The sequence below is a fragment of the Phyllobates terribilis genome, unplaced genomic scaffold (genome assembly GCF_046119375.1).
Source record: "Phyllobates terribilis strain yellow unplaced genomic scaffold, ASM4611937v1 Scaffold_2__4_contigs__length_985480577, whole genome shotgun sequence".
Classification (NCBI taxonomy): Eukaryota; Metazoa; Chordata; class Amphibia; order Anura; family Dendrobatidae; genus Phyllobates; species Phyllobates terribilis.
In genome coordinates this window covers 409,094,617-409,238,795 of record NW_027362762.1, presented here as the reverse complement: position 1 = coordinate 409,238,795, position 144,179 = coordinate 409,094,617, and positions in this window count along the sequence as shown.

The following is a 144,179-nucleotide window of genomic DNA, read 5'->3' as shown; positions in this document are numbered from 1 at the left end:
CACAACACCAGCCTCAGCGGTCTGCCTCACAGCGGTGGTACTCCCTGACCGCAATCCACGGGTGGCGCAGTCGGACAATTAACCTCAAAACCTAAGAAAGACTGCCACTGGTTTGAACAGCCGGCACCGGGTATCCCACACACGTGTACACACGGCCCAGGTGGCGCGTCACATGCAGTACAGCATATTACAAACATAAGTCCCATTATTGGGGAGTGGGTGTCCCATAGTATTTGCTTATGCTTCCCAAGCAAAAGCTGCCAAAAATTAGGACGGAGCAACTTGCAATGCCCCTTACAAGAGCCATGCAGTACAGCATATTACAAACATAAGTCCCATTATTGGGGAGTGGGTGTCCCATAGTATTTGCTTATGCTTTCCCAGCAAAAGCTGCCAAAAATTAGGACGGAGCAACTTGCAATGCCCCTTACAAGTGCCATGCAGTACAGCATATTACAAACATAAGTCCCATTATTGGGGAGTGGGTGTCCCATAGTATTTGCTTATGCTTTCCCAGCAAAAGCTGCCAAAAATTAGGACGGAGCAACTTGCAATGCCCCTTACAAGAGCCATGCAGTACAGCATATTACAAACACAAGTCCCATTATTGGGGAGTGGGTGTCCCATAGTATTTGCTTATGCCTTTCAAGCAAAAGCTGCCAAAAATAAGGACGGAGGAACTTGCAATGCTGGCACCCTGGTGGTATAGTGATGGTGGAGGCTGAGGATAAGGAGAAGAAGATTAAACAGCCGAAAAGAGGAAGCGTATACCCATGTGTGGGTGTGAAGCGGTGCATGTGAATACACCTCCCGAAATAACACAGTGGATTTGACTTTATGTTACTCTGCTGTCATTTGGTGGTGATGAGAAGTCTGGCCCAATCCAGCCCTTGTTCATTTTGATAAGGGTCAGCTTGTCAGCATTATCAGTTGACAGGCGAGTGCGCTTATCAGTTATAATTCCCCCAGCGGCACTAAAAACATGCTCCGATAACACGCTAGCGGCAGGGCAGGCCAGGACCTCCAAGGCGTACAGAGCGAGTTCATTCCAAGTGTCCAGCTTGGATACCCAATAATTAAAAGGCACAGAGGAATCACGGAGGACGCTGGTATGATTGGCAAGGTACTCCCTCACCATCTTTTGAAACTTTCCACTCCTTGTGAGAGTACCCCGCGCCTCAGGGCCTGTAAGCTGGGCGGGTGTCAGAAAACTGTCCCAGAACGTTGACAGTGTTCCCCTGCCTCTGCTGGATTGGAGTTGCATCTCTCTCGCCTGTACGCCTAGGTTGGGCAACGAACTGTGACCTCTGCCGCTAGCGTGTTCAGATGGGAATTTTTTTAAGAGTTCTGCAGCAAGGGCCTTCTGGTATTGCCCCATTTTTGTAGAGCTCTCCACCTCAGGAATAAGAGAGTGAAAGTTCTTCTTGTAGCGGGGGTCTACAAGTGTCACCAACCAGTAATGACTGTCACCCAACATTTTGACAACGCGAGGGTCACGGTTAAGGCAGCGTAACATAAAGTCAGCCATGCGTGCCAGACTGGTAACGGGCAAGATTTCCGTGTCCTCACCAAGATGATGACTGACCATGCTCTCCTCCTCCTCCTCTTCCTCCTCCCCCCTGTCCTCAGGCCACCCACGCTGAACCGACGGTATGACACTTGTACAGGTACTACCGTCTACAACGCATGATAGCAGCTCCTGTTCTTCCTCCTCCTCCTCCTCCTCCTCCTCTCCCTCATTGTCCCCCAATGCACGTTGGGATGAGATGAGGCTGGGCTGTGTGTAATCGCCTGCTACGGCTTCTTGATCCATCTCATCATACTCTGGCTGCAATGCCTCCTCTTTAACTCTCTGCAGAGAGCGTTGCAAAAGACAGACAAGTGGGATGCTGACACTAATGATGGCGTCATCGCCACTCACCATCTTGGTGGCCTCCTCAAAGTTTGTCAGGATGGTACATATGTCAGACATCCAGGTCCACTCCTGAGGTCTTATGTGTGGAGTCTGACCTGAATATCGACGACCTTGTTGCAGCTGGTACTCCACAACTGCTCTCTTCTGCTCACAAATCCTTTGCAACATGTGGAGGGTAGAGTTCCAACGTGTGGGGACATCACACACCAGTCGGTGTGCCGGAAGTTGCAAACGCTGCTGTAACACATCAAGGGCGCGGAAGCTGTAGCCGACTTGCGAAAATGAGCTGACAGGCGGCGTACTTTCACGAGCAGATCTGGCAACTCGGGGTACGATTTAAGAAACTGCTGAACCACGAGGTTAAGCACATGAGCCAGGCATGGTACGTGTGTGATCTCACCTCGCCTCAGAGCCGCCACCAGGTTACGGCCATTGTCACACACGACCATGCCGGGATGTAGGTTCAGCGGTCTCAGCCACAGATCTGCCTGCTCTTTCACAGCTGTCCACAACTCACAAGCAGTGTGAGGTTTATCACCTAAGCTTATGAGTTTCAGCACAGCCTGTTGCCGCTTGGCGGAGGCAGTACTGCAATGCTTCCAGCTTGTAACTGATGTGGTGATATCTCAGATGGAGGCTGAACATGAGGAGGAGGAGGAGGAGGAGGATGCACAGGAGATGTACACTTTGGGGCAACTCTGACTGACATAGGGCCCGCAATCCTCGGTGTGGGGAGGATGTGTTCCGTCCCAAGGTCCGACTGGGTCCCGGCTTCCACTATGTTTACCCAGTGTGCCGTCAGAGAGATGTACCGTCCCTGGCCACAAGCACTTGTCCACGTGTCCGTTGTCAGGTGGACTCTCACAGTAACTGCGTTGTTGAGGGCACGGCAGATGCTTTGGGACACGTGCTTGTGTAGTGCGGGGATGGCACACCGGGCAAAATAGTGTCGGCTGGGGACCGAGTACCGAGGGACGGCCACCGCCATAAGATTGCGGAAGGATTCCGTCTCCACCAGCCTAAAAGGCAGCATTTCCAATGCAAGCAGTCGTGAAATGTGCGAATTTAGGACTATGGCCTGTGGGGCGTTAGTGTTAGAACCTTGTTCTTAGGTTTTTTCCTTTGCTGGTCACATGACCTTGTTGGCCTATTTAATCCTGCTCCGCCCTTCTGGCTTTGCTGGACTTCATTGTTTAACTACTTTCTAGCTAGCCTGTGCTCTGTATCTAACTCTGTTAGTTTGCTTGGTCTACGGACCTCTATGTTCTATATATTTTGTTTGTTTGTCTGTCTGCTACTATTTCAGTTAGAAGGTGTCCCATTTTCCTCCCAGTCCTTAGTACTTGTAGGGATTCCTTCCCCACATCTATAGGTCTCCGTACTGACTAGCTTAGGACTTTAGCAGGTCTGATCGCAGGATCAGGTCCCCTGTTACATCGTAGGGATTAAGCTGAGTTCTATCGTAGGGACAGATCTCCTCTCTTTCCATAGCTCTGGTAGCAGAGCACAACAGTAAGTCCAGCCCAGCAAATGCTCTAAGGAAAGATTTTTTCTGTTCCATCATGGTGTCGGTTCTGGATTTGGCTAAACACCTGCAGGGACTCTCTTTGGAGGTGACTGAGCTCCGTCAACACGTGAGTAACTGTCCTGGAGCACATTTCTTGGAGCCTAAGGTACGTTTACCGGATTTATTTTTTGGTGAACACCGAGAATTTTTTTCATTTAAAAATGCTTGCTTATTGTATTTTCGTTTGAGACCCAAGTCCTCTGGGGATGATTCCCAGCGCATAGGGTTTATAATGTCACTTTTGCGCAAAGAGCCTCAGGAGTGGGCCTTTTCTTTGCAACCTAGTGATACATGCTTCAGTTCAGTGGATAGTTTTTTTTCTGCTTTGGGACTATTATATGATGATCCTGACCGTGTCTCATCAGCTGAGACTGAGTTAAGACGTTTGAGACAGGGATCAGGTAATGTGGAAAAATATTGTACTCATTTCCGTCGATGGTCTACTCAAAAAGGGTGGAACGATTCTGCTCTGAAAAGTCTATTTCTTGCTGGGCTCAGTGAAAGGGTTAAAGACCTGCTAATTGCTTATCCTACACCTGAAGATTTGCAACAGGCTATGCAATTAGCTATACGGGTGGATAGGAGACTGCGTGCAAGGGTTAATGAGAGCAAATCCTCTGCTATGTCAGTTTCTGGTTATTAGAATGTGTGTACTAACAGTGGTGAATCGATGGAGATTGGAGCGATGGCACCTCGCTCTCAAGAAAAAGATCGCAGATTTTCTGAAGGCTTGTGTTTCTATTGCGGAAAATCTGGTCATTTAATTAAAGACTGTGAGCTTCGTATCAAGAAAGAAAAAAAAAATGGTCAGTCATGCCCGTATTGCCTGTTTAAATTCCAAGGGTGTATTTTTAGCTGCTTCCACGATTGCTCAGGAAAAATTAATGGAATTTCGGGTGTTTGTTGATTGTGGGTCTACTCTGAATGTTATTGATGGGGGATTCTTGGAAAGACTCAATTTAAAACCCGAACCTTTATCATCCCCCATTGCTGTGGTTTCTGTGGATGGTTCCCCTTTGAAGAATATTACTCTCAAGGTCTGTGAATTTCCTCTCACTATTAATGGTGTTCACCATGAGAAATTGGATTTGGTAGTGTTGAATAACTTGCCTTCTCCAGTAATATTTGGATTGCCCTGGTTAAAATTTCACAATCCTGTACTGGATTGGTCTACCAGTGAAATTAAATCCTGGAGCCATAAATGTTATGACAAGTGTTGTAATGGGCGTATTGCAGCTTTGGATAGGGGAGAATTGCCTGTTCCTATTCAGGATTTTTGGAGAGTTTTTTCTGAGAAGGAATCGCAGGTTTTGCCTCCCCATAGAGACTATGATTGTTCTATTGAATTTGTCCCTGGAGCGACTCTTCCTAATAGTCGTTTATTTAACCTTACTATTCCTGAGAGAAAGGCTTTGGAGGAATACATACAGACAAGTTTGGCCGCCGGTCACATTAGGCCCTCTAAGTCTCCTGTGGCGGTTGGATTTTTTTTTGTAAAAAAAAAAGGATGGCGGTTTACGTCCTTGTCTGGATTTTCGTGAGATTAACAAAATTACTGTACCCAATCCTTACCCACTGCCATTGATTCCTGATCTGTTTAACCAGTTAATGGGGGCCAAGTGGTTCTCTAAAATCGACCTTAAGGGGGCATACAATCTGTTGCGCATGAAGGAGGGTGACGAATGGAAGACTGCTTTTAACACTCCTGTGGGTCATTTTGAGAATCTGGTTATGCCTTTTGGTCTTACTAATGCTCCTGCATTTTTTCAGAATCTTATTAATGACATCCTTAGACCTTTGATCGGCAAAAATGTGGTTGTGTATTTGGATGACATTTTGATTTATTCGCCGGATCTGGAGTCTCATTGGCGGAGCGTACGTGAGGTATTACAGTTATTAATGGACAATTCGCTTTTTGCTAAGCTGGAGAAATGTGAGTTCGCTGTACAGAGAATTAGTTTTTTGGGCTACATTATCTCCAGCGAAGGTTTTGAGATGGACCCGGTTAAAGTTCAAGCTGTACAGGAATGGCCTAGGCCTATTGGTTTGAAATCGATACAGAGGTTTTTGGGTTTCGCCAATTATTACAGAAAATTCATAAAAAATTTTTCTAGTATTGTCAAACCTCTGACCGATCTCACCAGGAAAGGTGCTGATGCGGTTCAGTGGTCTTCTGAGGCCATTGAAGCTTTTGTGTATCTCAAGGAGAGGTTCACCTCTGCTCCCATCCTTATGCAGCCTGATGTGACTAGGCCGTTTTTGGTTGAGGTTGATGCTTCCTCTGTGGGGGTTGGTGCAGTATTGTCTCAGGATAACGGGGATGGATTACATCCCTGTGCCTTTTTTTCAAAAAAAATTTCGGAGACTGAACTGAATTACGATATTGGTAATCGGGAATTATTGGCTATTAAACTCGCATTTGAACACTGGCGCCACTTCTTGGAAGGTGCGGAATTTCCCATTCAGGTTCTTACGGATCATAAAAATCTGATATATCTTGATGCTGCCAAGCGCCTGAATGCCCGTCAGGCTAGGTGGGCACTGTTTTTCTCGCGGTTTAATTTCTCCGTTACTTACATCCCTGGTACTAAGAATGTTAAGGCGGATGCCTTGTCTCGCAGTTTTTCTCCCATAGTCGGTGCTGAGAAAGAGGAGAACATTTTACAAGAAGGTGTTGTGATAGCTGCTTTGGACTCCGTTTTGGAAGATGAGATTCTTAAAGCACAGGAGAATGCCCCATCTAACACTCCTCATGGGAGGTTGTTTGTGCCTGGGACCTTTAGGAGAGATTTGTTTGTTGAGTGTCACGAATCTCGGTTGGCAGGTCATCCCGGAATCTCTGAGACCAAGAGACTGGTGGGTCGCAGTTTTTGGTGGCCTGGATGGCAGAAGGAAGTCATTAAGTGGGTGCGCCAATGTACTATATGTGCTAAATCTAAGTCCTCACATACTCCTGCTGCGGGGTTGCTTTGTCCTTTGGAGGTTCCCAGTGCTCCTTGGACACATTTGGCTATGGACTTTATAACGGAACTTCCCCCCTCTGAGGGTTTTACTGTCATCTGGGTGGTCGTGGACCGTTTTAGCAAGATGTGTCACTTGGTTCCCTTCGTCAAACTGCCCTGCGCTAAAACTCTCGCTAAGGCCTTTGTCAAGGAAATTGTCAGACTTCATGGCGTTCCTACTGACATTGTTTCTGATAGAGGTCCTCAGTTCGTGGCTCGTTTTTGGCGTGCCTTTTGTGACAGGTTGGGAGTTCATTTGTCGTTCTCGTCAGGATATCATCCTGAATCTAATGGCCAGACAGAAAGGAAAAAACAGGATGTTGAGCAGTTCTTGCGTTGTTTTGTGGCAGACAATCAAGAGGGGTGGTCTGAGTTTCTGCCACTTGCTGAATTTGCTCTGAACAATCATACATCTTCTTCTGCTGGTTGTTCGCCTTTTTTTTGTTGTTCTGGGAGACATCCGTCGTTTGGGTCGTTCTCCAAGTTGGGATCTGCCGTGCCTGAGGAGGAGAATTTTTCCGGTGATTTGGAGAGAGTTTGGACGGATGTGCGTGGTAATCTTCAGGAGGCCAACAGAAAATCTAAAGACTACTTTGATAGGAAACGACAGGAGGTTTTGTTCGCTGTTGGTGACATGGTTTGGTTGTCCTCTAGGAATCTGCGGTTGAGGATTCCTTCTAAGAAATTGGGTCCCAAGTTTGTAGGGCCATTTAAGGTGCTTCAGGTTGTCAACCAATCTGCAGTTAGGTTGGAGGTTCCTACCTCCTGGAGAATTAATCCGGTATTTCATGTCTCTCTGTTGAAAAAAGCTGTTGTATTGGATTGTGATGCCTCTGCCTCTGTTCCTCCGGTGGTGGAGGACGGGGAATATGAAATTTCTCGCATCCTTAACTCTAGACAGTATAGAGGTAGTTTGCAGTATCTTGTGGCCTGGAAAGGTTTCGGACCCGAGGATAACTCTTGGGTGAGGTCGGATGATGTTTCCGCGTCCAGACTTATCAGAGTGTTTCACAGGAGATTTCCTGATAAGCCTGGTCCTAGGGGATCCGGAGGATCCTCTTAGAAGGGGGGGTACTGTTAGAACCTTGTTCTTAGGTTTTTTCCTTTGCTGGTCACATGACCTTGTTGGCCTATTTAATCCTGCTCCGCCCTTCTGGCTTTGCTGGACTTCATTGTTTAACTACTTTCTAGCTAGCCTGTGCTCTGTATCTAACTCTGTTAGCTTGCTTGGTCTACGGACCTCTATGTTCTATATATTTTGTTTGTTCGTCTGTCTGCTACTATTTCTGTTAGGAGGTGTCCCATTTTCCTCCCAGTCCTTAGTACTTGTAGGGATTCCTTCCCCACATCTATAGGTCTCCGTACTGACTAGCTTAGGACTTTAGCAGGTCTGATCGCAGGATCAGGTCCCCTGTTACATCGTAGGGATTAAGCTGAGTTCTATCGTAGGGACAGATCTCCTCTCTTTCCTTAGCTCTGGTAGCAGAACACAACAGTTAGCTGCGAATTTCCGCTTTCGTTCAAAGGTCTGGGATATGGACAATTGAACGCTGCGGTGGGACGTGGACGTTGATGCTGTTTCTTGAGAAACTGCCATAACAAGTGAAGACTGAGAGGAGGGGGCATCTTTTCATGCAATAATGGACAGGGGATTGCCTTGCACACACAAAAAGGGGTTCTATTGCACGCACAACAGTGGAAGAAGCAGTGGTGACACCCGCTGACACTGGTCGTGGACCCTGGGTTTCGCCCCACAAAGTCGGGTGCTTTGCTGCCATGTGCCTGATCATGCTGGTGGTGGTCAGGCTGGTAGTTTTGTCACCCCTGCTGATGCTGGCATGGCAGGTGGAACATATGGCCTTTTTGGGGTTATCAGCAGAGTCTTTAAAAAAATTCCTGACTCTGGAGGACCTACCGCTTGTACTGGCAACGTCCCTCGTGTTGGTGTTACGGGGAACGGTTGCCTGCCTTCTGTCTGCGGCCACCACACTGCTTCTTCCTGCCTGTTGGGGTACTCTGTCTCCCTCCCCCTGTGTGCTGCTGGCCTCACTCTGCATGTCCTCCTTCCACGTTGGGTCAGTTACTAGATCATCCACTACCTCCTCCTCTTCCACTTGCGCACCACGATCCTCCTCCTCACTTCCTGGCAATTGTGTCTCGTCATCGTCCACCTCTTGTGACAGATTGACAACGTTGACTTCCTGTGGCCGTGGCTGTTCAAATATTTGGGCATCGCAACATGGGATCTCCTCTTCCACCACTTCAAGCGTATCAGGCGAGGGGCACAAATATGGAAATGGACCAGTGAACAGCTCTTCAGAGTGTCCAAGTGTGGGATCACTTGCTGTCTGACGACATTCGGCATGGTGGGAGGAAGGAGCATCAGGGTGAGGAGGAGTATGCAGTTGAGACTCACGGCTACTAAGAGTTGACCGTGTGGAAGACAAACCGGAGGTGGTGGTGCCCAGGTAACTGGAAGTATTATCTGCTATCCAATTAATAACCTGTTCACACTGATCAGTTCTCAATACTGGTGTTGTTCTGTGCTTCCCTAGGAATTCGGTCAAGAAGTGGGAGCGAGAAGATGTGGCTGTTGGTTGTGGCACATTTTCATCTTGGCCATGGCCCCGTCCGCTGCACGAACCATCACCAGAACGTCGACTTCCACGTCCCTTGCCACGTGCCTTGCCCATTGTAAATGAAGTAAAATAGCTTACACTTGCACTATCAATGGAGAAAGGGTAATAAAGAGTAGATTAGAACCGTGGAAGAGGAAAACCACAGTTATTGTTTACTGGGGTATACCACACTTTTTAAATAGAGATATTTGCGGCTGAACAGTGAGCGACACACTCAAACTGCTTTTTTTTTTAGATACCAAAGGCCCAAAACTGGATAGTACAGCGATTTGACCCGTGGAACTGCGAAACCACACTGGGATGTCGGGCCTACACAAGACTATTTTCAACAGATATATTTTTGTGTCACAACAGTCAGGAGACACTACTGTTTTTCTTTACGGAAAAAAATACCAAAAGCTGAATAATAGAGATTTTTTACCGTGGGATGGCAAAACCACAGTTATTGTTTACTGGGGTATACCACACTTTTTTAAATAGAGATATTTGCGGCTGAACAGTGAGCGACACACTCAAACTGCTTTTTTTTTAGATACCAAAGGCCCAAAACTGGATAGTACAGCGATTTGACCCGTGGAACTGCAAAACCACACTGGGATGTCGGGCCTACACAAGACTATTTTCAACAGATATATTTTTGTGTCACAACAGTCAGGAGACACTACTGTTTTTCTTTACAGAAAAAGCTACAAAAAGCTGAATAATAGAGATTTTTTACCGTGGGATGGCAAAACCACAGTTATTGTTTACTGGGGTATACCACACTTTTTTAAATAGAGATATTTGTGGCTGAACAGTGAGCGACACACTTAAACTGCTTTTTTTTAGATACCAAAGGCCCAAAACTGGATAGTACAGCGATTTGACCCGTGGAACTGCGAAACCACACTGGGATGTCGGGCCTACACAAGACTATTTTCAACAGATATATTTTTGTGTCACAACAGTCAGGAGACACTACTGTTTTTCTTTACGGAAAAAACTACCAAAAGCTGAATAATAGAGATTTTTTACCGTGGGATGGCAAAACCACAGTTATTGTTTACTGGGGTATACCACACTTTTTTAAATAGACATATTTGTGGCTGAACAGTGAGCGACACACTCAAACTGCTTTTTTTTTAGATACCAAAGGCCCAAAACTGGATAGTACAGCGATTTTGACCCGTGGAACTGCGAAACCACACTGGGATGTCGGGCCTACACAAGACTATTTTCAACAGATATATTTTTGTGTCACAACAGTCAGGAGACACTACTGTTTTTCTTTATGGAAAAAACTACCAAAAGCTGAATAATAGAGATTTTTTACCGTGGGATGGCAAAACCACAGTTATTGTTTATTGGGGTATACCACACTTTTTTAAATAGAGATATTTGCGGCTGAACAGTGAGCGACACACTCAAACTGCTTTTTTTTTAGATACCAAAGGCCCAAAACTGGATAGTACAGCGATTTGACCCGTGGAACTGCAAAACCACACTGGGATGTCGGGCCTACACAAGACTATTTTCAACAGATATATTTTTGTGTCACAACAGTCAGGAGACACTACTGTTTTTCTTTACAGAAAAAGCTACAAAAAGCTGAATAATAGAGATTTTTTACCGTGGGATGGCAAAACCACAGTTATTGTTTACTGGGGTATACCACACTTTTTTAAATAGAGATATTTGCGGCTGAACAGTGAGCGACACACTTAAACTGCTTTTTTTTAGATACCAAAGGCCCAAAACTGGATAGTACAGCGATTTGACCCGTGGAACTGCGAAACCACACTGGGATGTCGGGCCTACACAAGACTATTTTCAACAGATATATTTTTGTGTCACAACAGTCAGGAGACACTACTGTTTTTCTTTACGGAAAAAACTACCAAAAGCTGAATAATAGAGATTTTTTACCGTGGGATGGCAAAACCACAGTTATTGTTTACTGGGGTATACCACACTTTTTTAAATAGACATATTTGTGGCTGAACAGTGAGCGACACACTCAAACTGCTTTTTTTTTAGATACCAAAGGCCCAAAACTGGATAGTACAGCGATTTTGACCCGTGGAACTGCGAAACCACACTGGGATGTCGGGCCTACACAAGACTATTTTCAACAGATATATTTTTGTGTCACAACAGTCAGGAGACACTACTGTTTTTCTTTATGGAAAAAACTACCAAAAGCTGAATAATAGAGATTTTTTACCGTGGGATGGCAAAACCACAGTTATTGTTTATTGGGGTATACCACACTTTTTTAAATAGAGATATTTGCGGCTGAACAGTGAGCGACACACTCAAACTGCTTTTTTTTTAGATACCAAAGGCCCAAAACTGGATAGTACAGCGATTTGACCCGTGGAACTCCGAAACCACACTGGGATGTCGGGCCTACACAAGACTATTTTCAACAGATATATTTTTGTGTCACAACAGTCAGGAGACACTACTGTTTTTCTTTACGGAAAAAACTACCAAAAGCTGAATAATAGAGATTTTTTTACCGTGGGATGGCAAAACCACAGTTATTGTTTACTGGGGTATACCACACTTTTTTAAATAGAGATATTTGCGGCTGAACAGTGAGCGACACACTTAAACTGCTTTTTTTTAGATACCAAAGGCCCAAAACTGGATAGTACAGCGATTTGACCCGTGGAACTGCGAAACCACACTGGGATGTCGGGCCTACACAAGACTATTTTCAACAGATATATATTTGTGTCACAACAGTCAGGAGACACTACTGTTTTTCTTTACGGAAAAAACTACCAAAAGCTGAATAATAGAGATTTTTTTACCGTGGGATGGCAAAACCACAGTTATTGTTTACTGGGGTATACCACACTTTTTTAAATAGAGATATTTGCGGCTGAACAGTGAGCGACACACTCAAACTGCTTTTTTTTTAGATACCAAATGGCCCAAAATGGATAATACAGAGGTTTGAACCGTGGAAGTGCAAAACAACACCTCTGTTTCTCTAGCCTACACCAGACTATTTTCAACAGTTATATTTGTGTCTGAAAAATCAGAGATACGCTTTTTTTTGGGGGGGGGGGGGGGGACACCAAAAGGTTAATAAGACGGGTATTTGTACATTGTGAAGGAGGAAAAAAAAAGGAGGATTTAGATGAAAAAAAAAGGATTTTTCCTGGCCCCCTACACCTGGTGCTAAGTCCAGCAATTTCAGCAACAGGAGCACACAGGACTGTAATGCAGCGTTTGCTGGTATAACCACTGTGTCTCCTATACAGCCTGCCTGCCTGGTATTTGGGATGGATATTAGTCCTGAAAAGGACTGTTTGTTTGTTCTGGCAGCCTTTACAGACCCTACACTAACTATTTTGCAGTTTATATCTCTCCCTAAATCAGCAGCGCTGTCCCTACACTGTCTAATCCGGAGCGACTGTGTCCAAGATGGCGGCGCCCCGTTTTAAATACTCGAGGTGACGCTGTGTGCGGCCAGCCAATCACTGTAATGCCCACAACCAACATGGCTGCAGCATTACAGTGACTGGCTGGCAATCCCTGCATGTTCATTGGCTCTGTAAAGAGCGCCAAACATGCAGGGCGGAGACCTGAGCTCCCGCCCGAGTAACCCGGAAATGCTCGGTGCTCGCCAAACATCCCGAGTAGCGTGATGCTCGGGCGAGTACCGAGCAGTGTCGAGCATGTTCGCTCAACACTAGTGATGTGTATAGCACACAATATAGAAGAATATGGGCTGCAATATGGCCCCATATATTGTATGATGTTAAAGTACAAAGAGAAAACATCATAGAATTTTCTAATGCTGTTGCAGGTGAAAAGTTCTGAAGTGTTCTTTGACTATTAACATCACTGCTGTAATAGATGCCCAAAAATGAATTTTGTCTTTAACCCCTTAAGGACCAAGCCACTTTGTAGGTTAATGACCTGGCCTTAATTTTTAAATCTGACCACTGTCACTTTATGAGATAATAACTCTAGAACGCTTCAACGGTTCCCCCTGATTCTGAGACTGTTTTTTCATGACATATTGTACTTCATGATTGTGGAAAAATTTATTCAATATAACTTGCGTTTATTTGTGAAAAAAAAAACGAAATTTGGCGAAAATTTTGAAAATTTTGCAATTTTTAAACTTAGAATTGTTATGCCCTTAAATCAGAGAGATATGTCACACAAAATTATTAATAAATAACATTTCCCACATGTCTACTTTACATCAGCACAATTTTTGAAGCAAATTTTTTTATAAGTTATAAGGGTTTAAAGTTGACCAGCGATTTCTCATTTTTCCAACAAAATTTACAAAACCATTTTTTTAGGGACCACATCACATTTGAAGTGACTTTAAGGGGCCTTTAAGACAGAAAATACCCAAAAGTGACACCATTCTAAAAACTGCACCCCTCAAGGAGCTCAAAACAACATTGAAGAAGTTTATTAACCTTTTAGGTGCTTCACAGGAACTGGAGCAATGATGAAGAAAAAAAATTATCATTTAACTTCTTTTCACAAAAAATTTAATTTTGACCCATTTTTTTTATTTTCACAAAGGTAACAGATAAAAATGTATTGTGCAATTTCTCCTGAGCATGCCGATACCCAATATGTGGCAGAAAGCCACTGTTTGGGCACATGGCAGGGCTTGGAAGGGATGGAGAGTCATTTGACTTTTTTAATTCAAAATTTGATGAAATAATTAGCGGACTCCTTGTCGCATTTGGAGAGCCCCTGACAAGTGACTTTATTTTGGAAACTAGACCCCTCAATAAACTTATCTAGATGTATAGTGAGCACTTTCAACTCCCAGATGCTTCACAGAAGTTTACAATGTAGAGCCGTGAAAATAAGAAAATCAAATTTTTTCCACAAGAATTTTCTTTTAGCCCCAATTTTTTTATTTTCACAAGGGTAACAGGAGAAAAAGGACCCCAAAAGTTGTTGTGCAATTTCTTCTCAAAGATACCCCATATGTGGGTGAAAACCACTGTTTGAGCGCACAGCAGGGCTTGGAATGGAAGGAGTACCATTTGACTATTTGAACTCAAAATTGGCTGGGATTGAGAGCGGACGCCATGTCGCATTTGGAGAGCCCCTGATGTGCCTAAACAGTGGAAACCTCCCAAAAGTGGTGCCCATTTTGGAGTCTAAACCCCTCAAGGAACTTATCTAGATGTGTGGTGAGCACTTTGAACCCCTAGGTGCTTCACAGAAGTTTACAACATAGAGCCACCGAATATGTGTACTTTTTTTATTTCATTTTTTACATAAAATGTGTATTTATTAGTGTAATATTTTTATTATTATTATTTTGTATTTTTTTTACATATTTCTACATTTTTTTAACCATTTTTTAAACTTTTTTTACTTAGTCCCTTTATGGAACTTTCACTTTTTTCCCTTTGATCACAGGTATAATGTATTGCAATTCACTAGATTGCAGTGCATTATACCTATAGTGAAAGCTCCTGAGACCATACTGTGAGCCTGCATGGGGCATTATAAGAGGGGGGGAGTGACATCCTGCATGGGGCATTATAAGGGAGGGTGACATCTTGCATGCGGCATTATGTGGGGGGAACAGCCTGCATGGGGCATTATAAGGGGGGCGACATCCTGCATGGGGCATTATAAGGGGGGGTGACATCCTTCATGGGGCATTATAAGGGGGGTGACATCCTGCATGGGGCATTATATGGGGGTGACATCTTGCAGGTGGCATTATACAGGGGTAGAGGTGACATCCTGCATGGGGCATTATAAGGGTGGGTGACATCCTGCATGGGTAATTATATGGGGGGAGAGGTGACATCCTGCATGGGGCATTATAAGAGGGGGTTACATCCTGCATGGGGCATTATAAGGGGGGTGACATCCTGCATGGGGCATTATATGGAGGGAGAGGTGACATCCTGCATGGGGCACTATATTGGGGGGTGACATCCTGCATGGGGCATTATGTGGGGGGAACAGCCTGCATGGGGCATTATAAGAGGGGGAGAGTGATATCCTGCATGGGGCATTATAAGGGTGGGTGACATCCTGCATGGGGCATTATGTGGGGGGAACAGCCTGCATGGGGCATTATAAGGGGGGGGAGTGACATTCTGCATGGGGCATTATAAGGAGGGAGTGACATTCTGCTTGGGGCATTATAAGGGGTGGTGACATCAGGGCCGGCATCAGCACCCGGCGCACCCGGGCAAGTGCCGGGGCCCTGAGCAGGCAGGGGGCCCACTCATTGTGGGGCACCCCGTCACGCTATGGGACCCATGAGCGGTGTGGTGCCAGCGCCCCCACTTGCTCAGGGCCCCGGTACAATACTTACCTCTCCCCGTGCCTCAGCAGCAGGTTCTGCATCTTCCACGTCTGCTGCACTGTGATGTCTCAGGTCAGAGGGCGCAGTGCCATCTTTACACTGCACTCTCTCCTGAGCGATCACAGCGCAGAGCGGGAAGACGCCGGTTATGCTGAGGAGTCTGGAGCAGTGGCAGCAGGTGAGGAGAAGTGAGGTGAGTATTTGATTTTTTTAAAAAATATGGAGGCATGGGGCACTATAAGGAGAGGTGACATATTCCATGGGGCATTATAAGGGGGGGTGAAATCCTGCATGGGGCACTGTAAGGGGGGTGACATCCTACATTGGGCATTATAAGGGGGGTGACATCCTACATTGGGCATTATAAGGGGGGTGACATCCTGCATGGGGCATTATATGGGGGGCGAGGTGACATCCAGCATGGGGCATTATATGGGGAGAGAGGTGACATCCTGCATGGGGCATTATATGGGGGACGAGGTGACATCCAGCATGGGGCATTATATGGGGAGAGAGGTGACATCTTGCATGGGGCATTATATAGGGGCAGAGGTGACATTCTGCATGGGGCATTATATGGGGGGAGAGGTGACATCCTGCATGGGGCATTATATGAGGGGAGAGGTGACATTCTTCATGGGACATTATAAGAGGGGGTGACATCCTGCAAGGGGCATTATAAGGGGTGACATCCTGCATGGGGCATTATAAGGGGGGTGACATCCTGCATGGGGCATTATATGGGGGGAGAGGTGACATCCTGCATGGGGCATTATAGGGGCGGAGAGGTGACATCCTGTATGGGGCATTATAAGAGGGGGTGACATCCTGCATGGGGCACTGTAAGGGGGGTGACATCCTGCATGGGGCACTGTAAGGGGGGTGACATCCTGCATTGGGCATTATAAGGGGGTTGACATCCTGCATGGGGCATTATATGGGGGGCGAGGTGACATCCTGCATGGGGCATTATATGGGGGGAGAGGTGACATCTTGCATGGGGCATTATATAGGGGCAGAGGTGACATCCTGCATGGGGCATTATATGGGGGGAGAGGAGACATCCTGCATGGGGCATTATATGAAGGGAGAGGTGACATTCTTCATGGGGCATTATAAGAGGGGGTTACATCTTGCAAGGGGCATTATAAGGGGGTGACATCCTGCATGGGGCATTATAAGGGGGGTGACATCCTGCATGGGGCATTATTTGGGGGGATAGGTGACATCCTGCATGGGGCATTATATGGGCGGAGAGGTGACATCCTGTATGGGGCATTATAAGAGGGGGTGACATCCTGCATGGGGCATTATAAGAGGGGGTGACATCCTGTATGGGCCATTATAAGAGCCGGTGACATCCTGCATGGGGCATTATAAGGGTGGGTGACATCCTGCATGGGGCATTATAAGGGGGGGGTGACAACCTACATGGGGCATTATAAGGGGGGGTGACATCCTGCATGGTGCATTATAAGGGGGGTGACATCCTGCATGGGGCATTATAAGGGGGGTGACATCCTACATGGGGCATTATATGGGGGGGTGACACCCTGCATGGGGCATTTTAAGAGGTGGTGACTTCCTGCATGGGGTATTATGTGGGGGGAACAGCCTGCATGAGGCATTATGTAGGGGGAACAGCCTGCATGTGGCATTATGTGGGGGAACAGCCTGCATGGGGCATTATGTGTGGGGGAACAGCCTGCATGGGGCATTATGTGGAGGGAACAGCCTCCATGGGGCATTATGTAGGGGGAACTGCCTGCATGGGCCATTATGTGGGGGGAACAGCCTGCATGGGGCATTATGTGGGGGGAACAGCCTGCATGGGGCATTATGTGGGGGGAACAGCCTGCATGGGGCATTATGTGGGGGGAACAGCCTGCATGGGGCATTATGTGGGGGGAACAGCCTGCATGGGGCATTATGTGGGGAGAACAGCCTGCATGGGGCATTATGTGGGGGAATCAGCCTGCATAGGGCATTATGTGGGGGGAACAGCCTGCCTGGGGCATCATGTAGCTGCACAGCCTACATGAAGTATTATATGGGGGCACAGCCTGCATGGAGCATTATTTGGGGGCCAGTATTCTGTATGGAGCATTATAAGGGGGCCAGTATCCTGTACAGAGCGTAATATGGGGGCCAGTATCCTGTATGGAGCATTTTATAGGGGCCAGTATTCTGTATGGAGCAATTCACCGGTTTTTGAGCTGTTGTGGAATTTACAATAGATATCGCTCATGTAATGTAACAAGTGAAATCTTTGGCATTGTACTATATATATATTTCTCTGCTGTATCTGTGCATCATGAAGCGTGGTATGTGTTAAAGGGGCCCACAGAGACTCTTTCGCCCAGGGCCCACAAAAACCAGGAGCCGATCCTGCCCTAAAGCATTGGATAAATACCCTAGACTGTAATATGATGTATAACACTGTACAACATTGAAGTAAATGTGAGTAGTAGTCTAGGAATCATACAAAGATTCAATTGAGAGAGAGAAAAAAGAGAGGTGCCAGCAGCAGTGAAAGACTCAGTGTGATTGATCAGTGATATGGTGAAGATGGCACCTATTCTGCAGCATTTGAATTACAATCATAAATTTTTTGCCAGTTAGTTCCTCCCTTCTTCTTCTGATTGTTAAAGCCATTAAGCTCATTCTTCTGCTTGTCCTACTCTACTCAAGAGGAGCAGGGGTTGTTGGGAGCTGTAGTCTTAGGCTATGTTTACATAGCGTTTTAGCATACATTCAGTGGCTCTTGGTGCCCGCTTTCAATAGGCGTATATGACTGAAAATGATGTTCGACAGAGCACACTGTGACTCCATCTATAGAATTATAGTCAATGGTCCCGTCAGCACATATGGCCAAAAAACAGTTTGCTGGCCATAGGACGCAAGCTCTGACTGAATGTATACTAGAACGCTATTTGAACATAGCCTAAGGCAATCCAGCAAAAGAGTTAATGATGTTTGCTGCTGTGTATCTTTACATGCCCCAAGCTGCAGCAGTCTCTGTACACCATACTCCCCCTTGAGAGGTTACTTGCATATCTGTTTTACTAGCAAATTTTGCATCCGGATATGACACACATAAAGCACCCTTTCGCAGGTGCTGTCTTTTTAGACTTGTACCTACCTAGCATTTCTTATTTTAAAATTTTGGGAAAAAGGATTTGAATTTTGTTGAAAAGAATAGAAACAAATTATTTACACTTAAAGCACAACTCCAGCATTTTTTTTATTGCCCCGCTGGAGTGGTGCTTTAAATGTAAATCCCCTGCACCCTCTATCATATTCACCTGTCGTCCCCTTATTTCTTTTCCAGCTTTGCTGTGGTCCATCATCGGCGAAAAGGGACCTTCCGGCACACTCCAGTGTCTGCTGGAGCACGTCGGAGGTCACTTTTCAATACAAGTTTAAGAGAGCAACGTTCTGGATTTCATAGACTTGCATTGAGAGCTTGTAACGTAGGCTTCTGACTTCTGGCCAGTCAGAAGCTACTGTCACAAGATGGTGCCGCAGGACCGGAGCGGCGTCGGTAAAAGGTGAAGATGCCGGAGGATGATGATAAGAACAGAGGCAGGCAGCCTACATTGAAAGCACCACTCCGGGGCTGAAAAAAACTGCTGGAGTGGTGCTTTACCTATGTATGTCTGTTTTTGCACACCTGTTTTACTAGTTCAATTTGACATACAAATAGGCCACCCCTATGCATTTTGCTTTCTGTACATGTACCTAACTAACTAGCATTTCTTATTATATCCTTTTTGGCAAGAGTTGAATAATTGTAATTGAAAACATTGTCAAACATTAAATGTAGCGTTGTACAAAATGTATGGTAAAAGAAAAAGTGGCAATGTGGACTGTAAAATAAAGTATCCTATAGCATGGCTAAGAAAGTGGGAGTTACAGGAGAAGCACCACCACTGGCACCAGCTTTTGGAGAACCACAATTGGCCTCCTTTGCCTCTTGCAGGTGTATTAGTGGGGAGGTAGCGGAGGGCATTAAGGAATATGCAGTATAGTACATCACTCACCTCAGTTATAGCAGAATGATGTTTCATCTGACAGTAACAGCATCAGATTGTGTCAGAGTTCTACACAGAATGGTCTACCCGATCACAAATTATAAAGGGATAATTTTTGGACCATTTTTTAACTTTAATACAATGATAACACTGTAAGTGCACTATTATTAGGTTGCCTGTTGGTTATTGTGGGGTTAATATCCTTTTCTGTTGTGAGATCACTATGACAATAACAAGATTATGTTTGCATTAAAGGGAATCTGTCACCAGATTTTTGCTACCTAATCTCAGAGCAGCATAACATAGGAAAATAGACCCTGATTCCCATGATGTGTCACTTAGTTTACTGGGTGCAGCGGTTGGACCCGACCTAGTGATAATGTATTGCTGATAAAACAATAAAACATTCATTGTATTGAAACAGCAGCAAACAGCCCAATAAGTGACACATCACTGAAATCAGTTTCTCAGCCTCTACCTCATGCTGCCCTCAGGTTAAATAGCAACCCCCTGCTGACAGATTTCCTTTAAGAGATTGAATAGATTGGATACAGTCCGAAAAGCTCTCATCTTTACAGAGCAATTGAAGTACCTGCAATTCATTGCAAATTGAAATTTTTGGAAAAATTCACCGAACCTGGCTAATTTCATTTTCCAAAGATTTGATCATCTCTAGATATCTGTAAATTTTATTTGCATTGATAAGCTATAACGTAACTTAATGCAAACCTTAGGGAATTATAGCTTTAATATTTTCCTTTTATTTTGTAATGAAGAATGCAATGTAATTAAATAAATAAATTCAGACTGTATTATTATGCTGCAGTGTTTCCATATCATGTTATAGCTGTTGCTGGTAATGTAACATATAATAATTTACCACCAGGCTACCAGGTACCAACTTAACAAACTTCGAATTCACAGGAACCACTTATTATTGGTATTTATTTTATTTTTTAAGAAGCATGGAGATATTTCCAATCAACTCTTAAAAGAACTTATAAAATGTTTGTTGTATTATCAAGCAGAAAAAACTTCAAACAGGATTAAACACCAATTTAGACACACATTTTCAAAGCAAGTACTTTAGTCTCATCAGGTCTATGAGCTCTATTTGATAATGTATGCAGTTTTTTTGTGAAATCTAGTGACAGATTTCAACCTTAATGAGGGATTTTATAAAAAAAAGTTCTTCAGAGCCAACAAAAAAAAATGTTGGTATTCACTGGTAAACTTATTAGATGTGATAATATTATTGTACAAAGTATTGTGTTTTACTAGTTGAACAAATAACATCTGAGGTTCTCTGATCCTAGTCATTAGAGCAGGAGCCCACCAGTCCGTGATAACTACACGGGACCAAAAGGTGTGCTTACTAGTGTTGAGAGAACATGCTCGACACTGCTCGGTACTCGCCCGAGCATCACGCTACTCGGGATGTTCGGCGAGCACCGAGCATTTCCGGGTTACTCGGGCGGGAGCTCGGGTCTCCGCCCTGCATGTTTGGCGCTCTTTACAGAGCCAATGAACATGCAGGGATTGCCAGCTAGTCACTGTAATGCCGCAGCCATGTTGTTTGTCGGCATTACAGTGATTGGCTGGCCGCACAGCGTCACCTCGAGTATTTAAAACCGGGCGCCGCCATCTTGGACACAGTCGCTTCGGATCAGACAGTGTAGGGACAGCGCTGCTGATTTAGGGAGAGATATACCCTGCAAAATAGTTAGTGTAGGGTCTGTAAAGGCTGCCAGATCAAACAAACAGTCCTTCTCAGGACTAATATCCATCCCAGGTATATCAGGCAGGCAGGCAGGCTGTATAGGAGATGCAGTGGTTATACGAGCAAACGCTGCATTACAGTCCTGTGTGCTGCTCCTGTTGCTGAAATTGCTGGACTTAGCTCCAGGTCCCGGGGGCCAGGAAAAATCCTTTTTTTATCTAAATCCTCTTTTTTTTTTCCTCCTTCACAATGTACAAATACCCATCTTATTAACCTTTTGGTGCCCCCCCCCCCAAAAAAAAAAAGTGTGCCTCTGATTTTTCAGACACAAATATATCTGTTGAAAATAGTCTGGTGTAGGTAAGAGAAATAGAAGTGTGGTTTTGCAGTTCTATGGGCATTTGTATCTAAAAAAAACAGTTTGAGTGTGTCGCTCACTGTTCAGCCGCAAATATATATATTTTAAAAAGCCTGGTATACACCAGTAAACTATTACTGTGGTTTTGCTGTTCCACGGTAAAAAATCTCTATTATTTAGGTTTTGGTCGTTTTTTCCGTACAGAAAAACATTAGTGTCTCCTGACTGTTGTGACACAAAAATATATCTATTGAAAATAGTCTTGTGTAGGCCGGACATCCCAGTGTGGTTTCGCAGTTCCACGGGTCAAATCGCTGTACTATCCAGTTTTGGGCCTTTGGTATCTAAAAAAAAAGCAGTTTGAGTGTGTCGCTCACTGTTCAGCCGCAAATATCTCTATTTAAAAAAGTGTGGTATACCCCAGTAAACAATAACTGTGGTTTTCCTCTTCCACGGTTCTAATCTACTCTCTATTACCCTTTTTCCATTGATAGTGCAAGTGTATGCTATTTTACTTCATTTACAATGGGCAAGGCGCGTGGCAAGGGACGTGGAAGTGGACGTTCTGGTGATGGTTCGTGCAGAGGACGGGGCCGTGGCCAAGGTGAAAATGTGCCACAACCAACAGCCACATCTTCTCGCTCCCACTTCTTGACCGAATTACTAGGGAAGCACAGAACAACACCAGTATTGAGAACTGATCAGTGTGAACAGGTTATTAATTGGATAGCAGACAATACTTCCAGTTACCTGGGCACCACCACCTCCGGTCTGTCTTCCACACGGTCAACTCTTAGTAGCCGTGAGTCTCGACCGCATACTCCTCCTCACCCTGATGCTCCTTCCTCCCACCATGCCGAGTGTCGTCAGACAGCAAGTGATCCCACACTTGGACACTCTGAAGAGCTGTTCACTGGTCCATTTACATATTTGGGCCCCTCGCCTGATACGCTTGAAGTGGTGGAAGAGGAGATCCCATGTTGCGATGCCCAAATATTTGAACAGCCACGGCCACAGGAAGTCGACGTTGGCAATCTGTCACAAGAGGTGGACGATGACGAGACACAATTGCCAGGAAGTGAGGAGGAGGATCGTGGTGCGCAAGTGGAAGAGGAGGAGGTCGTGGATGATCTAGTAACTGACCCAACGTGGAAGGAGGACATGCAGAGTGAGGCCAGCAGCACACAGGGGGAGGGAGGCAGAGTACCCCAACAGGCAGGAAGAAGCAGTGTGGTGGCCGCAGACAGAAGGCAGGCAACCGTTCCCCGTAACACCAACACGAGGGACGTTGCCAGTACAAGCGGTAGGTCTTCAAGAGTCTGGAATTTTTTTAAAGACTCTGCTGATAACCCCAAAAAGGCCATATGTTCCACCTGCCATGCCAGCATCAGCAGGGGTGACAAAACTACCAGCGTGACCACCACCAGCATGATCAGGCACATGGCAGCAAAGCACCCGACTTTGTGGGGCGAAACCCACTGTCCACGACCAGTGTCAGCGGGTGTCACCACTGCTTCTTCCACTGTTGTGAATGCAATAGAACCCCCTGTTGTGTGTGCAAGGCAATCCCCTGTCCATACTGCATGTAAAGATGCCCCCTCCTCTCAGTCTTCACTTGATATGGCAGTTTCTCAAGAAACAGCATCAACGTCCACGTCCACGTCCCACCGCAGCGTTCAATTGTCCATATCCCAGACCTTTGAACGAAAGCGGAAATTCGCAGCTAACGCCCCACAGGCCATAGTCCTAAATTTGCACATTTCACGACTGCTTGCATAGGAAATGCTGCCTTTTAGGCTGGTGGAGACGGAATCCTTCCGCAATCTTATGGCGGTGGCCGTCCCTCAGTTCTCGGTCCCCAGCCGACACTATTTTGCCCGGTGTGCCATCCCCGCACTACACAAGCACGTGTCCCAAAGCATCTGCTGTGCCCTCAACAACGCAGTTACTGTGAGAGTCCACCTGACAACGGACACGTGGACAAGTGCTTGTGGCCAGGGACGGTACATCTCTCTGACGGCACATTGGGTAAACATAGTGGAAGCCGGGACCCAGTCGGACCTTGGGACGGAACACATCCTCCCCACACCGAGGATTGCGGGCCCTATGTCAGTCAGAGTTGCCCCCACAGTGTACAGCTCCTGCGCATCCTCCTCCTCCTCCTCCTCCTCATGTTCAGCCTCCATCTCAGATATCACCACATCAGTTACAAGCTGGAAGCATTGCAGTACTGCCTCCGCCAAGCGGCAACAGGCTGTGCTGAAACTCATAAGCTTAGGTGATAAACCTCACACTGCTTGTGATTTGTGGACAGCTGTGAAAGAGCAGGCAGATCTGTGGCTGAGACCGCTGAACCTACATCCTGGCATGGTCGTGTGTGACAATGGCCGTAACCTGGTGGCGGCTCTGAGGCGAGGTGAGATCACACACGTACCATGCCTGGCTCATGTGCTTAACCTCGTGGTTCAGCAGTTTCTTAAATCGTACCCCGAGTTGCCAGATCTGATCGTAAAAGTACGCCGCCTGTCAGCTCATTTTCGCAAGTTGGCTACAGCTTCCGCCGCCCTTGCTGTGTTGCTGCAGCGTTTGCAGCTTCCGGCACACCGACTGGTGTGTGATGTCCCCACACGTTGGAACTCTACCCTCCACATGTTGCAAAGTCTTTGTGAGCAGAAGAGAGCAGTTGTGGAGTACCAGCTGCAACAAGGCCGTCGATATTCAGGTCAGACTCCACACATAAGACCTCAGGAGTGGACCTGGATGTCTGACATATGTGCCATCCTGACAAACTTTTAGGAGGCCACCAAGATGGTGAGTGGCGATGACGCCATCATTAGTGTCAGCATCCCACTTGTCTGTCTTTTGCAACGCTCTCTGCAGAGAATTAAAGAGGAGGCATTGCAGCCAGAGTATGATGAGATGGATCAAGAAGCTGTAGCGGGCGATTACACACAGCCCAGCCTCATCTCATCCCAACGTGCATTGGGGGACAATGAGGGAGAGGAGGAGGAGGAGGAGGAGGAAGAGCAGGAGCTGCTATCATGCGTTGTAGACGGTAGTACCTGTACAAGTGTCATACCGTCGGTTCAGCGTGGGTGGCCTGAGGACAGGGGGGAGGAGGAAGAGGAGGAGGAGGAGGAGGAGAGCATGGTCAGTCGTCATCTTGGTGAGGACACGGAAATCTTGCCTGTTACCAGTCTGGCACGCATGGCTGACTTTATGTTACGCTGCCTTAACCGTGACCCTCGCGTTGTCAAAATGTTGGGTGACAGTCATTACTGGTTGGTGACACTTGTAGACCCTCGCTACAAGGAGAACTTTCACTCTCTTATTCCTGAGGTGGAGAGGTCTACAAAAATGGGGCAATACCAGAAGGCCCTTGCTGCAGACCTCTTAAAAAAATTCCCATCTGAACACGCTAGCGGCAGAGGTCACAGTTCGTTGCCCAACCAAGGCGTACAGGCGAGAGAGATGCAACTCCAATCCAGCAGAGGCAGGGGAACACTGTCAACATTCTGGGACAGTTTTCTGACACCCGCCCAGCTTATAGGCCCTGAGGCGCGGGGTACTCTCACAAGGAGTGGAAAGTTTCAAAAGATGGTGAGGGAGTACCTTGCCGATCGTACCAGCGTCCTCCGTGATTCCTCTGTGCCTTTTAATTATTGGGTATCCATGCTGGACACTTGGAATGAACTCGCTCTGTATGCCTTGGAGGTCCTGGCCTGCCCTGCCGCTAGCGTGTTATCGGAGCATGTTTTTAGTGCCGCTGGGGGAATTATAACTGATAAGCGCACTCGCCTGTCAACTGACAATGCTGACAAGCTGACCCTTATCAAAATGAACAAGGGCTGGATTGGGCCAGACTTCTCATCACCACCAGATGACAGCAGAGTAACATAAAGTCAAATCCACTGTGCTATTTCGGGAGGTGTATTCACATGCACCGCTTCACACCCACACATGGGTATACGTTGCCTCGTTTTGGCTGTTTAATCTTCTTCTCCTTATCCTCAGCCTCCACCACCACTATACCACCAGGGTGCCAGCATTGCAAGTTCCTCTGTCCTAATTTTTGGCAGCTTTTTCTGGGAAAGCATAAGCAAATACCATGGGACACCCACTCCCCAATAATGGGACTTATGTTTGTAGTATGCTGTACTGCATGGCTCTTGTAAGGGGCATTGCAAGTTGCTCCGTCCTAATTTTTGGCAGCTTTTGCTGGGAAAGCATAAGCAAATACTACGGGAGACCCACTCCCCAATAATGGGACTTATGTTTGTAATATGCTGTACTGCATGGCTCTTGTAAGGGGCATTGCAAGTTGCTCCGTCCTAATTTTTGGCAGCTTTTGCTTGCAAGGCATAAGCAAATACTATGGGACACCCACTCCCCAATAATGGGACTTATGTTTGTAATATGCTGTACTGCATGGCTCTTGTAAGGGGCATTGCAAGTTGCTCCGTCCTAATTTTTGGCAGCTTTTGCTGGGAAAGCATAAGCAAATACCATGGGACACCACTCCCCAATAATGGGACTTATGTTTGTAATATGCTGTACTGCATGGATCTTGTAAGGGGCATTGCAAGTTGCTCCGTCCTAATTTTTGGCAGCTTTTGCTGGGAAAGCATAAGCAAATACTATGGGAGACCCACTCCCCAATAATGGGACTTATGTTTGTAATATGCTGTACTGCATGTGACGCGCCCCCTGGGCCGTGTGTACACGTGTGTGGGATACCCTGTGCCGGGTCTCTGGGGTCTGTAGTCTCCATGGCGGTGACCCGGTCCCGTGGCTCAGGCTGGTCAAACAGTGGCAGTCTTTCTTAGGTTTTGAGGTTAATTGTCCGACTGCGCCACCCGTGGATTGCGGTCAGGGAGTACCACCGCTGCGAGGCAGACCGCTGAGGCTGGTGTTGTGTGCACAGCATAGAATGGGATAACTTACCTCGGGAGGAGTATAGCCTCAGGGCAGTGAGTGTGGATGATGGGGGTGATGGTGCACGAGCGCAGCAGGAACGACTCAGAGTCTTTGCAGTGCAGTTCAGGGTCTTTACTGATGATTATAAGGTAGACCCTCCCGGGAGTACTGGCTAGCATAAGAGGCCTGGTCAGTCTGTGAGCAAGCAGGAGTTCCCCTGGCCAGGTGGAGATGTAGACCTCCCCGTCTGTCTGCACTCTTCCTGGCTACCTTGCTGTAAGCGGGTAGAAGTAGCCCACGTCCCTGAGTGTACCGTGTAGTGCTCACCCATATGGCTGGTGACTTGGGGCCTTCTGTTAGCCTCCGCTCCACGACGGCGGTGCTGGTCCCTTGCTTGTGACTGAGCCTCCAGGCTTCTATGGCCAGAGGACCTGAAATCCCCTGCCGGCTGGTTTCTGCTGCTGGATATATAAGTCCTCACAGCTTCGGACTCCTGTGTCCGGTTCCTATTGTCTTCTGCCAGGGCGAGCTCTGCTCAGCTTCCAGCCCCTGGTCTTTAGCTCCTAGCTCCTACAGAGCTCCTTGCTGTTACTTTCCCTTGCTCTCACTCTGACTCTGACTGTTCTCTGACTCACTCAACCCCACCCCAGATTCAGTTTATAAGGGCAGAATTCTCCCCTCCCAGGACTGGGGCAGGAGGATGTTGCATGTTTAAGGGATCCTGACCAGGAAACCTCCCACTTGCTCTCCGACGTAATATCTCTATTACTGTCTTGACCAGACCCCTGGGGTGCCACACATGGCTCTTGTAAGTGGCATTGCAGTTCCTCATAATTTTTGGAAAGCCTTCCATTCACTGCTTAGGCCAACAGTGCACGGGAGACCCAGATGCTATAAATCGAAAAAAAGGTTTAGTTAATGCCCTCTGACCTCCATGTCATTTCCAAGGGGCATTGGAGTGGCTCGAAATTTTTGGTAGGCATTGCACTCACTGTATGCCCTATAACTGTGTAGCCGAACCGCTCCTTTTGTTACAGAAACATATCCTACAAGACATATCTGGTTGACTGGCCTGATATTGATGTGAATGGTCCCTGTTCCTCCTACTCTTTCTCCTTTGCCACCACCTCATCCATCATTTATCACCTGAAGCTTTGTTTTAACGGGAGTCATAGAACAGGGATAGTAGCAGGAAAACATCCAGCAATCCTCGGAGGAGGTAGGATATGCGCCAAAATGCGGACCACCTCAGGCCTAGCCGCTGCTACATACATGCGCTTGCATTCCAAGAAAACAAAGCAGATGCTAACTTCTATCATCATCATCATGCTCCTCACCTTGGCACTCTCAACTCCCCTGATGGAGAAGCCAGGGCCCACCGGAGGAATCTGGTTCTCTGGTGGGCTCGTCCAATGCTGCCCTAAAGCAGGCCAGGCTAAGAAAAGTGTGGGGGAAGGTGACAGGAGAAATCAGGGTGGCTGGGGACCGAGTATGGACACCTGGCCGCCACCTGGCGGCTGGGGACCGAGCATGGACACCCGGCCGCCGGGCGGCTGGGGACAGAGTATGGATACCTTGCTGCCGAACGAAGCGGCCATGAGGTAGTGGCCAGCTTCGGCCTCCTCCAAACTAAAAGGCCCCATTTCAAGTGAAAGCTAGCAGTATGGTATTGCAGCCTGCGGGTGGGTGGGTGGTTGGCTGCATATTTTCGCTTGCATTGCAAGGAATGGGGGAGGTACAATTGAACACTGCCCTGGGAAAAGGACTTGCACGGGGATAGTTGCAAGTCTGCATCTTCTGATGCGGCAAGGATCACTTCTGATGGGCACACTTTTAGACAGTGACCTGGGGGTCAGAGATGCTTCCAGGGGTCTTCCCCATGCTGATCCCTTGTCTTTTCAGCACTGTATGCATGTGTCACACAGCACGTGGCCAGATAAGGTTGTAAAATGTTAAAATGACATTTCCCTGTGAACGTATTTGTCACGGTTGAAAGCAATACAAAAGTGCAAAAACGCATGAAAAATGCTACTTGTGAACATAGCCCAAGGTGTGGAGGAGTATTTTTGTTTTAGGTTATTTATTTTACCTTATACAAAAGTTTTTACCCTGGAAAGGAAATTCCTTAACATATTTCACAGGAAAACCGTTTCAGTTTCGTTTTTGAACGTTTTATTGTGAGCCCGCAAAAGTGGCTTAATACCTCTGACCACGCTGTTGACAGCAGTGACCTGGGGGTCAGAAATGCTTCCAGGGGCGATCCCCATGCTGCCCCCATGTCTTTTGAGCACTGTCACTATCGTTTTGGGCACTTTTTAGGCTTTCTACAGACTGCCGGGGGTGCTGCCGCAAAAATGCTCGGGTCTCTCATAGACTAACATTGGGCTCGTTGCTCGGGTCGAGCACCCGAGTATCACGGTAAGCTCGGCCCGAGCTTCGAGCACCCGAGCATTTTAGTGATTGCTCAACACTATCCGTCATCATCTTGGTGAGGACACAGAAGTCTTGCCCGTTACCAGTCTGGCACCCATGGCTGACTTTATGTTACGCTGCCTTAACCGTGACCCTCGCATTGTCAAAATGTTGGGTGACAGTCATTACTGGTTGATGACACTTTTAGACCCCCTCTACAAGGAGAATTTTCACTCTCTTATTCCTGAGTTGGAGAGGTCTACAAAAATGGGGCAGTACCAGAAGGCCCTTGCAGCAGAACTATTAAAAATATTCCCATCTGAGCACGCTAGCGGCAGAGGTCACAGTTCGCTGCCCAACTAAGGCATACAGGCGAGAGAGACGCAACTCCAATCCAGCAGAGGCAGGGGAACACTGTCAATGTTCTAGGACAGTTTTCTGAGACCTGCCCAGCTTACAGGCCCTGAGGCGCAGGGTACTCTCACAAGGAGTGGAAAGATTCAAAAGATGGTGAGGGAGTACCTGCGTCCTCCGTGATTCCTCTGTGCCTTTTAATTATTGGGTATCCAAGCTGGACACTTGGAATGAACTCACTCTGTATGCCTTGGAGGTCCTGGCCTGCCCTGCTGCTAGCGTGTTATCGGAGCGTGTTTTTAGTGCCGCTGGGGGAATTATAACTGATAAGCGCCCTCGCCTGTCACCTGACAATGCTGACAAGCTGACCCTTATCAAAATGAACAAGGGCTGGATTTGGCCAGAATTCTCATCACCACCAAATGACAGCAGAGTAACATAAAGTCAAATCCACTGTGTTATTTCGGGAGGTGTATTCCCATGCATCGCTTCACACCCACACATGGGTATACGCTTCCTCATTTCGGCTGTTTTTTGCTCTTCTCCTTATCCTCAGCCTCCACGACCACTATACCACCAGGGTGACCGTGGTCCATGTTGCCAGCATTGCAAGTTCCTCTGTCCTAATTTTTGGCAGCTTTTGCTTGGAAGGCATAGGCAAAGACTATGGGAGACCCACTCCCCAATAATGGGAATAATGTTTTTAATATGCTGTACTGCATGGCTCTTGTAAGGGACATTGCAAGTTCCCCCTTCCTAATTTTTGGCAGCTTTTGCTTGGAAGGCATAGGCAAAGACTATGGGAGACCCACTCCCCAATAATGGGAATAATGTTTTTAATATGCTGTACTGCATGGCTCTTGTAAGGGGCATTAAAATCGTCTTGTTAAGCTACTGTGACCTCCACGTCTCTTACAAGGGTCGTTAATATTGTCTTTTTATTCCACTGCGACCTCCACCACTCTTCCAAGGGGCATTAAAAGCGTCTTGTTAAGCTACTGTGACCTCCATGTCTATTCCACAGGGCGTTGATATTGTCTTTTTATTCCACTGTAACCTCCACCACTCTTCCAAGGGGCATTGATATTGTCTTTTTATTCCACTGCGACCTCCACCACTCTTCCAAGGGGCATTAAAACCGTCTTGTTAAGCTACTGTGACCTCCACGTCTCTTCCACGGGGCATTGATATTGTCTTTTTATTCCACTGTAACCTCCACCACTCTTCCAAGGGGCATTAAAACTGTCTTGTTAAACCACTCTGAACTCCACCACTCTTCCAAGGGGCATTAAAACTGTCTTGTTAAACCACTCTGAACTCCACAGCTCTTCCAAGGGGCATTGACATGTTGTTTTTAATTACCTCTAACCTCCACGACTCTTGCAACGGGCATTGCATTTCCTCCTAATTTTTGTCAGCTTTTGCTTTCAATGCATAGGCGAACACTAAGGGAGACTCACTCCCCAATAATGGGTAGAAGGTTTTTGATATGCTGTAATCCACGTCTATTTCAAGGGGCATTGCAGTGCCTAATAATTTTTGGAAAGCCTTCCATTCCCTGCTTAGGCCAACAGTGTACAGGAGACCCAGTTGCTATAAATGGAAAAAACGGTTTAGTTAAGGCCCTCTGACCTCCATGTCACTTCCAAGGGACATTGGAGTGCCTCGAAATTTTTGGTAGGCATTGCATTCACTGTATGCCTTATAACTGTGTAGCTGAACCGCTCCTTTTGGTACAGAAACATATCCTACAAGACATGTGTGGTTGGCTGGCCTGATATTGATGTGAATGGTCCCTGTTCCTCCTGCTCTTTCTCCTTTGCCACCACCTCATCCATCAATCATCACCTGAAGCTTTGTTTTAACGGGAGTCATAGAACTGGGATAGTAGCAGGAAAACATCCAGCAATCCTCGAAGGAGGTAGAATATGCGCCAAAACGTTGACCACCTCAGGCCTAGCTGCTACTACATACATGCGCTTGCATTCCAAGGAACAGAAAGCTAAGGAGGTGGATGGCCTCATGATCATGAATAATTTACTCATTGTGTAGGAGGCTGACCACTGCTGCTGTCTACCTTCTGAACTTTGTGTTGAAGCCTGATTGACCCAGGATCCACAATCCTCTATGTCTGGAGGACGTGTTGCATCCCAGTGTCCAACTGTGTCCGGGCTTCCACAATATTAACCCAGTGTGAAGGCGTCAGTGAGATGGACCATTCCTGGCCACATTCACTTGTCCACGTGTTTGTGGTTAGGCTGTCCTTCCCACTAAATGCACTGGGGAGGGCACAGGTAATGTTTTGGTATGCGCGCTTGTGTATAAGGCGCACCGGGACAAATAGGGGCGGCTGGGGACCGTTTATGGACACCCCGCCACCCCCACGCGGCTGGGGACTCTGTGTGGGCACCCGGCCGCGGGGCGGCTGAGGATTGAGTATGGACACCCGGCCACCCCCTGGCGGCTGGGGACCAAGCGTGGACACCCGGCCGCCGGGCGGCTGGGGGCTGAGTATGAATACCAGGCTACCGACGCAGCCATGACGTGGTGGCCAGATTCCACCTCCACATGCCTAAAAGGCCCAATTTCAAGTGCAAGCAAGCTAGCAGTATGGTGTTGCACCCTGGGGGTGGGTGGGTGGCAGGCTGCATACTTGCGCTTGTATTGCAAGTTATGGGGGAGGTACAATTGAACACTGCCCTGGGACAAGGACTTGCACGGGGATAGTTGCAAGTCTGCATCTTCTGATGCGGCAAGGATCACTTCTGATGGGCACACTTTTAGGCAGTGACCTGGGTGTCCGAGATGCTTCCAGGGGTCTTCCCCATGCTGTTCCCATGTCTTTTTAGCACTGTATGCATGTGTCACACAGCACATGGCCAGATAAGGTTGTAAAATGTTAAAATGACATTTCCCGGTGAATGCATTTGTCACGGTTGAAAGCAATACAAACATGCAAATACGCATAAAAAATGCTACTTGTGAACATAGCCCAAGGTGTGGAGGAGTATTTTTGTTTTTGGTTATTTATTTTACCTTATACACAAGTCTTTACCCTGGAAAGGATGTTCCTTAACCCCTTTCCGACCCGGTCAGTAATAGTAGGCACCAGGTCGGGAAGGCCGGTTCAGCGGGGGCTCCGGCGGTGAGCCCGCACTGAAGCGAGCACATGTCAACTGATTATTGGAATCGCAATCCACCCGCGGCTGTTAACATGTTAAATCTCTGACAGTGGCATTTAACTCGCGCTTCCGGGAGTCCTAAGCCCCGCCCATCAGTGACCCCGTCACGTGATCGCGGGTCACCAATGGGTGGGCATGACAACTCAGGGTCTGAAGCAGACGCCTGTGGTTGTCATGTCTCAATTGCTATGAGCGCCACCTAGTGGTCACCGCTCATACCAAGTGAGCATTTCTCCTGCATACAAGCGATCTGCTCATCGCTTGTATGCAGTAGAAGCAATCAGACAACTGCAGCTTCTAGTCTCCTCTGGAGACTATAGAAGCAAGCAGAACGTGTAAAAAAAAAGTTTTTAAAAAAATAAAAAAAATAAAAAATATATAAAAGTTTAAGTCACCCCCCTTTCGCCCCATTCAAAATAAAATATATATATATAAAAAAAAAAACACATACACATATTTGGTATCGCCGCGTTCAGAATCGCCCGATCTATCAATATAAAAGAAGAATTAATACAATCAGTAAACGGCGTAACGAGAAAAAAATTTTAAACGCCAGAATTAAGTTTTTTTTGTTGCTACAACTTTGCAATAAAATGCAATAACGGGCGATCAAAACATCGGATCTACCCCAAAATGGTATCAATAAAAACGTCAGCCCGGCGCGCAAAAAATAAGCACTCACCTGGCCCCAGATCCCGAAAAATGGAGAAGCTAAGGGTCTCGGAAAATGGCGCCATTTTTTTTGTTTTTTTTAGCAAGCTTTGGATTTTTTTTTCACCACTTAAATAAAAAAGAACCTATACATGTTTGGTGTCTATGAACTCGTAACGACCTGGAAAATAATGATGGCAGGTCAGTTTTAGTAATCTGTGAACGTGGTAAAAAAAGGACCCAAAAAACAACTGTGGAATTGCATTTTTTTTGCAGTTTCACTGCACTTGGAATTTTTTTCCCGTTTTCCAGCACACGATATGGTAAAACCAGTGATGGTGTTTAAAAGTACAACTTGTCCCGCAAAAAATAAGCCCTCACATGGCCATATTGAACGAAAATTAAAAAAGTTCTGGCTCTGGGAAGAAGGAGAGCAAAAAAGGAAAACACAAAAACAGAAAGACCCATGGTCGTTAAGGGGTTAACATATTTCACAGGAAAGCACTTTCACTTTCGTTTTTGAACGTTTTATTATGAGCCTGTAAAAGTGGCTTAATACCTCTGACCACGTTGTTGACAGCAGTGACCTGGGGGTCAGAAATGCTTCCAGGGGCGATCCCCATGCTGTCCCCATGTCATTTGAGCACTGTCACTATCGTTTTGGGCACTTTTTAGGCTTTCTACAGACTGCCGGGGGTGCCGCCGCAAAAATGTTCGGGTCTCCCATAGACTAACATTGGGCTCGTTGCTCGGGTCGAGCACCCGAGTATCACAGTGAGCTCGGCCCGAGCTTCAAGCACCCGAGCATTTTAGTGCTCGCTCAACACTAGTGCTTACATTATCACCAGAGGTTTAATGTATTAAAATTGAGAAAATAGCTCCTCCAGAAGGCTTTTATGTATGTCTAAAGACATGTATGGTCATAGCCAGGGATCGACTGGCAAATTGGCTTGCTTCTTTCTAATTTTGTCATTAGACAAATTGTTTACTTATTAATGGTTGCACAATTTGTACATGAGGCCATTAATGATAAGCAAGAAATTTTCACTTAATTTCTAATTTTTAAAGTGCTACGAGGTTTTGATTGGAAGCGCCCCCCCTTTATAATCATTTAGCTCCTTGCTGTAGTAATCTCCCAAGTATAATAAAAAAAATAATTCCACCACTTTCACCCAATTATATCATACACATGCAGATAACATACAGACATATATGTATACACAGAGCACATACATACAGACACATGTATACACAGAGCACATTTATACATGTAGATATATGTATACACAAAGCAAATACATACATACAGACTTATATGTATAAATAGAGCACATACATATTAAGACATGCATACACAGAGCAAATACATACAGCCACATGTATACATAGAGTATGTACATACAGACACATGTATCCAAAGAGCACATACATACATATATGTATACACAGAACACATAAATACAGAGACATGTATACACAGAGCACATACGGACACATGCTTACGCAGAACACATACACACAGAACATGTATACATAGAGCACATACATAGAGACACATGTCTTGTTGTCTTGAGGTTATATTTAACTCAGATGTTTCCTTCACTCCCTATATCCGATCACTCATTTACCCATGCCACCTGCACCTCAAAAACATCTCTAGAATTCAACCTTTTTTACCTTTCATTTGCAAAATCTCTTACCATTGCTCTTATTCACTCCTATCTGGATTATTGCTATTAATTAGTCTCCCTCTTTCTAAACCAGCACCTCTCCAATCCATCCTGAATTCAGCAACCTGGATCATATTCCTGTTCAACACTATACTGATGCCTCTACTCTGTGCCAGTCATTTCACTGGTTGTCCATCTGTTACAGAATGCATTATAAACTTATCACTCTCACTTACAAAGCTCTCTATAGTTTTGCATTGCCCTACATCTCCTCCCTCATCTCTATCTACCACGCTGCTTGTGCTCTCAGTTCCGCTAATGACCGAAAACTAACATCCTCAAAAATACGAACCTCCCACTCCTGTCTCCAATACTTCTCTCGTGCTGCGCCAGTTCTCTGGAATGTACAACCCCGGACAATCAAATTAAATCCCAGTATCCACAGTTTTATGCATTCCCTAAAAACACATTTTTTTAAACTGGCCTATCACCTCACCTTACTAATATATTTCCTTTTTGTGCTTCTTAAACTTTCCTCAGAATCGGTTTCCTCGTATCATCTCTTGACACACCCTCCATGCACTTAATAGCACTCTGTATCTGTACTTGTACATGTACTGGCTGGTAACCATTTCATTCACCATTATTTGAGTACCCTATTTCTTATATATTACCAGGGGCGGACCTACCGCCCGTGCAGCCCGTTCATTGAACGGGGGCCCCGAGGGAGAGGGGGCCCCTCCAGCCTCCAGTAGGGCTGCCATCAGGGCATGACTGCCCTGACTCCAGTATGGGGCCCGGCCAATCGGCCCCATGCTGAGCGCTAAGTGCTGGGACATCCCAGCGCTGCAGCGCTGCTGCGGCAGCGCCTTCATGATTCCCCTGACTTCCGGGCATGTGACGGCGCCGTCACATGGCCGGAAGTCAGGAGAACCTGGTGGCAGCGACGTGGACGAGCGCCAGGATTCTGCAGGGATCGCATGGGGGTAAGTATAACAAGTTTTATTTTTTTTAAATACAATTAATTAACTAGGAGTGGGGGGAATCAGAGATGCACGGGGGGGATGAGATGCACATGGGGGGGATGAGTGATTCACGGGGGGATGAGATGCATGGGGGGGAGGGGATGAGATGCACGGGGGGGATGAGATGCACGGGGGGGAGGGGATGAGATGCACGGGGGGGATGAGAGCTGCACATGGGGGGGTGAGAGATGCACATGGGGGGGATGAGAGATGCACGTGGGGGATGAGAGAAGCACAGGGGGGATGAGAGCTGCACAATGGGGGGGTGAGAGATGCACATGGGGGGATGAGAGCTGCACATGAGGGGATGAGAGATGCACATGGGGGATGAGAGATGCACATGGGGGAATTGGGAGAGAATGAGCTGCACATGGGGGAATTGGGAGTAGGGGGAGAATGAGCTGCACATAATGAATGTGGGGTGGGGGAGAGTAAATGATGAATGATGATGGGGTGGGGAGAGCACGGACATGACATAATGAATTGGGGCAGGGGGTGCATGTAAATAATGAATCGGGGGAGCAGGAGTTATAGAGTAGGGGGTGTTGCGGATGCAGGAGTGTGACTGGTAACAAATTGGCGGAAAGAGTAGAGGTTCTAATTAATTTATATATTTATTAAGTGCCTATTTACAGTTAATGGGGGCACCGTGGTGGATTACAATTTATGTTTGGAATGGTGGGTTGCATAATAACTGACTATATATTGATGGTGGATGCACATCTGTATTCAGCTGCGTAATGTAGAAGTTGGGGAATGTGGTCTAGATAACTGTGTTATTTTATGCAGAGATGAGTCCTGGCTGGAAGACGTGATGGCGGTCTGTGCTGGATGAAGGAGAAAAGCATAGCTGAAGGACTTCACCTAGAGACGTCACCGGTGAGTCAGTGTATTACATGTACACTTACACTATATACTATGTACCGGACTCCTGTGTATAATGTCACTGGTGATCACTGTATTACCTGTACACTATCTACAGAGCTCCTGTGTATAATGTCACTGGTGATCACTGTATTACCTGTACACTATATACAGAGCTCCTGTGTATAATGTCACTGGTGATCACTAGATTACCTGGACACTTACATTATAAGCTGTATACCATGTATAGAGCTCCCGTGTATAATGACACTTATGGTAATATTAGTATTGTGTTCTTTTATTAATGATCAGTAATGTAGTATTCGGGGACAATGTGGTGGTAATATGTGGTCTGGTCATGGTGTGGCGGTTTTTGTCCCTTCTGTGTGGTATTATTCAGTCACTATGTTGTGGTAATATGTGGTCTGGTCATGGTGTGGCGGTTTTTGTCCCTTCTGTGTGGTATTATTTGGTCACTATGTTGTGGTAATATGTGGTCTGGTCATGGTGTGGCAGTATTCCCTGTATGTGGTATTATTGGTCATTTTAAAAAAATGTATATGACACATTCCCTTAAAGAAAACTAAATAAAAATATATCTAAAAAGAGTATTGGATATTTTAAGAAAATTTTAATAGGTTAGAGTAGGGCCCGGCCAGAAGAGTCTACCTTATCGTGGTGGCGGCTTTAAAAATCTTTTGGCCAAAACAAAAGCTGCTGGCTATGTATGTGATCTGGTGTTCACTGGGAACTGGTAATGTGTGATTACTGAGGACGTGGTGCAGAATTGGACTTTTTCCAAGAGTGGGAGGTGGGTCTGTAGAAGGTTTGAGGGATGGAGGCGGAGCCTGGGCGGAGTCTCAAGGGGGCCCGAAAATTTTGCCAGTATGGGGCCTCGAAATTCCTGGTGGCAACCCTGGCCTCCAGCGCCGCATGGCTAATTATTTACCTATTTAAATTACTAATTGCGTTCTAAATAAATATTACAATCTATATATGTACATAACTTTGTTGCCCTATGAAGGGCAGGGGGGGGCAAAAAATTTCTTGCACAGAGGCCCACTACAGTCTGTGTCCGCCCCTGTATATTACCAAATGTATTATATTGATGGCTTAACCATACCATACAAGCACTTTTTACCATTTACCTTTTGTGCCTCCCCTATTTCCTCATTGATTGTGACCTTGCGAGCAGGGCCCTCACTCCTCCTGGTATATGTTGAACTATCGGCTACTCTGTAATATCTGATATAGTCTGTACATGTCTGGTCTGAATTGTATGGTTATGCGGAATATGTTGGGTCTATAGAAATAAAATTATCCCACAGATAATAATAATTAATACAAGAGTATAATGTGCTGATAGAGGCAACTGCAGAACCCCGAAATTAGGGCTCTGAAACACCGTTCTCAATACGATAGAGGTGCACATTTGCAGCTTCCACTCCATGCATTGTCTATGGGACTGATGAGCACAGTAAGTGGCTATTTCCATCAGTTCTATAGACAATGAATTAAAAAATGACCACTCATGCACACCTCCCGCTCAATTCAGGATGGAATTGCAGAACCTCATTTTTTGGAGAAATAACCTTTTAATCGCTCCAACCCCAGATTATAATAACATTCCACATAGTACATATATATACATTTGACCAAAATCAATATACCCTTTATTCCAAAGGACCAAGAGCACTGCTGCACCACTTTTGCCACATTATATACATAAGCTACCAGTTGAACAATGTTACCAGTGTGACTCAACAAGACACAAACACACCAGTGGCACACTGACAGCAGAACTCAACAACCTGAATACTACTGTATCAGTGATATTACTGTATGAATGATCAATCTCACCTGGTGTCATAGCATGCTATACAGTATGGCATTCTCTAGGCCCACAAAGCAGTTAGCCAGTGGGTATTTCATCGTGATCAGCAAGGATCAGAAGATGCGATGAGGACTGAACGGGTGACAGTGGGTCCAAAAAAAATGGCAGCCAAAAGAAAGGCCACCTTCAAGCTGATCACCTCTTCACTTAAAGGGAATCTGTAACCACTTTGGAGATATCAGACCTCTACTATGGCCATACAGGGTATAGAAAAGTAAATCTATACTTACCTGTATGGCCCATAGCAGAGGTCTGATTGCAGAGAAAAGCACTTTAATCAATTCTATTTTGTACAGACTTGGCATCCGGGGACGCAAAGCAGTTCCCGCCTATGAGCTTATTATTCCCCCAAATCCCCGCCTATATGTTTATTTATCATATTCCCTTCCTCCCCTGCACATCCAGGGCCCTGTGACATGCACTGTGCTCTCTGATTTCCTGGGCATTCGCAAAGCGCTGCTCACATAGAGCACGCTTTGCTTCATCCCGGCCCCATCTGCCTGTGCACTGTGCTGCAGGGTTCTGTTGCACAGGCACAGAGAAGTGACAGTGAATGCCAAGCGCCTGCGCAATAGAATCCTGTGGCGCAGTGCACAGGCAGACGGTACCGGTGTAACAGGCTAGATTAACCCCCCCACCCAGAATATACCCGGGGTTAAAGTGGCCTAGGCCAGATTATACCCCGGGTATATTCTGGCCTAAATGAAAAGGGGAAGAAGCTCCAGCCACAGATGAGTCCCCAAAAAAATCTTCTTTATTTAGATTAAAATACGAACACTACAGCAAATGTCCAAAAAAGGCCCACAAGAGCAACGCGTTTCGAACGCCTATGGTGCGTTCTTTGTCAAGCTACAGACATATGACAAATGCCTAGTATATATATGTGGCCCGACCAATAAAACAAAAATATACAAATCATGTGACAATTAAGAAACACCCACTAGAATGGGGTGTTGTCTATGACAGAGTAAAGAGTTAAATAATGCAACAAGCAAAAGAAAAAACGCACAAAAGAAACTTGTGATTAGTGTTGAGCCACCCCCGTAGTGTTCGAGTTCGGTTTGTCGAACACCCGTATGTTCGCCGAACTGTTCGTCGAACTGTTCGTCGAACAACTTTGAACACCGTTAAAACCAATGGCAGGCAAACAAAAACACATAGAAAACACCTTCACAGATGTCCAAAAGCTGACAAACTGCTCAGAAGACACAACTAACACATGGAAAAGTGACAAGTACATATAGTCATGCGAAAAGAAAAGAGGTGGAGGAGTAAAAGGAAGGGGAGACACAGATATAGGCATGTCATGCCCTTCTAAAACCAAAAAAGTGCGAAGCTGACACGGCCAGTCCGTTCCTGCCCGTGCCACCTCCGTGTCGCCGGGTTTGTGCCAGAGCCGCGGTGGACCCTGACGGCCAGCCCCCCTCTCCCAATACTGGTGCCTGTCCGCTGGTGGGTCGAGCCCCCCCCCCCGTGGTGGGGTGGGAGTAACATCTGCAGAAGAAAGACCATCTTCCAGCCAAACTAAGATGTCTACTTCTTTTCGTGGACAATGTGATACAATCCCTTTCTTACGGACACGCCCATCGCTACAAATTCCAGATGAGGCACAAAAACAGCAGGTGCTTCAACGGATATCAAGTGCTCCTTCAAGTGGGCTCTCCTCCACCTCAACTTCAACATCACAAATACACCAGTCCTCAGAGTTGTCACCCCAATCGCACTTGCTTCCTCACAGCTCCCAAGTCTCCAGCTGCCCGTCTGAGTATGGGGTAACACAGATAGTTGAGTCTGCACAGCTGTTTACTGATACTATAGCCAGGGAAACGGAGGTCTGCTCCAGAGCTTCTGTTAATCCAGATGAGGAAATGATCTGCACTGATGTCCAGAATCTTTATAAGTCGGATCCAGGACCAGATGAAGAAGGTTCTGAGCATAATGTAGACCATCGTTCCCAAATTGTAACTCCTGTTGGTGGAGACAATGATGAAGACGATGATGAGACTCAAATACCAGATTGGAGCGACAACTTGACTTTTCGGTCAGGGCAGGAAGAGGTTGGCTCTGAGGACGACGGGTGTGAGAACACACAGGGTGATGATGATGAGGTTGGAGATACCACTTACTGTCAACTCACAGTCAGCCAGTTGATGAGGTCAGCAAAGGGGGTGGAGGAGGATGTGACTAGCCCAGGGGATGGGGATGACTCGGTACCCGGGCCTTTGCCTTGCCTTGGGGATGTCGCAGTGGTCGGCTCCCCGGCCCGTACCCTGGGGTCACTCTTTAAAAGGGTGGATAATTGTTAAATTTATAAGAGTTCGTGACGCCACCTGTGGTATCTGGTGAGAAGCACCAGCGCTGCAGCAGTCCACTAAGGCCGGTGATAAGGCAGCTCGATGGTATAGCTCCCCACAGATGGAGATAGGCCTCAGAAAAGCATATGCAGGGGGAATGCAGGACAGGCGAGACCAAGCTGGGTCAGAGCAAGAACGGGAACTGACACGATAGTCACTTCAGTACCTTTTACTGGTGGAAATTCAGGCTCATCCCGGAGCACTGTAGGGTGAAGGGTGCATATCAGTATCCTCCCCAATGAGCGGGTGTAGGGCCTCCTGTTTCTTGCCTCTGCGTAGTAAGTTTCTGACCTGCCTGGAGCTAGGCCTAACTTTGTCTCTGTCCTGCGCTGGCTGACCTTATGGTAGGGCCTTGTCTTGGAGTTCACGCTCCCAGTATGCGGGGCCTAAGCGTCTCCTGGCTCTGTTACGTATCAGCACCTTAGCGATCCTGGGACTTGTAGTTCTCCAGGGATTCCGGTTATGCCTTACTGGGTCATAGAGATCCCGGTAAGCTCGGATCCGGTGTCCGGTAAATTCTTCGGGGTGAGCTGGTTAAGCTCCTCTGCCCCTTATGTACTAACTCGCCACTCGCCTTCAGCCTACTCGGGCCCTCCCTAGGATATACACACTAACGGCAGCTTGCCGCGCTTCACCGATCTTATGGAGCTGGCACACCTTAAGCTCTAACTGGGCTCCCTGAATCTAGCTAGCAGGAGCCTCGTGCTCCACTGCTGAACTATTAACTGAGTTCTCTAGACTAGACTGAGCTCCACTGCAGACTGACCTCTCTTAGGCTTCTCTACTGCCGGAATTCTTCAGAGGAACTGAACTGCCTAGCTCCACCTTCCCTATTTATATCCCTAACGGGCTCCCTCTGCTGGTCTGAGGTGGAAGGTGGAGATGTGTGAATGTTTATGGGGGCCTCTTGTGGAGGATTCCATCAATGCACTCTTCTAGGATCTGTGATACCAAGCGCAGCGGGGCGTCACAGATGCTATTGATGATGAGGTTAGGTTGTGCCTTCCTGAACAGAGACGGAGTACTGGAAGCATGTCAACAACGGCATCCTCAACCACAACTCTGCCTCTGACCACAAGTCGTAGTGGCTCTTCAGGTCGCATGGGCTCTAAGCCTTGCATAGCCTGGGCATTTTTTCAGATCGATAAGGATGACCCATCTCGTGTTATCTGTAATACTTGTCACCAAAAGCTAAGTAGAGGCCAAAAAATCCATAGTTTGAGTACTTCATGTATGAACCGTCACATGGATATGAAGCATAAGTTGCAGTGGGAAGCTTACTGTGCCACAATGCAGCTTAGCGGGCCGGGCCAACCACCGTCTGCCCCATCTTGTGCATCCGCGGCCTCTTCATCCTCTGTGACTGGGGGGACAGCAGTCACACATGTTTTTGGACGCAGACCTGCCACCTCTTTACCCGCAACAGCCAGTTTGATTGGCAGGTCGTCAGTTCATTTGGAAGTGGAAACACCTGCTGGTGTTGAGCGCTCTCCGACATCGAGAGCACCACCTTTGGATCAAGGCAACCTAACATGTCCGCCTGCATCTTCCTCACAGACCGGCAGTTTGCTGGGGACACCCTACTCAACCACATCTAAGCACAACAGCCAGCCCTCGGTCCCTCAGATGTGGACAAGTAAAAGACCATTTCCTCCTAGCCATGACAAAGCTAAGAGGTTGAATTTCACCATCTGCAAGCTGTTGGCTACAGAAATGCTGCCTTTCCGCCTGGTGGACACAGAGGATTTTTGAGACCTTATGTCCGTCGCTGTGCCCCAGTACCAGATGCCCAGTCGGCACTACTTCTCAAAGAAAGGTGTGCCTGCGCTCCACCAGCATGTCGCACACAACATCACCGCTTCTTTGAGAAACTCTGTGTGTGACAGGGTGCATTTCACCACAGACAGTTGGACGAGAAGGCATGGACAGGGGCGTTACATGTCACTGACTGAGCACTGGGTAACTATGGTGACAGCAGGACAAGGGGCTGCTGTCCAAGTCTTACCGTCCCCACGAGTTGTGCGTCAATCCTCTTTATCTCGAAGTTCCTCCACTGCTTCTGACTCCTCAACCTCCTCTCGGTCCTCCACCTGCACCCAAAGCCTGTCTGGTAATGCCACCTGCTTTCTAACTGCGCAGAAGAAATCCTGCACACCTCCTTACTATGCTGGAAACAGGGCTCAATGGCATCAGTGTTTACTTTGAAATGTCTGGGAAATGTGAGTCACACAGCTGAGGAGTTGTGGTCAGCTCTGGAGACTCAGTTTAATGAATGGTTGTCTCCACTGGACCTGCAACCAGGGAAGGCCGTGTGCGACAATGCTGCAAACCTGGGTGCAGCCCTTCGCCGGGGCAATGTCACACACGTGCCTTGTATGGCTCACGTGTTGAACCTGGTTGTCCATCAATTTTTAGCCCACTATCCCGGACTAGATGGCCTTCTGCAGAGGGCACGGTCGCTGTGTGTTCACTTCCGCCATTCGTATCCCGCAGCTCAACGACTTACATCTCTACAGAAGTCGTTGGGCCTGCCAGTTCACCGGCTGAAATGCGATGTGCCGACATGGTGTAATTCAACTCTGCACATGTTGCAGCGACTGTGGCAGCACCGACAAGCCCTGGTGCAATACGTTCTGACGTATAGCCTGGGCCAACGAGATCCAGAGGTGGGGCAAATCACGCTGCAGGAGTGGTCTCAGATCAGGGACCTATGAAGTTGCTGAGCCCCTTGGGCCATGGGGTACCCGGAGCAGGACCGGTAGAAGCTGGGGGTTGTAGTCACTGTGGCGGTGACCCGGTCCGTGACCCAGGGCGGTCAATCCAAGGATAATTTGTATATATGCGCTTTATAATGTCCGACTACGCCACCTGTGGAGTGCGGCCAAAGGGGCCGCTGCTGCGGAACAGTCCTCTGAAGCTGGTGGTTTTGCAGCAATGGTATTATTACTCCCCACAGGAAGAGTGTAGCTTCAGGGCAGTGTGGGTGGATGATGGTGGTTGTAGTGCAGGGAGTCAGTAATGAACACAGAGTCCATGTGATGCAGTCCCAAGATCTTTACTCACAGTTGTTGCAGTCCAGATTACAGGTACCAGAGCAATCTCCCCCGTCGTGCTGTGCGTAGTCAGTGAGGGGCTCAGTCCACCCCCAGATAGTTCCGGAGTACTTGGCAGGACCCCCTTCTGTGTGTCCTTTCTCTGGCCTTCTCCCTGCACCTCACACCCAGTGACACTTCTATCCGGTATCCTCGGGCCTTGGCGGGCGACGTGTGTTCCGTCCCCTGGGTCCTATGTGGCTACCTTCTTAGTGAGACTGGTGTGGACTTTGGCCTGCAGTACATGAAATGCTGCAGCCTCCGGTTTCTAGTTGAGCCTTGCTGTTTCTCCGCTAGTTGAGGGACCGGTTCCCCTTATCTGGCCTGACCCCTCTACCTCCTGGTAGCAGCGGGCGTACAGGTGGCCTTCTGCACGGCCCATACCCCTAGGGTCCCTTCGGTTCCTGGAGCCTTCCTGCTCCCACTCCTCTCCTCTCTCCTTCAGTCATGGGTCTCCCAGGCTAGGCCCGCCTCCAGAGCAGAGCTCATGCAGAGCCTCTGCTCCTTTCACTTCGCCTCCTCTGACTGGCTTGCTCTTTCTAAGATGGCTTCCTATTTATACTCTCCCTGTCATGTGCTCCCCTAAGCTGCTCCCCTAAGCACCCACTACAAAGGACCCTCCCACCAGCTAGGGACCTGGGACTGTGCTCTCCCTTAGGAGCAATCTCGCCCTACCCCCACTGCGGGTATGTGTTGGATGCAGGTGTTAGGGTCCCGAGCCATACTCCTTCCTTACCCGAGGGTGAGATACCACACCTCTGGGTGAGATGCAGTAACTCTGTGGCGACTGAACCCTCAGGGGCGCTACACACCCTTCTGCACAGTTTTGAAATGGCGACGAAGATGTTTAGTGCTGACGACGATGCCATTATCAGCATGACTATTCCGGTGATTTACATGCTGGAGCACACATTAAACAGAATTCAGAGTCAGGTGGTGGGACAAGAGGAGGTGGAGGAAGTAGAGGAGGAGTCGTATGCGGAAGGGATAACATCTCCAAGGTCCAGACGGTTGGCAGCACCAAGGCGGCAGGCATGGGAGGGTGGGGGAGAGGGATTAACCAGGGTGCATGGTAGCAGCCAAACTGTTGAGGAAGGTGCAGGAGTCGAGGAAGAAGTGGAGGACGAACTGGCGATGGGCATGTAAGACTCATCAGATGAGGGAGACCTTGATCACATTTCTGTTGTGCGAGGTTGGGGGGAGAGGGCAGAGGAAGGAAGCATGATTCTTACCTCGCTACCAACACAACAAGGACTTGGTCCTCCTGGATGCGCAAGACACATGAGTGCCTTCTTGCTGCACTACCTGCAACATGACCCTCGGATTGTCAGAATTCAAAGTAGTCCCGACTAGTGGGTTGCCACACTCTTAGATCCCCGGTACAAAAGTAAATTTGCCGAAATAATTCCTGCCATAGAAAGGGATTCACGCATGCAGGAGTATCTGCAGACGATGTTGCAGAATCTTACATGTGCTTTTCCACAAAACACCAGTGGTGCACGTAGTGAATCTCACAGTTCTAACTTGCCAACCGTGGGACTGTCGAGTCTTCATCACTTAAAGAGTAACAGTAACACAGTATCTGCTGGTAACAGCAATTTTGTGGAATCGTTTCACCACTTTTTTAGACCATCCTTTGCAAGGCCACAGGAGACAAGAAGTCTGACACATAGTCAACGCCTAGAGAGGATGGTACAGGAGTATCTCCAAGTGAACATCGAAACCATGACTGTGTCACTGGACCCTTGCTCATTTTGGGATTCCAATCTGGAAAAATGGCCGGAGCTTGCCACTCACACCTTGGAGATCTTGTCATGCCCTGCAGCCAGCGTTCTCTCTGAACGTATGTTCAGCGCTGCTGGTGGTGTGCTGACAGATAAGCGCACTCGGTTGTCCACTGAGAATATAGACAGACTCACGTTCATAAAGATGAACAAATCATGGATTCACAAGGACTTTTCTACCCCTGTGTCATCCTGGGGAGACTAAAAGCTTGAGGATTTGGTAAAATCACCTCACCAACCGTTTTAAGCAACTGTGGAGCAATTGATGCCACTTAACCCTAGAACGCATGACCATAAAAATCTACACTTTCACATACCTGGGGCCTTTTAGGCCCGTGTGCAAATAACATGGAATAACTCAAACTCAAATGACAAACAACTATATACCTAGAGTTTCAAAATTCTAACTTAAGTAATCTTGCAGAAAATAGAAAACAATTAACAGGGCGGGCCTGCGAGGCCCCAGGTATGCATTCTAGGGTTAAGTGGTGTCTGTGCCACAATTTTGGGAAAAAATGGAGACTCTTTTTGGAGTCTTTTTGCTGTGTCTTACGTGACGTTGGCAACGTCAATTTCAGGTGGGTTGGGTCGCTCCCCCCCCTTTTAACTGTAAGAAACTACATACACTATGGCTTAGGGTAACACAGATGGTTGAGTCTGAAGAGCTGATTACTCAGAGGTCCGCTCCAAAGCTTCAGTGTCTGCTAGTCAGCGTAGAATTTTTAACTGCATCTAGCCTAGGCAATACTTTGGGTGTAGTAGCCCAGCTGCAAAGCAAGCTGCACCGCCTGTGTATCTAATAAGAATTTTTAAATGTATCTAGCCTAGGCAGACTGTGGGGACCCCCAACCAAACCCAGATGCTCAGCCCCCCTACCGCCCCCCTTTCCTTGACAATACAATAATGTAACTCTTACAACTGGGTGGGTGAGGATCGGTCACAGCTTTATTAACTCTTTATACTCATTCCATTTAAAAAGCATTTTATTTCTAAAATAATTCAGCTTGTTGCAGCATGCCCTGGGTCTCCACTCCGGCAAGTTGGCCAACAAGTGTAACTCTCCAACATGTCCTTTCTATTTCCAGGCCACGGAGGATCCTGCGTACTCGTATGCAGGACTCTGACCCCCACCCATCACTCTTAACGCTTGTTCCACTCCGTCCTGGAGTCCTGACAGGAATATGTCCAGTCCAATATCCATTAAGTTAACACCGTCAGGCCGTATGAGGCCTGATTTATCTCCTTCCAGTTGTCGGTGTCGTATCACTACACCGCCTCTGTCTCTTCTAAATTTTGCCATCCGAATATTTATTACCCGCCTTGTCCGTTCGATGGCCGTGATGTCTCGCGCATCTTGCCATACCGCTATCGGCACAATCTCTGACTATACTATAGTTAGTTTTGTGAAAAATTCTCTGAAGCGCTCAGTGTCTAGTTTCATTATTGCCATTAGTTATGCGCTCTTGTGATGACCTACGTTGTTTCCCCTGGCCTGTATAACTAAGATGATCAGACCTCTTGCCTCTCTCCCTACCTTGATTACCTCCATTAGTACCTGTGGCCACAGCAGGCCTCTAATACCTCTCCAGTTGACATATGTGTAATGAAACTCTAATTTCCTCCCCCCTGGGCGGACTTTCTTCCTTTTTTCGACCCAATATATATACGAGTGGCCTATAACCCACACTGTTGGCTTAGCGTCACCTGTAAAAGAAACAAACCACGTTAGGATCTTATGTATCTCGCCAAACACGTGGATCGCCATCTCCCTATCCTCTGAACTTCAGTTTCTGACAGTCCTGCCCTTGCAGCTTCCGTGGCCACGCCTATGCGGAATGAGTGTGTCCCATAATCTTTGGGGTGGTTCTCTGCCGATTTTATGCATTTATTAAATATAGCTTGGAACTGGTATCTTGATAATGGTGTTCCATCAATGTGTGATAGGAAGAAATTACTTTGTGATCTGATGGTTATATATGTTTTTACTATTGTTACCCGACTCAGTGTACCGTTTGTGGGTTGTAGAAGTACCCAAGTGCCCCTGTCCGCTGGAACCGTTTTCGATTGGCGTATGCGTAGACATATTGCATTATTGGCTATGACTACGTCCTGGTGTAATAAGCCTCCACTGGTGGTAATTTTGGTTTGAGGGACTAATTCACTTATGCATAGCGCCCCAAAGAAGGCGAACGCAAATGCAGTAGACGGTAGTGTTGCTTCAAATTGTGAGTGTCATGTTAATGGTGTTAGGGATATGATGTGAGAAATCAGTGTTAGTGACACGGGACGGGACGTCTACACTCTTGACTTAGCTGACCCCTTTTCCACCCTTTTATGGATTGTCTGATGATGAATCTTTGTCACATCTCCCCAATTCAGTAGTTGGAAGTGAAATGCTACTCCGGTCAGACACCGCTGCGCTGACGCACCTGATATGCCCCTCATCATTAGCTGGTGGAGAAATTCTATGGTGACTTGTGATCTGGCTTGTTCACATTGGTCAACCCGTCTGCCTGCTACTAGTCGAGTCCACTCTTCCCATGCCTTACCGTATGGTTGCCACGTCGACGGGGCAACTGACGCTCTGATTAATGGCATCAACTATTCGCCACTAGATCCCATAGGGAGGATGGGCAACTGTTGCCTGATGGGTGAGCGTTGGGGAAGAGCTCTGTGAAAATCTGCCAATTGAATTGTGATAAAGCGTTAGCAGCAGCTTTAGACCCCTCAGCATCGTGGCTAGCGCGGACCAATACATTGTGTTTTAAGCACAGGAATGCTAGCCGGCGTAGTAGGCCTAGCACTGGGAGAGACGATGATGCCATCTTATTAATGTGCTAGGCTGGTGTTTTTTGTTATGAAGCATATATTTTTGTTAGCCAGGCACGCGCCCCATATTTCTATTGCTACCACTATTGGGAAGAAAAATTATTTTCAAGGCTAGATGCACCTAAAAATTATTATTAATTTCAAAGCTGGTGGAGCTTGGTATAGATGGCCTAATACAAGCCCAAATAAACACACTGCTACAAGCCCAAATATTTTTTCAGAGCTAGATGCAGATAAAAATTATATTGAATTTGCAACCTGGTGGAGGTTAGTATAGATGGACTAATAGAACAAGTCTCACACACTGCTACAAGCCGAAATATTTTTTCAGAGCTAGATGCAGATAAAAATTATATTGAATTTGCAACCTGGTGGAGGTTAGTATAGATGGACTAATAGAACAAGTCTCACACACTGCTACAAGCCGAAATATTTTTTCAGAGCTAGATGCAGAAAAAAATTATATTGAATTTGCAACCTGGTGGAGGTTAGTATAGATGGACTAATAGAACAAGTCCCACACACTGCTACAAGCCGAAATATTTTTTCAGAGCTAGATGCAGAAAAAAATTATATTGAATTTGCAACCTGGTGGAGGTTAGTATAGATGGACTAATAGAACAAGTCCCACACCCTGCTACAAGCCGAAGCCGAAATATTTTTCAGAGCTAGATGCAGATAAAAATTATATTGAATTTGCAACCTGGTGGAGGTTAGTATAGATGGACTAATAGAACAAGTCCCACACACTGCTACAAGCTGAAATATTTTTTCAGAGCTAGATGCAGATAAAAATGATATTGAATTTGCAACCTGGTGGAGGTTAGTATAGATGGACTAATAGAACAAGTCCAACACACTGCTACAAGCCGAAATATTTTTTCAGAGCTAGATGCAGATAAAAATTATATTGAATTTGCAACCTGGTGGAGGTTAGTATAGATGGACTAATAGAACAAGTCACACACACTGCTACAAGCCGAAGCCCAAATATTTTTTCAGAGCTAGATGCAGATGAAAATTATATTGAATTTGCAACCTGGTGGAGGTTAGTATAGATGGACTAATAGAACAAGTCCCACACACTGCTACAAGCCGAAATATTTTTTCAGAGCTAGATGCAGAAAAAAATTATATTGAATTTGCAACCTGGTGGAGGTTAGTATAGATGGACTAATAGAACAAGTCCCACACACTGCTACAAGCCGAAATATTTTTTCAGAGCTAGATGCAGATAAAAATTATATTGAATTTGCAACCTGGTGGAGGATAGTATAGATGGACTAATAGAACAAGTCACACACACTGCTACAAACCAAAATATTTTTTCAGAGCTAGATGCAGAAAAAAATTATATTGAATTTGCAACCTGGTGGAGGTTAGTATAGATGTACTAATAGAACAAGTCCCACACCCTGCTACAAGCCGAAGCCGAAATATTTTTTCAGAGCTAGATGCAGATAAAAATTATATTAAATTTGCAAACTGGTGGAGGTTAGTATAGATGGACTAATAGAACAAGTCACACACACTGCTACAAGCCGAAATATTTTTTCAGAGCTAGATGCAGATAAAAATTATATTGAATTTGCAACCTGGTGGAGGTTAGTATAGATGGACTAATAGAACAAGTCACACACACTGCTACAAGCCGAAGTCCAAATATTTTTTCAGAGCTAGATGCAGATGAAAATTATATTGAATTTGCAACCTGGTGGAGGTTAGTATAGATGGACTAATAGAACAAGTCTCACACACTGCTACAAGCCGAAATATTTTTTCAGAGCTAGATGCAGAAAAAAATTATATTGAATTTGCAACCTGGTGGAGGTTAGTATAGATGGACTAATAGAACAAGTCACACACACTGCTACAAGCCGAAGTCCAAATATTTTTTCAGAGCTAGATGCAGATGAAAATTATATTGAATTTGCAACCTGGTGGAGGTTAGTATAGATGGACTAATAGAACAAGTCTCACACACTGCTACAAGCTGAAATATTTTTTCAGAGCTAGATGCAGATAAAAATTATATTGAATTTGCTGTTACCTGCCATGGGTTTCACAAATGTAGATCCTTTTTAGATCTCAAATTGGACATCATTGAAGGTAAAATTATTACATCTACATTTGTGAAACCAATGGCAGGTAACAGCATTCTACATGCTAATAGTGGTCACCCACTATCCACCATTAAAGCTATTCCAGTGGGAGAATTTACCCGCATAAAAAGGAATTGTGGTAATATTGCTAAATTACACAGTGAAATTGAGATGTGTAAAAATAAGCTCAGGAAAAGGGGGTATCCAGCGTGGACACTTAAGAGAGCTGAAACTATAGTCAAAAATAAATCTAGAGCAAACTTGATTCAACCATCACAAAGGAACATTTCATCTAAACCCATTTCCATTGTTGCACAAGAGAATAAACCTCTCATTTCGTTGAAATTCAGTCCCCAATTTTTCCAAATCAAACAAATCATATTAAAACATATACCAATGCTGTATGATGATACTATATTAGCCAGGATATTGCAACCAGGATGTAGAGTAGTGGCTAAACGGGCTCAAACTTTAGGTAATTTATTATCTCCTAGTTTCATTAACCCCAAAAAACAACGCCACACGTGGCTCAATTGTAAGGGCTTTTTTAGATGTGGTCAGAGTCGTTGCGGAATATGTCGATATGTTAAAGTCACAAAGGAATTTTCCAACACAGAGAAAACACAACAACATGAGATAAAACAATTTATTAATTGCAATAGTGAATATCTGGTATATGTAATGGAATGTACAGCTTGTAATTTATTCTATGTGGGCTCAACAATACGAAAACTAAAAAAGCGCATTGCGGAGCACATCAGAGATATTGTGAATGTTACTAACCGCAATGTATCTTGTGCTTCTAGGCACTTTATACAGTCCCACAATAGAAATATTTCTTCTCTCCAAATATTTGGAATTGAATGTTTGTCATTGAATCCAAGAGGAGGTGACAACCGGAGACGCCTCCTGTATCGTGAAGCTTTCTGGATGTACTTTCTTGATACATGTCATCCTGTGCGACGTCTGGGGCCCCTGTGCAACATCTGGGGCCCCATTCTTGAGTATATCACTCAATCCTGTGCATTGTCTGGGGACCCTGTATGATGCCTGGGGCCCCTGTGCAATGTCTGGGGCCCCTGTGCAACGTCTGGGGCCCCTATATGATGTCTGGGGCCCCGTTTTTGAGTATATCACTCAATCCTGTGCAATGTCTGGGGCCCCTGTGCGACATCTGGGGCCCCTGTGCAACGTCTGGGGCCCGTTTTTGAGTATATCACTCAATGGTTCTCATAAGCATGAAAAATATGATCTACAGCAGCAGGGGTATATTCTGGCCCGGAGGAGTATAATCTGGCCTAGGCCAATTTATACCCCGGGGTATAGTTTGGCCTAGGCTATAATATACCCATGATCTATACTCCTCTAGGGCAGAATATTAGTGTGTTTTTGCTGCTGTAGTGCTACAGTATATATAGATGCACATACACAAACCATATGCCATATCATGCGGCTTTTGTCAGATTTTGATGCGGTCTGCAGATTTCCCTCTTCCACGTGACACGGAGAAATCTGCTGTGATTCTGCACAAAAAATCCACATCATTGGGATGCGGATTTTGATGCAGATTGGCTACTGATTTTTTCACTGCGGAAAATCAGCAGCAAATCTAGTGCATGGGAACGGGTGGACTAGACTTACAGCATGTGTTGAGGCATTACATTGAACTGACAGTAGATGGTGCAGTTCCATCAATGCATAGTTAATGTTATGTGTTGTAACTTGGTATGTATGTTTCTCCCTGCTCTCTATGATATGCACTTTAAGTTCTCCAGTGTGAGTTCCTATTCTATGCTGAAAAGGTATATAAAGTGAACATGGAACACCTAACAAAAAAAAAAAAACGTTTTCCAATTTTGACAACAATGGAAGACCAACTGTATGATCAGCTTTTGAGATTCTACACTCCAACAGAACAAAAGTACCCCCAGTGGATCTACTATCTACCTCCAGAGAAACGTTCAAATGCCAAGTCCCAGTTTAGACAAACATCTAAGCCATATCGAGCAGAGAAAGCCGACTGCCAAATATCCTGAAGGCCTGTCACGACAACCCAACTTCTGGTGGCTATTTTGGCAGAGATAAAACATTTGACAAAATTTCTAACCGTTATTACTGGAAGGAAATGAAGAACGATGTTCACCAACATGTCAAAGCCTGTCAAAAATGTTTTGTCACAAGTCCCAAAATCAGCAAAGAAGCTCCACCACTCAACAGTATACCAGTGCCTGAAAAAGTGTGGAGCTTAGTTGGGATAGATAAGATGGGTCCTCTTCAGGAAACATCAAACGGCAACAAAAATATAGTTGCTGTCACTGATCATTTCTCCAAGTGGACTGAAGCAACAGCTGTTCCAGACAAGAGTGCCATGTCAGTAGCAAAATTTTTGTACACCATTATTTGCCACTTAGGCTGTATGGACACTTTGATTTGCGACCAGGGAAGAGAGTTTGTGAACTCGATCATCGACAACCTGATGGATCATTTTCAAACAGATCACCGCATTTCATCTGCCTACCACCCACAAACAAATGGCCAGCGGGAAAGTGACAATCGAACACTCAAAGAATCTCTTAGCAAGCTTGTCAATGACCAAGGAACCAACTGGGACTAGTTCATCCCTGGTGTTTTGTTTGCCTATCACACATCTGTGCATGCCTCAACCAAGTGCACTCCATTTGAGGTCATGTATGGACGAAAGGCTAAGCTTCCTATTGACCTCAATCCATCAGCAAATGACACTCTGGATGTCATGTCTCTTTCAGATGGTGCCAACCCTGATGTGCTAAATGCACTCACAACCGTTCATAACAGGTTCCACTCAACTGTAAGTATCAACATCCATTCTGCTCAAGAACACAAAAAGTGTGCCTTTGATCGCCGACACAACAGCAACAAAGAAATCACTCCTGGCACCATTGTTTATATCAAGAATCAATGCCGTATTCATCGCATGGGTTCAAAGATGGAACCACGCTGGGTTGGACCCTACTTAGTTGTGGAATCCTTAACCAAGGGACGAGTAAAACTTAAGAACAATAAGACTGGCAAGATACTAAGCAACACCTACAATGCCAGCAACCTTAAGATTTACCAGGATGAAGTGACTTCTCTACCACCTCATTGCCCTGATGACTGTCCCAGTGATTCTGCCACACAGAAACACAAGCAAAGCAAAACTTTCAACCCACTACCAAGTTCAGGAAGGAAGTATCTGTTAAATGGTTAATTATGGAAATTCATTTGGAATGTTAATTAATAATCGATAATCATTTTTCTTAAATTTGAGTTCTATACAAGGATTGCATCAGCCATCGTGTCTAGTTGACATGCGTTATTTGTATGTGTATTTTTGGTTCACTACCATATGTAGAACAGGTGTCCATACGACTGGCTATAAAAGCCCATGGTACAGAAAGGGGGGGGGCTCTCTCTTGTTCTGCCCATCCCACAAGACACAGAAGAAGAATCTTCATGCTGAGAAGCAGATGACATGTAGGCCTGGACACATGCTGGACAAAGTCATGATTTACCAGCCAGGATCCAAGGAAAGATGGGTGAATCTCAACAATTAAGCTAATTATGGACAAATGGACAATTACTTTATAACTAATTATTATATGTACCTGCTGCAATCTGATTCTTTTTAATGGACAATCCAAGAATAAATAGATACATTTTTTTATAAGAATATCGTGATATTGATACTTTGAGAAGTCCTCAGTAGAAAAAATAATACAGAGAAGAGTATTATTTTACAATGGTGAGCCAGCCAGCCCTGTTTTTTCGTTTTTTTAAATTAAGTAAGTGAATTTCTTCCCGTGAACAAGGGGGGAAGTCCTGACGAGCTGAACAGCTGTTGTTCACGTGTCAGTAAATTCACTAATTTGTCACGAGAAGCAGAAAGAATCTACAGACTGAGGACTATCGGGAAGCAGAGGTACTAACAAGGAACAGAATCAGACGAACTGAAGACAGGACGTGCTGATAAAGAAAAGCTAAGGAATCTTAAGGTAAGCAAAATATGGATATAATTTCTTCTTTTGCTAAACAAAGTAATATTAATTTTCAAATTAATGTAGGAAATGACATAGACGTTTTGTGGCTCAGTTTATACAAAGAATGTGAATTGCAGAATTTACAGTTAACTTCTAAATTGGTAAATAGAGAGAAACACAAATTGCGGAATATTCTACATCTTGTACAAGTATTTCATAATTTTGTACTTGAAAGTTCTAAGCAGGACAATAGTGTAGAAGTGTCAGATAGTGACAATGATTCTGACTGTAATGTGGAAAATGAACAAGATTTGAGACACGTGTCTGTAACTGAAGGTGACCTTGGGTCTGACCAAGAGACGGACATACAGAAACCTGACATGGGAGGAGACATGACTGACATACGAGAAACTGACATATTAGGTGATGTGGGAGGAGACGTGAGTGATGTAGGAGGTGATGTAGGAGGAGCGGACGTACAAGAGCCACTAAAAATATCAGAGAATTCAGGAATTACCCAGGCTCAACTCCAAATGAAAATGAGGAAAAATTTGCTAAAACTATACAAAATCATGCCAAAATATGATGTCAAAATCCATGCCTGTAGAAATTCAGAGACGTTTGAGAGCTTCTCTGATAAGTTTGATTTATCCAATGAGGAGAGGAATCAATTATTTAAAATATGGATTCCTGTGACATTGTCCAGACGTTTACATTTAATGCCCTGTGAAAATGACTCTCCTAATGGATGGGAAAATGATTCGGACAGATTAAGATATTTGATTTATTGTGTCACAAAGGATTTTCCCAACATAGAAGATCTGCAGAAACTAAGGATTGGTAGGAAGGAATGTACATATACATTCATGTCCATATTTGAACGGTTGTACAAAGCTCTTATCAAAAATGGAAAAGTACAACATATGATAAAAACTTTTGTACAAAAATTCAAATTCCTAGATCCAGTATCTAGAGTTATAGCATCACAAAAAGAATCCCTATTCAAATGTGTGCAGTTGCTGGATTCTGTTAGAAAACATGAGAATTGTGCAAAGAAAATAAATCAAGTTAATTTTATAAAACCAGGAAAGGTAAAATCTTATCAAAAGCCAATATCAAACTCTCCTAGACTGAGTCATCCCCATAGTGAACTCTATCAAATACGCAGGAGATTTCATATCTGTTATAAGCCATATAAAATGATTGAAAAATCAATCTCTTCACAGAATGAGTTAATTCTCAGTCAGAACTGTGATTCTCTAAAAAGGAAAATGGCCGAAACTGATGAACAGAGACAAGTGAGACGACCGGCTCACAGTGACGTCATGGAATGTGGACAGAAGAATAGGCAGTTCTCTGAGGTTTTGAAGGATAGAAAAATGTCTTTCCTAAATAGGGCGTTCCTGGAGATATTTGAGAGAGACAGAAGATTTGGTTTAGGGAGTGGCTAAGGAAAAACTGTAATTATAATGTAGCATAGAAGTGTTACAATGTCTCAATATTTATTTATAATCTTATACAGTAAAATTGTAGTTACATAGTTTCTAGTAGTTCATGTATGTATATATATATATATATATATATATATACACTTGTCTAAGTAGAGATTGTGTATAATTGTATTTATATATATGTTTATAAAATATATATATATTAATTAATAAATTAGAACTTCATATATAAATTTAAGTAACAATATTTTGAATTACATTAGAACCAACCAATATATGTATAAGATATTTAAATAATTATGTTTCTGTATGAATTTGATATTTAATTTTATTTTCTTATATTTCCTTAGAGGTTTCATTCCAAAGCAGGATTTGATCAAACAACTCTAAAATGGATTTATTTCTTTATTCACACAGGAAGTGGAAAAATTGCATGATTTATATGTGTTACATTTTAAAAAATTAACAATATAACTAGTTGGACTATAATACATGTAATACTTATTAATTCTTTTGTGTTGCTAATATTTTCTGTGCATGAAGTGTTCGTGCTGATTGGGGTAGCTTTACAGCATGACGTGTGACAGCTGCGGCCTTTGAACTTTGAGCTAATAGTATAGATCCCATTCATTCTATTTCCAGCTGATGCAACTTAAGACCGGGCAGCCAGTGAGTAAAAAAAAAAGGAACCTAAGGACATTTCTATTTTTTTGCAAGACAAAAGTTTTTTTTTCAAGTGTTTGAAATTTCAAATACGTACTCTCATATTATATAATATGTATTTGGGAAATATTCAAAGAATATTAAGATATTTAATTGATATGGAAATGCGCATTAATAAATTGGGATACAACAATTTTGGGTTAAATATATATATATATCTAAAACTTCATATGTGGAATGTTTGAGTTGAACAGATCTGTGAATGTCAGAGTGAATGTGACAGATGAGTAAATCAGCAGCTGCTAAGTGTGATTGATGTGACAGAGGCCTCGTACGTTTGTATGTTTGAAAAAAAAATGTTTCTTTATGTGAACGTACAAAAATATATTTAATTCTGAGAAAAATTATAATACATAATTAGGTATTATCTACATAATATATATATTTCTATATTTCTTTAATAATTATTATTTCTTGATTTAACTAATAGTGGATAAGAGCAACCACACATCAAAATGGTTTACAAAGCAAATTTACATTTAGAATAATTTTTCCACATGATAATATTCTTGAATAACTATGATATTATTTTTAATGGTTACCTAAATAGGTACACACCTCTCTTTAGACAAATCTATGCTACTCATCAATATGAAATTTATGCAAAATATTTATAGAAGAATAACTATTTTTAATTTGGTTCTGATATATACATAAATTTTATAAAATAATATTTTTTGGTATTAAGGGGGAAAATGTGTTTTTGATCCTGATTACATAATCACTTTTGATCAATACTTATTTTTTACACATTTTAATAAAGAAGAAACAATAATAAGGTACAATGATATAATTAAGAAGGGTGTTACATGCAAAGTTGCATAGTTTAATAATTTAATATTTTTTGGTGATACAAGGTTATGACAAATATGAAATCATCCAGATAATGGAGATATAAGGGTATTTTTTATGGAGAATATAATTACTCTGCATGTGTCATTAAAATTTAAAGGCCTTATTTTTATTCTTATTTTTACACTTAATTTTATTTTTCATTTTTAAAATTTTATTCTTACTTATTTTCTTATTTTTCCATTTTTCATTTTTAATTCTCAATTTTTGATTTTAATTCAGTTCAATATTTCAATTGAGAAAACACATTAATATTTAATAAAGTAATGTCTAATACAAGAGTATTGCTTCATTAAATATATATTGTTAAGGAAAAAAATGTTTACATTTTCTGAGTAAACACAACAATTCATTCCTTCATACATTCATATATTTATTCATTTTAGTTCAGGAGTATGCATTCTTTGATATTATTGGTTTAATAAAGATATAAACACTTGTTTTTTCAAAACACACTGACACCTATGGGTTGGAAAAGGTAATTACACCTATGACATAAAAATGTTCTATCATATGGAGAACTTGATTAATAATGAATTATTATCTATTATTGTTTATTATTCCAAACATAATTTATTTTAATGTTTTGATAATAATTAGATGGATATTACTGATTGCTATGGTACGCTGTGATATTATAGGTTAGGAAAAACTGCCAGATTTGGTATCAGATTAGGGAATGAAGACTTCAATCAAGACATCGCAATTATGAATTCTATCTTAATAAAGACTTTTCATATTTATAAATCAAAGAGATTCTCAAAAGTTACAAGAAGAAGCAACCGATATCCGGACGTCTCAGAAGGTAACAGGTGTGAATGCTGAGTGATCATAGACTGTGTCAGATACAATCCACACCACTGATCACCGGGACGGCAGAGGACGATGATCCTATATGTACTGGGTTGTGTTCAAGTTTCATCACGTTCCAGTGGTTTCTTATCACCTGCAACGCTTCAATGAAAGCTGGTGAGCAGGTAATACCTGGCATATGTGTCCTGTATATAAAGGACTGAGTACTGGTTATGGTGCTATATAAAGCAGGGAAGTGTCAAGTTAACCCTTGCTTTACTGACCAAAGATGTCACATCTGTTCCAAAAGTGACACGAGACCAGTGCGGATGACGCAGTGGATTCCAGAACTATCCAAAGACAACGTAAGTCCAGGTGACATCGCACAGATATTAAAGCTACATTTCATCCATGGACTTTGTTTCTTATCAATTGACACATGATCTTTCTAATAAAGAGTACAGTTTATGGACTGAACAATAATGAACACAATTATGGACGGTACAATATCTACACGCTGTCATTTATTTCAAAGGAGTTTTCATCTAAAGACTGTGTTATAAAAGAACCAGGAAGAAGACGAGACGACGACCCGATGACATCAGATGATGACGATTGAACCCGCGATTACTTCAATTTAGATATAGGGAAGTATAATTATACATATTAAATGAATATTAGTCATGGCTTACCATAACATGAATTCACATCATTATATCTGATACTATTATTGATATTATTATTATTATTATTATTATTATTATTATTATGGAAATTTAATGATATTGCCAAGGAAGAAGGAAAGGAAAAAATGATTGATGAATGTATCTTCTTTTGAGAATTTTCAGTTTAAATCCTTTTATTCTCAAAAAAGGGGGAAATGTTAAATGGTTAATTATGGAAATTCATTTGGAATGTTAATTAATAATCGATAATCATTTTTCTTAAATTTGAGTTCTATACAAGGATTGCATCAGCCATCGTGTCTAGTTGACATGCGTTATTTGTATGTGTATTTTTGGTTCACTACCATATGTAGAACAGGTGTCCATACGACTGGCTATAAAAGCCCATGGTACAGAAAGGGGGGGGCTCTCTCTTGTTCTGCCCATCCCACAAGACACAGAAGAAGAATCTTCATGCTGAGAAGCAGATGACATGTAGGCCTGGACACATGCTGGACAAAGTCATGATTTACCAGCCAGGATCCAAGGAAAGATGGGTGAATCTCAACAATTAAGCTAATTATGGACAAATGGACAATTACTTTATAACTAATTATTATATGTACCTGCTGCAATCTGATTCTTTTTAATGGACAATCCAAGAATAAATAGATACATTTTTTTATAAGAATATCGTGATATTGATACTTTGAGAAGTCCTCAGTAGAAAAAATAATACAGAGAAGAGTATTATTTTACAGTATCTTACCACCATTCTTGACCTTATGTTTAGTAGGGTTGTGTACTTTGGATGCACAAGAGATCTTGGACAACCACGGCGTACATATAAAACCAAAGGTGATGGGAACTGCTACTTTCGGGCCATCAGCTATATCCTGACAGGAACAGAGAACAACTACTTCCTTCTCTGAGCTAGAGTGATCCAGCACATGAAAACTGACTTGTCCAAAAAAACTAAAGGGCTACTTTAATCAAGATGTGAATGAATATGTGAACACCTCTGGCATCTCTCGTGATGGAGTCTGGGCAACTGATGCAGAAATCATTGCCACAGCAAATCTGTTCAGCTGTGACATCGTCATCCACACAAAAGTTAGTGACACCATGGATTGGTTGACCTATCCCGCAAGCTTCAATCTGCAGTCAACAACAGAACATGCACTTTATCTTGAAAACAAGCATGATCATTTTAATGTTGTTATCAGTGTCTACCTATGAACGTTTATATTGTAGTGTCCTGTCACCAGCCATGTGTACGATTATCGGCCGAAAGCCTCTCTGGAACCAATAATCGGCCCATGTAAAGGTACATTTATAAGCTGAAGTTTCAGAATGTTATAACTTTTATTATATCCTGAACAGTCAAGTTTTTTATGAACTGTCAAGGTTTTCTGGTTGAAGTAAAAAAAGTCTGTGTGTTTAGAGTTTGAAACAATAAAATGTTGAAAAATTGTTTTCTGGTTGAAGTAAGAAAAGTCTGTGTGTTTAAAGTTTTAAACAATAAAATGCTGAAAAATTATGTAATTCTTGAATATATCACTCAATGGTGCTCATAAACGTGAAAAATCTGATCTTTAATATACTTTAATCTTTAATATACTCAAGAACGGGGCCCCAGACTTCGCACAGGGGCCCCAGACAGCGCACATGGGGCAGAGACAGAGCGCAAGGGGGTAAAGAGACAGCGCGCAGGGCCCCTGTGAGCTGTCTCTGCCGCCCTGTGCGCTGTCTGGGACCCCCTGTGTAATGTCTGGGGCCCCGTGCGCTGTCTCTGCCCCCCGTGTGCTGCCTGGGGCCCTGTGTGCTGACTGGGGCCCCGTTATTGAGTATATCATTCAATGGTTCTCAAAAACCTGAAAAATCTGATCTACAGCAGCTGGGGTATATTCTGACCAGGAGGGGTATAATCTGGCCTAGGCCAATTTATTCCCGGGGTATATTCTGGCCCAGAGGTGTATAAACTGGCCTAGGCCAATTTATACCCCGGGGTATAGTTTTGCCTAGGCCAGAATATACCCGGGGTGTAATCTGGCCTAGGCCTCTTTAACCCCAGGTATATTCGGGGCAGGGGGTTAATCTCGCCTGTTACACCCGGATGAAGAAAAGCGCACTCTATGTGAGTGGTGCTTTGCGCATTCCCGGGAAGTCAGAGAGCACAGTGCAGGTCACAGGGCCCTGTGATGTGCAGTGGGGGGGATATGATAATTATGCACATAGGTGGGGATTTGGGGGATTAATAAGCACATAGGCGGGGATTGCTTCACGTCCCCCGGACGCCAAGCCTCTACAGAATAGAATTGATCAAAGCGCTTTTCTCTGGGATCAGACCTCTACTATGGGCCATACAGGTATGTATAAATTTACTTTTCTATACCCTGTATGCTCATAGTAGAGGTCTGATGATATCTCCAAAGAGGTGACAGATTCCCTTTAATTATAAGAAGACTGCAGTAGAAGGAAATAATGGGATTGAGTCACCAAAAATCCATTTTAGTTATAAGGGTCATTTGTACTACATTTCCCCAGTTGCTTTTTCCCATCTACCCCACTAATTTCAGGAAGAAAATGGCGATATAGATATAGTTGAAAGAGCAATAGCAGTTCATTACAGCTTACCTAGTAAAAATGCTACAGTGTCTAAAGTAACACTTTTTTTCAGTTTCTGTAACTCTAAAAGTGCTACTTAATATGTGTATATATGCTAACAAAGAAAATATTTTGCCTCTTGTAAATTGGAAGAACACAGAGTAATAAAAACTGCCAAAAAATAATCAAAAACAGAAACATAAAATTGACCACTCAGATAAACACTTGACCGGGTACAAAACAATATCCTGAGACATGAGGTCACAATTGTGCTACAGCAGTTACGGAAATAATCAAAAGACGTAACTGCATAAAATTTATTTTTAAGGTTGTTTTGTACCTTTCTAAGTATCTATGAAATGACAGTATCAAAGAGATTACAAAAATAATCTGTCATCAGAAGTTAACAAAACACTTTATTCTTTTCCAAGAAAATGCCCCATTTCAATTATCACTTTGGAGCATCGGTATGTGCAAAAAGGAAAGGCAAAGCTTCAATGCTTTCCTTCCTGTCTAACAACACAAAGAACCTGAGGAACGTGTACAGCTAAGGTAGGCATACATTATTCATATGTACAATGTACTGCAATAGTCTATTTCAGGTCAGAAGGGTACAAGCAATAGATTGTACAATAAATTAATAGGAATTGGTGAGAGATTCTAGCAGCGCTGTATTTCACAGCTGCTGAACATCTAGTCATCCTAAAATCCTGGGAAAGAAAATACCTTACATGTTCAACAGTAAATATGCATTTCAATGACAGGGCTCGAGAAATCATACAAGTGAAATAAACCGGCTGAAAAAAAAATTGTAAAGAGAATTTACTGTTTCAATTAAATAACTATGTATATAAATGTGTAAAGAATGAGAAAACGAGCAGCAAACGAGTGTTTTACGGCATGTACGCACACATATGCCGTCTGTATAATAAACCTGCTAAGCTTAAAATTACCGACTAGCAATTACTCAAAATCAATGGAATCGTTAATGTGTGCTGGCTTCCTGACTGGTGAAGGAGCTTCTCTAACAGACATCATAAAGCACTCAGCAACTCTGCTCTTAAACCCAAACCATAAAGCCACTGACGCCTGTCCCCTCTTGCCTGGTACACTTTAGGGACTATGTTTAGGAACACTATAAAACAGCTTCCCAGTCTGAAAAATGGCTTTATAGACACGCATTATATGCCAGAGAGGTTTTTTTTAGGAAAGAAAAGTACGTTTTTCATGACCTGTGTCTTTTTTATTTATAGGAAATCAGAAATCAAGTAGACATCATAATGTAATCAGTCCACGAGGAAAAATAAGTCCTCTTTAAAGAATACAGACATATGGTATGTAGAACCACAAAAAACATTGGATGTATTAATTCTATTATAGGATGCATCAAATTACAGGACAGGAAGAATGCCACTAATTGTGTCAAATGCGTGAAAATGGAAAATGTTGCATGATAAAATTGGGTGCAACTCTCTTGTTAGATTACCTGGAACATCAGATCCTAGATCATTATGGATCACTTAATGTACAAGTGGTCAGCAGCATTTATATGGGCAGGCTTAGAGTGTTATTTCTCACACTTTTCACTGTTAAGATTTGGATAGAATAACCTTCTTAAAAGGTTATTGCCTCCCAAAAAACAGCAAGCTATTCTATAGATGGGTGATTACTTGCTGATCTCTGGGAGTCCTTTGTCTATGGGACTGTTAGAGAAAGCCAAATGCTATACTCAACTGTTTTTAACAGTCCCATCGGCCATGAATGAAACGGAGGCCAAGCATGCCCAATTCCATTCCATTCAAGACAAGGCTCTTGATATTCCAGAGCCCTGATGACAAGATCTCTGGGAATCTCATTGTTCAAATCCCCAACAATCAGAATGTTATTCCCTGTACGATGGACCGGGGTAAACTTTTTTTTTAATAAACCTTTAATCAATAGAAGAAGTGTATCTGTACAATATATCTATCATATTCCTTAGTTTGTAGACGAAAATAAATGTTTTAAATATATACGGTACATACATATATGCATTTTGTAAATTTGGCACTGAGTATCCTAAAGCATCTTTTAACAATATTCTTTTTAAGCCAATGGTTTCAGACCATTTGAGTATTTTGTATAGCTTCAGTTAAATTCCAATAATGAACAGACATGGCCAATAGCATCAAAACAGGGGCAGTAATTGGAAGAGACAGCTTACTCTGCATCAGTTACAAAGCTTTAATGAGTTGAGGGTCTATGGTGGACAGGGAGGGCATGGGAACAGGTGTGTGTCCCCGTCAGAAACACCTGCCCACAATTCTAGCTAATTACTCTTGCTGCCAGGCTCTAGGCAGGAGGCAGCACCTGGTCTAATCCATCTTAATTAGCCATATTTGTTATTATTTGCTCTGCCCCTTGAACCTATCTATGGTACAAATGGAAAAAGAACATTGCAGAAAAACAAAATATAGTACATTCTAAGACTCCATATACTTTATCAAAGATTTGGAACAAAGTTGTAGACTTAACCTTGAAAAAAATCCTTTAATATTCAATACGGTTTATGATTTATTATATGTGTACAAACTTTTATATATATACACACGTATAAAATTGTTCAAAAACTAGATTTTTCACAGTAGTAAGTTTATCAGCATTCTGCATAAAAAAATCTTGATCCAAAGAGGTCCACCTCTTGTGTCGCCATTTTCGAGACCCGTAATGTTTACATTTTTCAGGATATGTGGCTGTGAAGGCTTATTTTTTGTCTTGTTCGCCTCTTATAGCAATGTTGCGTTGGAAAAAAAAATAATTCTGGCATTTTGATTTTTTTGCCGACATTCCATTTACCGATCGGATTAATTTATTTTATATTTTGATAGATCTGACTTTTATGAACGCAGCGATACAAAATATGTCTATTTCTTTTGTTTTAATTGTTTTATTTTTAATGGGGCAAAAGGGGATGATTTGAACTTCTGTGTTTTTTTATTTTTTTCATGTTTTTAAAAAGTTTATTTTACTTTTTACTGTATTCAATAGTTCCCTTAGAGGACTTGAACCTGCGATCATGTGGAGGATTACTGGGAGTTGGAGGCAGCCATCTTTAGTTTAGTTAAGAAGGGTCAGTCAGTGAGGACAGATGTTCTAGGAGACTAAGGAGAAGAAGGACGGGTGTGTGTGGGGAAGATATGGAGGATTAACACTTATGTAGTCAATAAGCTGAAGTTTCTACTACTAACTACTTAGGTAGTCAATTTGTGGACTCCGGTCTCTTCCAGCCTGTAGGCATTATTGGACGTGACAGGACTAGGGCAGCCTCAGCATCATGTGGTCCCTGATAAAGTCGGGCAGTCTGAGCAGTGGGGTAAAGCAGGAGCTTCCCTAAGTGCAATTATAGATAGTTTAACCCTAGGTTTGCTACACACAGTGAGAAGCACTGTGTGAGGACTGTGACTGTATTTTAACACCTTAAAGTGCCGTTATATGCAACTTGCATTGTACCTGTAATCCTACCTGTCTTCAAGGCCGTGCAGGCAAAGTAAACCGGATTGTGTTGTTTTTTTAAAGAACTGTGTCGTCTCTTATTCAAGGCTCAAGAAGAACTTCACCTAAAGGAAGCGAGTATGATAATGAATAGAGACCGCCACAGAATACAGCACATCACACACGCCCAGGAACACATAAGTCCCATTTTCCTGTAGCGGGCAGGGTGAAGAAGAAAGCATAGTATCCCTCGCCACTGACTACCACCCTGTGGCCCCTTACACATGGAATGATGTGCCCCCTGCCAGCGCGTGTTTAATGCCGCTGTCAGAGATTGACAGTGGGATTTAACAGGTCAAGTGCTCCACTCCACTCGGGGCTTTTAATGGCACTAGATGGCTGATTAAATCAGCTGTCATGCCTGAGCAAAGATGCAGACTTGGCGTGCGAGCCCACATCAAAGTTAGGGAGCTGGCATATGAAGTCCAAGTACATCAAAGGTCGTAAAGGGGTTAATTCGACTGTACCTACCTTTTCAATTTTTACAACCTTTAAAGAAGTTGTAATTAAGGATGAGTAAATCAACTGTAAACAAATTGAATTTGTTAAACTTTCACAAAACTTCTTGAAAATCCAAATTTTTGCCAATTTTTGATTTGTACAAATCCATCATAATGGCAGTCAGTTGGCTGCAATTTTTCTACATTCATATGGGCTGGGAAGGGGGTCCCTTCTTGCTTTCTAAAGCTCTCACTCGTGCCTTCTTTTCAATCTTCATGGCTGGTCATGGCGCATCTGAGGCCTTGACACATGGTATAACATCATGACGTCATAACATGTGCTGTGGACGTTAAGGCTTACTCGGCGCTGAAAGTTCCCGCAAAGAGTGAAGAGAAGACCAGAGATATTTGAGCTTGGATCTGTGGTGGCAGCTCCAGGTGAGAGATGAGCTGAGTATAGTATTTTGTGTTTTTAACGCCTTCCTGGTCCATTCTTTTATTATGCTTTGGGGTCGAGAGACCTTAGAGCTTAATTAATGGCTTTTTTTCAACGTCAACCAGGCTAAGTTCGAGCAAATCTGCTGAATTCAAATTATAGCAGATTTGCTCAATGCCTTGTTTCTTAAGTAAATGCACCATTTCTGAAATGGTTTTTAATTAGTTATTAGTAATTTGGTATTTTGAAACCAGAAATAAGAACTTGTTCCTTGCACTGGTTTCATCTGCGAATGAAAAGTTATGCACCGGCAGTTTCAGTGCTTACGGTATCACAAGAGTACAGATTAGTACAAATGATTATACCCTTTGATTCATGGAGTGGGAAATTGAGCTCCAAGCGATGATGAGACCATTATGTTGGTCATTTTATTATGGTGATAATTAGTGTTGAGCCACCCCCGTAGTGTTCGAGTTCGGTTCGGTTCGTCGAACACCCGTGTGTTCGCCGAACTGTTCGTCGAACTGTTCGTCGAACACCTTCGAACACCGTTAAAACCAATGGCAGGCAAACAAAAACACATAGAAACACATAGAAAACACCTTCAAAGGTGTCCAAAAGCTGACAAACTGCTCAGAAGACACAACTAACACATGGAAAAGTGACAAGTACATATAGTCATGCGAAAAGAAAAGAGGTGGAGGAGTAAAAGGAGGGGGAGACACAGATATAGGCATGTCATGCCCTTCTAAAATCCAAAAAGTGAGAAGCCGACATGGCCAGTCCGCTCCTGCCCGTGCCACCTCTGTGTCGCCGGGTTTGTGCCAGAGCCGCGGTGAACCCTGACGGCCAGCCCCCCTCTCCCAATACTGGTGCCTGTCCGCTGGTGGGTCGAGCGAGCCCCCCTGTGGTGGAGGCAGCTCTAAGCTTTTTAATTTAAATTGTCTCTCTAATTTGAATGAATGCACTTTAAATCCATTTACAAGGATCTATTGGAGGGCAAGTCTCATGCCAGCAGCCGCGGTAATTCCAGCTCCAGTAGCGTCCACTAAAGCTGCTGCAGTTAAAAAGCTTTTATAAGGATCGAGCTCGGCTGTCCACCGCAAGGCATCCTACTGCCAGTCCCAGCCCCTATGCCTTGGGGTGCCTCCTGATGCTCTTCACTAAGTATCCCATGGTCCCGAAGCATTTCCTTTGAAAAAATTAAGTGTCTAAACTACAGGTGGTGCAGCTTGCTTAACAGCCGGGATAATCCGCTTACTAGCAGACACTGCTACTAGGCACAAAGTATTTCCTGGGCTAGATGCAGTTAAAAATTTGTAATTAGATACTCTCGTTGGATGCTGAGAAAGCATTCCATAGAGTCTCCTGGCACGCCATATATGATTCTCTTAAAAAGCTTGGGGTAGGGGTCTAGTGGACCCTTTTATAGCCAAAATCACGGCCCTGTATCGCAATACGTCACCTAGGCTGAAGATAAATGGAACTGTAGCACCCTGAGGGCTCGGTTGCTAAAGACGTATTGCACCTCACCCAGAGGTGTGATATCTCACTCTCAGGTAAGGATGGAGTGTGGATCAGGACCCGACACCTGCATGCATTACACCACATTGCCGTGGGGCAGGGCGACCAATATGCCCCTGAGATGGGCACGACAGTCCCTGTCCCTGGCTGGAGTGGGGGGAGGGAACACTGAGGAAGGGGAACCCTGTAGTGCAGGAGCAGGGAGGAAGCAGTTCCTGGGTGCATTGAGAAGGGAGTATAAAAGGTGGGCACCATCTTAGTTCAGTGCAGAGAAGTCTGAGCAGAAGTGGCAGGGAGCAGGGGCTCTGCATGAGCTCTGCTCCGGAGGCGGGCCTAGTAACAGAGGCCCAGGCCTGGAAGAGGGAGAAGGAAGGAAGAGGAGCGGAGAAGGCTCCAGGAACGAGGAATGAAGGGATCCCAGGGGTGCAGACGGGCGAGTCGCCACCGCACGCCAGAATCCACCTGCGTGGAGGGGTCAGGCCAAAGGGGGAGACCGGTCCCCGAACTAGTGGAGGCAGGAAACGACCCTCAGCTAGAAACCGGAGGCTCTGACATTTTATGTGGCGCAGCCCCTCGCTACACCCGCTAGGAAGGCACCACATAGGGTCAGGGAAACTGGCGCCAAGTTTACCAAGAGGAGGCCCGAGGCAGCCGGACAGAAGTGTTGGTAAGAAAGGCCAGACAAAGGACACACAAAGGGGGTCCTGTGAAGTGCTCCAAAGTTATCTGGGAGTTGTCTGAGCCCCTCACCTGGTGAGCACAGTACGACGTGGGCAGCCGTTACCTGCAGACGTGGTCTGGATAATAAGAACTGTGAGTAAAGGCCCTGAACTGCATCACTGACTCCGTGTCGTTACTGCTGCTGCCCTGCACCATCACCCCCATCCTCCGCATACACTGCCCTGAGGCTATACTCCTCCCGTGGGGAGTTATGCTACGCTCTGCTGCACCCACAACACCAGCCTCAGTGGTCTGCCCTGTAGCGGCGGTTCACTCTGACCGCAATCCACGGGTGGCGTAGTCGGACATTTAAACATGAAAACCACATAAATAGTTCCGCCACTGGTTTGACCGCCCTGAGCCACGGAACTGGGTCGCCGCCACGAAGACTACAACCACCAGCATCCACCAAAAAGGGTCCGGCTCCGGGTGTCCCAAGGCCCAGGGGGTGCGTCAGAACATTTTCATCACCTTTCACAATCACCAATGGGACAAGGCAGTGATGTCCTCTGTCCCCTCTCTTATACATCCTAGTGACGGAGCACCTGCTCTCATCAATTCGCCATAACCCCAATATTAGTTGGATTGAGGTGGGAGGCACCGAGTACAAGTGCTCTCTATTTGCTGATGATGTCCTAGTATATATCACTCAATCACATATATCCATCCATGCTGTTATGGCTGAAATAGATCACTTTGTTACATGGTAAAATTTTAAAATCAATGCAGCGAAGTCTGAGGCCCTCGATGTCTCCCTCCCCAAATCCATATAGGATTCCATCCAGTCCAACTTTCCCTTTGCCTGGCCCTCACAGGGTATCAAATACTTAGGAATTCCTATTCATAGAGACCTCTCCCATCTATGTTATCTTAATTTTGGGCCCTTTATTGAACAACTCCATACAGACCACGGTTGGCAAGTTAGAACTGTAAGATTCACTACGTGAACCACTGGTGTTTTGTGGAAAAGCACATGTACACTGCGTTCCAAATTATTATACAAAAAGTGTTTAGGAGTGATAAGGGAAGAATTTGTTTGTTTGTCAGTTAAACTCATTGATGGTGATGTGTGTCAGGGCTCTTTATATCACTGTAAGCAATTGCAGACACCTGTGCTAATTAGTTTGGCAGGTGTGTCCAATGAAAGGCAAGACTACTTAAGAAGGCTCTCTCACATTATTAAGCAGCCTACATTTTCTGCCAAAATGGGAAAGAAAAAGGATGTGTCGGCTGCTGAGAAGCAACAAATTGTGGAGTGTTTAGGTCAAGGCATGACTACAATCAACATTGTGCGATGATCAGGATGAAGTGTCTTGGCAATCAAGAAGTATGTAGCTGATTCACAGTACACACGTGTGCGTGCTGATAAGGGCAAATTGAGGACTCTTTCCTACAGGCAATTACGTCAGGTTGAAAGAGCAGCGGCAAAAAAGCCTTGTCATAGCAGTAGACAAGTTTTTGAATCTGCTTGTGCCTCCAACGTCCCCCGAACAACAAGATGCAGAGTCCTTCAGAGGTTTGCAGCTGTGCATGCGCCATCCTGTCGACCTCCTCTATCCACTTCACACAAGCAGAAACGGCTCCAGTGGGCCAAACATTACATGAAGACTGATTTCAAAACTGTTTTGTTCACGGATGAGTGCCGTGCAGCGCTCGATGGTCCAGATGGATGGAGTGGAGGATGGCTGGTTGATGGACACCCCACGCAAACACGGCTACAGCGCCAACAAGGAGGAGGTGGAGTAATGTTTTGGGCTGGAATCATGGGGAGAGAGATTGTCGGCCCCTTTAGGATCCCTGAAGGCGCTAAAGATGAACTCCATAATGTATGTGGATTTTCTCAAACAGCACTTCCTGCCATGGTTCAAGAAGAAGAACCGTGTATTTCACAGCAAGATCATTTTTCTGCATGATAATGCACCATCTCATGCTGCACATAAAACATCTGCATCTCTGGCTGATATGGGCATAAAAGGGGACAAACTTATGGTGTGACCCCCATGCTCCCCTGACCTCTACCCCATTCAGAACCTTTGGAGCATCATTAAAAGGAGTGTCTATGATGGCGGGAGGCAGTTCACATCTAAGCAACAGCTCTGGGAGGGTATTCTGTCCTCATGCAAAACAATTGAAGCAGAAACCATCCAAAACCTGACAAATTCAATGGACGAGAGAGTTCAGAAGCTCCTTTCGAACAAGGGGTCCTATGTGAAAATGTAACATCACCTAGAATAAAGTTTTGAGTTGAAAACTGTTTGATTTCAGTTTCTAACAACCTGCTAATGCTTATAATTTCAAAAATGACCATTTTTTTGGTCTTTATTAAAATGAAAAGGTTGATCGAAAAGTTTGGGGGATCTAAGAGTGTGGCAACCCAGTAGTCATGATTACTTCGAATTCTGACAATATGAGGGTCATGCTGCAGGTAGTGCAGCAAGAAGGCACTTATGTGCCTTGCGCATCTCGGAGCCCCAAAATTATTTTCCGGGCTAGATGCAGCTAAAAATTATTTTTAATTTTAAATCTGGTGAAGCTTTAGTATAGATGGCCTAATAGGATCAGTGCTGCACACTGCTACAAAGCCCAAATTATTTTCCAGTCAAGATACAGATAAACATGATTAGTAATTTGAAAGCTTAAAACGGTTGGTAGGGTGATTTTAACCAATCATCAAGCTTTTACTCTCCCCAGGATGACACAGGGGTAGAAAAGTCGTTTCGGATCCATGATTTGTTCATCTTTATGAACGTGAGTCTGTCTACATTATCAGTGGAGAGCCGCGTGCGCTTATCTGTCAGCACACCACCAGCAGCGCTGAACACACGTTCAGACAGAACGCTGGCTGCGGGGCATGACAAGATCTCCAAGGCGTAAGTGGCTAGCTCCGGCCATTTATCCAGATTGGAAGCCCAAAAAGAGCAAGGGTCCAGTGACACAGTCGTGGCTTCAATGTTTACTTGGAGATACTCCTGTACCATCGTCTCTAGGCGTTGACTATGTGTCAGACTTCTTGTCTCCTGTGGCCTTGCAAAGGATGGGCTAAAAAAGTGGTGAAATGATTCCGCAAAATTGATGTTACCAGCAGATACTGTGGTTCTGTCACGGTTTGAGTGCTGAACACTTGACGGTCCCACGGTTGGCAAGTTGGAACTGTGAGATTCACTACGTGCACCACTGGTATTTTGTGGAAAAGCACATGTAAGATTCTGCAACAGTCTCTGCTGATACTCCTGCATGCGTGCATCCCTTTCTATGGCAGGAATAATTTCTGCAAATTTACTTTTGTACCGGGGATCTAACAGTGTGGCAACCCAGTAGTCAGGATTATTTCTAATTCTCACAATTCGAGGGTCATGTTGCAGGTAGTGCAGCAAGAAGGCACTCATGTGTGTTGCGCATCCAGGAGCACCAAGTCCCTGTTGTGTTGGTGGCGAGGTAACAATCATGCTTCCTTCCTCTGTCCTCTCCCCCCAACCTCGCACAACAGAAATGTGATCAAGGTCTCCCTCATCTGATGAGTCTTCCATCAGTTCGTCCTCCACTTCTTCCTGGGCTCCTGCACCTTCCTCACTAGTTTGGCTGCTACCATGCGCCCTGGTAAAACCATCTCCCCCACCCTCACATGCCTGCCGCCTTGGTGCTGCCGACCGTCTGGACCTTGCAGATGTTAGCCCTTCCGCATACAACTCCTCCTCCTCTACTTCCTCCACCTCCTCTTGTGCCACCACCTGACTCCGAATTCTGTTTAACATGTGCTCCAGCATGTAAATCACCGGAATAGTCATGCTGATAATGGCATCGTCAGCACTAAACATCTTCGTCGCCATTTCAAAACTGTGCAGAAGGGTGCATAGGTCCCTGATCTGAGACCACTCCTCCAGCGTGATTTGCCCCACCTCTGAATCTCGTTGGCCCAGGCTATACGTCAGAACGTATTGCACCAGGGCTTGTCGGTGCTGCCACAGTCGCTGCAACATGTGCAGAGTTGAATTCCACCGGGTAGGCACATCGCATTTTAGCCGGTGAAGTGGCAGGCCCAACGACTTCTGTAGAGATGTAAGTCGCTGAGCTGCGGGATGCGAACGGCGGAAGTGAGCACACAGCAACCGTGCCCTCTGCAGAAGGCCATCTAGTCTGGGATAGTGGGCTAAAAATTGCTGGACAACCAGGTTCAACACGTGAGCCATACAAGGCAAGTGTGTGACATTGCCCCGGCGAAGGGCCGCACCCAGGTTTGCAGCATTGTCGCACACGGCCTTCCCTGGTTTCAGGTCCAGTGGAGACAACCATTCATGAAATTGGTTCTCCAGAGCTGACCACAACTCCTCAGCTGTGTGACTCACATTTCCCAGACATTTCAATGTAAAAACCGCCTGATGACGTTGAGCCCTACTGCCAGCATAGTAAGGAGGTGTGCAGGATCCCTTCTGCGCAGTTAGAAAGCTTGTGGCATGACCAGACAGGCTTTGGGTGCAGGTGGAAGACCGAAAGGAGGTTGAGGAGGCAGAAGCAGTGGTGGAACTTTGACATAAAGAGGATTGACGCACAACTCGTGGGGACGGCAAGACTTGGACAGCAGCCCCTTGTCCTGCTGTCACCATAGTTACCCAGTGCCCAGTCAGCGACATGTAACGCCCCTGTCCATGCCTACTCGTCCAAGTGTCTGTGGTGAAATGCACCCTGTCACACACAGAGTTTCTCAAAGAAGCGGTGATGTTGTGTGCGACATGCTGGTGGAGCGCAGGCACACCTTTCTTTGAGAAGTAGTGCCGACTGGGCATCTGGTACTGGGGCACTGCGACGGACATAAGGTCTCGAAAATCCTCTGTGTCCACCAGGCGGAAAGGCAGCATTTCTGTAGCCAAGAGCTTGCAGATGGTGAAATTCAACCTCTTAGCTTTCTCATGGCTAGGAGGAAATGGTCTTTTACTTGTCCACATCTGAGGGACCGAGGGCTGGCTATTGTGCTTAGACGGGGTTGATAAGGGTGTCCCCGGCAAACTGCCGGTCTGTGAGGAAGATGCAGGCGGACATGTTAGGTTGCCTTGATCCAAAGGTGGTGCTATCGATGTCGGACAGCGCTCAAGACCAGCTGGTGTTACCACCTCCAAAGAAAATGATGACCTGCCAATCACGCTGGCTGTTGCGGGTAAAGAGGTGGCAGGTCTGCGCCCCAAAACAGGTGTGACTGCTGTCCCCCCAGTCACAGAGGATGAAGAGGCCGCGGATGCACAAGATATGGCAGACGGTGGTTGGCCCGGCCGGCTAGGCCGCATTGTAGCACACTGAGCTTCCCACTGCAACTTATGCTTCATGTCCATGTGCCGGTTCATGCATGAAGTACTCAAACTATGTATTTTTTGGCCTCTACTTAGCTTTTGCTGACAAATGTTACAGATAACACGAGTTGGGTCATCTTTATCGATCTGAAAAAATGCCCAGGCTATGCAAGGCTTAGCACCCATGCGACCTGAAGAGCCACCACGACTTGTGGTGAGAGGCAGAGTTGTGTTTGAGGATGCAGTTGTTGACGTGCTTCCAGTACTACGTCTCTGTCCAGGAAGGCGCAACCTGACCTCGTCGTCACTAGCATCTTCCTCCACCTCCTCTGCTGACCTCATCTCTTGGCTGACTGTGGGTTGACAGTAAGTGGGATCTCCGACCTCATCATCATCACCCTGTGCGTTATCACACCCGTCGTCCTCAGAGCCAACCTGTTCCTGCCCTGACAAAAAACTAAAGTTGTCGCTCCAATCAGGTATTTGAGTCTTATCATCGTCTTCCTCATTGTCTCCACCAACAGGAGTTACAGTTTGGGAATGAGGGTCTACATTATGGTCAGAACCTTCTGCGTCTGGTCCTGGATCCGACTCATAAAGATTCTGGGCATCAGTGCAGATCATTTCCTCGTCTGGATTCACAGAAGCGCTGGAGTCGACCTCTGATTCCCAGGCTATAGTATGAGTAAACAGCTCTGCAGACTCAACCATCTGTTCTACCTCATACTCAGACGGGCAGCTGGAGATTTGGGAGCTGTGAGGAAGCAAGTGCGATTTGGGTGACACCTTTGAGGACTGGAGTATTTGTGATGTTGAAGTTGATGTGGAGGAGAGCCCACTTAAAGGAGCACTTGATATCCGTTGAAGCACCTGCTGTTTTTGTGCCTCATCTGGAATTTGTAGCGATTGGCGTGGCCGTAAGAAAGGGATCTTATCACATTGTCCGCTAAAAGAAGTAGACATTTTAGTTTGGCTGGAAGATGGTCTTTCTTCTGCACCTACCCCACGGACACAACCTTTTTTCCCCTTCCCAACACGCCTATTCCCCTTTCCACAAGCAGCAGGCCTTTTTCCACTCATTTTGGTGGTTAACTAATTCACAACTCTGGAGTTGTTTGCACAAAAAAACAATGGATGGTAACCGAGCAGAGCTGAGTGGCCAAACTGTGGTATTAGGCCAAAACTATTGGCTGGGTTAGATGCAGAAAAAAATTATTTTTAATTTGCAACCTGATGGATGTCAGTATAGATGGACTAATAGACCAAGTCCCACACACCGCTAGAAGCCCAAATATTTTTTCAGAGCTAGATGCAGAAATTTTTTTTATTCAATTTGCAACCTGATGGAGGTCAGTATAGATGGACTAATAGACCAAGTACCACACACTGCTAGAAGCCCAAATATTTTTTCAGAGCTAGATGCAGAAAAAAATTATTTTTAATTTGCAACCTGATGGAGGTCAGTATAGATGGACTAATAGACCAAGTCCCACACACTGCTAGAAGCCCAAATATTTTTTCAGAGCTAGATGCAGAAAAAAATTATTTTTAATTTGCAACCTGATGGAGGTCAGTATAGATGGACTAATAGAACAAGTCCCACACGCTGCTAGAAGCCCAAATATTTTTTCAGAGATAAATGAAGAAAAAAATTATTTTTAATTTGCAACCTGATGGAGGTCAGTATAGATGGACTAATAGACCAAGTCCCACACACTGCTAGAAGCCCAAATATTTTTTCAGAGCTAGATGCAGAAAAAAATTATTTTTAATTTGCAACCTGATGGAGGTCAGTATAGATGGACTAATAGACCAAGTCCCACACACCGCTAGAAGCCCAAATATTTTTTCAGAGCTAGATGCAGAAAAAAATTATATTCAATTTGCAACCTGCTGGAGGTCAGTATAGAAGGACTAATAGAACAAGTCCCACACACTGCTAGAAGCCCAAATATTTTTTCAGAGCTAAATGAAGGAAAAAATTATTTTTAATTTGCAACCTGATGGAGGTCAGTATAGATGGACTAATAGACCAAGTCCCACACACCGCTAGAAGCCCAAATATTTTTTCAGAGCTAGATGCAGAAAAATTTTTTATTCAATTTGCAACCTGATGGAGGTCAGTATAGATGGACTAATAGACCAAGTCCCACACACTGCTAGAAGCCCAAATATTTTTTCAGAGCTAGATGCAGAAAAAAATTATTTTTAATTTGCAACCTGATGGAGGTCAGTATAGATGGACTAATAGACCAAGTCCCACACACTGCTAGAAGCCCAAATATTTTTTCAGAGCTAGATGCAGAAAAAAATTATTTTTAATTTGCAACCTGATGGAGGTCAGTATAGATGGACTAATAGAACAAGTCCCACATGCTGCTAGAAGCCCAAATATTTTTTCAGAGATAAATGAAGAAAAAAATTATTTTTAATTTGCAACCTGTTGAAGGTCAGTATAGATGGACTAATAGACCAAGTCCCACACACTGCTAGAAGCCCAAATATTTTTTCAGAGCTAGATGCAGAAAAAAATTATTTTTAATTTGCAACCTGATGGAGGTCAGTATAGATGGACTAATAGAACAAGTCCCACACGCTGCTAGAAGCCCAAATATTTTTTCAGAGATAAATGAAGAAAAAAATTATTTTTAATTTGCAACCTGATGGAGGTCAGTATAGATGGACTAATAGACCAAGTCCCACACACTGCTAGAAGCCCAAATATTTTTTCAGAGCTAGATGCAGAAAAAAATTATTTTTAATTTGCAACCTGATGGAGGTCAGTATAGATGGACTAATAGACCAAGTCCCACACACCGCTAGAAGCCCAAATATTTTTTCAGAGCTAGATGCAGAAAAAAATTATATTCAATTTGCAACCTGCTGGAGGTCAGTATAGAAGGACTAATAGAACAAGTCCCACACACTGCTAGAAGCCCAAATATTTTTTCAGAGCTAAATGAAGGAAAAAATTATTTTTAATTTGCAACCTGATGGAGGTCAGTATAGATGGACTAATAGACCAAGTCCCACACACCGCTAGAAGCCCAAATATTTTTTCAGAGCTAGATGCAGAAAAATTTTTTATTCAATTTGCAACCTGATGGAGGTCAGTATAGATGGACTAATAGACCAAGTCCCACACACTGCTAGAAGCCCAAATATTTTTTCAGAGCTAGATGCAGAAAAAAATTATTTTTAATTTGCAACCTGATGGAGGTCAGTATAGATGGACTAATAGACCAAGTCCCACACACTGCTAGAAGCCCAAATATTTTTTCAGAGCTAGATGCAGAAAAAAATTATTTTTAATTTGCAACCTGATGGAGGTCAGTATAGATGGACTAATAGAACAAGTCCCACATGCTGCTAGAAGCCCAAATATTTTTTCAGAGATAAATGAAGAAAAAAATTATTTTTAATTTGCAACCTTTTGAAGGTCAGTATAGATGGACTAATAGACCAAGTCCCACACACTGCTAGAAGCCCAAATATTTTTTCAGAGCTAGATGCAGAAAAAAATTATTTTTAATTTGCAACCTGATGGAGGTCAGTATAGATGGACTAATAGAACAAGTCCCACACGCTGCTAGAAGCCCAAATATTTTTTCAGAGATAAATGAAGAAAAAAATTATTTTTAATTTGCAACCTGATGGAGGTCAGTATAGATGGACTAATAGACCAAGTCCCACACACTGCTAGAAGCCCAAATATTTTTTCAGAGCTAGATGCAGAAAAAAAATATTTTTAATTTGCAACCTGATGGAGGTCAGTATAGATGGACTAATAGACCAAGTCCCACACACCGCTAGAAGCCCAAATATTTTTTCAGAGCTAGATGCAGAAAAAAATTATATTCAATTTGCAACCTGCTGGAGGTCAGTATAGAAGGACTAATAGAACAAGTCCCACACACTGCTAGAAGCCCAAATATTTTTTCAGAGCTAAATGAAGGAAAAAATTATTTTTAATTTGCAACCTGATGGAGGTCAGTATAGATGGACTAATAGACCAAGTCCCACACACCGCTAGAAGCCCAAATATTTTTTCAGAGCTAGATGCAGAAAAAATTTTTATTCAATTTGCAACCTGATGGAGGTCAGTATAGATGGACTAATAGACCAAGTCCCACACACTGCTAGAAGCCCAAATATTTTTTCAGAGCTAGATGCAGAAAAAAATTATTTTTAATTTGCAACCTGATGGAGGTCAGTATAGATGGACTAATAGACCAAGTCCCACACACTGCTAGAAGCCCAAATATTTTTTCAGAGCTAGATGCAGAAAAAAATTATTTTTAATTTGCAACCTGATGGAGGTCAGTATAGATGGACTAATAGAACAAGTCCCACATGCTGCTAGAAGCCCAAATATTTTTTCAGAGATAAATGAAGAAAAAAATTATTTTTAATTTGCAACCTGTTGAAGGTCAGTATAGATGGACTAATAGACCAAGTCCCACACACTGCTAGAAGCCCAAATATTTTTTCAGAGCTAGATGCAGAAAAAAATTATTTTTAATTTGCAACCTGATGGAGGTCAGTATAGATGGACTAATAGAACAAGTCCCACACGCTGCTAGAAGCCCAAATATTTTTTCAGAGATAAATGAAGAAAAAAATTATTTTTAATTTGCAACCTGATGGAGGTCAGTATAGATGGACTAATAGACCAAGTCCCACACACTGCTAGAAGCCCAAATATTTTTTCAGAGCTAGATGCAGAAAAAAATTATTTTTAATTTGCAACCTGATGGAGGTCAGTATAGATGGACTAATAGACCAAGTCCCACACACCGCTAGAAGCCCAAATATTTTTTCAGAGCTAGATGCAGAAAAAAATTATATTCAATTTGCAACCTGCTGGAGGTCAGTATAGAAGGACTAATAGAACAAGTCCCACACACTGCTAGAAGCCCAAATATTTTTTCAGAGCTAAATGAAGGAAAAAATTATTTTTAATTTGCAACCTGATGGAGGTCAGTATAGATGGACTAATAGACCAAGTCCCACACACCGCTAGAAGCCCAAATATTTTTTCAGAGCTAGATGCAGAAAAATTTTTTATTCAATTTGCAACCTGATGGAGGTCAGTATAGATGGACTAATAGACCAAGTCCCACACACTGCTAGAAGCCCAAATATTTTTTCAGAGCTAGATGCAGAAAAAAATTATTTTTAATTTGCAACCTGATGGAGGTCAGTATAGATGGACTAATAGACCAAGTCCCACACACTGCTAGAAGCCCAAATATTTTTTCAGAGCTAGATGCAGAAAAAAATTATTTTTAATTTGCAACCTGATGGAGGTCAGTATAGATGGACTAATAGAACAAGTCCCACATGCTGCTAGAAGCCCAAATATTTTTTCAGAGATAAATGAAGAAAAAAATTATTTTTAATTTGCAACCTGTTGAAGGTCAGTATAGATGGACTAATAGACCAAGTCCCACACACTGCTAGAAGCCCAAATATTTTTTCAGAGCTAGATGCAGAAAAAAATTATTTTTAATTTGCAACCTGATGGAGGTCAGTATAGATGGACTAATAGAACAAGTCCCACACGCTGCTAGAAGCCCAAATATTTTTTCAGAGATAAATGAAGAAAAAAATTATTTTTAATTTGCAACCTGATGGAGGTCAGTATAGATGGACTAATAGACCAAGTCCCACACACTGCTAGAAGCCCAAATATTTTTTCAGAGCTAGATGCAGAAAAAAATTATTTTTAATTTGCAACCTGATGGAGGTCAGTATAGATGGACTAATAGACCAAGTCCCACACACCGCTAGAAGCCCAAATATTTTTTCAGAGCTAGATGCAGAAAAAAATTATATTCAATTTGCAACCTGCTGGAGGTCAGTATAGAAGGACTAATAGAACAAGTCCCACACACTGCTAGAAGCCCAAATATTTTTTCAGAGCTAAATGAAGGAAAAAATTATTTTTAATTTGCAACCTGATGGAGGTCAGTATAGATGGACTAATAGACCAAGTCCCACACACCGCTAGAAGCCCAAATATTTTTTCAGAGCTAGATGCAGAAAAATTTTTTATTCAATTTGCAACCTGATGGAGGTCAGTATAGATGGACTAATAGACCAAGTCCCACACACTGCTAGAAGCCCAAATATTTTTTCAGAGCTAGATGCAGAAAAAAATTATTTTTAATTTGCAACCTGATGGAGGTCAGTATAGATGGACTAATAGACCAAGTCCCACACACTGCTAGAAGCCCAAATATTTTTTCAGAGCTAGATGCAGAAAAAAATTATTTTTAATTTGCAACCTGATGGAGGTCAGTATAGATGGACTAATAGAACAAGTCCCACATGCTGCTAGAAGCCCAAATATTTTTTCAGAGATAAATGAAGAAAAAAATTATTTTTAATTTGCAACCTTTTGAAGGTCAGTATAGATGGACTAATAGACCAAGTCCCACACACTGCTAGAAGCCCAAATATTTTTTCAGAGCTAGATGCAGAAAAAAATTATTTTTAATTTGCAACCTGATGGAGGTCAGTATAGATGGACTAATAGAACAAGTCCCACACGCTGCTAGAAGCCCAAATATTTTTTCAGAGATAAATGAAGAAAAAAATTATTTTTAATTTGCAACCTGATGGAGGTCAGTATAGATGGACTAATAGACCAAGTCCCACACACTGCTAGAAGCCCAAATATTTTTTCAGAGCTAGATGCAGAAAAAAAATATTTTTAATTTGCAACCTGATGGAGGTCAGTATAGATGGACTAATAGACCAAGTCCCACACACCGCTAGAAGCCCAAATATTTTTTCAGAGCTAGATGCAGAAAAAAATTATATTCAATTTGCAACCTGCTGGAGGTCAGTATAGAAGGACTAATAGAACAAGTCCCACACACTGCTAGAAGCCCAAATATTTTTTCAGAGCTAAATGAAGGAAAAAATTATTTTTAATTTGCAACCTGATGGAGGTCAGTATAGATGGACTAATAGACCAAGTCCCACACACCGCTAGAAGCCCAAATATTTTTTCAGAGCTAGATGCAGAAAAAATTTTTATTCAATTTGCAACCTGATGGAGGTCAGTATAGATGGACTAATAGACCAAGTCCCACACACTGCTAGAAGCCCAAATATTTTTTCAGAGCTAGATGCAGAAAAAAATTATTTTTAATTTGCAACCTGATGGAGGTCAGTATAGATGGACTAATAGACCAAGTCCCACACACTGCTAGAAGCCCAAATATTTTTTCAGAGCTAGATGCAGAAAAAAATTATTTTTAATTTGCAACCTGATGGAGGTCAGTATAGATGGACTAATAGAACAAGTCCCACATGCTGCTAGAAGCCCAAATATTTTTTCAGAGATAAATGAAGAAAAAAATTATTTTTAATTTGCAACCTGTTGAAGGTCAGTATAGATGGACTAATAGACCAAGTCCCACACACTGCTAGAAGCCCAAATATTTTTTCAGAGCTAGATGCAGAAAAAAATTATTTTTAATTTGCAACCTGATGGAGGTCAGTATAGATGGACTAATAGAACAAGTCCCACACGCTGCTAGAAGCCCAAATATTTTTTCAGAGATAAATGAAGAAAAAAATTATTTTTAATTTGCAACCTGATGGAGGTCAGTATAGATGGACTAATAGACCAAGTCCCACACACTGCTAGAAGCCCAAATATTTTTTCAGAGCTAGATGCAGAAAAAAATTATTTTTAATTTGCAACCTGATGGAGGTCAGTATAGATGGACTAATAGACCAAGTCCCACACACCGCTAGAAGCCCAAATATTTTTTCAGAGCTAGATGCAGAAAAAAATTATATTCAATTTGCAACCTGCTGGAGGTCAGTATAGAAGGACTAATAGAACAAGTCCCACACACTGCTAGAAGCCCAAATATTTTTTCAGAGCTAAATGAAGAAAAAAATTATTTTTAATTTGCAACCTGATGGAGGTCAGTATAGATGGACTAATAGACCAAGTCCCACACACTGCTAGAAGCCCAAATATTTTTTCAGAGCTAGATGCAGAAAAAAATTATATTCAGTTTGCAACCTGATGGAGGTCAGTATAGATGGACTAATAGAATGATGCTATGCCCAAAAGATTTTACTTCACTAGGTGCAGTAAAAAAATTGGTATTCTATACACAGGTGGTATATCTTGCAACACAGATAGGCTACTCCACTGACTAACACACTCTGCAATAGGACAAAAAGGATTAGCTTTGCTAGATTCAGCCAAATGCTGTGAAAAAAACTTGCACAGCACTGGCACAGACCTGCCTGGCAAAAACTGATAGGAACTCATGTAACCTAGTCCTGAAAAGGACTCCAATTACAATTAGTCTTTACTCCCACAATCTATCTATTTAAGAGCACAGACCTGCCTGATAAAAGTCGTAGGAAATGCTGTAACCTAGTCCTTAAAAGGACTGCAATCACAACTATTCCCTACTCCCAAGCTATCTGTATATTTGTGCGAAAATTGGCTTGAAATTAACAAGGTATAGCACACACAGCAACAGCGGTGCCGTCTAACACGCAGCTGCAGCAGTGAGAAAATGGTGGCGATGGGGAAAATGGCTTGGTCTTATAGGGCAAGGACATGTGACATACACTGCCAATCACACATGCCCTTGCTTGTGTGAAAAAAAGCACTTTGCTCCGTGTGTGCGCTGCTGATAGGCTGACAGATTGCACCTCCCCACTGCAAATGCGGGAAAGAGAAAAAAAAATGGAGATCTTCATTGTTCCTGCAGAGATCCATCCCCTGCCCCTCCCCCCGCCCCGCTGTACACTCAAACTGCGTATTAACATTAATTTTCATCATTACTGAGAAAAAATCCAGTTATGATTTTGGTGCACGAACAGTTATCGAACATAACCTCGAACAGCCAAATTTTTCTCAAATTGTTCGTGTTCGCCGACCGGCTCGAACACCGCCCAAAACAGCTCGAATTTGAGATTGGCGAACAGTTCGAGTAGAACAACGCTCATCTCTAGTGATAATAGAACCAATGAATGTGTTAAATTGAAGAGGAGCGATGTATAAACAGGGATTTAGATGGGCTCATGTAACTAATATGAAGTACTATACTTATTGCCAGAATCAGTGTATATTGGTTGTTAAAGTGATTATCCAAATTTTCACAAACTTTTAGAAGCAGCTGCAAATGTTAGAAAAAAAGAAATGATACTCATCTCTTATTTTTCCAATAGATCCAGAACCAATGCCTATTTACTTGCAAGTACATGATCACTGCAGCCAATCAGTAGCCACAGCATTCACAAGCTGTATTACTGACTTCATGGCTCTTATTGCTTAGAGGTACTTCCAGTGGCAGAGCACTTGACTACTGAGGCTACTGATGCAGTGGTCACGTGCTGGCCACTCGTAAACAAAGACGATCAGGACCACCAAACCGCCAGTGCTGAATCACTAGAGGAAAGAAAAGCTAAGTATATGGATTTTTTTTTTTACTATTTTTCCTTTTCTAAAAGGGTGGAAAAGTCTTTTAATTTGGCTCAGTCATCTTAACATCTAGCTATGGCTGATTCCTGGGTTAAATTCCTATGAGAAGTTACTAAGATCGGGTCCCAGCTCAAGCTTCCCCTCTCCCACATCTTCACTGATTTTTCCCAAACATGAGTCCTTCCCTCTAACCAAGCACTTTAACATTAAAGGGAAGGACTACAGAGACAAGTGAATCTTCTCTCCAAAAGAGGATTGAAAAAATTGGTATAATATTTCAAACCATATCTAGTGTTGTAAATTCATCGCATTCAGCACAAGGAGGGGACTGCATTTTTTTTTGCTATGCACCCCCATAGTTTTCTATGACATAACTCACTGCTACAACTAATATTAATAACATTGCTTAGTCAGCATTCAAATTTGGGTTTTTAATATCTCTTTTAAAATTAAATTGTTGGTTGTATTACTGCTAAAATTGGCATATTACACTAGAAAAATACTATAAATAAAAAGAACATTCATTGTAACTTTTCATAATATCACATAATGACCATTCAGTGGTTATGCCTCTACATTACAATTAGCCTCACAACCCCCAAAAAGCAAGAATACTTCCAAAAACCAATTAATAATCAAGGGCTTATGTAAATGAATGTACTGTATGTAAGCACATGGCTAGCAAATGTGAATTTATAATATGACATTATCAGACTCAGTGCAGTATGACCCCAGGGATAACCACTTAGTTATGCTGTTCAACACTTGATTACCTCTTGTTTTCTACAATAAGTATAAATGTATATGATAATGTTTTACTTACATTCTTAGTGGTCTTGTGTTTAGCACAGTGAGAAAAGCCTTTGAGTGTGGAGATTTACAATAATTTGGTTACATTGCTTTCTCCATCTAAAATAAAACATTGAGAAAATCTTGTTTAAATGGAAACTGGTTGTCATCATCAAATGAGAAACTACTATAAATTGTATGTGAACTTGTCCAATGCTATGAAGAGTCAGCATTAAAGGAGTTGTCCGGTCAAAAGTGATAAGTCTGCAGTTACTCTGTGTGACTGCAGACTTATGAATGCCCCTAGCGCAGGCACTCTGCGCTGCAGGGATTCGCCAGTTTCTGACCCGGTATCAGAGGGTATGTGTGTGTTACACATACCCATGGCCAGTGGCCCACTGGCCGTCCTCGTCACTAGATGGGGCATGGCCTCGCTCCATACAAGTGTACGGAGCGAGGCGGCGCTAAATGGCCGGGGGTATGAATAATGTATACAAAGCCTCCGTTATCGGGGGATCCCCCCAGTGACTGTGCTGGGGTGATTCATAAGTCTGCAGTCACACGGAGTGACTGCAGACTTATCACTTTTGACTGGACAACCCCTTTAAACTAAGAATTATGTAACAAAACAATCTAGCAATATTTTATGGCTAAAGATTCAGAATTTTTTTTGCCTATCTTTGTTAATTCCTTTCCAGATTTACAAAATGATTTACTTTATTTCAATTTGACATAACATACTTTTCCTATATGAAACATAGTCAGGGTCATGTAGTATTAATATTGTTCTAAGGACATATATCTAAGAAGATCTTGGAAGACATTCACCTATAGAGGGGAAATCTAACAACAGCTGTACATCCCATAAATGTTTGAGCTCAACATAAGGATGTAAAACGCCCAAGGGTCATCATAACAGCCGCGCTGAAGAAGCAGTAACTGTATATATATATTTTTTTACAACAGTCTGTTTTTGCAATAATTTATTGGATTAAACATTTACACATATGACATTGACAAATTTTCTAAACTTAATGCAACCTTGACTATAATATCTGGTATTGCCCCAACAAAGTAGATGTTTCTTATAATTGTCTAAGATCTCTGGAATTTCTTATCTGATTTTTTTAACCTTCCTTTTTAGTCATTATTTTGCTGATTCAGCAGTTGTCATTTTGCTCCATGTCATTTTAAAATGTCCATTCTGCTGCAACACCACACAATTATAATTTTTTTTATTTACATAACTATAGTTTCATACAAGATATGTAATAGTAACAAGGTATGTAATAGTGTAACAGTCCGCTTTTATCTACAATAAGCAACACAGAAAAACAAATATGTCTCCCGTCCTCAACAGACTGTATGGGTATAACCATACTGATACACTGGATCAAACTGCTGTTTTGTGACTGAAGGACTAAAGGCATACTCTTCAGGCTGAATTCACACTAGTCGATTATCGGCAATTTGAATTCCAAGTTTTCTGATAATCATGAAGTCTAAACAGACTGTCAATCACCTGATGAATGAGCAATAAGCTTGCTCGTTGTGTGAAATTATTTTTACTCTTGCTTAAAAGTCATCGTTCTCAGTAACACATTTTCCTATGTTAACAGATCAGAACAATGATACTCTATTCACACAGAACAATTGTATTAACAAACGTTCTTTGCACATGTAAATGCTGTCGGCCTGTCTAAACTGGCTATTAACAATTGCTGATCGGCTGACAAGTAGTTGATCAGTGGTCACTTAAAAGCTAACTGTAACTGGTTGGCCAGTCTAAATGTACCATTAGGTAGCTGTTGGTAAAATATATGTGCATGTGTGGCTCCGCCAAGTGTGTTTGCGTCCACTCCTGGGAGAGATGAGTAAATTGTTTTAGTCCTCTGATGGCAGCTTATCTAAGGTTTGACCACAAGTATGGCATTCTTTGCTCAATTCAAGGATGTAGCCAATATCCAAATAACATCTGAAATTTAGTAAAAGATTGAGTCTGGCATTGGGAAAAATGTTTTAGACCTATTATTTCAGGTATAGGATCTCTGGGTGAGTCAACTTTCTCCAGCCTCTTCTCCAGGGAACATCTTTTTTTAAGGGCACCAAAGATGTTCTCAAGCAGCTTTTTCAGATTGAATGGTCAAAGAAGTATATCTGATTAAGCTGTGATGTTTCTGTTCTGTCTTCTTCTAATCCCCATAAATCTGTGATTGAGTCACTCAACCATCATACTAATTATTACAGCAATTACAGCACTGATTAAAAATATTTTATTGTCCTGGTTACTGAAATTTTGTTAATTTTTGTTAACTCACAATTATGTTATCTTTTAGCAATAATTTTTATATTCAAATCAAGGGGTTTCAATGGGTGCTAAATATTCCCAATCAATATATTGGTGGAAGAAATTTTCCATATATGGTGGTGAAATCGATTTTCTGATCGTATACTCTGATATGACGGGTACATAGATGACATATTGAACGTATATACCTGCCATACCAGATTTTATCCATTGTACCAATTCCAAATTTCATAATTTACATTTCACTTATAATATTCATCATTCTGAAATTACATTACTGGATTTTATCTTAAGAGGTGAGGACTGTAAATCTATTTTTACCTCTGTTTTTAGAAAATCCACTGACGATAACACTATATTACATACCATCAGTGCATACTCTATACATACAATCAAACCAATCTCAATTGGTAAATTAACAAATGTGGCTAAGTAACAAAGGTTTCTTCAAATGCGGACACCATAAGTTTAAAATGTCCACTTTCGAACATACATATCCAATTCTTCCTTATATTAAGTGTAACACAATATCTGGTGCCGCCAAGCATTTTGTAAATGTGCGCCAATGCCGTACTCATATGTTTTGCATAGTCGGGAATTGAATTAATTAAAATACATACTTGACATGCTGATTTAAGTAGAGCTTTATTAAATCGTTAAGTCTTTTGGATATTCCTTTTTAACAGTATTGCTCTCCTGGGTCTGAATTTAATTTTTTGTATCATTATTGACTCATACTTTAGTTTGTGATTTACTATGTTAATGTGACTTTAAGGATGGCAATCTAATTCAATCCCACTTTTATTTTTGATTTCACTTGAACCAGGTTAGTTGTCATGACTAAGAGCTGGGTATAGCTGGAAAGGTATGGGTGAGATCTGACCCGCACTTTCCTTTTTCACTTTTGATTTCTAAATGCATTTTCAATAAATCTGATGTTTTAGCTGGATGCCAGATTAAGTTCTCTACTAAATTTCGGATGGCAGCTTATCTACCCTTAAAACAAAAATGAGGCATGTTGAAATCCACCATATAGTAAAAAGAAACAATATTGCAATAAATCCTGACATCCAAGAATGGACCACCCTGATCGGCACATCATCCCCAGTACAGGTGTCTGTTAGCTTGGTAGCAATGTGAAAAAGAAAAGTAGGTAAAGTAGTAAAGTATCAGTAATTAAAAACTTACAATTTTGTGCAAAAGAGAACAGTGTCCAATTCTGACATGTTTCAATTTGAAACCTTGTGGGTAGAATTACAAAGAGAGAAAGAAAGCTGAAAAACATTTGTTGAGTGTAATCTATAGACTCCCCGACATCACTGAAGAGTTGATCACTTATCAGATAGCGCTGACTACATAGGCTGGTACAGCAGTGATTTTGGGAGATTTTAACTTCACAGCCATATTTAACCACACATGTCACGAAATGAATGCACTTACAGGATTCAGCAGTCCCCCTTTGATAAAGACAAAGGCAGCACAGGTTTATGAATGGCTATTTCACCAGTATTTTGCACCTGTGTTGCCTCCATCTTCATCAAAGGGAGCTGCTGAATCCTGTAAGTGCGTTAGCTTTGTGATTTGTGTTGGTAAATACAGCTGCCTTTTTTTTTTGCTGTTTTTTTAATTTTTGTATCTTTTTGCTGTGTTTTTTCTTGAGATTTTAACTTCCTAGATATTGATGGGGGTCATGGCTTTGATTCAATTGCAAAGGGGAAAAAATTCTTCAACTTGCTGAATGATGATTTCATAGGCCAGTTGGTGGAAGACCCCACAACAGGCGATGTTCTGTTAAATCTAATCCTTTCTAACAATGCAGAGCTGGTAGGAAATGTGACTGTTTGTGAAAATCTTGGCATTCATTGTGGAAAACAAGTTTTCGGGGCTTGTAAGGGATTATATTCAAGAGTGTGTGATAGAAAATAATATTATAAATAATAACCAGCATGGTTTTGCTATGGACAAAAGCTGTCAAACTAACCTAATAAGTTTTAATGAAGAGGTGAGTAGAAACCTGGACAAATGGAAAGCTGTGTATATAGTGTTTTTAGACTATAGTTTGGAGAGTAAAACTAGGAGAGTCACTTCTAGAGAAGGATCTGAGTGTACTTATAGAATACAAACTAAATAGTACTAATACAGTACTGTGTAAAATTTTTACTCAGGTGTGGAAAAATACTGAAAAGTAAGAATGCCTACAAAATAGAAGTGGTAATAATTTATTTTTATTAAGCTACAAAATTTAAAATGAATGTACAAAAGAGACATCTAATCAAATCAATACTTGGTATGACCAACCTTCGGCTTCAAATCCGCATCAATTCTTCTACATACGCTTGCTTTAAGTATTTGAATAAACTCAACATAGAGGCTATTCATGTCATCTTGGAGAACTAACCACAGATCTTCTGTTGATATAAGATTGTGCAAATCTTTCTGTCTCTTCATGTAATCCCAGGCAGACTCGATGTTCTTGAGATGAGGGTTCTGTGTCAACCATATCATCATTTCCTGGTCTCCTTGTTCTTCTTTATGCTGAAGACTGTTCTTAATGGCATTGGCTGAATGTTTGGGGTCTTCATCCTATTGCAGAATAAATTTGGAGTCTATGATATGCCTCCATAATGGTATTACCTAATGAACTGATATTTGCCCGTATTTCTCAGCATTGAGGACACCATTACTCCTGTAACGTCACAGACAATTTTGGCCTTTAATTTAGACCATTTTTTTTTTACTTTTCTATTGTTGCATTTCAGTTACACTCGCTGCAGTTGCAGGATGTCACTGGTCACATTGAGACACCATATTAAAACCTTTACATGCGGTATTGCAATACGACACAGTAATTTCAGTGTTGCTCTTCTAATGTCGCCATGTAGCCCTAGCCTAAAATTTCATGGTGGTAAATAGTGGAGGTTTTTATGCTTTAGGGACTACATTTAGAAATGGTAGTTGAGATTCAATTGTCGCAGCACCTTATTTCCTAATTTCACTTTATTAGGTAGATATTTTTCAATAAGGAAAACACATCACTGAATTATGTACTTTTCCAGGCAATCAATATTTTAAAAGGTTAATTGAAGTTTTGGAAGTTCTGAAAGCCTACAGCGAATAAATAGATCAGTATTCCAAATACCTCAGTAAATTGGAGTAGTGGTTGACAAAAAGTTAGAAAGAATTAAAAATAATGCAAAGAACAAGAAAAATTGAAGTGTCCTCAGCAACAGAATCAGACACTGAAATGTTCTACCATTGTATAGACCAGGGGTGGGGAACCTCATGCATTTGGGCCACCTTCCCCTCCCCCCTGGGCAGATGCTCAGGGTTTGCCGTGCTCAGGCCTGCAGCTGCGTTTTGACTACCGCCCTCCTTTTAAATTATTCTTGCACTGGAGAGTGTGCACAGTGTTCACTACTGAATGTTGTAACATGTGCACTGAAAGATTACTTATGTCCTCACACTGGCCAGTGCCAGTGTCAGGATGTACTTTCTGGGTGATGTTAGCATGTGATGTGCTCCCATCCCACAGAAGAGGACAGCAGCCGCAGCCCCATGTCTCCTCCTGTGATATCTATACCGCAGCCCCATATCTCCTCTTGTGATGTCTATACTGCATCTCCATGTCTCCTCAGGTGATGTCTATACTGCATCCCCATGTCTCCTCATGTGATGTCTATACTGTATCCCCAATGTCTCCTCTTATGATGTCTATACCGCATCCCCTTGTCTCCTCTTATGATGTCTATACCGCATCCCCATGTCTCCTGTGATGTCTATATCGCATTCCCAATGTCTCCTGTTATGTCTATACCGCACGCCCCCTGTGATGTATATGCTCCATCTTATGTGATGTATAAATAGCAGTCTCAGTGTCTACTATGTGATATATATACCGCATCCCCCATGTCTCCTGTGATGTATATACCGCATCACCCATGTCTCCTGTGATGTACATGCTCCAGCCCCGGTGTATTCTATGTGATGTATATACAGCAGTCTGGGTGTTGACTATGTGATGTATGTACAGGAGTCTCGGTGTCTATTATGTGATGTACTGTATATATTGCAGACCTCCCACTGCTTGAGTTCTGTGTTACATGAGCAGTGATGAATGTCCCACTGTGTGGAGACCTGCAGTGTAATCTACATCTGTGTTTGGTACGACTTACTGCTTCGAGTTCTTTACAACACTTATCGCAAAGAGTAGTCTGCGCTCCAGACTGACCCAGATCTGGAAAAGCAGTTATGAGTAGCAACATCATCCATACCACCTAACATCACAGCCGCACAAAAGAGAAGCTGCTCCAACCATCACATTAGGAGTGAGTTAATTCAATGTTTGACCAAATATAGCAGGGTAGTTTTCAAGTTGATAATTTTGTGTGTCCCCCGATGGACTGTATAAATATCCCCATGGCCCTTGGCAGATAAAAGGTTTCTCACCCCTGGTTTAGACACTACTAATGAACATCTTTGTCTGTTACACTATTTTTTGCAATAGTCATCATACCAATGTGGTAGACACCAGTGATTCAGATGCTAGTTATCAGTATATTCCACAAAGCAGGGCTCATGATTAGGCTATGTTCACACTCTCTGTATTTGGTCAGTATTTTACATCAGTATTTGTAAGCCAAAATCAGGAGGGGAACAATCAGAGGAAAACTATAATAGAAACACGTCACCACTTCTATCTATCACCCACTCCTGGTTTTGGCTTACAAATACTGATGTGAAATACTCACCAAATACAGATAGTGTGACCGTACCGTTAAAAAATGACATTGCACTATTCAACAAGATGAATACTATATCAGTATATGATATGTGTGCGGAAGATTGTCTTTTGAACCTTCCTCTCACCTCATTGAACTCCTAAACAAATGCACGCAGTTACATTTCTAAAATTGTATCAGTTCATATTGCCTAATGATTTATTTAATTTGTTTATCCAATGTATTTCAGATGCTTCTAATCTGTAGCTATTTGCTTTCGGAAAAGTAATGCTTTGATTGACTCCTTCTAACCTGGAGGTATTTTAATGCCTTTTTGTGAGGTAGCCACACCACATTATATATCTTGTTCTTAATAATTTATTGTACAGTTAAATGCAGAATGCTTTTAGGGCTTTTTAATTAGCTTCACCCTCTTTTCTTATTACTGTTGCTGGGCCTGGAGGCATGACGGGAAGTCAACTTGTTAACTAGTAAGGTGCAATGTCTGGAACGCAAATCTACTAGAGAAATGTTTTTTATATAACAAAGGATGAGGTCGGCTGAGAATGCAGATTCACCTATCTTGTTTCAGTTGTTTCTGCTGGTTAGACAATGTTTTTTCCTTATGTATTCAGATCAAATTGTTCCAAGTGACTGGAAAATGTTACAATATAAAAACCGCGTTTGTTCAATAAAGCAATGATGGATTTGTGTCAGCACAAGCAGAAGAATTGTTGAACATTTCTGAAGTCTCAAAAGGAGTCAAGGTCTTCTATTAATTATGAAGCTTCTCAACTAATCTATGAAATTCTCTGTGCTGAAAATAATCGTACTGCATAGAAAATAGGATGAGTAGGAATTTGTGATAGCTTTATACAGTATAGGTACTGGAGTCTTTGTTGAGAAAGGTTGGCGTGCTGTCAATTACAAACATGATTGTATTTATTTAGAATGTATGCTTAAGAAGATTAATAATATAATAATATTGACATATAAAAAGTTTATAACAACCTGTAAAGGGTAATTCCAGTGCATTTGTTATCTGACATGAGTTTGAGCGTACAGCTAGACTTAGGATAAGAGTATCAATTTTACGGCTGATGCTGGAGGTAGACTGATGGGCATGACTTATAGTTAGGTATGTGATGTGCACCACAGCACCCTCCACCTGATTTCCCATCTTATGAATAGTAGTGTATTAATATCCCTGAAATCAGGCTTACTTGTCACCTTCTGCTAAAATATCCTCTTGCATTTTAGATTTCATACTCGTTTCTATTCATCCGTGTAATGTTAGCAATCTGATAATGCCTTATCACAGCTTGCCAAGAGTTGGTGGATCCATTACCAACACTGTTTGCTGGACATGCACACACACACAGTACGCAGACATGCACACACGCACAGTACGCAGACATGCACACACACAGGACACAGACATGCACATACGCAGACATGCACACACGCACGGTATGCAGACATCACACACTGTATGTTGACAAGCACACACGGGACGCAGGCATGCACACACACATGGGACGCAGACATGCACACACACGCAGTGTGCAGACATGCACACACACAGTGTGCAGACATGCACTCACACGGTACTCAGACATGCACAAACACACGGTAAGCAGACATGTACACATACACAGGACACAGACATGCACACACATGGTACACGGACATGCACACACACATGGTACACAGGTATGCACACACACACACATGGGACGCAGACATGCAAACACAGAACACAGACATCCACACACACGGTACGCAGACATGCACATACACAGAACTCAGACATGCACACACATGATACGCAGACATACACACATACATAGGATGCAGACATGCACACACATGGTACACAGACACGCACACACACATGGTATGCAGGCATGCACACACACACGGGACACAGACATGCATAAACACACAGTGTACGCTATATGCGCACACACACAGCATATGCAGACCTGCACACACGCAGTACGCAGACATGCACACACATACAGTATGCAGACATGCACACACATGGTACTCAGACATGCACAAACACACGGCACGCAGACATGTACACATACACAGGACGCAGACATGCACACACACATGGTACACAGGCATGCAGACACACAGGACGCAGACATGCACACACACACACGGGACGCAGCCATGCACACATGGGACACAGACATCCACACGGTACGCAGACATGCACATACACAGAACTCAGACATGCACACACATGATACGCAGACATGCACACATACATAGGACGCAGACATGCACACACATGGTACACAGACATGCACACACACATGGTACGCAGGCATGCACACACACACGGGATGCAGACATGCATAAACACACAGTGTACGCTATATGCGCACACACACAGCATACGTCGACCTGCACACACACAGTACGCAGACATGCACACACACACACACAGACACGCAGACAGATTAGAAATATTTTTAATGTGGGGATTGGGGAAGCCAGCAACAAGCCTTGCTCATCTGCCCCCGGCCTGTCTCCCATCCAGCTCCTCTGGCATGTGGCTGTGCAGGGCTGCCGGCATATGTTTGATGACCGTCACTTTCACAGTCACAGACATGGCCATGGACCATCAGGGCGGCCCACTCTCTGCCGGGGCACGTTTTTGCTGCTTCATTTTTTCCTGCCAGGAGATGAAATTTCTGCATGAAATACTTAAAGAGGTTGCCCGGTAACGGAGGGCATGTATGAGTTATACAGTTGTATTGAGTGAGGCCGCGCCTTCTAGTCAGACTCGCCAACTGACCACCCACGTCACTAGACGGGGAGTGGCCTCACTCCATACAAGTGAATGGAGCGAGGCGGTGCTGGATGGCCATGTATAACGTATACATAGCCTCCGGTCCCGGGTCTCATACCGGTGAATCCCTGCAGCGCACAGTGCCTGCGATGGGGGGATTCATAAGTCTCCAGTCACATAGAGTGACTGCAGACTTATCAGTTTTGATCGGACAACCCCTTTAACATGTGTGTGGCGCCCAGGGGATGGGGACTACTCGGCACCCGGGCCTTAATGCCTGGTCTTGGGGGATGTCGCGGTGGTCGGCTCCCGGGCCCGTACCCTGGGGTCTCTCTTAAAAAGGGGAAAATGAATGTCAGAGTTCGTGACGCCACCTGTGGTGTCTGGTGAGGATCACCAGTGCTGCGGCAGTCTACTGAGGCCGGTGTTGTGGCAGCTTAGATGGAATCACTCCCCACAGGCGGAGCGGGGCCTCAGGGCAGTGATGTTTGATGAGGTGCACGATATGGCAGTGACCCAGCCGGGTCCAAGGAAGAACAGGGGACACACACACATGGTTTGCTTCTGTACCTTTTACTGGTGGAAATGCAGGTACCGTCCGGAGCACTGTAGGGTGAGGGGTGCACGGCAGGACTCTCCCCAGTGAGCAGGTGTAGGGCCTACTGTTTCTTCACCGCTTAGTGTTAGTCTCTGGCCTGCCTGGAACTAGGCCTAACTTAGTCTCTGTTCTGCACCGGCTGATCCTGTGGTAGGGCCTTCTGTTGGAGTACACACTCCCTGGTATATGGGGCCTCGGTAACTCCTGCCCCTGGTATAACAGTCAGCGGTTGGTATTCCTGGGACATGTAGTTTGCCAGGGGTTCTGGTTGTCTTCTGCTGGGTGTAAAGAATCCCTGAAGACTCGGACCCTGTGTCCGGTATATGGTTTCTGGGGTGAGCTGGTAAAGCTCATCTGCCCCCAATGCTACTCACTCCTCTAGCCTTCGGCCTACTCGGGCCCTCACTAGGCTATACACACTGGCAGTTAGTTGGCTGCCTCTTCTGCTGCTCTCTGAGCATCAGCAATGCTCCTAGCTCACTTAACTCAAGCATCTTGAGTCTGACTGAGCTCCACTGCAGACTGACCTGTTTCTCTGTGTCTCACTCTGCAGGAACTGGCTGTGGACTCCAGACTGTTCTGTCTCCACCCATTCCTGAGGAGAACTTACTCACAGACTCTTCTGCTCTGTTCTTAACTCTGGAGCAGACTGACTCTGCCTAGCTCCACCCTCCATATTTATATCCCTATCCGGGCTCCCTCTGGTGGTCTGAGGTAGGGTGGAGGTGTGTGTATGCTCTGAGGGCCTCTTGTGGAGAAAACCTGAAATACACCCCTCCAGGATCTGTGGCTCTATGCGCAGCAGGGCGTCACATGTGCACATCTCCTTATGGTGAAACTTCACTTCCACTTACCCTGGGTAAAACTCTCTGCTGTATATGAATCATCTCTTCTATTAAAATTCAATTTAAAAAGTGATTTTAAAAAAATGACAGGAAGATAGTAATTTACAATTTAATGTTTTATTCTACAGTGTTCTCAGTTTTGCTAAACTTTAGAATTCTGCTGTCTTAAACATCTAATAATGTTCCTCTAATTGAGATAAAACATTTGTCTTCCAGAATCTTTTCAGTACATATTTTCTTTTGTATTATATAATTTACAAAGTCAATTTCTGTCTTTTGTTTGCTTTGCACAATCCATTTTTGCTGTTAGGGTACAGCACATGCTGCAGCCGATTGCATGGCCAAATTCCCCTCCTTTGTAAATGTCGCACAATTGTAATCAGAAGACAGTTGACCATCATTGTGAGTGGAGTTTTGGCCTCATATGGCTGGCCACCACATGCAGCCTCACCCTAAGGCCATGGCCCCACTATCAGTATTTGGTCGGTATTTTTTCTCAGGAGTGGGAGACAAAACCTGGTGAGGAACAATCAGAGAATAAGTACAATAGAAACAAGTGCGCCAATTCTGCATTTATCACCCACTCCTGGTTTTGTCTCCCACTCCTGAGAAAAAATACTGACCGAATACTGACCAAATACTGATAGTGGGGCCTTGGCCTTTGGACTCATTCAGGCATCAGTTTTTGACATGAATGCCATCCATGCGATCCAATGTCTTATTCCAGAGAGATCCAAGTTTTCTAATATGTAAATGAGCTGTTCAGGACTATGGGCCAGACACTGATCACCCTGAGAATCTGCCTACAGAGACTATTTTACATGAAGGGGGAGTTACCAGTGTGATGGGTAATGACCGCTCTCTGCTCTCGTGATCTCACTGCAGAGCTGTGTGTGACTATAACTGACACATCTGCAGGTTCCTCTTCAGCTTACATCTCACAGGCAGACAGTGCTGCAATATTGTTACAATTCAGCAGAGCTCAAGAGCTGCAAAAATGTGTTTGCAAAAAGACAAAATTCAGTTGCAATGTCCTGTGTTAGTTACTTGTATCACTCTGGTAACTCCCCCTTTCATTTATAATATCTGGAGACAGATTCTCATACAGATCTATGTCCGGCTCATAGTCCTGAACAGCTCATTTGCATATAAGAAAAATGTGTATTTCTCTGGAATAAGACATTGGATCGAAGATATTAAGGTATTATTTTATTCAGCTTCCTATGACCTGCATACCCATATAGGCGGCTTAGGAGGGTTGATCCTACTGACAGATTTCCTTTAACACAAACACAATACACATTATACACATATACACACATTTACTGAAAAACAATATTAATGGGAGTGCTTCTTTAAATACTCAACTTATTCTTTTATAATCAACACAATTTAATAAATGTGTTTTGTTGTAGAACTGAAAAAGAGAGAAATGACTGTACTGAGATGACTTCATCATTCATCAGAATAAATATTGTACAGGGATTTCAATGTAACGACAGTTTTGATTCATGTAACTCAAAGAAAACTTTTACTAGGACCTGGAATGAAAAGGTCTTCTCAGAGCAGCAGGAGTTAAATGACTGGGGATGCATCAATTATTGAGCAGCTTCCAAAGCCTGCAGTGTGAGGCATGCCTTCATTTCCTTTGTACATTGTAAACAGGATCTTGCACCTGAGGCAGAGTCTAATAAATATAAATATAGCTCCTCATAATGGAAGTTTTAAGCTTCTTATAGAAACCACAGGCATTCTAAGTAGAAGTTGAAATGAAACATAGTTATGCTGATGTCATTAGTTATGTATAATTCAAGCCAATAATAAAGGGCAAATGTTGACATGCAGATTGATAATGTTGAAAATAAAGCAAATCTCATTCTCTGTAATGTACACTAATGCTCCAAATCATAAAGTGTAGAAGATGTAGAAAATAATACAGCAGAGAACCATGGACTATTCACTCTCCCTATAGCTGTGTGAACAGCTCTACTGAATGTTGTATCTTCAAAGTTTGTGCTTTCTGTTAATGGTAATGCTCGCTGTCACTGTGATAATCAGCTGATCGCTAATCGCTATAGTTCTGACTTCTGAGACACCTGAAAAAACAGATGGAAAGCGCTCCTTGAGCAGATGAACAGATACTTCTGAGGGAGATGAGTGACTTCTACTCACCTGAATCTGTTGGGCAGCAGCAGGCACAACCCCGGTAATTGCAAAAATGATCCTCCACGGCCGCAGCTACGCCCTCTAAACCTCGTTAGGAGATCCGGATTGAAAATTTAGGGGAAAAAAAGAAGCAAAAATTAGGCTTCCAAAAGTGCTGCCAAGGATGCTAGGAAGAGAAAATAACGTTTAAAAAACTTTAAGATTTATTGAGCTACGTGTTACAGAGCCGGTCCAGCGCCTTCATCAGGCTCTTACAATTGTTCATTTTGCACCTAGCTTATTCTTCAATTTTCCATTAGGTCTATGGCATCACATGATTAAAAACAGACTAGCTGAATCCTTCTTAGCACCATGTAGAAACGGGAAGTCTATTTTCCCTTTATGACGCAGCATTAGAACTACAATTCTGCATCACTGTAGATCTCTGCAGCGCATCCAGAGTGATCATGGGCCTTTTGGCTGCATCTCTGATCAGTCTTCTCCTTGTTCGAGATGAAAGTTTAGAGGGATGGTCGGGTCTTGGTAGATTTGCAGTAGTCTGATACTCCTTCCATTACAATATGATTGTTGCACAGTGCTCCTTGAGATGTTTAAAGCTTAGGAAATCTATTTGTATCCAAATCCGGCTTTAATCTTCACCACAACAGTATCTTGGCCCTGCCTGGTGTGTTCCTTGGTCTTCATGATGCTCTCTGCACTTGAAACAGAACCCTGAGCCTATCACAGAGCAGGTGATTTATACGGAGACTTGATTACACACAGGTGGATTCTCTTTATCATTACCAGTCATTTAGGATAACATTGGATCATTCAGAGATTCTCACTGAACTTCAGGAGTGAGTTTGCTGCACTAAAAGTAAAGGGGCTGAATAATATTGCACGCCCCACTTTTCAGTTTTTAATTTTTTTAAAAAGTTTAAAATATCCAATAATTTTCGTTCCACTTCATGATTGTGTCCCACTTGTTGTTGATTCTTCCCAAAAAATTAGAATTTTATATCTTCATGTTTGAAGCCAGAAATGCGGCAAAAGGTAGAAAAGTTCAAGGGGGCCAAATACTTTCACAAGGCACTGTATATAAAGAAAGAGAAGGAAAGACAGAGACAGAAAGAGAAAGATAGAAAATGAGAATTTCTGAATTTTTTGGCTTTCTCATAAAAATTCAGCATTTTAACAAACAATTTATTCAAATTTAATATTTAAAATAGTTAAAATGGAAACTTTTACTGATACTGTATATTCAGTATACAATCTAAAATCTATATCCAAGTGTGTGCTTGTGTGTGTGTGTGCTTTACTAAATCTGATTCTTTGTTTTGAACCAAAAATGAGATGCAGTTGACGCGCCCCCTGGGACATATTCCGTTTTGAGGGGAATACCCGGCACCGGATCAGATGGGGGGGGTTGTAGTCTCCGAGCGGCTGTGACCCGGTCCCGTGCCCAGGGCGTCAAGCTCAGGGTTATGTGGCAGTCTTTACTGATGTTATTAAAGTTCGTTGTGTCGACTACGCCACCCGTTGTGATGCGGTCACTGTGGCCGCCGCTGCAGCAGGGTCCGCTGAGGCTGATGGTGAATGCGCAGCTTGGTGGGATAACCCCCAACGGGAGGGGTATAGCCTCAGAGGGGACAGGCGCAGAGGATGGGGGTTGTGGTGGTGCGGTGCAGCCGGTAATGATGACAGACTCGGGTTGTGCAGTTAAGGGTTTTTACTTACTGCAGATGTTCCTGGTCACTCTAGCTCCAAGTGACCTCCCGAGCCGTGCTGCGTCCACCAGGTCCTGGATCCGGCCAACCCCCAAACAAGTCCGGAGCGTGGCCCTGAGCTCTCCCTCTGTCCTTCCTTCAGCCGTCCCCACCAGTGATTCACCTAAATCCAGCTCCCTCGGGCCTTCTGTTGGGCAACCTTTGGCCTCAGGTTCCCTGACCCTCCATGTGGTGTGCCTTCAGGGTGAATGTAGTGGGTGACCGTGACAGACTCTGCCCACGGTCTCCGGTCTCTGGCTGGGGAATGTCTTTACCCCCACCAGCTTGGGTTCCGGTACCCTTCTGCTGACTCCTCACCCGGTGTTCTTATTTGGGTTCTTGGGTCCCTTCTTTGTCCCCCTCTGGGTCTCCTTCTTTACTCCACTCTCTCTCCAGGGCTGTTGTTTCTTTCTGCAGGCTTGTCCTCTGCATCTGACTTACTCTCTGCGTCTGACCCTGATCCTAGTTGGTGCCCTCCTTATATATCCCTCTATGTGTGAGCTCAGGTGACCAGCACCCAATGAGCTCCTACCACTACCCAGACTGCTCCCCCTATCTGCCCCTACACTACATGGGATGTTCCTCCCCCCTCCCACTCCAGCCAGGAACAGGCTCGGTCGCACCTGCACATTTCTAAGTGGGAGTGCCGTCGGCCTGCTCCTCTGGAATGGGATGTATGTAGTGCATGCAGTCTATCTGAGCTCAGTTCCACACTCCATCCTTACCCGGGAGTGGAATATCACACCTCTGGGTTGAGGTGCAATACCCCTGTAGCAGCCGAATCCTCAGGGTGCCACATTCCCCCCTGGTAAATCACAGCACGTCCTCGGGCTGCAAAGACAAAAACACCAAACATACAAATTTTTATAAACCTATAAAACATATAAAATATTATATATATATAAACTTTTTCATATAAACATCATCATAACATTCTCGTCGTCTCTTTCTTTCTTCCTCCTCTGGTCACCGTGCAACTCGTGACCAGGTAAAGTGCGACAGTCTTTTGAAAAGCAGTTTCTCATAAAACCAGTAGGGGGCGCCTTAGGAAGCGCAACTATGTACAGGGAAGTTTTGGCCGTTCTCAGTCCCCGGCCAGGTAAGGGAAAGGGATGGCTGCTCACAGTCCTCAGCCTGGTTTGGGTAAGGGACACACGGGTTAAACTGTTCACTGGTCCCAACGGGGACTAAACGTTAAAGCAGCCACGGTTTCTTGTGTACCCCGACGGGTAACTATATACAGTTTTTCTTTACTACTGTTCTTAATCGTAGTACCTCCTAGCCTTGAACCCGTCCGGGTCTTCTGGCTCTTCCTCCCTACACCGCAACTCCTCCTCTGTCAGGCGATGCACGTGGAGGGCGTAAGGTCCCTTGGCACACTTGTGCCGGGTGAACGTTACCTCGTCACCGACGTAGAGGTCACGGCCTTTGTGACCCTCTGGCAGGTGAGACTCGACATCCCGTCGGGTAACGAAGACGTCACCCATGGTGTTCTGGTCCTTTATGAAGCCCCACCCATGCTGCGCATTAAACTTTATTACCGTCCCGATGGTACGGGGACGATCTGCTGCACGGGGGTCCCTTCTGGTCCGGCTCTTTTGCTCCGCGCTGCGGGTCCGGGCCCATTGCTCTCTGGCCCGCCTCTCCTCCCGCTCTCTCTTGAACTCTGCCAGCTGTTGACGGCAACACTCGGTACGCTCTGCTGCAGCTGCCCGAGTCTCTCCGGTGAACCCCATCAAATCTTCTCCCGTGGGGTCCCACACGAACTGGGCTTCCTCGAGTGGAGGCGAGACCCGAGTCACGGGCTTTGGAGCCGGGATCAGGGGCTCACACAAGGGCCCTAGTCTTTGCTGCCGCTCTAGCTCAGGGTACCCTTCGGGCCAGATGAAGGGCCGCCCGTCCGGCCATGTGAGCTGGCCGAAGAGGTCCTCCCCCAGGTGCGGCACCCTTGGTATTACGGGCGCGGGCGCGGTGGTGATGGCGCCCGGGTTGCCCAGGCCTTGCGGCCAGGCCTGGGGCACCTGGAAGGTGAAGGGCACCGTTAGGACGGCGGCGCCCTGGGTTACCTGGCCTTGCGACCAGGCCGGAGGCTCCGCGGAGGTAGATGGCTCTGCTTTGGATGCGGCGCCCGGAAACGCTAGGCCCTGTGACCAGGCCGGAGGCTCTTCTTCCTGCGCCACGCTCCGGGTCACGACGCGTGACGTCACTGGGGTCGCGACGACGGCTTCCGGTCGGGGCCTAGTCGGTGGCGGTGTCATGGCGGTCTCGGGTACGGCAGGGGGACTTTCGGGCTCTGCGACGGGGAGCTGGGGCAGGTGGGTGGTCTTCCGGTATGGGGTATAGGCATCCCCCTTACCTGCTGCCATACGTCTCGCTCCCTCTTCTGCGCCGTCTCCGGCCTTGGGTCCTCCCGCGTCATCCGCAGAGGTAGTCGGTGTCTTCTTCCAAGGGAGCGGGTTCCGTGGGCGGATTCCAGCTTGCTGGGCCATCTCCCGGCCCCACTCCGCCAGGATCTCCCTCTGCACTCGGGCCATCCTTCCCGCGAGGCCCTCCAGGGCACTCCGCGCGCACTCCCGATCTCGGGGAAGCTGCGCCAGGATCTCCGCTAAGCCTAGCGGGGTTGTTGACTCTAGCAGGCTCCTGACCATCGGGTCGGTGCTGCTCTGCTCTTCTTCCGGCAGGCTCCTGGCCAGCGGGCCGGTGCTGCTCTGCTCTCCTCCTTCTTCCTTCTGCAGGCTCCTGGCCAGCGGGCCGGTGCTGCTCTGCTGCCGCTCCATTCCCGGGTCTACTCTTTCTCTCCTCGACTCCGGGTGCTCTTGCTCTGGACACCTTGCCTCCGGGTGCGCTCGTTCTAGACTGCTCCAAGCGACACCCATCTTTTCTCTTTTCTTTCGTCTCCTCCTACTTCGAGGGCGGTCCCGGGGCAACTCGGTGACTGTCAGCTCCAGGGGGAGTTCTTTCACGCTGACAGACACCTCCAGCATCACAGTCTCTGTTGGTGGGGGCGGTTTCCACTTTTGGCGCCATTTTCTGTCCCGGCCCACGATGGGAGGTGGCCTCTCGCCCTCCTTCGGCACGCCCATAATGGCGTCCGCTGCTCTTCCAAGGCGGGAAATCTGCGGTTTTGGCGGGAATCGCTTCCCAGTGGCGGGAAACTCTGCAGATGGCGGGAACAAGCTGGAAATGGCGGACAATCGGCGGGAAACGACTGGTGATGGAGTCCGATGGCGTGGACCCTCCGGAACCGGCAGGAGTCTTCTTTCTGAGGTAAACTTGCACTTTTCTTCAGGCACGCAGTACCCGGGTGTTGCGGGCACGTAATCCTGCCGACTACGCCAAAGTTGACGCGCCCCCTGGGACATATTCCGTTTTGAGGGGAATACCCGGCACCGGATCAGATGGGGGGGGTTGTAGTCTCCGAGCGGCTGTGACCCGGTCCCGTGCCCAGGGCGTCAAGCTCAGGGTTATGTGGCAGTCTTTACTGATGTTATTAAAGTTCGTTGTGTCGACTACGCCACCCGTTGTGATGCGGTCACTGTGGCCGCCGCTGCAGCAGGGTCCGCTGAGGCTGATGGTGAATGCGCAGCTTGGTGGGATAACCCCCAACGGGAGGGGTATAGCCTCAGAGGGGACAGGCGCAGAGGATGGGGGTTGTGGTGGTGCGGTGCAGCCGGTAATGATGACAGACTCGGGTTGTGCAGTTAAGGGTTTTTACTTACTGCAGATGTTCCTGGTCACTCTAGCTCCAAGTGACCTCCCGAGCCGTGCTGCGTCCACCAGGTCCTGGATCCGGCCAACCCCCAAACAAGTCCGGAGCGTGGCCCTGAGCTCTCCCTCTGTCCTTCCTTCAGCCGTCCCCACCAGTGATTCACCTAAATCCAGCTCCCTCGGGCCTTCTGTTGGGCAACCTTTGGCCTCAGGTTCCCTGACCCTCCATGTGGTGTGCCTTCAGGGTGAATGTAGTGGGTGACCGTGACAGACTCTGCCCACGGTCTCCGGTCTCTGGCTGGGGAATGTCTTTACCCCCACCAGCTTGGGTTCCGGTACCCTTCTGCTGACTCCTCACCCGGTGTTCTTATTTGGGTTCTTGGGTCCCTTCTTTGTCCCCCTCTGGGTCTCCTTCTTTACTCCACTCTCTCTCCAGGGCTGTTGTTTCTTTCTGCAGGCTTGTCCTCTGCATCTGACTTACTCTCTGCGTCTGACCCTGATCCTAGTTGGTGCCCTCCTTATATATCCCTCTATGTGTGAGCTCAGGTGACCAGCACCCAATGAGCTCCTACCACTACCCAGACTGCTCCCCCTATCTGCCCCTACACTACATGGGATGTTCCTCCCCCCTCCCACTCCAGCCAGGAACAGGCTCGGTCGCACCTGCACATTTCTAAGTGGGAGTGCCGTCGGCCTGCTCCTCTGGAATGGGATGTATGTAGTGCATGCAGTCTATCTGAGCTCAGTTCCACACTCCATCCTTACCCGGGAGTGGAATATCACACCTCTGGGTTGAGGTGCAATACCCCTGTAGCAGCCGAATCCTCAGGGTGCCACACAGTCATAATAAATGATTCACTAAGAAATTTAACAAGCAATTGTTCTTAATCTTTAAACAGTAAAATTTGTTTTCTTGGCATCTCATGTCCCTCTAGAATTTTATGTGATCTGATGATGTATAGACAAGCTGTCACAAAGTACCTCGTAAGCATCTTTGTGCTGTTTGTACACTAGTGACATGTGATTGTCCTTGTAGGAATAAGGAGAATAATTGCTTTTTGGTTACACATGAAGCAAGGAAGTCTGAGGTTGATTTGCACTAATAACATGTATTCACTGTAACTATTAAAAAGAAAATACAGTAGTGTGTTTATTTCTTATATATTGTCACTATCAATAATTCATCTGAAAGTGACACTATGAAATTTAAAATGAACAAAGAAAAGATAAAATAAAGGCACCATAACATCCCATTACACTATTCAGCTTTTGTCGATTTGCAGTACTCAAAACACCTACATACAGTAAGTAATGTGGGCCATACACTGTGGTGGTCTCTACCTCTGCTGACATAACTTTCAGTTCTCTGTGGGGGCCATAGAAGGGGTATCATAGTGGGTGACCACAATAAGGGGCTACTGCATGGACAAAATAAGTGCCGCATTACATATGCCTCTCCGTGTCTTGAGAAGTTGGGAGGTACGTATGTCCTTCTGTGACTATGACTATTTTCTGCAATAGGACTTTTGCTCTGGGGCCCTGTGATTTCTATGTATTAGAGTATTATTACAATACAGAGATACTAAGGGTCATTATTATAAGAATGCATAATGTGGGTGGGGTAGCATTGTCATATGGAGGCACAACTGGGGATCATTATAATTATAGGGAAAGCACAGGAAGCATTATTATTATAAGAAAGCACAGAGGTGTGTTTTTATTCTAAGAATTTACAGGGTCATTATAATTATAAAAGATTATGGGGGGAGGCACATTATTAAAGGAGGCACATAGGAATTATTATTATGAGGCATAAGGGGATTATTATAAGGAACAACAGGAGACATTATTTCTATAGGGTGCTGTATAGCTGGAGAAGACATAGGGGATTTATTCTTCTATTGAGACACAGGTGGGCATTAATTATAGGTTGCTGTATAACTGTCAGGTGGTATGGGGGACTATTATTATAGGGAGCATTATTTCTATAGGGTGCCATAGATTCGTAAGGAGGCTCGGGGGAACATCATTACTATGAGTACAGAGAGTACATTATTATTGTGTTGGCGAAAAGAGGAGGCACTTATTGTGTGGAGTACAAAAGAAGGGTACTAATACTATACAAGGTACAGAAAGGACATTACTACTACCTAGGCCACTGTTTATATCTCTATATGGTTTGTATAGAGGTGAGGGAAAGTGAGGAGGCTGCTGGAAAAGCAGTAAGCCAAAGATATCTCTTTGTTACATTTTGCAGGGACGTGTTTAGGATAGAAGTGGTCATGGCGATCTGGGCGAAATAGAAAAGAAAGGGAAAATAATTGATTACGATAAGCGAGAACACTACTGGTGAGAACCTACACTGTACACATATTCTGTATATGGCTGGTGTAAAATTGATATTACCATTACATTGTCACTGAATGGTGTTAATATCAGTAATAATAGAGTAGATTTGATTGATGTATTATTGCTACAATATATGCTGCTAATTTAAGCTAAGCTCTAGGCTCACATGTATATTGTACAGGGAATGTACTGTAGGGTGGGCACGTGTCAGACAGGGGGAGGGGGTTCATTTGTCACTGGGCTCTTGCAACTCACGAACTCCACAGTAGTCGCATGGCCTGCCGCATTGACTCATACCTTTGTAATAATGATTTTCTATAAATATTGACTCATGTATCATGCTATATATAATGCATTGTACAGTTTCATAGTGGCCTTCTTTCTTGTTTATGATACCAATAAAAGCAGATTTAACCAAATTTACATCCTACCCTAAGGTAAGCATGAGAGTAAGATTGTAAGTAGTACTATAAATTCCTAAATGATATATGAAATTGAACTAATATGTTACAAGATGTTATAGAGTTGGGTATTGGAGTGTCAATACACCCTGAATATGGGCAAAATTCAACCTCAAATTACATACATTAATAAAAGATAAGAATATATTTATTTAAATTAAAATATACAGTGCTTACAAGTAGTATTCAACCCCCTGCAGATTTAGCTGGTTTGATAAGATGCAAATAAGTTAGAGCCTTCAAACTGCAAACGAGAGTAGGTTTTATGAACAGAAGCATAAATCTTACAAACCAAAAAGTTATGTTGCTCAGTTGAATTTTATTAAATTTTAAACATAAAAGTGTGGGTCAATTATTATACAACCCCTATGTTTAATATTTTGTGGAATAATCCTTGTTTGCAATTACAGCTAATAATCGTCTTTTATAAGACCTGATCAGGCCGGCTCAGGTCTGTGGAGTTATCTTGGCCCACTCCTCCATGCAGATCTTCTCCAAGTTATCTAGGTTCTTTGGGTGTCTCATGTGGACTTTATTCTTGAGCTCCTTCCACAAGTTTTCAATTGGGTTAAGGTCAGGAGACTGACTAGGCCACTCCAACACCTTGACTTTTTCCCTCTTGAACCAGGCCTTGGCTTTCTTGGCTGTGTGCTTTGGGTCGTTGTCTTGTTGGAAGATGAAATTACGACCCATCTTAAGATCCTTGATGGAGGAGCGGAGGTTCTTGGCCAAAATCTCCAGGTAGGCCGTGCTATCCATCTTCCCATGGATGCGGACGAGATGGCCAGGCCCCTTGGCAGAGAAACAGCCCCACAGCATGATGCTGCCACCACCATGCTTGACTGTAGGGATGGTATTCTTGGGGTCGTATGCAGTGCCATCCAGTCTCCAAACGTCATGTGTGTGGTTGGCACCAAAGATCTCGATCTTGGTCTCATCAGACCATAGAACCTTGAACCAGTCTGTCTCAGAGTCCTCCAAGTGATCATGAGCAAACTGTAGACGAGCCTTGACATGACGCTTTGAAAGTAAAGGTACCTTACGGGCTCGTCTGGAACGGAGACCATTGCGGTGGAGTACGTTACTTATGGTATTGACTGAAACCAATGTCCCCACTGCCATGAGATCTTCCCGGAGCTCCTTCCTTGTTGTCCTTGGGTTAGCCTTGACTCTTCGGACAAGCCTGGCCTCGGCACGGGAGGACACTTTCAAAGGCTGTCCTGGCCGTGGAAGGCTAACAGTAGTTCCATAAGCCTTCCACTTACGGATGATGCTCCCAACAGTGGAGACAGGTAGGCCCAACTCCTTGGAAAGGGTTTTGTACCCCTTGCCAGCCTTGTGACCCTCCACGATCTTGTCTCTGATGGCCTTGGAATGCTCCTTTGTCTTTCCCATGTTGACCATGTCTGAGTGCTGTTCACAAGTTTGGGGAGGGTCTTAAATAGTCAGAAAAGGCTGGCAAAAGAGATATTTAATCCACACATGTGAAGCTCATTATTCTTGGTGCCTGAACTACTTCTTAATACTTTAGGGGGACCAAACAGAATTCTTGTGGTTTGAGGGGTTGAATAATAAATGACACTCTGAATTAACTTTTAACGTTTTAAAAAAACAAACAAAAAAAAAAACAAAACAAAATTTGCTGCAGTGCATTTCCCACTTCCAGGCTGATCTACAGTACAAATGTCACAATGCCAAGTTAATTCCGCATGTGTCAACCAGCTAAATCTGCAGGGGGTTGAATACTACTTGTAGGCACTGTACATACAGTGGTGGCCAAAAGTATTGGCACCCCTGCAATTCTGTCAGATAATACTCAGTTTCTTCCTGAAAATGATTGCAATCACAAATTCTTTGGTATTATTATCTTCATTTAATTTGTCTTCAATGAAAAAACACAAAAAGAATTGTCCTAAAGCCAAATTGGATAGAATTCCACACCAAACCTAAAAAAGGGGGTGGACAAAAGTATTGGCACTGTTTGAAAAATCATGTGATGCTTCTCTAATTCGTGTAATTAACAGCACCTGTAACTTACCTGTGGCACCTAACAGGTGTTGGCAATAACTAAATCACACTTGCATCCAGTTAGTATGGATTAAAGTTGACTCAACCTCTGTCCTGTGTCCTTGTGTGTACCACATTGAGCATGGAGAAAAGAAAGAAGACCAAAGAACTGTCTGAGGACTTGAGAAACCAAATTGTGAGGAAGCATGAGCAATCTCAAGGCTACAAGTCCATCTCCAAAGACCTGAATGTTCCTGTGTCTTCCGTGCGTAGTGTCATCAAGAAGTTTAAAGCCCATGGCACTGTGGCTAACCTCCCTAGATGTGGACGGAAAAGAAAACTTGACAAAAGATTTCAACGCAAGATTGTGCAGATGGTGGATAAAGAACCTCGACTAACATCCAAACAAGTTCAAGCTGTCCTTCAGTCCGAGGGTACAACAGTGTCAACCTGTACTATCCGTCGGCGTCTGAATGAAAAGGGACTGTATGGTAGGATACCCAGGAAGACCCCACTTCTTACCCCGAGACATAAAGAAGCCAGGCTGGAGTTTGCCAAAACTTACCTGAGAAAGCCTAAAATGTTTTGGAAGAATGTTCTCTGTTCAGATGAGACAAAAGTAGAGCTTTTTGGGAAAAAGCATCAACATAGAGTGTACAGGACAAAAAAAAGAGGCATTCAAAGAAAAGAACACGGTCCCTACAGTCAAACATGGCGGAGGTTCCCTGAAGTTTTGGGGTTGCTTTGCTGCCTTTGGCACTGGACTGCTTGACCGTGTGCATGGCATTATGAAGTCTGAAGACTACCAACAAATTTTGCAGCATAATGTAGGGCCCAGTGTGAGAAAGCTGGGTCTCCCTCAGAGGTCATGGGTCTTCCAGCAGGACAATGAACCAAAACACACTTCCAAAAGCACTATAAAATGGTTTGAGAGAAAGCACTGGAGACTTCTAAGGTGGCCAGCAATGAGTCCAGACCTGAATCCCATAGAACACCTGTGGAGAGATCTCAAAATGGCAGTTTGGAGAAGGCACCCTTCAAATATCATTGACCTGGAGCAGTTCGCCAAAGAAGAATGGTCTATAATTCCAGCAGAGCATTGTAAGAAACTCATTGATGGTTACTGGAAGCGGTTGTTCGCAGTTATTTTGGCTAAAGGTTGTGCAACCAAGTATTAGGCTGAGGGTGCCAATACTTTTGTCCGGCCCATTTTTGGAGTTTTGCGTGAAATGAAAAATGATTTGATTTTTGCTTCATTCTCTTTTGTGTTTTTTCCTTGCAAGCAAATTAAATGAAGATAATAATACCAAAGAATTTGTGATTGCAATCATTTTCAGGAAGAAACTGAGTATTATCTGACAGAATTTCAGGGGTGCCAATACTTTTGGCCACCACTGTATGCATTTATTATATCAGTTTTCCAATCTGTTTAGATATTTTATTGCTCTGAGAAAAAGGATTTTTAACATTTCACTGCATATGGCTATTTCTCTTTGCATGACCAGTGCCTTGCTGTTAGATCATTAATGATAGAACTTAAAGAGAATCTGTCAGAGTGATTCTCCCCAAAAACTGTTTATATGGTCGTGTTGCTCTCTGAAGGATATTGACAATGTTACCTATACTATGCAATTTGTTGCTCTGTTACTGAAAAATCTCTGTTTAAAAGCAAATGCAAATAAGGCTTAAGTGTAGTGATGAGCGAACGTGCTCGCCACTGCCCGGTACTCGCCCGAGCAACTCACTGTTCGAGATGCTCGGCGCTCTGTGAGTATTTCCTGGTTGCTCGGGGGGGAGCTCGGGTTCCCTCCCTGCATGTTTGCCGCTCTTTAGAGAGCCAATGAACATGCAGGGATTGCCTGCCACATACTGTAATGCCATAGCCATGTTGGTTGTGGGCATTACAGTGATTGACTGGCCGCACAGCGTCATCAGGTCTATATAACACCTGGCGCCGCTATGCTCGTCACAGTCTACCCCAGAATCAGGCAGAGTAGGGAGAGGTGCTGCTTCGTCAGGGAGAGATTTGCCTGTTTAACGGTAGTATAGGTATTCCACAACATATATCTATAATATCTATCTGAACTAACAGTCCTTCTGAGGACTAATCCAGCTGCATATTTTCTGTGGTGAAGGTGATAGCAGGAGTTAGGCAGGCAGGCAGTGTATGTGGCGGACTGCAGTGCATATAGCAAGAGGGTCCATTCCAGTTCTGTTTGCTACTGCTGTTACAGATATTTCTACAAATAGCCCCAGGTATCAGGGGCCAGGGATAATTATTTTTTTGATCTTAATCCTGATTATTTGCTTAAAAAGCAATCCAGAGAACACTGTTTTTCTGCTCCATTTGCATGTTGCCACAGCAGAATACAGCCAGATTCTTCCCATATTACAGCAATAAAAATTCAGAAATATGTAGTGAACATCGAAAATATTGGCCTCCATTTAAATTTTGTTGCAGTGTGTTAGTGAAGTTATTGTCACCAGGTTGCTGTGAAAAATAATAACCTACAGGCCAGCTATTTAAAACTGTGGTTTTCCATCACACGCATCACATATAAGTTCGCTCCAAATTCAGCCATTTCTGGCCTCCATTTAAATTGTGTTGCAATGTGTCAGTGAAGTTATTGACATCAGGTCGCTGTGAAAAATAGTAACCTACAGGCCAGCTATTTAAAACTGTGGTTTTCCATCACACGTATCTGTAGCACCCTGAGGATTCGGCTGCTACAGGGGTATTGCACCTCAACCCAGAGGTGTGATATTCCACTCCCGGGTAAGGAAGGAGTGTGGATCTGAGCTCGGTAGGCTGCATGCACTACACACATCCCATTTCCGAGGAGCAGACCGACGGTACTCCCACTTAGAAATGTGCAGGTACGACCGAGTCTGTTCCTGGCTGGAGTGGGAGGGGGGTGGAACATCCCAAGTAGTGTAGGGGCAGATAGGGGGAGCAGCCTGGGTAAAGATAGGAGCTCATTGGGTGCTGGTCACCTGAGCTCACACATAGAGGGTGTATATAAGGTGGGCACCAACTAAGAACAGGGTCAGTTGCAGAGAGAAAGTCAGGAGCAGAGGAGAAGAGAGACCCAGAGTGAGAGAGGAGAAGAGAGAGAGACCCAGAGGGGGAAACAGCAGAAAAGGACTCCAAGATCCCAACTTAAATCCCCGGGTGAAGAGTCGGCATCAGGGTACCGGAACCCAAGCTGGTGGGGGTAAAAACACTCCCCAGCCAGAGACCGGAGACCGTGGGCAGCGTTTGCCACGGTCACCCACCACATCCACCACGAAGGCATACCACGAGGAGGGTCAGGGAACCCAAGGCCAAGGGTCTCCCAATAGAAGGCCCGAGGGAGCTGGACCTGGGTGGATCAGTGGTGGGGACGGCCAGAGAAAGGACAGAAGGAGAGCTCAGGGTCACGCTCCGGACTTATTTGGGAGTTGGCTGGATCCAGAACCTGGTGGACGCAGCACGGCTCGGGAGGTCACTCGAAGCTGGAGTGACCAGAACATCAGCAGTGAGTAAAACATCCTAAACTGCATAACCCGACTTTGTCTCTGATTGCCGTCTACACTGCATCACCACAACTCCCATCCTCTGCACCTGATCCCCTGAGGCTATACCCCACCCGTTGGGGGTTATATCACCAAAGCTGCACCTGCACCATCAGCCTCAGCGGACCCTGCTGCAGCGGCGGCCATAGTGACCGCAACACAACGGGTGGCGTAGTCGACAATAAAGAACTTATAACATCTGTATAACTGCCACATACAACTGAGTTTGACACCCTGGGCACGGACCGGGTCACAGCCACTCGGAAGACTACAACCCCCATCTGATCCGGCTCCGGATATTCCCCCTAAAAGAATATGGCCCAGGGGGCGCGTCATATCACATATAAGTTTGCTCCAAATTCAGCCATTCCTGGCCTCCATTTAAATTTTGTTGCAGTGTGTCAGTGATGTTATTGACACAAGGTCGCTATGAAAAATAGTAACCTACAGGCCAGCTATTTAAAACTGTGGTTTTTCGTCACACGTATCACATATAAGTTTGCTCCAAATTCAGCCATTTCTGGCCTCCATTTAAATTTTGTTGCAGTGTGTCAGTGAAGTTATTGACACCTGGTCGCTGTGAAAAATAGTAACCTACAGGTCAGCTATTTAAAACTGTGGTTTTCCGTCACATGTATCACATATAAGTTTGCTCAACATTCAGCCATTTCTGACCACCATGTAAATTTTGCTGCAGTGCGTTAGTGAAGTTATTGACACCAGGTCGCTGTGAAAAATAGTGACCTACTGGCCAGCTATTTAAAACACGTATCACATATCACTGCGGTTCAAATCCAGCCATTTGTAGTGAATGTGGAACATATTGTCCTCCATTTAAACTGGGCAAGGGATGGGGAAGTGGATGTGATGTTGATGGTGCATGCAGAGGACGAGGCTAAGGCCAAGGCCGTGGGCAAGCTGAAATTGTGCCACAACAAACACCCACATCTTGTCGCTCGACCTTCCTGTCTCAATTAATAGGGGACCGCAGAACACCACTATTGAACACAGAGCAGTGTGAAAAGGTTATTCGTTGGATAGCAGATAATACTCCAGTCACTTAGCCACCACCACCACCCCGTCTTCCACACGGTCAAGGCTCAGTACCCTTGAGACTGGACTGCATATTCCTCACCCTGATCCTCCTTCCTACCACCATGCCGAGTGCTCGGAGACAACTGATCCCACACTTGGACACTCCGAAGACCTGTTCACTTTTCCATTTATAGATTCGGGCCTCTTGCCCGGTCCACTTGAAGTGGGGCAAGAGGAGATAGCATGTAGCGATGCCCAAATATTTTAGCAGCCACGGTAACATGAAGGCGACGGTGGGAAACTGTCACAAGAGATGGATGATGATGAGACACATTTGCAAGAAAGTAGGAAGAGGACTAGGGTGCGGAAGTGGAAGATGAGGTGGTTGACGATGAAGTCACTGACCCAACCTGGCAAGGTGACATGCAGAGCAAGGACAGCAGCACACAGGGGGAGGGAGGCGTAGCACCGCAACAGGCAAGAACAAGCAGTGTGGTGGCCGCAGACGGAAGACGGGCAACCGTACCCCGTAACATCAACATGACTTAAGTTGCCAGTACAACTGTTAGGTCTTCTCGAGTCTGGTTGTTTTTTAAAGACTCTGCCAATAGCCCCAGAAAGGCCATTTGTACCACCTGCCAGGCCACCATCAGCAAGGGTAGCAAAACTACCAGCCTGACCACCACAGCATGATTAGGCACATGGCAGCAAAGCACCCGACTTTGTGGGCCGAACCCCAGGGTCCAGCAACAGTGTCTGCGGGTGACACCACTGCTTGTTCCGCTGTTGTGTGTGCATGCCAATCCCCTGTCCATGGCGCATGCCAAGATGCCTACCGCCCTGCACCTGTCGTTGAACACTTTCAACTAGCACCATCAGCAAGCACGTCCACATCCTTGTCCCAGCGCAGCGTTCAGTTGTCCCTACCCCAGTCCTTGGAACGCAAGTGCAAATACGCAGCTAACGCCCCACAGGCCACACTATTAAATTCACACATTTCGCGAATGCTTGCTCTCGAAATATTGCCTTTTAGGCTCGTGGAGACGGAAGCTTTCCGCAATCTGATGGTGGCGGCCGTCCCTCGGTACTCATTCCCCAGCCTTCACTATTTCTCCTCGTGTGCCGTCCCCGCATTACACAAGCCTCTTTCTTCAGTATAAAAACCAGAGTCGCCAATGTAATCTCAATGTAATCACATTGTTCAGCTCCTGCACCTCTTCCTCCAGTTCAGCCTCCATCTCTGAAATGACCACATGAGTCACAAGCTGAAAGCACGGCAGCACTGCCTTGGACAAGCGGCAACAAGCTGTGCTGAAGATAACATGCTTAATGCTTGGTGAAAAACTGCCCAGCGCTGCACAGTTGTTGAAAGCTGTAACACAGCAGCCTGATCTGTGGCTCTCACCGCTGAAAATACAGCCAGGCATGGTTGTGTGTGACAATGGGAGAAACCTGGTGACGGAGAAAGGACAGCCGGAGTAGATACGGTTTCCCTCTTTGCTAGTCCTTTCACCAAGCTAAAGAATATGGCTGTGGTGAAATACAACTCCCACTGAGAAGCAGTTTTAAACTTAAAAAACATTGGGCCCACCCGAGGATTTGATTCTCAGGGCTCACCTTTCTCCCCCGCTCAAGAGCCCCAATGTTGCTGCAAAGTTTTCGCTATCATGAACTTTCCTGATGGAGAAGCTAGGGCCCACCCGAGGAGTCTCTGGTGGGACTGTCTAACCCTGCCGAGAAGCAGTCCTGGCTAAGAAAAGTGTGTGGGAAGGTTCCCGGACACTCTATGGCTCCTTTTTTACTGAGGTGGAAACCCACGCAAACATGCGGAGAAAATACAAAATCCTTGCAGATGTTGTCCTTGCTAGTATTTGAACCTACGATCCCAGCACTGCAAGGCTTCAGTGCAAACCACTGAGCCAATGTGCTGCCGTTCACCCTCTGATATTTAACAGGCTGGAGAAACTTGCACCTACTGCCACTCTATCTTCAGCTCCTTTGTGAGAAACTAATGTATTTGGGCAGCCACTCAGTGTACCAAATAGAATTTCTGAGAAGGAAATTGGGGATGGCTTCACTACTGGTACTGGGGGCAGAGCTAATTCCATGGCATCATACCATAGTTCACTGGAAATATTACAGGCTGGTATAAGGCAAGCAGATTCCCACAGAAAAGTACCAGCAGTAGTGTTCAGGGACTCTTGCTTGTGGAAGGCGGAGATGACACCGGGAGAATTAATGGCGGCTGGGGACCGAGTATGGACACCCGGCCGCCGCCGGCATGAGGTTGTGAAAATCTTCCGCCTCCACGAGCCTAAAAGACCACATTTCAAGTGCAAGGAGCTTTAGAGGACTTCCTGGGAGAAATGACAGCTAGAGTAGATATGGCTTCCCAAAAGTCAGTCCTTTCATCGAGCTAAAAAATTATGCTGTGGTGAAATACAACTCTCCGACAAGCTGTGGACTGGCTCCGTACCATCCCTGGCCACATTCACTTGACCACGTGTTTGTGGTTAGGCAGTCCTTCCCAGTAAGTGCACTGGGGAGGGCACGGGTAATGTTGTGGGACCCGTGCTTGTGGGAGGCGGAGATGACACCGGGAGAAATAGTGGTGGCTGGGGACCGAGTATGGACACTCAGCCGCAACCGGCATGAGTTTGTGAAAAGCTTCTACCTCCACGAGCCTAAAAGGCCACATTTCAAGTGCAAGAAGCTTTAGAGGACTTCCTGGGAGAAATGACAGCTGGAGTAGATACAGTTTCCCAAAAGTCAGTCCTTTCACCGAGCTAAAAAATAAGGCTGTGGTGAAATACAACTCACCGACAAGCTGTGGACTGGCTCCGTACCGTCCCTGGCCACATTCACTTCTCCTCGTGTTTGTGGTTAGGCGGTCCTTCCCAGTAAGTGCACTGGGGAGGGCACGGGCAATGTTGTAGGACCCATGCTTGTGGAAGGCGGAGACGACACCGGGACAAATAGTGGGGACCAAGTATGGACACCCGACCACCGCCATAAGATTGTGGACAGCTTCCGCCTCCAAGAGCCTAAAAGACCACATTTCAAGAGCAAGCAGCTGTCAAAAATTTGGCAGTATAGTATTGCAGCCTATTCGTGGGTGGGTGGCTGGCTGCATACTTGTGCTTGCATTCCATGGAATGGGGTAGGGACAACTGAATGCTGCGCTGGGACAAGGACATGGACGGTGATCGTTTCAAGTCTGCAACGACAGGTGCATGGCGGGAGGCATCTTCGCATGCGCCAAGGTTTACTCACAGTTGTTAAGTTCCTCAGGTTACACTTTCCAGATTATAACTGCCCACGTCGTCCTGTGTCCTCCGGGGTAGTGATCCAGCAAACTCTCAAGTATCTCAGGAGCCCTTAAACGGGATCCCATTCTATGTTCCTTTTTCGGTCGTCTCACTGTGCTGGCTCTCACCCTCCTGCCCTGCTGCTCACAATCAGTGTCCCAAGCCAGTGACCTCGGGCCTTGTCGGGCGACTTGCAATCCCCTGGACCCTATGCAGCCACCTTTTCGGCGATGTAATTGTGGCTGTTGGCTGCAGCACCTTGAAAATGCCGCAGCCTCCGGTTTTCTAGCTGAGGCTTGTTGTTCTCCACTAGTTAGGGGCTGATCCCTCCACGTCCATGTAGATTCGGGCACACGGGTGGCTTTCTGCACTTCCCGTGCCCCTGGGATCCCCTCTGTTCCTGGAGCCTTCCCTCTGCTCCCGTCCTCTCTCAGTTTGTCCTCCTGGGCCTCTCAGTCTAGGCCCGCTCCTTCCTCCTCTCCTCCTGTGCAGAGCTCCTATAGAGCTCCTGCTCCCAACACTCTCTCTGACTCTCTCCTCAGACTGAACCTGTCTCCCTAAGGATGGTTCCCTTCTTATACTCCTTCTGAAGGTGCTCCCCTGATCTGCTTCCTCCACCCACACCCACTACATGGTTCCCCCTCACTCAGCTCCCCCCACTTCCAATCAGGGACAGGGCTCAGCATTGAGCAAGTGCATCTTGCCCCGTCTGCTGGTCTGGAATGGTGTAGTGTTGGATGCAGGTGGGTGGGTCCTGGGCAGTACTCCCTCCTACCTGAGAGTGGGGTACCACACCTCTGGGTGAGATGCAGTACCTCTGTGGCGACTGAACCCGCAGGGGCACCACATGTCACACACCACATGACCAGATAAGGTTGTAAAATGTTAAATTGACATTTCCCAGTAAATGCATTGGTCTTAGTTGAAATCAATGCAAAAGTGCAAAAACGCATCAAAAACGCTATATGTGAACATAGCCCAAGGTGTGGAGGAGCATTTTTGTCTTTGGTTATTTGTTTTGTCTTATATACAAGTCATTACGGTGGAAAGGATGTTCCTTAATATACAGTATTTCCCAGGAAAATCCATTTTGGTTTTGTTTTTGTATGTTTTATTGTGAGTCTGTAAAAGTGGCGTAATAGCTCTGACAACATTGTTGACAGCAGTGACCTGGGAGTCATAAATGCTTCCAGGGGTCTTACCCAAGCTGTTCCCATGTCATTTGATCACTTTTCCCATCGATTTGGGCAATTTTTAGTCCGTCTGCAGAACACCGGGGGGAGCAGCTGGAAAAATGCTCGAGTTTCCCATAGACTTACATTGGGCTCGTTACTTGGTCCGAGCACTCGAGCATCCCAATTTGCTCGACTTGAACAAGTACCCGAGCATTTTAGTGCTCGCTCATTGCTACTTAAGTGCTCTGGTTGTTTCAAAGCACTTCCCAAGTCTTTGATTTTGTGGCTAAATTCACTGCCCAGCCCAACCTTCCTCTGCTGGACTTACAGCTCACTAGTTGTGCATTCAAGTCAATGATCTGTCAGAAAAAGGTGGGGCTATATGGAATAAAGCAAGGGAAATAGAGACTTGCTGAATTAAAACAGCAATTTGTTTTCAGTCGGGGAGCAACAGATTGCATAAGGAGCTGCATAGATGACAGTTTTTTAGAGAGTAATGTGACGGTAGTGGATTTTTCTGGAAGATTGCTTTCAGACATTGATTAATAAGGATCAAAAAATGAATCAATTAAGAAACATCCCCCACTGTAATGTTTTGTGAATATGGGAGGAAACCATCACAAACCTGGAGAGGAACATACGAACTACATTTAAATATTGTCCGTGGTCACATATAAACCCAGTACTTTATTGCTTCAAGGCAACTGTACTAGGCACCATATTGCCTTAGCTTCCTGTCTAGATTCGCCAATTCAGTCCTGCTTGTGTGCTATTATGTGCCTTAGAAGACCTTCTTAGTTGTTTATTCAGAAGAACATACTGTTAAAGGGATATTTTCAAGTTCATGGATGGGCAAAACTGCAAAGTGCATGTAAAAACAAGCAAAGTCTGTAGAGGCCACAGGCTCAAGAAGGCTAACTAGGATAGACTCACAGAAGCCACTCCATCTGGAAGATTCCAGAGTTACCCAAACATTCACAATTTAACCCCTGTACTGGGATCTGGTCTTACAGCAGGGTCCACTGGATTGCTTCCACGGAAGGTCTGCTGGCTGGAAGCTCTGCTGGCTGGAACCAGTGGCAAGAGGGGTCATCATGCAGTGTCAAAACCAACAAGTCACATCAGGGTCAAAATCAAAAGCAAGTAGGTGGTCAAAATACAAGCTAACGTCAGACAATAGGATATACAAAATAACAAACAGGGGCAAAGGATCAGAGTGACCAGGTCTAGCTATACTAACTATATAACTGGCAGCTAGAGACTCACTTCTGGGGTTCATACATTAAAGAGCTCTGCCCATGGCTCCCAGCAGGGAGCTAATTACAAACCAGCTCACTGCCACAAAACACAGGTGGACAGGAGAAGAAGAACTAGCCTCAGAAATTTAAAAGTTAACTCCCGCTGCCGGCAGTAAGCTTGGTATTAGTGCAGCGCTGAAGCTGGCTGGATTGCTGGTACACGGTTCTGGCCAGCTGCCAACCATGCTGCTTGTCCGAACTGTCAATCATCAGGAGCGCGTAACCCCCCAGTGAAGAGGAAGCCAAGAGGCAGGGCAGTGATGTGCTCCTGAAGACAGATCAGAAAAGTCCTTTAATAAAGTTATTCGCCATGCTGAAAATTGAACATGTTCCATTAAATTTAGCATGTAGCGCTTGTCAACATTGCTAAATAACTAGTAAATATTTCTCTATTAGGAACTGCAGACTCAATATGAGTCTAAACTTCCCAGAATCCATTAAAGGTGAGCCCTAGTGAATGCTTGATTTAACTCTTATTTTAATTATTTTGTCCTCTGCAGAGTTTGACATGATTTATTGTAATTTAATACAAATGTCTAAATGTGTTTGTTAATAGAGCACATTTGCATCTTTAGTCTAAGTCAAAATTATGAGACACGTACACACTATAGAAAGCACAAAATAAATTCTATGTCCTTTCTACAGCCTCTTTGATGCTGAAGTGATATTGTACAAGGTCATCCTTGATATTTTCAATTCTCTTTGATTCTGGTAAGAATCGGAACTTTAGAACATCTGCGTGATGTCCTATCAAAGCTGAACTAGTGGCCACTATGTCACTCACCATGTGTCCCCATAAAATGACAACCAGAAGGCCAGAAAAATGAAATCCTGTCCTTAAAGACTGACGTTTTAGGTAGGCTGAAGCATAGTAAACCATTTAGTTCCAATCAATGGGTTCTCGCAGGTGAGATCTATATGTGGCAGAATTTCTATGTGATCGGCACATTAGCTGGATGTTATACTTTGTACATTTGTACTCTCATGTTTAGTATGAAGGAGATTTCCATTCTCATATAATTGTATAATTTAAACAACTGTTTAACATAGTATAGCCCCAATTCATTATTTTCATTTCATTTATTATTATTATTTTTTTCTCTTGTCAAATATTTCAAATTGGCACAAGCGTGTTGATAAATTTTGTTTAAAATCAAAGATTCTTTTTTTCCTTTTCTTTCACATTTTTTATAGCAAAATGTTGAATGATCCTTTAAAATGTGATGTGTTAATTTTCAACTGCGCCAAAGTAAAATCAAGGCCGGAGAGAAAATTTCTGTTGTTGATGAACCGGGGCATTTATTTTTTAATATCTGACCACTTTTAAGATTTTTATTTCCCATCAGTAAATGGATCATTCATGTTTACATCCAATGGCTGAAAACCTTGTTAGTTACAATTGTATTGAATCTAGTCAATCCACTATTTTAAATACTGTACACAGGCAGCACAAGCTGTTATTGTCTGCTCAATATATTAGTGTAGATAAAGGAGATTTCCTCCACATTCTTGTATTTTAGGTATGGTCTGAGTGTGCAATAAATTATTAAACAGCATCTACTTGCTTATTTCCCGTTGCTCCTATATCAAATTGGCTTGGTACCTTGCAGGCCTCAATTGTAAGTTCTTGACTGCTGCATAAATAAAGTGGCGTAAAATCCCTTTAAAAGCTATTAACTTGTAACCTATGTCTTTTGGCCCTTTGTGGATTGCCTAGAACAGTGTTTCCCAACCAAGATCTAGAACATTTTAATGGGCTATCTAGAAGAGACTTCCCTTACATAAGACATGATTGGTATGGGGACAGTTAGGGCTTGTTTATATATTGCAGAATTGTTGCAGAAATCTTTGAAACTGACCAAGTCCAAACAAGTGAATATAATTGTTTCTGCTCAGTGTAGATGGATTTCTACAAGCCCCAGTTAAGCAAATAATAATTAGTTGTAGACATTCCTGCAACAAAACTGCCATTTGTGAACATACTCTTAGACAAATCCTAACCCTAAGAATTTTAGAATACTTTACTTACTCTTATGACAGGCTTTAAAGGGGTTTTCTGGTTTCAGAAAATCCCTGTCCACAGGCACAGTTTGTTTAAAAAAAGAAAAAAAAGGGTTCTACTGACCGTCCCCGGGTCTAGTGCTGATTCTCCGCCACTTCTCCCAGTGTCTGTTATTATCTATAGAGCTGTCGTAAAGTAGACAACACTGCAGCCAATAAACGAGCTCAGCGGCTAGCGCCGTCTATTTTGGCAGAACCGTTGAGCTCAATTATTGACTACAGTGCATTGACATGAGAGCTGGACTTGGTAGGGTGAGTAAATTTATTTATTTTTTCTTTTAAAAGACAACCAATAGTGTTGAGCGAGCACTAAAATGCTGGGGTGCTCGAAGCTCGGGCCGAGCTCGCCGTGATACTCGGGTGCTCGACCCGAGCAACGAGCCCAATGTTAGTCTATGGGAGACTCGAGCATTTTTGCGGTGGCACCCCCGGCAGTCTTTTAAAAGCCTAACAAGTGCCCAAAACGATAGTGACAGTGCTCAAATGACATGGGGACAGCATGGGGATCGCCCCAGGAAGCATTTCTGACCCCCAGGTCACTGCTGTCAACAACGTGGTCAGAGGTATTAAGCCACTTTTACAGGCTCACAATAAAACGAAAGTGAAACTTTTTTCCTGTGAAATATGTTAAGGTGTAGCACCGGTGTCCCTGCCCTCTGCTAGGCAGGGACGCTGTTCCCCTCACCCCTCTGTTCCGAGCCCGGCGTCCTCCTCCCGCTCTGCTGGCAGCGCGCGCTCCTTCCCGGTCACCGTGCTTAGGGCGCGCGTGCGCGCGCTCCCTCCCTCTTAAAGGGGCCGCGCGCGCCGTCCTAAGGAGTCCCCGGCCAATGGCCGGAGGACTTCACCATATATAAGGCACCTCCTCCAAAATGGAGGTGCCCGAGCAATGTTGTTGCACTGTTCACTACTCTGCTTCAGCCCTCAGGTCCCGTTGCCAGTTACCTGCCAGATTCCTGCCAGTTTACTGTCTGATTCCTGCCTGATATTCCGCTTACCTGCCTGCTAGCCTGAGGTCCGACGGTCTGCCTACCAACTCCTGTCAGTCTGTCTAGGGACCAGCTTGCCCACTCACCTGGGAGCGCTCTTCTGCTACCTGCCTGCTAGCCTGAGGTCCGACGGTCTGCCCTCCAACTCCTGTCAGTCTGTCTATGGACCAGCTTGCCCGCTCACCTGGGAGCGCACATCTGCTACCTGCCTGCTAGCCTACCTGGAGGCTCCGCCGTCACGTGCTGTGACCACCTGTCATTCCAGAGACTCCTGCCCGCTCACCTGGGAGCGCACACCTGCTACCTGCCTGCTAGCCTACCTGGAGGCTCCGCCGTCACGTGCTGTGACCACCTGCCATTCCAGAGACTCCTGCCCGCTCACCTGGGAGCGCACACCTGTTACCTGCCTGCTAGCCTACCTGGAGGCTCCGCCGTCACGTGCTGTGACCACCTGCCATTCCAGAGACTCTCGCTTGCTCACCTGGGAGCACATATCTACCATCTGCCTGCTAGCCTACCTGGAGGCTCTGCCATCACAGGTCGTACCTACCCTTTACCCAGAGACTGCCCCGGTCACTTGCCGTGACCTCCTGCCCATTCATCCAGAGACTGCCCCGGTCACTTGCCGTGACCTCCTGCCCGTTCATCCAGAGACTGCCCCGGTCACTTGCCGTGACCTCCTGCCCGTTCATCCAGAGACTGCCCCGGTCACTTGCCGTGACCTCCAGCCCGTTCACTCAGAGACTGTCCCGGTCACCTGCTGTGACCGCCTGCCCGTCTTCCCTGGTTGCCACCCGCTCCCTTACAAGGACCGCCCCCTTGTATAGTAGCTCAGAGGTTCCGCCTCCCAGACCCGTTACAGTTTGCTCGGGCCATGGAACCCGGTGGCACCCAAGCTCCCTCACTCTCGGACCTGTGTCATGAACTGTCCCGTCAGAGGTCCCAACAGGAGTCCATCCTGGGTCACCTGCGGAATGTCAATTCTCGCCTGGACACTCTGACTGCTCCACCAGCAACCACCGCCAGTGCCATGACTCGTAATCTGGCAGCTCCGCTGCTCACCAATACTATGGTATCCTACCCCGGACTCCGGCTTTCTGCACCTCCTCGCTTCGGAGGTGACTCCGCTCAGGCTCGGGGCTTTATAAATCAGTGCACCCTGCACTTTGAACTCCTGTCCCACCAGTTTAACTCCGACCGGGCCAAAATTGCCTTCATCATGTCCCATCTCACCGGGGAGGCCCTGGCCTGACTAAATCCTCTATGGGAGAGAGGAGACCCCCTGGTGTCCGACTTGCCTGCCTTTCTCACGGCTTTCCGGAAAGTCTTCGACGAACCTGGACGGAAGACCTCATCCGCATCATCTCTGCTACGCCTCCGTCAGGGAAGTCTCACCGTGGGCCAATATGCCATACGGTTCCGTACCCTTGCCTCGGAGCTGGCCTGGGATAACGACGCTCTGGTATCTGTCTTCTGGGAGGGTCTGTCTGGCCGTATTAAAGATGAACTTGCCGGTCGAGACATTCCTACCACTCTCGATGACCTAATAACTCTTGCCACCCGGATTGACCTACGGTTCCAGGAGCGTGCCAAAGAAGTCACCCGTGAGAGGAGGTTCCCACGTCTAGCTCCTACTTTTCAGAAATCCGTCACTCCCTCCGTTTCTCCCCAGGTACACTCTCCTGAGCCTATGCAGGTCGACCAGACCAGGATGGTCAAAACCCGTCAGGCCTTACGCTGTGCCGAGGGGAGCTGCTTCTACTGTGGCAGTAAGGAGCACCGGATCCGTACCTGCCCGGAGAGGTCGGGAAACGCCTGTGTCAAGGTTCCCTCAGAGAGGTCGACCTAGACAAGAATAAATCCTCTCCATCTCTGCTGCTGTCAGTCTCAATTATCTGCGGAGAGAATCGTTTTTTTGAACTAGCCCAACTCGACTCTGGAGCGGCCGGAAATCTTATTTCACAGGCCCTGGTAGAAAAATACCGCATTCCCACCAAACCTCTGGCTATACCATTATCTGTCGCTGCTGTGGATGGGGGCCTCTTTCCACGTCCCATCCAACTCATCACCGAATCCGTAACTCTGCAGGTGGGAATGCTGCATTCTGAGAGCATCTCTTTTCATGTTCTGCCTGGACTCTCTCACGCCCTCTTACTAGGTCTACCTTGGCTCCAGAGACATGCACCCGTGCTTGACTGGCAGACCGGAGAAGTCCTTCGCTGGGGACAGGACTGTCATAAAACTTGTTTGGTTCCTGTTCATCCCGCCCGTCCTTCTCCTACCCCAATTAATCTACCTGGACTTCCGATTCCCTATTGGTCATTTGCTGATGTCTTTAATAAAAAGGAGGCAGAGACATTACCCCCTCATAGACCATACGACTGTCCTATCGACCTGTTACCCGGTGCTACGCCTCCCCGTGGGCGTATTTACCCATTGTCCGCTGCTGAGACCCGGTCGATGTCCGAATATATTGAGGAGAATTTGGCCAGGGGATTCATCCGGAAATCTACCTCCCCGGCGGGAGCAGACTTCTTTTTCGTAAAAAAGAAGGACGGCTCTCTCCGTCCCTGTATAGACTATAGAGGCCTTAACCAGATCACGGTGAAGAATAAGTACCCCCTTCCGCTCATTCCAGAATTATTTGATCGTCTGAGGGGGGCTAGAATCTTCACCAAACTGGACCTCCGTGGGGCGTACAACCTGGTCCGTATCCGTCAAGGGGATGAATGGAAGACTGCATTCAACACCCGGGACGGCCACTATGAATATCTGGTAATGCCCTTTGGTCTCTGTAACGCTCCTGCCGTCTTTCAAGAGTTGGTCAATGACATCTTCCGGGACCTTCTCTACTCCTGCGTAGTGGTGTACCTGGACGACATCTTGGTCTTCTCTCCGGATCTCCAGACTCACCGGAGAGACGTTCGTCAGGTCCTGCTCAGGCTCAGGCAGAATCACCTCTTCGCTAAATATGAGAAGTGCCTCTTTGAGCAGACCTCGCTTCCGTTTTTGGGCTACATTATTTCTCAGACCGGACTACGAATGGATCCAGAGAAACTGTCTGCCATCGAGAAATGGCCCCGACCGGAGGGGTTGAAGGCCATTCAGCGGTTCCTGGGCTTCGCCAACTACTACCGCCTCTTCATACCGCACTTCTCTTCCCGGACTGCCCCAATTGCCGCGCTCACCCGTAAGGGCACTAATCCCAGAGAGTGGCCGCCCGAAGCAGAGGAGGCCTTTCTTTCCTTAAAACAGGCCTTCTCTTCCGCCCCGGTGCTGCATCGCCCAGATGGCAACAAGCAGTTCTTCCTGGAGGTTGACGCCTCCTCCTCTGGAGCCGGAGCGGTACTTACCCAAAAATCATCTTCCGGGAGAATGGTAACTTGTGGCTTCTTCTCCAAACTCTTCTCCTCTTCTGAGCGCAACTATTCCATTGGAGATCGAGAGTTATTGGCCATCAAGCTGGCATTGGAGGAGTGGTGTTACCTGCTCGAAGGGGCTCTTCACCCGGTAATAATTTACACTGACCACAAGAACTTGGCTTACCTCCAGCATGCCCAGAGACTTAACCCGCGCCAAGCTCGGTGGTCCTTGTTTTTTTCTCGCTTTGATTTTATTCTTCATTTTCGCCCGGCTGACAAAAACATCAAGGCGGACGCCTTATCCCGATCCTTTCTGGTGTCTGATCTCGAGGAAGAACCGAAACACATCATCGATCCCGCCAGAGTAATGCAGGTGGCTCCCGTGAGTCTAAATCGTCTCCCTCCCGGTAAGATGTTCGAATCAGTACCTGATCGGGAGAAGATCCTACACTGGGGTCACTCGTCTAAACTAGCTGGCCACGCCGGTCAGAAAAAGACCCTCCAGCTTATTACCCGGCACTACTGGTGGCCTACCCTGCACAAGGACGTAATAGACTTTGTTTCTGCCTGTGTGTCCTGCGCCCGCAACAAGGTTCCGAGACATCTGCCAGCCGGTCGCCTCCTTCCGCTCCCAGTACCTGCTGCCCCCTGGCAGCATATAGCAATGGACTTTATAACTGATCTCCCCGTCTCTGCCGGTTGTACGGTCATTTGGGTGGTCGCTGACCGCTTTTCCAAGATGGCTCATTTCGTTCCCCTGCCAGGCCTCCCGTCTGCACCCGAGCTGGCTAAAGACTTTATCCGCCACATCTTCTGTCTTCATGGCCTGCCCCTCCACATCGTGTCGGATCGTGGGGTACAGTTCACCTCACGCTTCTGGAGAGCCACTTGTAAACTGCTAGACGTCACCCTGGACTTCTCCTCCGCTTACCACCCACAGTCTAATGGTCAAGTGGAGCGGATCAATCAGAACCTGACCAGTTACCTCCGGCACTTCGTTAATGCCCACCATTCAGACTGGGTGGATCTCCTGCCAGGGGCCGAATTTTCTTACAACAATCACGAGAGCGAATCTTCCTCCAAATCCCCGTTTTTTGTAGTCTTCGGTCAGCATCCTCGGATCCCATTTCCCGTCTCCACCTCGGTGGACAATCCGGCTGCGGAATCTCTTGTTAACAAATTTTCCTCCATATGGGAGAGTACCCGATCCGCACTCCTTCTGTCATCCGAGCGTATGAAAAGACATGCTGACAAAAAACGTCTGGATCCTCCTCAATTCCGTCCAGGGGATAAGGTCTGGCTCTCGTCCAAGTATGTCCGGCTCAAGATTCCTTCCTATAAGTTAGGGCCTCGGTTCATCGGTCCTCTGGAGGTCATCAGTCAGATCAACCCGGTGGCCTATAAATTGAAACTCCCGGCCAACTTGCGGATCCCTAACTCCTTCCATGTATCTCTCCTCAAACCTGTGGTACTTAACTCTTTTTCCAAGTCTACAGGTATGCCTCCTGCTCCGGTTTCCGCTGAAAACGAATTTGATGTAGAGAACATTCTGGCCACCAAAAGGGTAAGAGGGAAGACCTTTTTTCTAGTAGATTGGAAGGGGTTTGGTCCTGAAGAGAGAACGTGGGAGCCCCGGGAGAACATCCATGCCCCTCTCATCCTAGCTAAATTTCTCTCTGGCCTAAAAAAGGGGGGGCCTAAAGGGGGGGGTACTGTAGCGCCGGCGTCCCTGCCCTCTGCTAGGCAGGGACGCTGTTCCCCTCACCCCTCTGCTCCGAGCCCGGCGTCCTCCTCCCGCTCTGCTGGCAGCGCGCGCTCCTTCCTGGCCACTGTGCTTAGGGCGCGCGCTCCCTCCCTCTTAAAGGGGGCGCGCGCGCCGTCCTAAGGAGTCCCCGACCAATGGCCGGAGGACTTCACCATATATAAGGCACCTCCTCCAAAATGGAGGTGCCCGAGCAATGTTGTTGCACTGTTCACTACTCTGCTTCAGCCCTCAGGTCCCGTTGCCAGTTACCTGCCAGATTCCTGCCAGTTTACTGTCTGATTCCTGCCTGATATTCCGCTTACCTGCCTGCTAGCCTGAGGTCCGACGGTCTGCCTACCGACTCCTGTCAGTCTGTCTAGGGACCAGCTTGCCCGCTCACCTGGGAGCGCACATCTGCTACCTGCCTGCTAGCCTACCTGGAGGCTCCGCCGTCACGTGCTGTGACCACCTGTCATTCCAGAGACTCCTGCCCGCTCACCTGGGAGCGCACACCTGCTACCTGCCTGCTAGCCTACCTGGAGGCTCCGCTGTCACGTGCTGTGACCACCTGCCATTCCAGAGACTCCTGCCCGCTCACCTGGGAGCGCACACCTGTTACCTGCCTGCTAGTCTACCTGGAGGCTCCGCCGTCACGTGCTGTGACCACCTGCCATTCCAGAGACTCTCGCTTGCTCACCTGGGAGCACACATCTACCATCTGCCTGCTAGCCTACCTGGAGGCTCTGCCATCACAGGTCGTACCTACCCTTTACCCAGAGACTGCCCCGGTCACTTGCCGTGACCTCCTGCCCGTTCATCCAGAGACTGCCCCAGTCACTTGCTGTGACCTCCTGCCCGTTCATCCAGAGACTGCCCCGGTCACTTGCCGTGACCTCCTGCCCGTTCATCCAGAGACTGCCCCGGTTACTTGCCGTGACCTCCAGCCCGTTCACTCAGAGACTGTCCCGGTCACCTGCTGTGACCGCCTGCCCGTCTTCCCTGGTCGCCACCCGCTCCCTTACAAGGACCGCCCCCTTGTATAGTAGCTCAGAGGTTCCGCCTCCCAGACCCGTTACATAAGGAACATCCTTTCCAGGGAAAAGACTTGTGTATAAGTTAAAATAAATGACCAAAAACAAAAATACTCCTCCACACCTTCGGCTATGTTCACAAGTAGCATTTTTTATGCGTTTTTGCACTTTTGTATTGCTTTCAACTATGACAAATGCATTCACCGGGAAATGTAATTTTAACATTTTACAACCTTATCTGGCCATGTGCTGTGTGACACATGCATAAAGTGCTGAAAAGACATGGGAACAGCATTGGGAAGACCCCTGGAAGCATCTCTGACTCCCAGGTCACTGTCTAAAAGTGTGCTCATCATAAGTGATCCTTGCCGCATCAGAAGATGCAGACTTGCAACTATCCCCATGCAAGTTCTAGTCCCAGGGCAGTGTTCCATTGTACCTCCCCCATTCCTTGCAATACAAGCACAAGTATGCAGCCTGCCACCCACCCACCCCCAGGCTGCAATACCATACTGCTTGCTTGCTTGAACTTGAAATTGGGCCTTTTAGGCATGTGGAGGCAGAATCTGGCCACCACGTCATGGCTGTGTTGGCGGCCTGGAATCCATACTCAGTCCCCAGCCGCCCGGCGGCCGGGTGTCCATACTCAGTCTCCAGCCGCCCCGCGGCCGAGTGTCCACACGGTCCCCAGCCGCCTGGGGGCAGTCGGGTATCCATAAACGGTCCCCAGCCGCCCCCATTTCTCCTTGGAACATCCCCCCACACACTTTTCTTAGCCCGGCCTGCTTTAAGCAGCATTGGACGAGCCCACCAGAGAACCAGACTCCTCCGGTGGGCCCTGACTTCTCCATCGGTGGAGTTGAGAGTGCCAAGGTGAGGAGCATGATGATGATGACAGAAGTTAGCATCTGCTATGTTTTCTTTTAATGCAAGTGTAAGTGTGCAGCCTGCCACCCACCCACCCCCAGACTGCAATTCATACTGCTAGCTTGCACTTGAAATGGGGCCTTTTAGTTTAGAGGAGGCCGAAGCTGGCCACTACCTCATGGCTGCTTCGGCAGCGAGTTATCCATACTCAGTCCCCAGCCGCCCCTATTTGTCCTGGTGTGCCTTATACATAAGATTAAGCGCGTATACCAAAACATTACCTGTGCCCTCCCCAGTGCATTTAGTGGGAAGGAGAGCCTATTCCGCTGCAGTGTGTGCATGCCAAACCCCTGTTCATGGTACATGCGAAGATGCCTCCCACCTTGCACCTGTCGTTGCAGACTTGCAACTATCCCCATTCAAGTCCTTGTCCCAGGGCAGTGTTCAATTGTACCTCTCCCATTCCTTGCAATGCAAGCGCAAGTATGCAGCCTGCCACCCACCCACCCCCAGGCTGCAATACCATACTGCTTGCTTGCTTGCACTTTAAATTGGGCCTTTTAGGCATGTGGAGGCGGAATCTGGCCACCACGCCATGGCTGTGTCGGCGGCCTGGTATCCATACTCAGTCCCCAGCCGCGTAGTGGCCGGGTGTCCCCGCTTGCTCCCCAGCCTCCAGGGGGTGGGCGGGTGTCCATACTCGGTCCCCAGCCACCCCTATTTGTACCGGTAACCTTTCCCACACTTTTCTTAGCCTGAACTGCTTTAGGGCAGCATTGGCCGAGCCCACCGGACTATCGGACTCCTCCGGTGGGCCCTGGCTTCCCCATCAGGGGAATTGAGAGTGCCAAGGTGAGGAGCATGATGAGGATGATAGAAGTTAGCATCTGCTTTGTTTTGTTGTAATGCAAGCGCATGTATGTAGTAGCGGCTAGGCCTGAGGAGGTCAGCGTTTTGGCGCATATCCTACCTCCTCCGAGGATTGCTGGATGTTTTCCTGCTACTATCCAAGTTCTATGACTCCCGTTAAAACAAAGCTTCAGGTGATAAATGATGGATAAGGTAGTGGCAAAGGAGAAAGAGCAGGAGGAACAGGGACCATTCACATCAATATCAGGCCAGTCAACCAGATATGTCTTGTAGGATATGTTTCTGTAACAAAAGGAGCGGTTCGGCTACACAGTTATAGGGCATACAGTGAGTGCAATGCCTACCAAAAATTTCGAGGCACTCCAATGCCCCTTGGAAATGACATGGAGGTCAGAGGGCGTTAACTAAACCTTTTTTTCCATTTATAGCAACTGGGTCTCCTGTGCACTGTTGGCCTAAGCAGTGAATGGAATGCTTTCCAAAAATTATGAGGTACTGCAATGCCCCTTACAAGAGCCATGTGTGGCACCCCAGGGGTCTGGTCACCACAGTAATAGAGATTACGTCGGAGAGCAAGTGGGAGGTTTCCTGGTCAGGATCCCTTAAACATGCAACATCCTCCTACCCCAGTCCTGGGAGGGGAGAATTCTGCCCTTATAAACTGGATCTGGGGTGGGGTTGAGTGAGTCAGAGAACAGAGAACAGTCAGAGTCAGAGTGAGAGCAAGGGAAAGTAACAGCAAGGAGCTCTGTAGGAGCTAGGAGCTAAAGACGAGGGGCTGGAAGCTGAGCAGAGCTCGCCCTGGCAGAAGACAATAGGAACCGGACACAGGAGTCCGAAGCTGTGAGGACTTATTTATCCAGCAGCAGAAACCAGCCGGCAGGGGATTTCAGGTCCTCTGGCCATAGAAGCCCGGAGGCTCAGTCACAAGCAAGGGACCAGCACCGCCGTCGTGGAGCGGAGGCTAACAGAAGGCCCCAAGTCACCAGCCATACGGGTGAGCACTACACGGTACACTCAGGGACGTGGGCTACTTCTACCCGCTTACAGCAAGGTAGCCAGGAAGAGTGCAGACAGATGGGGAGGCCTACAACTCCACCTGGCCAGGGGAACTCCTGCTTGCTCACAGACTGACCAGGCCTCTTATGCTAGCCAGTACTCCCGGGAGGGTCTACCTTATAATCATCAGTAAAGACCCTGAACTGCACTGCAAAGACTCTGAGTCATTCCTGCTGCGCTCGTGCACCATCACCCCCATCATCCACACTCACTGCCCTGAGGCTATACTCCTCCCGAGGGGAGTTATCCCATTTTATGCTGCGCACACAACACCAGCCTCAGCGGTCTGCCTCGCAGCGGTGGTACTCCCTGACCGCAATCCACGGGTGGCACAGTCGGACAATTAACCTCAAAACCTAAGAAAGATTGCCACTGGTTTGACCAGCCTGAGCCACGGGACCGGGTCACCGCCACGGAGACTACAGACCCCAGAGACCCGGCACCGGGTATCCCACACACGTGTACACACGGCCCAGGGGGCGCGTCACATGCAGTACAGCATATTACAAATATAAGTCCCATTATTGGGGAGTGGGTGTCCCATAGTATTTGCTTATGCCTTGCAAGCAAAAGCTGCCAAAAATTAGGATGGAGCAACTTGCAATGCCCCTTACAAGAGCCATGCAGTACAGCATATTACAAACATAAGTCCCATTATTGGGGAGTGGGTCTCCCATAGTATTTGCTTATGCTTTCCCAGCAAAAGCTGCCAAAAATTAGGACGGGGCAACTTGCAATGCCCCTTACAAGAGCCATGCAGTACAGCATATTACAAACATAAGTCCCATTATTGGGGAGTGGGTCTCCCATAGTATTTGCTTATGCTTTCCCAGCAAAAGCTGCCAAAAATTAGGACGGAGCAACTTGCAATGCCCCTTACAAGAGCCATGCAGTACAGCATATTACAAACATAAGTCCCATTATTGGGGAGTGGGTTTCCCATAGTATTTGCTTATGCTTTCCCAGCAAAAGCTGCCAAAAATTAGGACGGAGCAACTTGCAATGCCCCTTACAAGAGCCATGCAGTACAGTATATTACAAACATAAGTCCCATTATTGGGGAGTGGGTGTCCCATGGTATTTGCTTATGCTTTCCCAGCAAAAGCTGCCAAAAATTAGGATGGAGGAACTTGCAATGCTGGCACCCTGGTGGTATAGTGGTGGTGGAGGCTGAGGATAAGGAGAAGAAGATTAAACAGCCAAAACGAGGAAGCGTATACCCATGTGTGGGTGTGAAGCGGTGCATGTGAATACACCTCCCGAAATAACACAGTGGATTTGACTTTATGTTACTCTGCTGTCATTCGGTGGTGATGAGAAGTCTGGCCCAATCCAGCCCTTGTTCATTTTGATAAGGGTCAGCTTGTCAGCATTGTCAGTTGACAGGCGAGTGCGCTTATCAGTTATAATTCCCCCAGCGGCACTAAAAACACGCTCCGATAACACGCTAGTGGCAGGGCAGGCCAGGATCTCCAAGGCGTACAGAGCGAGTTCATTCCAAGTGTCCAGCTTGGATACCAAATAATTAAAAGGCACAGAGGAATCACGGAGGACGCTGGTACGATCGGCAAGGTACTCCCTCACCATCTTTTGAAACTTTCCACTCCTTGTGAGAGTACCCCGCGCCTCAGGGCCTGTAAGCTGGGCGGGTGTCAGAAAACTGTCCCAGAACGTTGACAGTGTTCCCCTGCCTCTGCTGGATTGGAGTTGCATCTCTCTCGCCTGTACGCCTTGGTTGGGCAACGAACTGTGACCTCTGCCGCTAGCGTGTTCAGATGGGAATTTTTTTAAGAGTTCTGCAGCAAGGGCCTTCTGGTATTGCCCCATTTTTGTAGACCTCTCCACCTCAGGAATAAGAGAGAGAAAGTTCTCCTTGTAGCTGGGGTCTACAAGTGTCACCAACCAGTAATGACTGTCACCCAACATTTTGACAACGCGAGGGTCACTGTTAAGGCAGGGTAACATAAAGTCAGCCATGCGTGCCAGACTGGTAACGGGCAAGATTTCCGTGTCCTCACCAAGATGACGACTGACCATACTCTCTTCCTCCTCCTCCTCCTCCTCTTCCTCCTCCCCCCTGTCCTCAGGCCACCCACGCTGAACCGACGGTATGACACTTGTACAGGTACTACCGTCTACAACGCATGATAGCAGCTCCTGTTCTTCCTCCTCCTCCTCCTCCTCTCCCTCATTGTCCCCCAATGCACATTGGGATGAGATGAGGCTGGGCTGTGTGTAATCGCCCGCTACGGCTTCTTGATCCATCTCATCATACTCTGGCTGCAATGCCTCCTCTTTAATTCTCTGCAGAGAGCGTTGCAAAAGACAGACAAGTGGGATGCTGACACTAATGATGGCGTCATCGCCACTCACCATCTTGGTGGCCTCCTCAAAGTCTGTCAGGATGGTACATATGTCAGACATCCAGGTCCACTCCTGAGGTCTTATGTGTGGAGTCTGACATGAATATCGACCGCCTTGTTGCAGCTGGTACTCCACAACTGCTCTCTTCTGCTCACAAATCCTTTGCAACATGTGGAGGGTAGAGTTCCAACGTGTGGGGACATCACACACCAGTCGGTGTGCCGGAAGCTGCAAACGCTGCAGCAACACAGCAAGGGCGGCGGAAGCTGTAGCCGACTTGCGAAAATGAGCTGACAGGCGGCGTACTTTCACGAGCAGATCTGGCAACTCAGGGTACGATTTAAGAAACCGCTGAACCACGAGGTTAAGCACATGAGCCAGGCATGGTACGTGTGTGATCTCACCTCGCCTCAGAGCCGCCACCAGGTTACGGCCATTGTCACACACGACCATGCCGGGATGTAGGTTCAGCAGTCTCAGCCACAGATCTGCCTGCTCCTTCACAGCTGTCCACAACTCACAAGCAGTGTGAGGTTTATCACCTAAGCTTATGAGTTTCAGCACAGCCTGTTGCCGCTTTGCGGAGGCAGTGCTGCAATGCTTCCAGCTTGTAACTGATGTGGTGATATCTGAGATGGACGCTGAACATGAGGAGGAGGAGGAGGAGGAGGATGCGCAGGAGCTGTACACTGTGGGGGCAACTCTGACTGACATAGGGCCCGCAATCCTCGGTGTGGGGAGGATGTGTTCCGTCCCAAGGTCTGACTGGGTCCTGGCTTCCACTATGTTTACCCAGTGTGCCGTCAGAGAGATGTACCGTCCCTGGCCACATGCACTTGTCGACGTGTCCGTTGTCAGGTGGACTCTCCCAGTAACTGCGTTGTTGAGGGCACGGCAGATGCTTTGGGACACGTGCTTGTGTAGTGCGGGGATGGCACACCGGGCAAAATAGTGTCGGCTGGGGACCGAGTACCGAGGGACGGCCACCTCCATAAGATTGCGGAAGGATTCCATCTCCACCAGCCTAAAAGGCAGTATTTCCAATGCAAGCAGTCGTGAAATGTGCGAATTTAGGACTGTGGCCTGTGGGGCGTTAGCTGCGAATTTCCGCTTTCGTTCAAAGGTCTGGGATATGGACAATTAAACGCTGCCGTGGGACGTGGACGTTGATGCTGTTTCTTGAGAAACTGCCATAACAAGTGAAGACTGAGAGGAGGGGGCATCTTTACATGCAGTATGGACAGGGGATTGCCTTGCACACACAACAGGGGGTTCTATTGCACGCACTACAGTGGAAGAAGCAGTGGTGACACCCGCTGACACTGGTCGTGGACCCTGGGTTTCGCCCCACAAAGTCGGGTGCTCTGCTGACATGTGCATGATCATGCTGGTGATGGTCAGGCTTGTAGTTTTGTCACCCCTGCTGATGCTGGCATGGCAGGTGGAACATATGGCCTTTTTGGGGTTATCAGCAGAGTCTTTAAAAAAATTCCAGACTCTGGAAGACCTACCGCTTGTACTGGCAACGTCCCTTGTGTTGGTGTTACGGGGAACGGTTGCCTGCCTTCTGTCTGCGGCCACCACACTGCTTCTTCCTGCCTGTTGGGGTACTCTGCCTCCCTCCCCCTGTGTGCTGCTGGCCTCACTCTGCATGTCCTCCTTCCACGTTGGGTCAGTTAATAGATCATCCACCACCTCCTCCTCTTCCACTTGCGCACCACGATCCTCCTCCTCACTTCCTGGCAATTGTGTCTCGTCATCATCCTCCTCTTGTGACAGATTGCCAACGTCGACTTCCTGTGGACGTGGCTGTTCAAATATTTGGGCATCGCAACATGGGATCTCCTCTTCCACCACTTCAAGCGTATCAGGCGAGGGGCCCAAATATGGAAATGGACCAGTGAACAGCTCTTCAGAGTGTCCAAGTGTGGGATCACTTGCTGTCTGACGACACTCGGCATGGTGGGAGGAAGGAGCATCAGGGTGAGGAGGAGTATGCGGTCGAGACTCACGGCTACTAAGAGTTGACCATGTGGAAGACAGACCGGAGGTGGTGGTGCCCAGGTAACTGGAAGTATTGTCTGCTATCCAATTAATAACCTGTTCACACTGATCAGTTCTCAATACTGGTGTTGTTCTGTGCTTCCCTAGTAATTCGGTCAAGAAGTGGGAGCGAGAAGATGTGGCTGTTGGTTGTGGCACATTTTCACCTTGGCCACGGCCCCATACTCTGCACGAACCATCATCAGAACGTCCACTTCCACGTCCCTTGCCACGCGCCTTGCCCATTGTAAAAGAAGTAAAATAGCTTACACTTGCACTATCAATGGAAAAAGGGTAATAGAGAGTAGATTAGAACCGTGGAAGAGGAAAACCACAGTTATTGTTTACTGGGGTATACCACACTTTTTTAAATAGAGATATTTGCGGCTGAACAGTGAGCGACACACTCAAACTGCTTTTTTTTAGATACCAAAGGCCCAAAACTGGATAGTACAGCGATTTGACCCGTGGAACTGCGAAATCACACTGGGATGTCGGGCCTACACAAGACTATTTTCAACAGATATATTTTTGCGTCACAACAGTCAGGAGACACTACTGTTTTTCTTTACGGAAAAAACTACCAAAACCTGAATAATAGAGATTTTTTACCGTGGAACAGCAAAACCACAGTTATAATTTACTGGTGTATACCAGGCTTTTTAAAATATATATATATTTGCGGCTGAACAGTGAGCGACACACTCAAACTGTTTTTTTTTAGATACAAATGGCCCAAAAGTGGATAATACAGAGGTTTGTACAGTGGAACTGCAAAACCACACTTGTATTTCTCGGGCCTACACCAGACTATTTTCAACAGATATATTTGTGTCTGAAAAATCAGGGAGACACTATTTTTTTTTTTTTACAGCAAAAAATGCAAAAAGCAGGATAATAGATATTTTTTACCATGGAACAGCAAAAGCACACTTCTGTCTCTCTGGCCTACACCAGACTATTTTCAACAGATATATTTGTGTCTGAAAAATCAGGGAGACACTATTATTATTTTAATACAGCAAAAAATGCCAAAAACAGGATAATAGAGATGTTTTACCGTGGAACATCAAAACCACAGTAATAATTTACTGGTGTATACCAGGCTTTTTAAAATATATATATATTTTCGGCTGAACAGTGAGCGACACACTCAAACTGTTTTTTTTAGATACAAATGGCCCAAAAGTGGATAATACAGAGGTTTGTACCGTGGAACTGCAAAACCACACTTGTATTTCTCGGGCCTACACCAGACTATTTTCAACAGATATATTTGTGTCTGAAAAATCAGGGAGACACTATTTTTTTTTTTTTTTTTACAGCAAAAAATGCAAAAAGCAGGATAATAGATATTTTTTACCATGGAACAGCAAAAGCACACTTCTGTCTCTCTGGCCTACACCAGACTATTTTCAACAGATATATTTGTGTCTGAAAAATCAGGGAGACACTATTATTATTTTAATACAGCAAAAAATGCCAAAAACAGGATAATAGAGATGTTTTACCGTGGAACATCAAAACCACAGTAATAATTTACTGGTGTATACCAGGCTTTTTAAAATATATATATATTTTCGGCTGAACAGTGAGCGACACACTCAAACTGTTTTTTTTAGATACAAATGGCCCAAAAGTGGATAATACAGAGGTTTGTACCGTGGAACTGCAAAACCACACTTGTATTTCTCGGGCCTACACCAGACTATTTTCAACAGATATATTTGTGTCTGAAAAATCAGGGAGACACTATTTTTTTTTTTTTTTTTACAGCAAAAAATGCAAAAAGCAGGATAATAGAGATTTTTTACCGTGGAACAGCAAAAGCACACTTCTGTCTCTCTGGCCTACACCAGACTATTTTCAACAGATATATTTGTGTCTGAAAAATCAGGGAGACACTATTATTATTTTTATACAGCAAAAAATGCCAAAAACTGGATAATAGAGATGTTTTACCGTGGAACATCAAAACCACAGTAATAATTTACTGGTGTATACCAGGCTTTTTAAAATATATATATATTTGCGGCTGAACAGTGAGCGACACACTCAAACTGTTTTTTTTAGATACAAATGGCCCAAAAGTGGATAATACAGAGGTTTGTATCGTGGAACTACAAAACCACACTTGTATTTCTCGGGCCTACACCAGACTATTTTCAACAGATATATTTGTGTCTGAAAAATCAGGGAGACACTATTTTTTTTTTTTTTACAGCAAAAAATGCAAAAAGCAGGATAATAGAGATTTTTTACCGTGGAACAGCAAAAGCACACTTCTGTCTCTCTGGCCTACACCAGACTATTTTCAACAGATATATTTGTGTCTCAAAAATCAGGGAGACACTATTTTTTTTTTTTTTACAGCAAAAAATGCAAAAAGCAGGATAATAGAGATTTTTTACCGTGGAACAGCAAAAGCACACTTCTGTCTCTCTGGCCTACACCAGACTATTTTCAACAGATATATTTGTGTCTGAAAAATCAGGGAGACACTATTATTATTTTTATACAGCAAAAAATGCCAAAAACACGATAATAGAGATGTTTTACCGTGGAACATCAAAACCACAGTAATAATTTACTGGTGTATACCAGGCTTTTTAAAATATATATGTATTTGCGGCTGAACAGTGAGCGACACACTCAAACTGTTTTTTTTAGATACAAATGGCCCATAGAACTGCAAAACCACACTTCTATTTCTCTGGCCTACACCAGACTATTTTCAACAGATATATTGGTGTCTGAAAAATCAGAGGCACACCTTTTTTTGGGGGGGGGGGGGCACCAAAATGTTAATAAAATGGGTATTTGTACATTGTGAAGGAGGAAATAAAAAGAGGATTTAGATTAAAAAAAAGGATTTTTCCTGGCCCCCGGGACCTGGAGCTAAGTCCATCAATTTCAGCAACAGGAGCAGCACACAGGACTGTAATGCAGCGTTTGCTGGTATAACCACTGCGTCTCCTATACAGCCTGCCTGCCTGCCTGCCTGATATACCTGGGATGGATATTAGTCCTGAGAAGGACTGTTTGTTTGATCTGGCAACCTTTACAGACCCTACACTAACTATTTTGCAGGATATATCTCTCCCTAAATCAGCAGCGCTGTCCATATACTGTCTGATCCGGAGTGACTGTGTCCAAGATGGCGGCGCCCGGTTTTAAATACTCGAGGTGACGCTGTGCGGCCAGCCAATCACTGTAATGCCCACAAACAACATGGCTGTGGCATTACAGTGACTGGCTGGCAATCCCTGCATGTTCATTGGCTCTGTAAAGAGTGCCAAACATGCAGGGCGGAGACCCGAGCACCCGCCCGAGTAACCCGGAAATGCTCGGTGCTCGCCGAACATCCCGAGTAGCGTGATGCTCGGGCGAGTACCGAGCAGTGTCGAGCATGTTCGCTCAACACTAACAACCAACTGTCCATAGGGACAGTGGTTTTCTGGTTTCAGGTAGAAATAATAGTAGGAGTTTTTTGAGACTTAAAATAGTTTTCAAAGAATCACCCATAATAATAAGGTATAGAATCGATCACATAAATGCAGATCTTTTTCTTTTTACAGTGATTTGGCTTTATTTTTGTGAAATCAGAAAATCAGTTATAAGCATTTTACTCATGTAGTGAATATAAAGGGGCCAGGTTTTTATCGTACTATAACTTAATATAGTTTGCTCTGTAAACTAGATATTATTCATAGACTTTTTTATGCCAATCAAGGTTAAAATAGGTAACATATTCAGATAAAACATCAATTTTATATCTTTCCATTATTTATGATCTTGTCACTGTTTTTTTATATTTTTGCTTCCATAGTCTGGAACATAGTATTTATGTCATGGAAGCATCTGCAAAATTTATAACTCTGAGCATTATATTGTCTGCATCTAAATAGTGACTGCTCGCTAGGTGGATTTAAAGTATACATCTAAATCTACAACTGACCCATAAATTAAAGCTTTTTTTATCTCGACATTTTGTGATGCTATGGGAAAATAGCTGCTCATTGTTAGCATGTTAAATGTGCAATATACTCAGATTAACCTTATAAAAATAGTTTTTAAAGGGATTTTCCACTTTTAGAAACATGGACACCCAACCAATCAGATAGTAATAAAAATATAGAGAAAGTATTGGCCAGCATAAGCTCTGTCCTGCTTCTCAAGTGTCTGTGTTTTGGCTGCAGCCAATCACTGAGCTCAGCAGTGTGTGATATCAAAACAAAAGAGACACTGAGCTCAGTGATTGGCTGCAGAGCTGATTCATGCTGAAGTCGTGACATCACTTCTGCAGTCAAAACACAGACACTCAAGAAGCACCAGGTAGTGCAATGTGGACCAAGGAGGATGAATAGTATCTCAATTTCCTCTTTTGACCACTATGTGATTGGTTGAGGGACACTTTTCTAAAAGTACAAAACCCCTTTAAGCGCTGTTCATATCAGGTGTCATTATCAAGGTGTAACTATAAGGTATAAAGTCCTTAGAAGCCCAAAAGGTCCACTTGCCATGCATGAAATCAGTGGAATAAATATCACATGAGAGTTGGGCCAACTTGTTGCAGCTTTTGACCTTTTTTTGATCAAAACCTATTTCCATAGATCATTAGTATAGGTCAAGGTTCCTTAAGCTCTGTTGCAAAACAAAAATGTCAAAGCTGTCATGACTTGAACAAACAAGACAAACAAGAATGTTGTGACAATAATGTGAACTGAGCCTAAAGAATTCATAGTACATACTGTACATTGCACAGAGCAAAGAAGAAATACAGAGACAGAGGCTTTTATCTGACCTACTGTTCTTATCATATGTGTAACAATAAAAAACTAACAGGAATTTCAAATCGTCTGTCTCGAGACAATAAGTAATGCAGAAGAAGAGTTATTACCAAAACTACTTGCCTGTAGTAATCAATACTTTAGACCACAGAAATACTGTTTTTAGCTGTTTCACACAGTCATTTTTATGGCTATATTTTATAGTCCCTATTAAGGCTTTACCCCTTACAATTCTCCTAAACTGAATTTCGAATACTATAGGTGTTATGCATGGGTCTATGACAAAAATTATATGCATTTATATTGGGGGAAGAAGAGCTGGGAACTTTTATAAGTGGATGAGAACATAATTCCAGATACTATATTAAAACACATACAGTATAAACCAATAACATTGATATTAAATGAACACAATTCAAGATTAAATAATCCGAGCTTTTCCTAAAAGACAAATTGTAAAGATGACATAACAGTACTTCTATGATGTGGTACATATTGATAAATGGGATTTGAAGTAGATTATCAATTTAGCTGCTGCTGGCATAAGATTATAAAGGGGTTGTCAGAAAAAAATTACAAACTCAGCCATATTGTTATTCTCCTGAACCCAGCAAAGGCTGCTCTGTGGTCTCCGAAGAGGCATAACTGCTGCAGAGTGTAATTGGTTGCAGCAATCTGGTGACCCGAGCAGTGCCCCATTGAATGTTTTATGATTGCGTTCTGCTCAAAGTCACCTGACGCTGCAGCCAATAGTAGGCCACAGCAGTTCAGGGCAGAGGTCGTGGGCAAGGTACTTGTCTTCCACACCCCGACATGTTACTTGAAAATGAGTGTCCTGGCTGGGTATGTGGACTTTAGATATCTTGGCGATTCGCCTTTGCAGACGGCATAGTGCCATTGTAATCGGCTGGCTAGGACTGGATGTTACGGAGTTAATTAAGGGAGACCACAGTTCAAAAAAAACCTTTTTTCTACTAAAAAATAATTTAGTAGGAACTATGTACAGCAGATTGTAGGTATACATCTTCATGGACGTTTCTTTAGTAACATGGAACATCATCACACATTTCCTTCTCCTTCTGGAATCACTCTGTCTTTCTCCGTTACTATTTCTTCTCTTAACATAGCCTAGCACACTACTTAGGGAGCTTCCCTTTATGCTCAATAATGTCACTACAGTCTAGTAAACAAGAGTATTAAGCTCCAACCCACAGTATTGCATCCTTCTCTCCTTAGGAGAGTTTCTGTGCCAATATGGCAGCTACTCTGCTTCCTTTTCTACTGATGCCTCCTAACTACCACACGAGGCATTTTCCCTTCTTCACACTTTCCTTTCTCTGCTACATTCTGTTACCTTTTCTGGCTCAAAACTCATATTGTCCAGCTAGGCTTCCTGCCTCAGGCCCCGATATTTCTTCCTTCTCTCTATCTCTGTTCTGACTCTGGATTGCTACTCGTTTCTCTTTCAGTTGTCTCTTCTCTGCAGAGTCTTACTATCTGCCTCACTCTTCTCCCTCTTGCCACAGGGACACCCAATACATTCGGTTCTGCTAACTAGTCAGACCAGGTCTGCTAAAGCTGCATGCTGGTCCCTATCTAAATCACTACTAGGAAGTCATATCCTGTATCCCCATGTAGCTCCTCCCATTCTGGACTAGTCCCAACTCTTAACTCTATGTATGCCTTCTAACTATCTGTTGCTGGGCAGAACATAACTTTATCACATGACCATGAAGATTACTAAATATGGAATGTAGTAAATGTGCAAAAAAAACAAAATGCATTATTTCAACACATATTCTTCAAGGAATGTGCATAGCATCTCCACTTCCTTACAGGTGGAGTGACATTATTGTATATCTTATATATACTTACCTTGTAATGTCTTCACATCCGGATCCGTCCAGATGTGTCCGGATCCCAGAATTCCAAGCAGCGGAAGTTTGTCGACCGCTATATTGGGACACCCAAGTGATGGGTGTCTTAATATGGAAACCGCTGGTGGTACCAGCCTCTTGCACGGTACCACCAGCGGAACACCGCTGCCGGGATCAGCCGAATAAATCACTGACCGCCGCCATCTTTGTACCGGAGGAGCACATGCACAGTTTTAATGTGACCGCCGCTATCTGCCTGCACAAAGATGGCGGCGGTCTGATTTACTGCGCCTGTGCTAATTCACATAGAGAACACATGAGGGAAGAAAACAGCACAGGGGTGGAGAGAGAGAGCAGACAAGGGGGAGAGCAACTGGGGTACACAGGTCAAAGAAGAGATCACATGAGAGGAGAAGACAGCAGATGGGGAGACAGAAAGTGCACAGGGGAGAGAGAGACAGAGCACAGTGGAGAGACAGCTCAAATGGGACAGCACATTAGGGGAGAATACAGCACAGGAAGGAGAGAGACAGCAGACAAGGGGGATAGCACATGGGGTAGACAGGTCAAAGAAGAGATTAGAATAAAGGAGAAGAAATGGAGTGATTATATCAAAAGCTAAATCTTTATTAATTACACAATAATCATCAAGTATATATATATTCCACAATACATAGCATTTAAAAGATAGGGGAAGAAGGGGGTCAGGGGAAAAGCAGCAATGAAGCACCTATAGCCACCCCCATACGTCCATGACATGTGTATAGGTGTGGAGTGGGTGCTCCTGAGGTAAGGAATTAGCAGCAAGTAGGTAAGGAAACCAGGGAAAGTGAATTATAACATCATAATTAGGACATTTGAACCATCCACTTCTTGCTTTTGATATAATCACTCCATTTCTTCTCCTTTATTCTAAACTGTTCTTTGGAGTGGAGCTTATGCTGACCGTATGTGTGCACATATGGATTAACAGCTATGTTGGCCCTTGTGCATTTAAATAAGGCTATTGTATGTTTTCAGGTCAAAGAAGAGAGCACAGACGGGAGAAGTCAGCACATGGGGGAAAGAGAGAGTGGATAGGTGGGTGAGCACATGGGGGGAGAGATTCTCAATGCTGCAAAGCCTGCCCCCATCGTGACATAACCGCCCTCCCGATGTGATAGCATCGGGCCTCCATCTAGCTTTAATATATTCTTCTAATACCCTTACAGGGGAAGGTAGCATGGTTTTAAAAGTTCCTATTCTTAAGGGGAAACTGTGTACCATGACTAATAACTAGGGTTGAGCGAGTATGTTCTGTCTGAGTATGCTCGAGCCGAGCTTCGAGTATTTACAGCTGCTCGGTGATATGGTTGAACGGCTCCCGTGTGCATGATTTGCAACTGTTTGACAACTTTATTACATGTATTACATGTGAGGAACGTGTAAGAAATAGACATTCCTCACATGTAATAAAACTGTCAAACAGTTGCAAATCATGCACACGGGAGCTATTCAACCATATCACCGAGCAGCTGTAAATACTTGAAGCTCGGCCTGAGCATACTCGGCGAAAGGGTTAATAGAACATACTCGCTGAATACTAGTAATAACCTATTTTAGCACTTATGTAAAAGGAAGGCAGAAGGGAGATAAGGATGTGTGCATTAAATTATAACCTTTTTTAAGCCTTGTTAAAATAAACATAGAATACTTTTAAAGACAAATTAATAAAAGTATGTCTACACCGGAAGACAGGGAAGAGAGTGTACCTGTCTCTTGGCACATGCTTAGGATATGAGATTTCAAGAGCTATTCTGTACAGATCCACACTTGGAGGGAAAAATCTTCAATAAAAATTGATCTGCAGTGTGGATTTAAACCCAGAGCATATCAATTTAAGCCACAGATTTTCATTTAGATTTCATCCTTTGCAATTCATAGGTTGAAATTTGCTGCAAATCCGTGACAAATTCACATGTAGAGTAAACATTGTATACAATATCCCCAATAAGTACCTGTATTGAGAATTGCTAATACTACCTTGGCAGACTAATTTCAACCTTTTAAAATAAACATTTAGTAAACTCCATTAAGTAAAACTCTAAATGTGGTATGTACAGGACACTATGATTATATGAAGAAAACTTTAGCATATAAGCAACTGTGATGATGAGGTAATAAATAGATACAGAGAGTCCTATGGGTGTTCAGAGACTAAAAGGTCAAACTCAATCCAGTTTTTGCATTTTAAAATATGTTCTGCACGAGATCGGGAATCTGCCTGGTCTTGAAAATGTCAGAGGATCCTAGCTGATTAGGTAAATAATGAATGAACGTAAAGTCTGAATCTAATTGATCCCAGATATGATTTATCATATATAAGATACTGTTAGCCTTATATTTATCTTAAAATCTGTGAAACTGAGTGACTAGCAATCAAGTACATGAAAAAGTAAATGGCATTTTTGACTCCTCATTAAAGGGTTGTCTGAAGTTCCTATGTTCAGGAACCACTCCACTGTCTCCCAGCTTCCTGTTTCCTGGGGAGTGGTGTGCTCCAAAAATTGACAATTCAGACCAATGATATAGCTGAGTCGTTGACCTAAGTTGCCCTCTCTCTAAGGATAAAAGCATGCAAGAAGAGGCAGCTTGGATTCTGTAGCATAATAGGAGCACAGGGGCACTGGAGATGACCGGATTCAGTGATCGCTTGCAAGCTGTATAACACACAGCTTGAAAGCACCTGCTGCTTGCTTTGGAGGCCAGCCTAAGGTTGCTGTTAACCTTGACAATTAGCTGAACACTGTAGAATTAAATATTCTTCAAATCTTGAGAACAGAGAGGATTTTTAATATGAGGTATATTGCAAAGTTGCTTGTTTCTACAAGCGCTTTGCAATTTTACTCATTTAATCAGATGAGACAACCTTTTTAAGTGTTACAGAAAAAAATGGCATCAAATTCACGATCCCATTGGCACAGTGTGTTAACTGACAATTTTAGGCTTAAAAAAAAGTTATCCAGCACAGCAAAAGTGAAATAAATTTGTAGACGTGTGCCTATTTCTCAATCTTTTTTTGTGAATGCTTCCTTGTGCCTCTTATCTATAGTAAT